The sequence below is a fragment of the Pecten maximus genome, chromosome 16 (assembly GCF_902652985.1).
Source record: "Pecten maximus chromosome 16, xPecMax1.1, whole genome shotgun sequence".
NCBI lineage: Eukaryota > Metazoa > Mollusca > Bivalvia > Pectinida > Pectinidae > Pecten > Pecten maximus.
The window spans coordinates 32,662,633-32,806,811 of NC_047030.1; the positions used below are offsets into that span (position 1 = coordinate 32,662,633).

Sequence of the window (144,179 nt, forward strand, 5' to 3'; positions counted from 1 at the left end):
GAGAAAAACAAACAATTCAGAGACGAAATGAGAAAAAAAGGCGCCATGTGTCTCATCAACAACTGTATGTTGATAGTTAAATCGTATTTTTTTTTTGGAGCGGAATAGTCTTGGATCAAATCTATTAATGATTCCATTGTTCTACCATATTTGGAATAAAAATTATTTCAAAACCATAAAATGAATTGTCTCTTTTGTAGCTTTATGCAGGTAGATGATTGGTAAAACACCTGATTAAGATAAAGTAGACATAAAACAATATATATTATATATACATAATTAATTTTTCTTTGTTTTTATGGTAAATACTCAAATCTGATTGGTCGAAAAATTCTTTTCATTCTTCTATGAAAGAAATTCCGAGAATGGCGCGAAAAATGTGACGTCACAATACGACAATTGACGTTGCGTATTGATTTGAGAAAAAGAATCCCATTTAAAACCAGTAAAATTGTACATAAAACATGTTTTAAATTAGAAAATCATTTTAAAAAATTAATTATAAGCGTTGATGTCAATTATTTTTTAGTTTCATCGGGGTATGAAATAAATTTTGTTTGCTACGCGGATTCATACAGTTTGCAAACAAAATTTGTTTTATACCCCGATGAAACTAAAAAAAATGACATCAATGCTTAAATGTAGGTTATAATACATCCAAGTCTGGTAAATACCACTCAAGGGACAGGTGAGGAGTTGGCCAAGTGACATTTAAAGTCTAGTGGTGTTTACATAAATGATGAAGTAAATGGACAGTGTTACATGCGGACAATGTTTTTGGTATATGAAGGTGTCATTATAGACAGGTTCCACTGTATGCCAAGATGAAGAGTTATTTTACTATTTGTTACCTGCACATGCGTCTGCTTCTGGTTAGTATTAATAGAAAAATATTAGCCCCCTAATCGTACTATTTAAGGGTTAACTGTAATAAAAAAATTTACGTTATTGAGCAATAACACAAAAAACTGGGGTGTACTCTGAATAAACCGCGAAGCCGTTTATGAAAAGAGTACACCCCAGTTGTTTGTGTTATTGCTCAATAACATAAAAAGATATTACAGTTAACCCTTATAATTTAATTAACAACGATAAGAAACATTTTCATTAAGTTTAACATGTTTATTTTGCTCCAGATATTTAAAAACACATCGATAAATACAAAATCCCGTGAACAACGATTACTCCGCTGACGTCACAGTTTATTTTTTTTATGTTATGAAATGATAACATAATTTTTTGAGCCAATGAAAATGCTTGTTACAAGCAAAATTAAATTATAATGAAATCAATGATACCAATGTTTGCACTTCTATGATATCAAAGGTAAAATAGGAAAATATTATAACACTCACTTTTGAGCCGATATATATTTAGAAATACTGGAGAGCATTGTGATTTCCTTAATCCTTTTGTACACGACGGACCGGATATATCCTCTCCATCGGATGTCTGGACAAACAAGTCTTCCGACTAAAATAATAACGTAAACCTTCGGTAAACAAAAGAAGTTATCGGCACACATCGGTAACCATCGGAAAACATCGGTAACCATCGGAAAACATCGGTAACACATTGCTGTACTTTGGATCTATCGTTTTCCATCTCTGCTATTTGATCATGGAATTTACACGGACGCTAGCCACGAAAATAAAAATAACCAAAAAGGAAAAACACTATAGTGTTTGGAACAAATAATAGCGTTTGGTTTGAGTTCATCTCAATGCATTGCACAGAAGACTTAAAAGTTAAAAAAAAAAAAAAACACCTAAAATTGTATATGTACCTTAATTAAACGTTTTGTTTTATATATTGTATATCCAAAGTCTTAATGTGTTACATGTGATATTATTCAGTAGAAGATAAACTTCCGATAAAGTCTTTCCTTCCAATCTGTTATATTTCAAACATTTAAAAGGATTCTTCACTAAAGAAAATGTAGCTATTTTATATTTTCACGTTTTTAGATGTGAAGGCAGTCATGAAAAAGCATGAGGTACACATCACGTTCTAAACAATTTACTCTGACTTGTCAGCAAACCTATTTAACAGTTTGGTTTCATTTCCTCACCTGAATACGTTCCTTTTGGACTCCTGACGGTGTTATGTAAATTTCCTCTCTGCAACAGTAAATGAAACGAGAATAGTTACATGTAAAACCATCACTTCTATGTAAACAAATGTATATATATATATATAAACAATGGTTAATTTATACAATGGTACGCTATAATTGCTTAAATAGCTGATGTGCGTCTGTTTAGTAAGATATATGGCCAGTCGAATATTGAGATACTCTATTTAATGTTGAGACCGCCCCCGAAACATTAAGATACTCGTCATTCGGCTCACCTCGGCAGATTCCGGTACCCTAACGGAATCTGCCGAGGTGAGCCGAATGAGATACTCGCATTTTGAAATACATGTATGTGTATTTAATGCTGAGACCGTCCCCGAATTACTGAGATACCCGTATTTCACGCTGAGATTGTCCCATATTATTGAGATACCCTTATTTGATGCCGAGACGTTCCCCGAATTACTAAGATACCCGTATTTAATGCTGAGACTGCCCCCGGAACCCGGCATCCATCCATTGCTGTAGTAGAGGCGGCATAACTCTGGGATGACATTCCGCGGGTGATCCTGTTCACATTTAAAGATTTATTTGATGAAAATGATTAGTACAACATTGATAACAACATTTGACATATAATTATATAGAAATTACATTCGTTACATAAAACATCTAACCATTTCTACAAAAAAATGTCTGTCTACAATATTTGTGTATTTCCGTACACAAGAACAATATAGCATACATATAATGTACAATTAGTTAAATTTCTTTCATAATTTAGTGGCTATCAGTCAGGGTTCAAAGGTAAAAGGTCATGACCAAAGTTTAAAAAAAAATGATTTACGATATTTTCTAATAAAATCCTTTATAGATCATGTTTACATTAAATCCATAATCTTAATTACATCACGTTTTATCATTTCTTAAAAGAATTGCATTAAGCGTTATTGAAAATGAAAAAGAATCTATTTTAAAAATATTTCTTTAAAACTCTTTGAAATAACATCATTTTCGTAGTGTAAAGTAACGGAGTAACTACTGATAACAGCTTAACGTCATAACAACACAACGATGCTGTCCAGGGCCCAGAACACTATAACGACACAAGTAAACACGAGCTATTGTAGTACACGGAAGTAAACGAGCTATAACCCTAATCTCCATAAACATGTGACTGAGATAAAACTGTTCTTTGTATCAAATTCCAACCATAGGATATTTTAAAAATAACTGCATAGTTTTGTTAAGCGAGATCCCAGTTTTTATCCCCAGATTGCGACATATTCGACTCAAACACTCTCGTCGTCAAATATGACGATCATTCTTCAGACCTGTTTGTTTGTTTGTTTGTTTTTGTTTTTTTGTTTTTTTTTTCTATGATGTTGTTTGTTTGTTCTTTCTTTCTTTCTTTCTTTCTTTCTTTCTTTCTTTAGAACGATGCAAATCCACTAGCTAGTTTCTTAATCTGATGTGCAAATATGCAAATATTCCAAACTGCTTGAAGTTTGATTAAGAAAAATCCCTTAACGTATAATGCCATTTGAGCAATGACAAGGACCTTTTAACAATGGCATCACTTACCATGACCTCAAAACCCAGAAACTGGGATCGTCAGAGATATTATGGTTCTTCATAAGAATGTAAAAGTTGATCAAAACCATTCAAGAAATGAAGCTGTTGGAAACTCATTCTCTAATCAATGTCAGTGTCAAAGAAAATATTCACCATTACTTTACATCTCCCTATAACCAAAGCCATACAAAACATGTTTTAGAGACATGCAGCGACATAATATCCAGAAATAGACTACAGAAGAAGCGGAGCTCTATTGATTAAAAAGGCTGGAAAATTTAAGTGAGCAGTTCAAAAGAAACGCGACAAAAAATTAATGTGTAATGTTCTTCTCCCTGTAGGAAACAGACATCACCTTGAACCGCCCTATATACTTGTGACGGTATTCATTGAAACATTAATTTTTCAAGGTCTAATTCTTTTGATATTTATACAAGCTATAATTAAGTGTTTTTATTTTCAATAAATTACAATTATTGATCGGTTCATTGAGTTCGTACAATAAGTTTTAGTTACAAACAACGAAAAACATACTCAAAGAATGAGTAGTGAGCATTAAAAGGAACATCTGTTAGATTTTTGGCCTTTTTCTGACTTCATACATTCCTTGTTTTATTTGTGGACTCTACATTTTTTTTGTATTTGATAGCACGATAAAGGTCATAAATTTAAACTGTGCTGTAACTATTATTGAGTGTGTGGCTTTTAAAAGAAGTCTTGTCGCCGTAATAAAATTGTCACTACTCCAGATCTTAGTCAATACTTAAAGGGACCAAGTACCTGGAAAATATGTTTCTATATACATGTACAATGTATATCATCTCACTATTTAGTAACTAATCCATCATGCTAGCAAAGTGTCCTTTTATGATGGTAAAATCAATTTCATTGTATGATAAACAACACATTGTATGACATATCAATCATATCATATTAAGATAATAATTTACAATGTATAATTATTTTCACTTACAATGTAGGGTGGTAAATTATATGGTAAACAATTAATAAATAATCACATTGTATGATAAACAGTTACATTGTATGATAAACTATCACATTGTATGATAAACAGCTACATTGTACGATAAACAGTCGCATTGTATGATAAACAGTTACATTGTATGATAAACTATCACATTGAATGATAAACAGCTACATTGTACGATAAACAGTTACATTGTATGATAAACTATCACATTGAATGATAAACAGCTACATTGTACGATAAACAGTTACATTGTATGATAAACTATCACATTTATGATAAACTATCACATTGAATGATAAACAGCTACATTGTACGATAAACAGTCGCATTGTATGATAAACAGTCACATTGTATGATAAACAGTTATATTGTATGATAAACTATCACATTGTATGATAAACAGTTACATTGTATGATAAACAGTTACATTGTATGATAAACTATCACATTGTATGATAAACAGTCACATTGTATGATAAACAGTCACATTGTATGATAAACAGTTACATTGTATGATAAACTATCACATTTATGATAAACTATCACATTGTATGATAAACAGTTACATTGTATGATAAACAGTTACATTATATGATAAACAGTTACATTGTATGATAAACAATTACATTATTACGGGAATAATCGATATGACAAAGCTTGCATAATAATCAGTTTAAAGGCCTCCTTACGACCTTCTATTTATCTGTCACTCATATCGACTGTATACCTGTAACTGGTAACAGTTCAGTGTTAAACATGTACTAACTTCATATTAAAAAAAAATCATCTTACTTTGGGATAGTCCGAATCCATCGTCTAGTAAATTCTTCTAGAATGTTGAAATCTGTAATATAAAACATTCACCAATAGTATGTGTCGTCACACACCTGGAGGGATCATCTCCCTCGTCACTATACATATAATTAACCATGCCAGCAAATTTATATTTATACAGTCTCTGTGTCACAGACTATCGCTGTCCTTCACATTTATAATGGTCGTTGGGCGCCGAAAAAAAATTTGCCCTGTGGTAAACTAAACAAAGTATCTCTAACAATGTGTTTACATTGGACGTACAAATATATGCTGTGTATCATGAAATATGATATCCCTGAGAGATACATTATTATTCTCTGTACCTTTCTACAATTCTGTCTTTTTCTCCTATTTACTATTAACAAATATCTGTCTATCTACTTTTACATATCACAAAAAAAATATCAGTACTTTTCTTCGTCTGATCAGTCCATGCACCATGGGAGACAATAGATCTAGAGTCTACAAATTAATTACGTTGCATAGTTTTAAATGTACTTAACGAAGTAGCGATAAAAAAAACGCCATGTATGTCAATATTCAGAATGGTTTGAACGGATCCAAAACGGATTTAACTTAAAAGTGAATTCACAGTGAATCGAAGCTCAACCCCTCCCCCAACCACCACTTTTGACATTTCGAGTATACCCCATAATTGAGGAGTAGTAGATAATTTTTTTTCTATCAATATTGACCAGAAGCAGACGACTGTGGTGTTATCGAAATATCTTGACAATGTGACTAAATTCTGTAATAATGCGGCAGTTTTGCTCTGAAAAACGCCAGTCTGCAATTATGACAGAGATTATTGGTCATCGTGATTTGATGAAATCTACCGCGACAGACGATATGACACAACACTCGCTCAGGGAGTTAGTTTTCTTGTGCATTACATATCTGGGTCGACTATTTATTATCTACAAATATAACAAAGACGTAAACATAACTAAATACGGTGGCCATTTAGAAAAGAGAGTAGTCTGTTTGGATTGTTTACGTTTCTGGTTTATACAAAACAAAGGTAAAAGAAAAACCGGGTGAAAATGATTCTCGCTCTCTGTTTACACCGGAAGTGACATATTCTTTCACTGGTGTATCTTCACGTGCATGTAGGAAATATATCCGTCATTGATTCGGTAGCCAGACGGAAATTCGCCTAATACTAAGACTAGTAGGGCTGGATGAGTCCGAAGACTCAATGTTAAAAAGAACTTGAACCTGAATGTTGAATATTATATGGATTCGGCGTGGCTGTTTCGTATATAGTGTGTTAAGTGGCACAGGGACGTGTAGAAATAGCCAGAAATACATGTACAGTATACATACAAATGTATATATAGGTATTTCTGGCTAATTGTATCATGTGAAGTTTACATGTTAGTTATAGAAACATTTAGTATCAACAGCCTTGTGATAGGGCGTAAGAATTGGTCGTAAGAGGCGACAGAGTTTGGGATATTATCAAAATTCTTTTCTTCATAATGTCTCCCCAAACACTGCCTCACTTTAGGCCTTTAGTTGAGCGTTCGCCCCTGTGAGGAATACTTCGGGTTCTGTCCCCTTGCCGAGATATACCAGAGATATATACGCTCAGCATTTTAGGACTAAGGCGACTGATTTGTCGTTTAATAATGTGACCGCGTGGGGTGCCCTGCTGGGTGTCTCCGGCAGTATGTTTCAGTGAGATAGCACTATAAAGCCGACACCAGTTTAGCGCTATCACAAGGAGACGTGCATCTCGCACACAGGGCAGGCCATCGATCCTTAATTGACCATAGTTATTGATAGAATGATAAACAATAAAACACCAAACCTGTAACTAAATGATTATCACAGGGACTTGGGAATATGTTGCAGTCTATGTATGTTCGGCCATAGCCTTGTGCGTACCACAGAGCGCTGAAATTTTGTAACTGTCTTTGTGTATTTGGATCTATACTATAGTATGTATCACAGGGACCTGATAAATTGTTACAGTTTACGTATTTGACACAATCTATTATCACAGGGACCTTAGAAATTTCTACAGTCAATGTGTATTTGAACTTATCATAGTGTGTGTAACAGGGACTTGATAATTTGTTAGAGTCTACGTGTATTTGCCACATTCTAGTATCACAGTCCTATTGTGTATCCTAGGGACCTGATCATTTGTTACAGTCTAAGTGTATTCAGACCTATCATTATCTCTATATAATGAACACGGAGGAGTGTCATTACTCATCTTACCGAATATTAATCTAGCCTCCTAAAATGTGTGACAAATTACAGTGAGAGACTGTAACAAATCCTCAGGTCCCTGTGAATACGACCACAAGAGTCAACGTGATACTCGATAATATTACTCAGATAAAATCATTTGTAAGTGACGACTAACGACAGCGATGGGCCTGTACCAGCGAGCACTTGCTTTACCCCGTGACCATGCATACCCAATTCGTGACGCAGACGAAAAGCATGTAAACATTCAATCTAATTAAAATCGAGATGGTCATTCTCACTACTTTCATGTAACGTGGTGAGAATGACCATCTAGAAAATAGTGAGAGTGACCATCTCGATTTTAATTAGATTGGTAAACATTTGACACATTTTATTCTTTGCAGTCATGACCGATGAATATTGATATAAATTAACCACAGTATGAAAATATTTACTTATCGTATTAAACTTAATATGTAAACCTAGCGTAAGCGTTAACGACCTGAACTGTTGATATGAGAAGTTACGACATATTTGACTCAAAAATATCCTTTGGGTATATTAAATGAGCATTTGTCAATCGTGTTAGGTGTTGAAACCCAGAATACATAACCTGAGTTAGCTAAAGTGTATATTTACCTCACGATTTCAGATAAAAAAAACTAAGCTTAGGGACTTGGTATAGGGATTCCCAACCCACGGTCCGTGTATAAATCATTTATGTATACGGACTGTCGGCTTGAAATTCTGCCAATAAAGTCTATGTGATACCAATTACATGAAATATGTCATTGTTAGTTATAGTACTAAAAGCCATATCTCTTGTGCCTGCTCGCAAATAGAAGCATGCTTACAAATCATAACGTTCGGTTTTTCCTCTTAAACGATATTCAAAATAAATAACACAAGCAATCAAAATGAATCTTACTTACATAATATTCAGACAAGAACTGGTGTTGTAGAATCCAATAAAAATCCCCAACCAATCATCTAACGTAGAATCACCTGGAATTATAGCACGTGCTGACTCCCACTGTCTTATGTCCAACAAGGAACGTCTATAAATAAACCGACTGACCAGTGTCACAGTGAATACTATCCACTTAACCTACATATTTGTGTATTATCGAACGTGTTCGTAGTTTAAGCTATGACGTAGTTCTATATGTACAACCAGGTGTATTATTTTTACCAGTAAACATACGATTCTGGTTCAAGGCCACTGTTGACCGATATTCTATTATCAGTTACGGGAAATGTCCAGGAAAAGAATCGTTGGATAATAGTCTAATTGACAGTACTTTACAAAAGACAAACAGGTGATATAGTGCATTCAATGTAAACAACATTACCGGTGATAAAAATATTAAACCCAGAAATTGCAAACAAACCAACAAACAACAACAACAGCAACAAATCGGTCACTCTAAAAACAATTATACCGTCTGCTGACCCAGTGGTACTTTTTTCGGCATAGCCGTATAATTTTCTTTTGGCCCCGAATATGACGCGACAGGTGGCGTTACTGGTCAAGATGAAGTATGTGATTGGTCAATGTAGCGGTAAATGCAAAATACAGATATGCAGTTAAAAACGAAACAAAGATAAGATTGAATGCAAGCTGAATAAGTAGATTATCTTTTTAAATGACACATTGATAAAATCATATTCCCGATTCAAATGCAGTCTTATTATCACCAAAAATGATTCAAACTGATATAATTTTGTTATCCGTGCTGAAAACATTAGTTCGTTAATTTATTTCACCAGCAGTTTTACATTATAACCACCAGCATTAAACTATGCCGTTTATCTTTTTTAAGGATATTTCTTGTTAGTTCTTGCTTTCTTGTGGCGGTGATGTATTCGCTTTCGTGTCTTAACTTTCTAAAACCGTACCGTATAAATTCTAAAAAAGTTAACGGATTTATATAAGTTACTACAACGTGTTTCCGGATCCTATTCGTTTGTACAGTTTGAACTTAAAGATGCTGCATCTCTGAAAAAGTGTAATGAATTGTTATTATTTTGACAATAAATGACATTTAGTCCGTATATGTACATGTATGCCTATTTAAGACATACAAATAAATGAATAATAATTTTATAACGTCAGAAATTTTCGTAATGAAGCCCAGGTACATGTTGTATACAAGAGTCTGTCATTGGCCCGTGATTGTTCTATACAAGAGTCCGTCATTGGCCCGTGATTGTTCTATACAAGAGTCCGTCATTGGCCCGTGATTATTCTATACAAGAGTCCGTCATTGGCCCGTGATTGTTGTATACAAGAGTCCGTCATTGGCCCGTGATTGTTCTATACAAGAGTCCGTCATTGGCCCGTGATTGTTGTATACAAGAGTCCGTCATTGGCCCGTGATTGTTGTATACAAGAGTCCGTCATTGGCCCGTGATTATTCTATACAAGAGTCCGCCATTGTTGTATACAAGAGTCCGTCATTGTTGTATACAAGAGTCCGTCATTGTTGTATACAAGAGTCCGTCATTGGCCCGTGATTATTCTATACAAGAGTCCGTCATTGTTGTATACAAGAGTCCGCCATTGGCCCGTGATTATTCTATACAAGAGTCCGTCATTGTTGTATACAAGAGTCCGCCATTGGCCCGTGATTGTTCTATACAAGAGTCCGTCATTGTTCTATACAAGAGTCCGCCATTGGCCCGTGATTGTTCTATACAAGAGTCCGTCATTGGCCCGTGATTGTTCTATACAAGAGTCCGTCATTGTTGTATACAAGAGTCCGCCATTGGCCCGTGATTGTTCTATACAAGAGTCCGTCATTGGCCCGCGATTGTTCTATACAAGAGCCGTCATTGGCCCGTGATTATTCTATACAAGAGTCCGTCATTGTTGTATACAAGAGTCCGCCATTGGCCCGTGATTGTTCTATACAAGAGTCCGTCATTGTTCTATACAAGAGTCCGCCATTGGCCCGTGATTGTTCTATACAAGAGTCCGTCATTGGCCCGTGATTGTTCTATACAAGAGTCCGTCATTGTTGTATACAAGAGTCCGCCATTGGCCCGTGATTGTTCTATACAAGAGTCCGTCATTGTTCTATACAAGAGTCCGCCATTGGCCCGTGATTGTTCTATACAAGAGTCCGTCATTGGCCCGCGATTGTTCTATACAAGAGCCGTCATTGGCCCGTGATTATTCTATACAAGAGTCCGTCATTGGCCCGTGATTGTTCTATACAAGAGTCCGTCATTGGCCCGTGATTGTTCTATACAAGAGTCCGTCATTGTTGTATACAAGAGTCCGCCATTGGCCCGTGATTGTTCTATACAAGAGTCCGTCATTGGCCCGTGATTGTTCTATACAAGAGTCCGTCATTGTTGTATACAAGAGTCCGCCATTGGCCCGTGATTGTTCTATACAAGAGTCTGTCATTGGCCCGTGCTTGTTCTATACAAGAGTCCGTCATTGGTCCGTCATTGTTCTATACAAGAGTCCGCCATTAGCCCGTGATTGTTCTATACAAGAGTCCGCCATTGGCCCGTGATTATTCTATACAAGAGTCCGTCATTAGCCCGTGATTGTTCTATACAAGAGCCGTCATTGGCCCTTGAATGTTCTATACAAGAGTCCGTCATTGGCCCGTGACTGTTCTATACAAGAGTCCGTCATTGGCCCGCGATTGTTCTATACAAGAGTCCGTCATTAGCCCGTGATTGTTCTATACAAGAGTCCGCCATTGGCCTGTGATTGTTCTATACAAGAGTCCGTCATTGGCCCGCGATTGTTCTATACAAGAGCCGTCATTGGCCCGTGATTATTCTATACAAGAGTCCGTCATTGGCCCGTGATTGTTGTATACAAGAGTCCGTCATTGGCCCGTGATTGTTGTATACAAGAGTCCGTCATTGGCCCGTGATTGTTGTATACAAGAGTCCGTGATTGTTCTATACAAGAGTCCGTCATTGGCCCGTGATTGTTCTATACAAGAGCCGTCATTGAACCGTGACTGTTCTATACAAGAGCCGGCCAATGGCCCGTGATTGTTGTATACAAGAGTCCGCCATTGACCCGTGACTGTTCTATACAAGAGTCCGTCATTGGACCGTGACTGTTCTATACAAGAGCCAGCCAATGGCCCGTGATTGTTGTATACAAGAGTCCGTCATTGAACCGTGATTGTTCTATACAAGAGTCCGTCATTGGCCCGTGATTGTTCTATACAAGTGTCCGTCATTGGCCCGTGATTGTTGTATATAAGAGTCCGTCATTGACACGTGATTGTTCTATACAAGAGTCCGTCATTGGACCGTGACTGTTCTATACAAGAGCCCGCCAATGGCCCGTGATTGTTGTATACAAGAGTCCGTCATTGGCTCGTGACTGTTCTATACAAGAGTCCGTCATTGGACCGTGACTGTTCTATACAAGAGCCCGCCAATGGCCCGTGATTGCTGTATACAAGAGTCCGTCATTGGCCCGTGACTGTTCTATACAAGAGTCCTTCATTGACCCGTGACTGTTCTATACAAGAGCCAGCCAATGGCCCGTGATTGTTGTATACAAGAGTCCGTTATTGGACCGTGATTGTTCTATACAAGAGTCCGTCATTGGCCCGTGTCTGTTCTATACAAGATTCCGTCATTGGCCCGTTATTGTTCTATACAAGAGTCCGTCATTGGACCGTGACTGTTCTATACAAGAGCCCGCCAATGGCCCGTGATTGCTGTATACAAGAGTCCGTCATTGTTCTACACAAGAGTTCGTCATTGGCCCGTGATTGGTCTATACAAGAGTCCGTCGGCGGCCAAATCATTCTTGGACATTATCCACACAGGCCTTCATCTGTTTCAAGGACGTCAGACCAACAGAAAGAGTTTTTCCTTTCTAATTTTGTTTTGTTTCATATTGTTTGTTTATTTCCCCCTTGGAACTGCATTCCTCGTATAACTTGGATGTTACACCACCGTTAACCCCAAACTAGAAAATGCACCATTGCTTCCAGTGTTAAAGATGACCCTTGATGACGCTGTCAGTGATTAGTACTAACGGGCTGGACAGAATTCATATCTCCAACTGCAATCGGGAATCGTCGGTACTTTCCGGAGAAGTCGAAATGTTGTACATTTATGTAGCTAACAGTTTCCCGCAATCGGAACTCCTCGGGTATTCTCAACAATAATCCAATAATCATGTTTTCTTCCGAGCTTGCCCGAATGGCCCGAGGTTGTCCGATTGCAGTTTCCCGATGGGTTGAATATACAACAAAAGACTCCCATGTTATGACATAATATATACGAGATTTATTTCGACATTTGACACAAACAGCAAGATACTATTTCCACATAGGACACATACCACTAAACAACTGGTAAACCACCTTTTGGCAAGACGGGTTGTGTAGCATCTTCTGTTTTACAGTTCAATTGGAAGAACAAATATCATATCAGTGTTGCGAACTATTTCATATATATACTAGTGTTAATGGTAAGTAGAACATTTTCTACATTTTATTTGATTTTATAAAGAGCAACAAAAATATTTTAAACGTAAAAATCTCAACAGCATTGTATACAATGAATAAATGGCCTTAATAAATCAACATATTAGGCGATTTTGAAATTGGCTAATAATTTCTTTAAAAGTTAACATCATTTTCTTTCAAGTCGACAGCAAAGAAAACATTATGAAGCCTGGTATCTTCAGGGCCCAGTTGCTCAAAAGGTGATTAGGCTAATCACATTTTAACAACATTTTTCAAATCCTGATATAATAATTCTGGTAGAACTAACTTAACAAAACTTTATGAAACTCTGTGTTTCATATGATTCATAGTTCTCTCCCAACTGGCAAAATTCAAGACGATATACAAACAGGTTTTTCAACAAATGAGAAATGAAATTTTCACTAATGATTAAGCTAATCACCTTTTAAACAACTGGGCGCAGGTCTCATGACATTTTGTAGATGGAACATTGACAGATTAAAACAGGCGACAAATATGCAAGTCCTCTATCTATGCATACGATAATTTATTTCAGAATGGTTAACTTGCCTACTGGCATGAAGAAGCTTTTTTGAAACATAGATTTGAAAGTTTCGAAAGGTGGTCAAGACCTCTTATTTGATTGATGGACTTTCAATGAAAGCATCATCCTACATACCAAATATCACTGGACAGCATAAACCTTCAAGGTCAAAATGACAAATGCTGCTAATAAGGTAAAAATGATATCTGGGTTTGTCTTTCCATTATTTTGACAAACATTTTACAATTCCAGATTTTTAAACTTATGTTTAAATAAATTAGTTCAAAATATCTTATGAGGTCAAAGTTCACCAGATCAAAGGACCTCATCATTGATCAGGTCAAAATTATTAGGTCACAGCTCCTCAGGTCATATGAGGTCAAAGTTCAACAGCATACAGGTCATATCATGTCAACATTCTCCAGTTCATAAAGTCAAAGTTCATCTTGTCATATGAGGTCAAAGTTCACCAGCTCATATCAGGTCAAGACCAGTCTCCTGCTCATAAAGTGATATTACACAAACTTCATGTACATGTATCTACAAAAAAAATGTCAGCTTTCAAAAAACAATAACAAACAAGCCATAAAGAAATATTAAACAGTTCTTAATTTTTTTTTTAGTAAATATTGTTACCTGATCTTGTGCATGATCAATTCCAACATTTAATTAATTCACATGTTAATACTCGGGACAGTGTCTATCCACGAATAAAATAATCCCAAAAATTATATAAATTTCTAAATACATCTGACTGGCAGATCAAATATAAACATGTATAATGAAAATGAAATAAAATACAATTTATATCAAAAATGTATTTATAGAATCTAGGTCAGTATTCACCATCAGTTTCCATGTTATAATTTACTCAAGATAATTTGTAAATTGCCATTTACACAGACAGAACTCACTAAATAAGTGTTAACTTCAGAAATGATTTTCAACAGAATTTAGGTTAAACACCCTGCAAACACATTAAACGTTGTAATTAAAATAATTATTAAGAGGGATCTTCTGTGTAATCTGGGTACAGAGATTGGGTATTAGAATGGATATAGACCCAACTTATTGGGAGATCAGGGCCACCTCTATATGACCACCTGTCTATAAAGACCATCTGGCTATAGAATTCATCTGTCTATAAAGACCATCTGGCTATAGAATTCATCTGTCTATAAAGACCATCTGGCTATAGAATTCATCTGTCTATAAAGACCATCTGGCTATAGAATTCATCTGTCTATAAAGACCATCTGGCTATAGAATTCATCTGTCTATAAACACCATCTGGCTATAGAATTCATCTGTCTATAAACACCATCTGACTATAGAATTCATCTGTCTATAAAGACCACCTGTTTATAAAGACCATCTGTCTATAAAGGTCACCTGTCTAGTAAGATCACATGTCTATAAAGACAATCTGACTATTAAGACCACCTGTCTGTAAAGACCACATGGCTTTAAAGACTACCTGCCCATATAGGTTGTTATTTATAAAGCTAACCTCCCAATTAAGACCATTTTATGTCTGTAAATGTCACCTGAATATAAAGAACAACTGCCTATAAAGGACATCTGCCTTAAAATGCCACCTTGCTCTGATCCCTCGAGTGGCTTTAGAGTCCAGTTTTACAGCATGATTTCTGTATTCAAAACAGAGGGCAAATTTAAGATGGCTGCCAATCGACCCTAATTCTTTCCAGATAAGTCTAATAATTGCACAGCTATTGACAAATTTAAACCTACAATATAAAGATCAAGAAAGACCCCTCTACAAATAAAATCCTTCATTGAACAGGTTTCAAACCTTAATGATAAGTAAATGTTCTGAATCTTAATAGTACTATGTTGTCATTCAGAACAAAAGCTGCTCAAATGATGATCAGCATAAAAACTAACAAACAATAATATACGTGTATTGTGAAAAATAAAAAAAATAAAGTAAAATATGCAGACTTCAAGTAACGAATGCCAATGCTTATATATCTCTGTCAGTGAAGAGTTCTATATATTTAAGGTAAAGACTCACTGCACTTTTCTGTATATCTGACATGGAAGAGTACTAATTAAGGTAGAGCGTCTCAGCACTCTTCTGTGTCTCTAACATAGGAGAGTTCTAATTAAATTAGAACGTCCCTTCACTTTTCTGTATCTCTAACATAGAAGAGTTCTCATTTGTTTTACAATTCTACTTCATTTCAGCAAAGAATTATATGTATATACTATATACAAAAGAAATGTATTCACCATTTGCTTCATATTCCTGAAACAACACTACTTGGATTCCATCCTGATCGTAAACAGGAACCTATTTGTCTTTTTGTTGTGTTAATATTTAACTGCAACTATAAAGAACTTATTTCAAATACTTCTCTTTCCCTACTGAGGATTACACTTTAAAATAACATTATCAATATAGTAGAGAAAATTTGAATTTAACAGGAAAACAACTTACAAGTTATGTTTGGTTTAGTTTGGTTTAGTTTTGTTTAACGTCCTATTAACAGCCAGGGTCATTTAAGGACGTGCCAGGTTTTGGAGGTGGAGGAAAGGTGGAGTACCCGGAGAAAAACCACCCGCCTACGGTCAGTACCTGGCAACTGCCCCACGTAGGTTCGAACTCGCAACCCAGAGGTGGAGGGCTAGTGATAAAGTGTCAGGACACCTTAACCACTCGGCAAGTTATGTATTCAGCATTAACATTTTGGATGCTTTGCATGTACTTTAACGGAAAATGACTTCAGAGAGGCATGTATACAGTATGAAATGGATGAGACACCCTTCCTACCTTACCAGGCAAATAACATATGATGGCTTGTATATAGAAGGAAATCATGGGCTCTTCTAATCTAACACTGTGCCTAAACAATGTCTAAATCATTAAAAACATATATCAACAAGTATATATAGACTACAGGATTTATTCAATAATATCTTTCTGAAACTTTCAGCTTCATTACATAACACCGACAATCACAGATTGTCAACCAATCGAACGATCTTTGATTATTGGCCTCAATAAGTCCCGAGTTTTGCTAACTGTCAACATCAATGATTTTATCACAATACATAAACATCAACAAGAACATCCATAACAAATGAGCACCATGTATGCTACGCTAACAATGATCACTATCAGAACCTTCCCCCTCCCCCATGTCACTTAAATAGACTGTCCCTCTCTTTGATATGGGTCGGTCCATGGAGGCAGAGAGGGATGAGAGCATTAACATCAAAAATTTCTGACACTCAAAAGACAATAACAGCTCAATGAATTTGGTACAAGTCTATACCTTAAACATGCCTCGAAATTTCCTTCCAACATTATAGTTTGTCTATTTGAGAAACATTTTGTCTTTAAAACAGGTCCATGAAGGAAAAAGATTTTTTTTTTTCGTTTTCCAGCAAAATTTTTTGCTGCATCAATTTTAGACCACTCTTTAAAGCAGCAGTCAAGTGCATGTGTGGTTTACACCAACATATGTCTCGGACATATCCACAGCACAGCATACACATCCTTTTTCTTTATTACTTCAGATTCGCTTCAGATCATTCTAACAACAAAACTGCTTGGAAATTTTTGGTGTTTTACACTACTGCCCAGCAAAGTCATTACAAATCTATTACAAACCCATTACAAACCCATTAAAAACACTGTTTCCATTAAAATTGGCCATTATTTCTCGTTTCCTTTTTTGGGACAAACCTGGAGTTAAGTAATGTAATGGGCATTATTTTTCTAAATTTCAATTACTTTCCTATTAATATTTTCTTTGTAATGGTCATTAACAAAATAATGGCCATTACTTCATGTTTTGTATTTTTTTAATGGCCTTTATTCTGTTTGTAATGGCCATTAGAGTGGAGTCATCATAATGTTATGGCCATTACTAACTGTGGATTTTATGTACTCCCATAACATTTTCCATTTAATACCCACAACAAATTATAATCACAATGCAATGGCCATTACTTATTGGTAGCTTCATGTAATGCCCATTACATTTTCCATTTAATGGCCATAACAAATTAGGGTCACAATGTAATGGCCATTACTTATTTGTACCTTCATGTAATGCCCATTACATTTTCCATTTAAAGACCATAACAAATTATGGTCATAATGCAATAGCCATTACTGAATAGTGCCTTTATGTAATGCCATTACATTTTTTTATTCTGATGTGCAATTCCTCATAAGTAACATTTTTTTCATGTAATGGCCATTACAATTGTTACAAATATCATCACATCATATTGTAATACATAATTATGACAATATTCAATATACTACCATGAATTGTTGGCCTTAAATTAATGTATTATTTCAGTATCTTATTTTTTATTATATTGTTATTGTTTAATTCCATGTCTATATTACAATTTTGTTGTTAGCTTTAAAGAAGAATAAGGAAACTGTATAGGCTTACTAAACCCCTTTACAATAAGAAAACTTCAAATTTCCCGCCAAATTTTCCCGCCAAATTTTTCCCGCCCAATAACTTCAAGCAGGAGAGTTCCAATACATGGCAGCCATGAGGCTTTTCTCACACAGATGAACATGTTATTTTACAAATGAAGGGAAGTATTTATCTTTAATACCTGGTTCATGATTAATACAAGACTACCAGGAAATGATTTATTCAACTCTGGAAGTATGTCAACCTGTTTATAGGTAAGAATTAACTTAAAACCAATCACCATGCATGTGACCTAAATTTACATAGTGTACATTATATTCAAACAGCTTTGCCATTTCTTAAATTGTATTGCCTATTTATCTAAATTGTACAACCACACATCATATGTACATTGAGAATTAATGCAATAATGAACATAAATCACTCTTACATGTATCTGAAGAATATTAAAAGGATTTTGGGTCGACATGATTGTGTACAATACCCATTTTTGAAGCATTTATAAATTTGAAACAAATGATGGATCAATTTGAATGCAATTTTTAATGGAAGGACTGCAAGTACAAGGATATTGTCAAACATGCATAGTGATACAGTTCATGACGAACTTTGATGAAAATAAGTGGTAAAATGCATTTTCTAAATTTTCTGAATGCGTCTCATGTAATGGTTACATGTAGGTCCATTAATTTTGTATACCTGTATATATATAATGGCCATTACACTTTAGTTTGTAAAAACATAATGGCCATTACAATTATGTTGATCTCTGAACAGTTTTTGTACTTTAAAAGTAATGGTCATTATATTTGTAAAACTTATGGCCATTAAAGTGTATTTTCTTGTAATGGGTCTATTAGTTTTGTACACCTTTAATGGCCATTACACCTTTTCTGACGAAATGTAATGGCCATTACAGAGTACACTTCAGAAAGTAATGACACTGTCAATGGGCATTACAAAAATGGTTTTGCTCCAAACCTAATGGCCATTACATTACACCAAAACGTTTAATGCCCATTACACCATAAGGTTTAATGCCCATTACATTGAAAACTAGTTATTGATGGCCCTATTACATTGTAATGGCAATTACTTAGTGAAAACTTTAATGGGTTTGTAATGGGTTTGGCCATTACTTTAGGGGCCATTAAAGGTGTACAAAAGTAATCCCAACATATGTAATGGCTTTTTAATGGGTTTGTAATGGGCAATTTGACAGTAGTGTTACCAGGGACTCTTTATACTCATTCGGAAAAATTTCAAATTTTTATCGACTCTATTGCACAAATATGTTTTGTCTTTTTAAAGTTTTCAGTCTGTATTCATAGCCTGAAAAAAAATAGAAAATAGTAACAGTATTAATTGGTCAACCAGTCACAGAGTTTGAGACCGTATATTAGCCTATTTGTTATAAAAGTGCTGTAACGGTTTGGGGCAAAATTTAAACCTCTAAAATATGTTCAAGTGTCAAATAAAAAACCTGTTGCATTCAAAAAGCACCTTACATGTAAATCTTAGCAATTGTAATCAATTTTGAAGAAAAATGGACGTTAAGAAATATTTTCTATTAATTATGCATATGTTCAATTTCTATTTCAAAAATTTTTTTTGACAAAAACTTTTATGATAAAACGATTGGACATTAAGCAGAGCCTTTAAGTCCTCTCATCTCTACATAAACATATATCTGGTCAATGATGTTTATACAAGATTTTGTTTTCTATTTATTATCATTTTTAAAAGAGCAGAAAACAAATTCAATCATATATACATACTAGAAATTGCAGATATCCTTTTTTTTCTGCCAGTTTTAATCTTTTCAGTTTGTCCAATGTATCTTATAGATTGGTTATACAATTATAAACCCTAGTCTAAAATCCATTGTATACATCCAAGAACATGAAATTAACCACAATATTTGAACTTGTTGAAACCAGTTGGAGCATGGAAAAAAATCCTGTTTCTGCAACTAGAAAAAAATGGTTTCCCGTTTCTCCAGCAACTTTTATCTTTTATGCCTATCCTAAATAACAGATTCTCAAGTAAGCTCTGTTCAAGTGAACAGAATTAAACACTGAAAAACATTTTACATTATTTCACTTTTTTCAATGTATGTTACAGGAAACAATGAAATAAAGTTTTTGGCAGGCAATCTGGCAAACTTTTCTTCTAAGATATAAATGGGTTTCAAAAATTCGTACAAATCATCTGAAATTTACATTTTGTATATTTTATCAAATAAGTAATTAAGAGATTTTCAAAAGCGTTATCTTGGAAAAGTACCGGATGATACTTGTCCATGATTCATACATACGGGTAAATATTATATAAAATGTCAGCAAAATTCATCATCATTTGTGATACAATCACAGTAATTACAATAAAGACATAACAAAGTTTAAATTAACATTAAAAATATTATGTAACCATGGTAACATGTATTTGCACTTCACTAAAAAAATTTCCATCCGAAGATCTCTCAATCAATGAGAATACATGTTGTATATGATGCTTCCTCATAATGGCCAATCAGAATGTCTGATACATAATAAAGTACATGATCAAAAGCCAATCAGAATGTTTGATAAATACAAAATTATGTAAGTCAAAAAGCCGATATTTTTCAACAGCTGGTCCTGATGCTGGACACAAGAATCAGGAGCCTATGCAAGTCAGTGGCAAAATCACAGGGACATCCATCCAAGGTTGGAGGCCAGGAAATTGCTCATCATCTTTTGTTGCTGCTGGAGGACAAATTCTTTGGAACATTCTGGTAGATCTGGTTGGATTCTTCTGGTAGCCTGAGAAACAACATAATGAAATCATTTCAATCGTCTACACAGTTTTGAAGTTGATTTTTTCACAACACTTGTACAGTCAAATTAAAACACACATTTTGTAGTACTATTTAATACCAACTAGAAGTTAATAGATGCAATAGAGTCAAATGAATTAAACTGCATTGAACTGATGTTTTGTCCATTTAAGACTTGTGAGTGATACTAGAGACATCTTACAGCTGTTTCGTCATTCTTACACTTTTCAGCGATACTAGAGACATCTTATAATTACAGCTGTGTCATCCATCTAGGACTTGTCAGTGATACTAGGGACATCAAACAGATGTTTTGTCCATTTAAGACTTGTGAGTGATACTAGAGACATCTTACAGCTGTTTCGTCATTCTTACACTTTTCAGCGATACTAGAGACATCTTATAATTACAGCTGTGTCATCCATCTCGGACTTTTCAGTGATACTAGGGACATCAAACAGATGTTTTGTCCATTTAGAACTTGTCAGTGATACTAGGGACATCAAACAGATGTTTTGTCCATTTAGAACTTGTCAGTGATACTAGGGACATCAAACAGATGTTTTGTCCATTTAGAACTTGTCAGTGATACTAGGGACATCAAACAGATGTTTTGTCCATTTAGAACTTGTCAGTGATACTAGGGACATCAAACAGATGTTTTGTCCATCTAGGACTTGTCAGTAATACTAGGGACATCAAACAAATGTTTTGTCCATTTAGAACTTGTCAGTGATACTAGGGACATCAAACAGATGTTTTGTCCATTTAGAACTTGTCAGTAATACTAGGGACATCAAACAGATGTTTTGTCCATTTAGAACTTGTCAGTAATACTAGGGACATCAAACAGATGTTTTGTCCATTTAGAACTTGTCAGTGATACTAGGGACATCAAACATCTGACTTTTTTTGATTGTGAATGTCATTTTAACATTGACTGCAACCTTTGGAAGATTAACCAAATCGCTTTGCAAAATGTATTTCAGTGGCCATGCAACAGGCGCTTATAGCTCAATAACTGGTCGCCAATGATGAATTTCAGGCGCCATGGCCACTAAAATAGGCGCCACTTTGAGTCCTGTTGAAGCTAATTTAATGGAAATACAAGGAAAACATGTTTCATACAGAAGAATACATTACACCATTTATATTCAATAACAAATCTCTTGTCATTCCTATTTTACCTCAAGTCCTCAACGTAGCATAAAGATTTCAAAAATCATTGAAATATCCCAAACTTGTATCATTTGTTTATGTACATAGCTTTTTGAATTGGTGTACAAAATTTTAAATAATTTTGCATATTGTTTATCAAGTGGATCTTGCCAATTCTCAAAATTCACAAATTTTAGTGTTTTTATCTCAAATGGTAATAAATTTATTTCAAATCGTTATTTTTTCCGTTTTGAGTTGTGCCCCTTTGATAGCAACACCAAATAATTTAGTTCCTTTTATTTAAATAATTTCTGAGACCTTCGTGCCCATACACACTAACACAGATACTGAGTTAATGATGAGTATAACCAACGAAAGAGTAATGTCTTATTACAAGGCTGCCTCCATTTCTTTACTTACTTGGGAAGTTCCTTCTTGCGCAGGGGCTGCTGAGGAGCTTGTTGTGGGCGGGACTGTACTCTTGTGCCCTCTGTGTATTTGATGTTGGTATACTCTCGGCCAACACTTTGCTACAATCACAAATTTTTGTTGTCAGTATCAGTAATTATAGTCTGCTATAACTAGATCTCTTAAGCAAAATATGAAACCTCTATTAGCAAAATCTATTAATTCAAGAAAATCATTCAAGGGGTGTGACGTCATATTGAAAAATAAGTTGCACCTGTAAAAACCACCGGTACTGAAGGTTCACATTGGTAGATATAGTGAGGAGGACTTCGGACAAATTATTTGTCCAAAGACAGATCCAGATAGATTGACATCCATATTCCAATTTCTTAAAGGGGACGTTATATAGTAGGTAAGCTGTGATCCTCAATTAAAATTTCGCCCAAATTAAAACCCGACAATTTTGTAACATTTAAGCACTCTACTAGTAATATTGACAATATATTGAATTCATGGTTCATTTAAACATGAAACATCAGTAAATATCTGTCAGCAAACATAAACTTGTGAGTAAATAATTGTCAGAAAACATGAACTTGTCAGTAAATAATTGTCAGAAAACATAAACTTGTCAGTAAATATTTTTCAGTAAACATGAACTTGTCATTAAATATTTGTCACAGAACAGGAACTTGTCAGTAAATATTTGTCAGTAAAGATAAACTTGTCAGGTCAAATTTAATTTGAACATGTTGGTTTATAATTGAAGTATAACTTTATCTACACTGTCCAGTTAATTTTTAAGTTTAATTATCTTGTCAAAGGCGGGAAAAGTTCGTCAAGTTTATATACCTCAAGCTTAAATGACCCATCAGTCCAAGTGAAATGACAAAATTAATCACAAAGTCTTTGACTATTAACACCTGGATACAAATGAAACTTCCGGTATTCGGAGTCCTGTAAACTACAAATGAGTCTGTGACATAGTAGTACTGAAACCTCTACCTGGTAGAAGTTCCTATCAGATATACGGGACACCATTAACTTACTTCTTCAGCTCGTTTGCGTTGTTTCTCCGTCTCCAGGTAATGCAGTACAGCCATATAGACAAACTTGTACTGGGCCTCTGTCTGTACCATACCTGACCTCTGTGACCTCACCATCTGTATCGTCTTCTGGATATCTATTTCACACTCCAGGCCTACGTGAAAAATTAAGTTTATATCAATTTCATTGGGTAATGTAAAGTTAGTGATATCTGTGGGCGATTTAATTAAACTATTTTTCTATTTCACACTCGAGGCCTACAGTGAGAAATTAAGTTTATATTAATATTATTGGGTAATCTAAAGCTACTGATATCTGTCGGGTATTTAATTTTAATTTAACTATTTTTTTAATTCACACTTCAGGCCTACAGTGAGAAATTAAGTTTATATTAATACATGTATCATTAAGGAACGAATATTTGGTAATATTCATTGGGGATTTAATTTTGCTATATTTATGGCCATTAAATATTCAATGAAAATAAAGATCCAGTTAATATTTATACCGTTAATGACATAACCCTATACATTGTACATGTATTATATTAAAACAGAGTACCCCGGTATACATATACAAATGTATGATATATACACACAACTCGGTGTATAGAACATTTACAAGGCAGTGCTGCATGAAATTCTGACTGGGACATTGCGAAATATCAGCCATGTGAAATTAGACAATTATATAGCATACGAGAATACCGAGGTTGGATTACCTGTATACCTCACGCTCATCTGCTTTCGACAGCTTACGGAGTAATGAACGACATTCTAACCTGACTAAACCATCACATTACGACTGATCTAATCTGAACCATGCCTTTTCTGAACACTGTCCTTAACATAAATCAGTTCTATAAACCTGTTTGTTCTGGTACCAATTTTTCATGGGAAACAACAATCTATATTGGCTACATGTAGAATATATATTCAAGAGAAACGTGATTTGCTTATGATTATGTGTTGCCCAGTGGAGTGTTAAAATTTCCTAACTTGAGTTTGTTGGCTGGGGATAAGTAATCTTGTCAAGAATTTTACATTTACTATCATGATATATAATAATTATATAACTGACTATATATTAATTATTGAGAATCTGCCAAACACTATAGGACACTTTATTGGACACTTACCAAATGTTTTGATTTGATTGATGATTATGTCAACCACAATAAACGTTCCTGTTCTTCCTATCCCCGCACTGAAACACAGGAAAAATAACGTCAGTCAAATAAAATTATATTATACCCGCACTGAAACACAGGAAAATTATTGTCAGTCGAATAAAATTATATTATACCCGCACTGAAACACAGGAAAATTATTGTCAGTCGAATAAAATTATATTATACCCGCACTGAAACACAGGAAAATTATTGTCAGTCGAATAAAATTATATTATACCCGCACTGAAACACAGGAAAAATAACGTCAGTCGAATAAAATTATATCAAAAAGCAAAAATATTGTCTGACAGGTTGAACAGGTCCTCACAGACTACACTGAAGTAAAGAAAAAAAATGTCAGTCCAACAAAATTATATCAAATTTAAAATATAGCTTGAGATGTTCAACAAGTGGTAAATAAATGGTATAATAATTATCATATAAAAGTGTAATTCTGAATACTTAAGGTGAAAACCTGTGTTTACCTGCAATGGACAATGATAGGGCCAGCCTTGGGTATAGATTCTTGTTTCGCGTTTACAATGTTTAGGAAGTTGAGGACGCTGCCTGGATCAGACGGAACACCGTAATCGGGCCAGGTAAGGAAATGGAACTGGAAGATGCTTCTTGGTCCTTCTGTCGCCTGGAAACACAAATGAACATTCATATATTCACCGAATTGGACCTTTATTTATTTTACATTATTTTACAACAATTCAAATCAAATTATATCAACTTCTATAATCAATCTTGTTGGCCCGGATGGGAACACATGAGGGATTTTGATGAGGGAGGAAACCAGGATATCTAGGGAAAACCCCACGTGGTCGGGCAGGTGACTCTCAATACCTTTTCACGTCCTAACAGGGATTTGAACCCCTGCCACCTACAGTAGGTGAAAGTTAAGTGTGTTCTTATATATGCAATTAGCCACCTGGCTATACAATGATATATTTTTCACAACTGATCACAGAAGGTTTTCAATAGCTTTGTTAATTTAAGATTTATATAAAGTGAGCGAAGACTTACAAAGATATAATCCCCCTTCTCCATCCGTAACCAGTGTAGCAGGATTATATATAATTAAGAGGAGCTTGAATGAGTGGCTATGTCATGTGAAATTCATTAAATAATTTACCACAATTGATTTGCCACAAGCCAAGAGGAATGTAAAATCAATGTGGACACTATCAATTATATCACAAATTATTCCCCATTCAAATCAATATTTCGATATATTACAACAGGCAAGTTTTGATTCTGACAGCACATTGTTTCTCTACATAGACAATTTATGACATCATAATATCAATCGTGATGACAAATTATTCATGTCTTTTGCTATATTTATGACAAAACCATATCCCATGACAGGCTAGTTATGAGATCAATCTTTGTATAAATAATTATTTTCAATCATTTTTCAAATGTGGCCAAGACCAAAATCTAAATATATACATTATGTATACTAGTTTTATAAATATTTACTTACCTTTTCTTTGGACACTTGAAATTCTCGAATTATAAAGTCACTTTCTGTTTTTTGACTTATACTTTTAACTGTAATTTTTCCTTGGTATGTATCAAACGAACGCTCCAAGATCTCGTCCGGGTCTTCAGGGCCGGGCCAGTAACGACAGGCCTTCACCTATTCAACAGAGACGAATATATACATGTACATGAAATCTTAATGAGCTAAAAATATCTGTAAGACATGAACTACCTCCATTCGTGATATGAAATACAATAACACTTAGGTGTTAATTAATATGGACCAAATCTGTTGAGGGTAACAATTCTCAAGGTATGACATTGAATTGGAATGAGACAGGTTAGATGGGTGACCTTTGACCCGACATCATTGACCAATGACCACCAGGATGTGATCTGGTGTAGAACCTGACATTATCATACTAGGGTGTATATGTGAACCAAACATTTTCAATAGATCTCAAGATTTCAGAAAAAGGTGTGCTGTGCAGAAGGGGTCAAAAGGGAACTGACCCTTTAACCTTGACCAATGGACACCAGAATGTGACCTGGTTTAGAATCTAATGTAACGATACTATGGTTTAAATATGAAGTAAGAGGTTCTCAAGATATGACAATGATTCAAAATGTGAAGGAACAAAAAAAGTAAGGGATTCACAAGATATGACAATGACTAGGAATGTGGAAGAACAAAATGCCATTGGTAACACTGTATGTTCCATCACAACATGGGGGGGGGGGGGGGCATAATAAACCAAGCAGGGAGAAATCATTAGTGTTGTTATTTGCTGTTTAAAGATCATAGCATGACTGCCCTACATGGATTTCGAACTCGCAACCCAGAGGTGGAGGGCTTGTGATAAAATGTCGCGACACCTTAACCACTCTGCCTCCTTGACAGGATGTAGAGAAGATGGAAAATGGAGTTTTTAAAGATGCCATACAGATGGCTTGTGTTCAATTCCAGGAGCCAAAGTCTCACTCAGGAATTGTTTTCCCTCCTGCCCCTGAATGTCAAATGATTCTATAAATTCTTTATTTATTAAGTTTAAGATACATCTAATTCCAGATTCAAAGAATAATTTTCATATACATTTGCATGAGATATGTCCTGAAATTTCATAATATTGCAATAAAATTAAAATATCAAACAAACAAGATATAATTCCAGGAAAAATATGCACAGTAACTATATAATTTGCAAAATTCTTGATCTAAAATAGAAAGGGAAATAACTCTGACCTTTCCTCGTTCCACCTCCTTTGTTGTCATGACAATTACACGAGAGTTTTCTTGCCATGTCATCCTCCAGAAATCCCCCACAGTGGTTGGCATACATCCCTGGGTGGCAATGTAACATTTCTTTGGCTCCATACTGTCATCTTCGGTCTGTGATTAAAATTAATTGAACACTGAAGTACCAATATACCAATGGCAGGAATCATTTTGGGGTAAGATAACAGTTTCAGTGATTTCAACAAGACAATGATATCATTAAACAAGATAATAGTCATGACACATGTATGCCCCCATGCCCCATGCCTACCTTCGGCAAATTTAGCTGAAAGTACCAAATGCAAAATTTAACCGAAGTTAAAAACATGATGAAACCTGATAATAATTGAAATAATACCTGAAATAATTTACCCAATATGTTGTCTGACCCCAGCCCCCCCCCCCCCCCCCTCCCTTTCAGATTTCAGATTTTTTTTAACAAAGTGTGATTATAATTTACCGTGATATGGTTGGCGTTGATATAGTCCGATCCTACCATATTGGGGTCACCGTCCCGCAGCACCACTCGAGTGTGGTCAACTGTAAACAAAACAACAACTAGCATTAACAAACGACAACACACCAACATCATCTATATTTGGAATAAAATTACACACATGACTAAGACATGCTTCCCAGTAATTAATCAAGTTAACATACATTAAAAACAGCTTTTCTCCTATGTAGTAAAAAAATCTTCCACTGAATAAATCTATATTAATCTAAATTTTCTAATTATAAAAACTAGACAGATATCCACTGTCCACACCAACTTCATGCGTTTAGTATCAACAACACAGAATCTGGAGAGTTTTTTGGTTTGTTTTTTGTTTAACGTCCTATTAACAGCCAGGGTCATTTAAAGACGTGCCAGGTTTTGGAGGTGGAGTAAAGCCGGAGTACCCGGGGAAAAACCACCGGCCTACGGTCAGTACCTGGCAACTGCCCCACGTAGGTTTCGAACTCGCAACCCAGAGGTGGAGGGCTAGTGTTAAAGTGTCGGGACACCTTAACCACGCGGCCACCGCGGCCCCCGAATCTGGAGAGTCTCTCATGTCAACAAACCTCAATAAACTGTTCTTCAGTGAATTATAAGAGATCTTGTACTCAAATGAGAAATGTACAATATACAATACTGATGCAGGGACTAGTTAAGTTGCTAGAGTTTATAATTATGAGGCCATATTTGCACTATCAGGATGTAAAAATACCACCCTAAGCAATTAAAAAAAAATATATCTGACAATGAGGGATGTCACTAAAAACAAATGTTGATCTACCCTCTATGAAAATATTGCTTTACACACTAGGGGTATCTAAATTTACACAGACTGTAATAATTTCTCAGGACCCTATGCTAGCAGAAACGCAGGTATGAAATTATACAGTTCAGCTTATGATAAGTCAGTTGAATTTTCAGTAGCTGCATGTTTACATTCTACACAATTTCTTTACAGTTATGTCCCAAACTAAAATGAACTTGTGTTGGTTTGTTATTTTTGCCCAAGGATATTAAATATAATATACAACAATGTACTATTATTATTTTGCCTGATAGCAATGCTAACAAGAAATTTACATGAAAATGGAAATACAATGTACAGTATATATATATATATATACTTACATGGCAGGATATTTTTGTATCGATTACGCGACTTGTTCTCCGGTCTCTGACCTTCCTTCCTGCTGTACAAATGTCGCACTTCCATTTGTTGTAGTTGCTGACAAAGCAAATCCAATAATATTTAAAATACTTCCTGGTATATTGCAATAAACAAGTTTTTGTCTAATTAAAAAACAAAAATTCAATTGAAAAAAATTCAAAATCATTTATTGAGACAATAATGTTGCATGTACTTAATGCAATAATGAATTTACATATATAAATGCCAGATCCTAACAATTTTAATTAACAATGATGACATAGTAGTTTTCATTTACAAAACTATCTTGGGGGAACATCATCATACAGTCATATCTGTAAATTAAGTGACCTTTAGAGACAAGTGGCCTTTATATAGAGGTTTACAAAAGTCATAGTAGTGTTTGTAGTGTTGTACAATGTAATAGAGATAAATATCATATTGGATCAGTTTCAGTATATTCCGCCCAACAGCATTTACCGGAAAAACCGTAATAAAACCAAATTAAACAGATCCGGAACATGAATATAATCTACTTGGTTTGAGAATCAATACAACTGGAATTAACTATAATATTTCTGTAAATTCTGATACAGATATTATCAGAATCAAATAGCCAATCATAAATTCTGATACAGATATTATCAGAATCAAATAGCCAATCATAAATTCTGATAAAGATATTATCGGAATCAAATAGCCAATCATAAATTCTGATACAGATATTATCAGAATCAAATAGCCAATCATAAATTCTGATACAGATATTATCGGAATCAAATAGCCAATCAGACAGCAGCAGTTGGGATGAATAATACAAACACATAAATTGAGCTTATCATGTGTATCATGGGTCTTGCGAAATACAAAATGTGCTTTGGAATTGAAATCTTCCATTGAAATTAAACACATTACATTATGTACATTATGTATACAGGATCTCAAAACTCATCCTAGAAGCCACCTTTTGTGTTATGAAAAGAAGTTTGCACATACCTCAAACTCGTCCCAGAAGCCACCTTTTGCGTTTCCAACTGAGGGTTGGTCCTTTGCTTGTTTTTCCTTCTCCAGTTGTTTCACTCGGTTTTCTAGTCCAGAAGCTGGGATCCTTGTGGCATTGAACGGCTGCAAAAACAACCAGGGTGTTAAATATACAGCAAAACCAGTTCCTGTTGATCAAAATCTCCCACACACACGATCAGAATCAACCCACCAGTTCCTGTTGATCTAAATCTCCCACACACATGATCAGAATCAACCCACCAGTTCCTGTTGATCTAAATCTCCCACACACATGATCAGAATCAACCCACCAGTTCCTGTTGATCTAAATCTCCCACACACATGATCAGAATCAACCCACCAGTTCCTGTTGATCAAAATCTCCCATACACATAATAAGAATGAACGTTGATCTAAATCTCCCATATACTTGATCAGAATCAACCCACCAGTTCCTGTTGATCAAAATCTCCCACACACACAATCAGAATCAACCCACCATTTCCTGTTGATCTAAATCTCTCAAACACATGATAAGAATGAACGTTGATCTAAATCTCCCATATACTTGATCAGAATCAACCCACCAGTTCCTGTTGATCTAAATCTCCCATACACATAATAAGAATGAACGTTGATCTAAATCTCCCATATACTTGATCAGAATCAACCCACCAGTTCCTGTTGATCTCGATCTCCGACACACATACTCAGAATCAACCCACCAGGTTCTGTTGATCTTAATCTCCCATACACACAATCAGAATCAACCCAACAGTTCCTGTTGATCAAAATCTCCCATAAACATGATCAGAATCAACCCACCAGTTTTTGTTGATCTAAATCTCCCATACACATGATTAGAATCAACCCACCAGTTCCTGTTGATCTAAATCTCCCATACACATGATCAGAATCAACCCACCAGTTCATGTTGATCTAAATCTCCCATACACATGATCAGAATCAACCCACCAGTTCCTGTTGATCAAAATCTCCCATACACATGATCAGAATCAACCCACCAGTTCATGTTGATCAAAATCTCCCACACACACGATCAGAATCAACCCACCAGTTCCTGTTGATCAAAATCTCCCATACACACAATCAGAATCAACCCACCAGTTCCTGTCGATCTAAATATCCCACACATGATCAGAATCAACCCACCAGTTCCTGTTGATCTAAATCTCCCACACACACGATCAGAATCAACCCACCAGTTCCTGTTGATCTAAATCTCCCACACACACGATCAGAATCAACCCACCACTTCCGTTGATCTAAATCTCTCATACACACGATCAGAATCAACACACCAGTTCCTGTTGATCTAAATCTCTCATACACATGATCAGAATCAACCCACCACTTCCTGTTGATCTAAATCTCCCACACACACGATCAGAATCAACCCAACAGTTCCTGTTGATTTAAATCTCCCATAAACATGATCAGAATCAACCCACCAGTTTTTGTTGATCTAAATCTCCCATACACATGATCAGAATCAACCCACCAGTTTTTGTTGATCTAAATCTCCCATAAACATGATCAGAATCAACCCACCAGTTTTTGTTGATCTAAATCTCCCATACACATGATTAGAATCAACCCACCAGTTCATGTTGATCTAAATCTCCCATACACATGATCAGAATCAACCCATCAGTTCATGTTGATCTAAATATCCAATACACACGATCAGAATCAACCCACCAGTTTCTGTTGATCTAAATCTCCCACACACACGATCAGAATCAATCTACCAGTTCCTGTTGATCTAAATCTCTCATACACACAATCAGAATCAACCCAACAGTTCCTGTTGATTTAAATCTCCCATAAACATGATCAGAATCAACCCACCAGTTTTTGTTGATCTAAATCTCCCATACACATGATTAGAATCAACCCACCAGTTCCTGTTGATCTAAATCTCCCATACACATGATCAGAATCAACCCACCAGTTCATGTTGATCTAAATCTCCCATACACATGATCAGAATCAACCCACCAGTTCCTGTTGATCAAAATCTCCCATACACATGATCAGAATCAACCCACCAGTTCATGTTGATCAAAATCTCCCACACACACGATCAGAATCAACCCACCAGTTCCTGTTGATCAAAATCTCCCATACACACAATCAGAATCAACCCACCAGTTCCTGTCGATCTAAATATCCCACACATGATCAGAATCAACCCACCAGTTCCTGTTGATCTAAATCTCCCACACACATGTCAGAATCAACCCACCAGTTTCTGTTGATCTAAATCTCCCATACACATGATCAGAATCAATCTACCAGTTCCTGTTGATCTAAATCTCCCACACACACGATCAGAATCAACCCACCAGTTCCTGTTGATCTAAATCTCCCACACACACGATCAGAATCAATCTACCAGTTCCTGTTGATCTAAATCTCCCATACACATTATCAGAATCAACCCACCAGTTTCTGTTGATCTAAATCTCCCACACACATGATCAGAATCAACCCACCAGTTCCTGTTGATCTAAATCTCCCATAAACATGATCAGAATCAACCCACCAGATCCTGTTAATCTAAATCTCCCATACACATGATCAGAATCAACCCACCAGTTCCTGTTGATCAAAATCTCCCATACACACGATCAGAATAAACCCACTATTTCCTATTGATCTAAATCTCCCATAAACATGATTAGAATCAACCCACCAGATCCTGTTAATCTAAATCTCCCATACACATGATCAGAATCAGCCCACCAGTTCCTGTTGATCAAAATCTCCCATACACACGATCAGAATCAACCCACTATTTCCTATTGATCTAAATCTCCCATAAACATGATTAGAATCAACCCACCAGTTCCTGTTGATCTAAATCTCCTAAACACAAGATCAGAATCAACCCACCAGATCCTGTTGATCTAAATCTCTCACATACATGATCAGAATCAACCCCCAGTTTCTGTTGATCTAAATCTCCCATACACATGATCAGAATCAACCCACCAGTTCCTGTTGATCTAAATCTCTCATACACATGATCAATACCAACCCACTATTTCCTGTTGATCTAAATCTCCCAAACACATGATCAGAATCAACCCACAATGTAGACAGCGTCCCAATCAAATTCCAGGTACAATAAACATACCATTTTATGATGTACTCAAATTTAAACACCATTACATATTTTAGCACATTTCTAACTAAATAATAAATGTGCCCACAAATAATTATCATTAATATAATAGTATAGAAAATGTAATTAGCAGTCATACTTAAGAGCAATGCTTCCATTTAAATATGTACATATGCAGGATTTAATCTAATTTTTTTTTTTTTTAGTTAAACAAAAAATTAACCCATCAGACCAGACTCACCAGTTTTAGGTATACAACTGTGCCTGATTTTTCCACCATTGGATTTTTTCTGTAATGTTCCACCAAGTCTGACAAGCTTCGGAATTTCTCCCCACCGCCAACATCATACGTCGTATCCTGTCAATACAAAATTGCAGATTCTCAATATAAGCAAAAGCACACATCTCTCTCTCAATTCCACCTCCATTATTTTAGTATCGCTAGGCTTTGTTTCACTCACTTTATTAGTCTGCTATAATTAGTTACGTATTTACTGCCTACATGAGTCCACCTGTTGCTAGTCTTAGTCTCAGACTAAAGACGGTGTTCTGTGACTAAACTTTTAAGTGGATTATCTATTTACCATCCACATGACTCTGCCTGTTGCTAGGCTTAGTCTCACCGACAATAGTTGGGATTCTGTCCACAAAAGTGAATTATCTATTTACTATCTATAGCTACATAACTCCGCCTATTTCTAGGTTACATCTCATGACTATAGTCAGTGTTCCTTCAGCATCAAATTTTAGGGGACAATACAACAAGAGTTGTCGGAAGACAACTTAACTCGCAGAGTGGAAGGTCATGGTAAAATCAGCAAATGTAGTACCAATGGAAAGGCTTTGTCACAAGAAACACATGTCAAGCCCTATTTCATGCAGTTAACATTTGGTGGTCAAGGTTAAAATCTTGAAACAGTAGGTCAAGGGTCACAGTCAAGGTCAGCAGGTCAACAACGTCAATGCCAACGCAAACGCCTAAAGCTATAGCTTCCCTGGACTTTGTCTCCGGGAGATAAAAAATCAGCATATATAGCAATATGATCAGGATGTACCTGTAGCGCAAATGACCTTGACCTACCTCTTCATGGAAGCAAATCATGACGTGTGTTATACGTTCATCACACCGTACAGAGAGGACAAAGTCGCCAGGTTTACTCTGACTCTCTCTAACAAGGTAGCTGTTGTTCTTCCCCTTCTCCAGTAGGACCTTCTCGGCTTCCTTCCCAGAGAGGTGACCGTGGAACCATCTGTATAAAAACAAACATCCCATTGTCATTATATATATATATAATTAGAGAAAATAAAGTCTCTTGCCCAAGGACACAACAACGACAGCTTATACCAGCTTATATGGCACTCTGATTGACTGAGCTATTGTTTTGTGGTCCCTTCGGTATATTAAAACTTTAGAACTGACCATGGTGTGAGAATGATTTTTTTTTTTTTTTTGCTGTTTTGTTTAACATCCTATTAACAGCGCTAACCAGGGTCATTTAAGGATATGCCAGATTTTGGAGGTGGTGAAAAGCCGGAGTACCCAGAGAAAACCCACTGGCCTTGTCAGTACCAGGCAACTTCCCCATGTGGGTTTCGAACTTGAAACCCAGACGTGGAGGACTAGTGATAAAGTGTGATCGGAACACCTGAATAACTTGACCATCATGGCCCCTTTTGTGATAATTAACTGCACATTGGTTGGAGTGCCAGTAGACTTCACCTTTCAGTAGTCGGGTCCTCCGAGTTCAGGGGATACTTGAGTTCTATGACGACTCCATTGCGTTCTTTGAGTTGACCTTGGTTTTCCATGTAATACTGCACCAATTCGGCCAAGGTGGCAAACTTCTCACCTCCGTAAAGGTCATAGAATTCTCCATTGTTCTGGATTTTTATGTGTGTCACTTCTTTATTACGTCTGCAAGAAAATGTTGTTTAATGAGTCAAGTGGTTTCATAAAAATAATGTAATGTGATTCATGTAGATTTTTAAACACTTTTTTTCGGACTTTTTAACTCTTCATTGAAATAAGGAAAAGTATTTGGATGTCATATGTTCGCATTAGCAATTATAAAATCAGCATTTACACAGCTACCACTAAAAAGCAAAAATTAAATTCATCAAAACTGATTTAATGATTATACTGCATGTGTAGCCTTTTATTTGAGGATGATATTTTCTCTATTTTGTGGGTCACTAAGCCTTTTATTTGAGGATGATATTTTCTCTATTTTGTGGGTCACTAAGCCTTTTATTTGAGGATGATATTTTCCCTATTTTGTAGGTCATAGCCTTTTATTTGAGGATGATATTTTCCCTATTTTATAGGTCATAGCTTAGCCTTTTATTTGAGGATGATATTTTCCCTATTTTGTAGGTCATAGCCTTTTATTTGAGGATGATATTTTCCCTATTTTGTAGGTCATAGCCTTTTATTTGAGGATGATATTTTCCCTATTTTGTAGGTCATAGCTTAGCCTTTTATTTGAGGATGATATTTTCCCTATTTTGTAGGTCATAGACTTTTATTTGAGGACGATATTTTCTCTATTTTGTGGGTCATAGCCTTTTATTTGAGGACGATATTTTCCCTATTTTGTAGGTCATAGCCTTTTATTTGAGGACGATATTTTCCCTATTTTGTGGGTCACTAAGCCTTTTATTTGAGGATGATATTTTCCCTATTTTGTAGGTCATAGCCTTTTATTTGAGGATGATATTTTCCCTATTTTGTGGGTCATAACCTTTTATTTGAGGATGATATTTTCCCTATTTTGTAGGTCATAGCCTTTTATTTGAGGATGATATTTCCCCTATTTTGTAGGTCATAGCTTAGCCTTTTATTTGAGGATGATATTTTCCCTATTTTGTAGGTCATAGACTTTTATTTGAGGACGATATTTTCTCTATTTTGTGGGTCATAGCCTTTTATTTGAGGACGATATTTTCTCTATTTTGTGGGTCATAGCCTTTTATTTGAGGATGATATTTTCCCTATTTTGTAGGTCATAGCCTTTTATTTGAGGATGATATTTTCCCTATTTTGTGGGTCATAGCCTTTTATTTGAGGATGATATTTTCCCTATTTTGTGGGTCATAACCTTTTATTTGAGGATGATATTTTCCCTATTTTGTAGGTCATAGCCTTTTATTTGAGGACGATATTTTCTCTATTTTGTGGGTCATAGCCTTTTATTTGAGGACGATATTTTCCCTATTTTGTAGGTCACTAAGCCTTTTATTTGAGGATGATATTTTCCCTATTTTGTAGGTCATAGCCTTTTATTTGAGGATGATATTTTCCCTATTTTGTAGGTCATAGCCTTTTATTTGAGGATGATATTTTCCCTATTTTGTAGGTCATAGCCTTTTATTTGAGGATGATATTTTCCCTATTTTGTAGGTCATAGCCTTTTATTTGAGGATGATATTTTCCCTATTTTGTAGATTATAGCCTTTTATTTGAGGATGATATTTTCTCTATTTTGTGGGTCATAGCCTTTTATTTGAGGATGATATTTTCCCTATTTTGTAGGTCATAGCCTTTTATTTGAGGATGATATTTTCCCTATTTTGTAGGTCATAGCCTTTTATTTGAGGACGATATTTTCTCTATTTTGTAGGTCATAGCTTAGCCTTTTATTTGAGGATGATATTTTCCCTATTTTGTAGATTATAGCCTTTTATTTGAGGATGATATTTTCCCTATTTTGTAGGTCATAGCCTTTTATTTGAGGATGATATTTTCCCTATTTTGTAGGTCATAGACTTTTATTTGAGGACGATATTTTCTCTATTTTGTAGGTCATAGCTTAGCCTTTTATTTGAGGATGATATTTTCCCTATTTTGTAGGTCATAGACTTTTATTTGAGGATGATATTTTCCCTATTTTGTAGGTCATAGCCTTTTATTTGAGGATGATATTTTCCCTATTTTGTAGATTATAACCTTTTATTTGAGGATGATATTTTCCCTATTTTGTAGGTCATAGCCTTTTATTTGAGGATGATATTTTCCCTATTTTGTAGGTCATGACCTTTTATTTGAGGATGATATTTTCCCTATTTTGTAGGTCATAGCCTTTTATTTGAGGATGATATTTTCCCTATTTTGTAGGTCATAGCCTTTTATTTGAGGATGATATTTTCCCTATTTTGTAGATTATAACCTTTTATTTGAGGATGATATTTTCCCTATTTTGTAGATTATAGCCTTTTATTTGAGGATGATATTTTCCCTATTTTGTAGGTCATAGCCTTTTATTTGAGGATGATATTTTCCCTATTTTGTAGATTATAACCTTTTATTTGAGGATGATATTTTCCCTATTTTGTAGATTATAGCCTTTTATTTGAGGATGATATTTTCCCTATTTTGTAGGTCATAGCCTTTTATTTGAGGATGATATTTTCCCTATTTTGTGGGTCATAGCCTTTTATTTGAGGATGATATTTTCACTATTTTGTAGATTATAGCCTTTTATTTGAGGATGATATTTTCCCTATTTTGTGGGTCACTAAGCCTTTTATTTGAGGATGATATTTTCCCTATTTTGTAGATTATAGCCTTTTATTTGAGGACGATATTTTCCCTATTTTGTGGGTCATAACCTTTTATTTGAGGATGATATTTTCCCTATTTTGTAGGTCATGGCCTTTTATTTGAGGACGATATTTTCCCTATTTTGTAGGTCACTAAGCCTTTTATTTGAGGATGATATTTTCTCTATTTTGTGGGTCATAGCCTTTTATTTGAGGATGATATTTTCCCTATTTTGTAGATTATAGCCTTTTATTTGAGGATGATATTTTCCCTATTTTGTGGGTCATAGCCTTTTATTTGAGGATGATATTTTCCCTATTTTGTAGGTCATAGCCTTTTATTTGAGGACGATATTTTCCCTATTTTGTGGGTCACTAAGCCTTTTATTTGAGGATGATATTTTCCCTATTTTGTAGATTATAGCCTTTTATTTGAGGATGATATTTTCCCTATTTTGTGGGTCATGACCTTTTATTTGAGGACGATATTTTCCCTATTTTGTGGGTCATAGCTTAGCCTTTTATTTGAGGATGATATTTTCCCTATTTTGTAGGTCATAGCCTTTTATTTGAGGATGATATTTTCCCTATTTTGTGGGTCATAGCCTTTTATTTGAGGATGATATTTTCCCTATTTTGTGGGTCATGGCCTTTTATTTGAGGATGATATTTTCCCTATTTTGTGGGTCATAGCCTTTTATTTGAGGATGATATTTTCCCTATTTTGTGGGTCATAGCCTTTTATTTGAGGACGATATTTTCCCTATTTTGTGGGTCATAGCCTTTTATTTGTGGATGATATTTTCACTATTTTGTGGGTCATAGCCTTTTATTTGAGGATGATATTTTCCCTATTTTGTGGGTCACTAAGCCTTTTATTTGAGGATGATATTTTCCCTATTTTGTGGGTCACTAAGCCTTTTATTTGAGGATGATATTTTCTCTATTTTGTAGGTCATAGCCTTTTATTTGAGGATGATATTTTCCCTATTTTGTAGGTCATAGCCTTTTATTTGAGGATGATATTTTCCCTATTTTGTAGGTCATAGCCTTTTATTTGAGGACGATATTTTCCCTATTTTGTAGGTCATAGCCTTTTATTTGAGGATGATATTTTCACTATTTTGTGGGTCATAACCTTTTATTTGAGGATGATATTTTCCCTATTTTGTGGGTCATAACCTTTTATTTGTGGATGATATTTTCCCTATTTTGTGGGTCATAGCCTTTTATTTGAGGACGATATTTTCCCTATTTTGTAGGTCATAGCCTTTTATTTGAGGACGATATTTTCCCTATTTTGTGGGTCATAGCTTAGCCTTTTATTTGAGGATGATATTTTCTCTATTTTGTAGGTCATAGCCTTTTATTTGAGGATGATATTTTCTCTATTTTGTGGGTCATAGCCTTTTATTTGAGGACGATATTTTCCCTATTTTGTAGATTATAGCCTTTTATTTGAGGATGATATTTTCCCTATTTTGTAGGTCATAACCTTTTATTTGAGGATGATATTCTCTCTATTTTGTGGGTCATAACCTTTTATTTGATGATGATATTTTCCCTATTTTGTAGGTCATAGCCTTTTATTTGAGGATGATATTTTCCCTATTTTGTGGGTCACTAAGCCTTTTATTTGAGGACGATATTTTCCCTATTTTGTGGGTCATGGCCTTTTATTTGAGGATGATATTTTCCCTATTTTGTGGGTCATAGCCTTTTATTTGAGGATGATATTTTCCCTATTTTGTGGGTCATAGCCTTTTATTTGAGGATGATATTTTCCCTATTTTGTAGGTCATAGCCATTTATTTGAGGATGATATTTTCCCTATTTTGTGGGTCATAGCCTTTTATTTGAGGATGATATTTTCCCTATATTGTAGGTCATAGCCATTTATTTGAGGATGATATTTTCCCTATTTTGTGGGTCATAGCCTTTTATTTGAGGATGATATTTTCCCTATTTTGTGGGTCATAGCTTAGTCTTTTATTTGAGGACGATATTTTCCCTATTTTGTAGGTCATAGCCTTTTATTTGAGGATGATATTTTCTCTATTTTGTGGGTCATAGCCTTTTATTTGAGGACGATATTTTCCCTATTTTGTGGGTCATAGCCTTTTATTTGAGGACGATATTTTCCCTATTTTGTAGATTATAGCCTTTTACTTGTGGATGATATTTTCCCTATTTTGTGGGTCATAGCCTTTTATTTGAGGACGATATTTTCCCTATTTTGTGGGTCACTAAGCCTTTTACTTGTGGATGATATTTTCCCTATTTTGTGGGTCATAGCCTTTTATTTGAGGACGATATTTTCCCTATTTTGTGGGTCATAGCCTTTTATTTGAGGACGATATTTTCCCTATTTTGTAGATTATAGCCTTTTATTTGTGGATGATATTTTCCCTATTTTGTGGGTCATAGCCTTTTATTTGAGGACGATATTTTCCCTATTTTTTGGGTCATAGCCTTTTATTTGAGGATGATATTTTTCACTATTTTGTAGGTCATAGCCTTTTATTTGAGGATGATATTTTCCCTATTTTGTGGGTCACTAAGCCTTTTATTTGAGGATGATATTTTCCCTATTTTGTACATTATAGCCTTTTATTTGAGGATGATATTTTCCCTATTTTGTAGGTCATAGCCTTTTATTTGAGGATGATATTTTCACTATTTTGTAGGTCATAGCCTTTTATTTGAGGATGATATTTTCCCTATTTTGTGGGTCATAGCCTTTTATTTGAGGATGATATTTTCCCTATTTTGTAGATTATAGCCTTTTATTTGAGGATGATATTTTCACTATTTTGTAGGTCATAGCCTTTTATTTGAGGATGATATTTTCACTATTTTGTAGATTATAGCCTTTTATTTGAGGATGATATTTTCACTATTTTGTAGATTATAGCCTTTTATTTGAGGATGATATTTTCACTATTTTGTGGGTCATAGCCTTTTATTTGAGGACGATATTTTCTCTATTTTGTAGGTCATAACCTTTTATTTGAGGATGATATTTTCTCTATTTTGTAGGTCATAACCTTTTATTTGAGGACGATATTTTCCCTATTTTGTAGATTAGATGATATTTTCCCTATTTTGTGGGTCACTAAGCCTTTTATTTGAGGATGATATTTTCCCTATTTTGTAGGTCATAGCCTTTTATTTGAGGATGATATTTTCCCTATTTTGTAGGTCATAGCCTTTTATTTGAGGATGATATTTTCCCTATTTTGTGAGTCATAGCCTTTTATTTGAGGATGATATTTTCCCTATTTTGTAGGTCATGACCTTTTATTTGAGGATGATATTTTCCCTATTTTGTAGGTCATAGCCTTTTATTTGAGGATGATATTTTCCCTATTTTGTGGGTCACTAAGCCTTTTATTTGAGGATGATATTTTCCCTATTTTGTGGGTCATAGCCTTTTATTTGAGGATGATATTTTCACTATTTTGTAGATTATAGCCTTTTATTTGAGGATGATATTTTCCCTATTTTGTAGGTCATAGCCTTTTATTTGAGGATGATATTTTCCCTATTTTGTAGGTCATGACCTTTTATTTGAGGATGATATTTTCACTATTTTGTAGGTCATAGCCTTTTATTTGAGGATGATATTTTCACTATTTTGTAGATTATAGCCTTTTATTTGAGGATGATATTTTCACTATTTTGTAGATTATAGCCTTTTATTTGAGGATGATATTTTCACTATTTTGTGGGTCATAGCCTTTTATTTGAGGACGATATTTTCTCTATTTTGTAGGTCATAACCTTTTATTTGAGGATGATATTTTCTCTATTTTGTAGGTCATAACCTTTTATTTGAGGACGATATTTTCCCTATTTTGTAGATTATAGCCTTTTATTTGAGGATGATATTTTCCCTATTTTGTGGGTCACTAAGCCTTTTATTTGAGGATGATATTTTCCCTATTTTGTAGGTCATAGCCTTTTATTTGAGGATGATATTTTCCCTATTTTGTAGGTCATAGCCTTTTATTTGAGGATGATATTTTCCCTATTTTGTGAGTCATAGCCTTTTATTTGAGGATGATATTTTCCCTATTTTGTAGGTCATGACCTTTTATTTGAGGATGATATTTTCCCTATTTTGTAGGTCATAGCCTTTTATTTGAGGATGATATTTTACCCTATTTTGTGGGTCACTAAGCCTTTTATTTGAGGATGATATTTTCCCTATTTTGTGGGTCATAGCCTTTTATTTGAGGATGATATTTTCACTATTTTGTAGATTATAGCCTTTTATTTGAGGATGATATTTTCCCTATTTTGTAGGTCATAGCCTTTTATTTGAGGATGATATTTTCCCTATTTTGTAGGTCATGACCTTTTATTTGAGGATGATATTTTCCCTATTTTGTAGGTCATAGCCTTTTATTTGAGGATGATATTTTCCCTATTTTGTGGGTCACTAAGCCTTTTATTTGAGGATGATATTTTCCCTATTTTGTGGGTCACTAAGCCTTTCATTTGAGGATGATATTTTCCCTATTTTGTAGATTATAGCCTTTTATTTGAGGATGATATTTTCCCTATTTTGTGGGTCATAGCCTTTTATTTGAGGATGATATTTTCTCTATTTTGTAGGTCATGACCTTTTATTTGAGGATGATATTTTCCCTATTTTGTAGATTATAGCCTTTTATTTGAGGATGATATTTTCCCTATTTTGTGGGTCACTAAGCCTTTTATTTGAGGATGATATTTTCCCTATTTTGTGGGTCATAGCCTTTTATTTGAGGATGATATTTTCCCTATTTTGTAGATTATAGCCTTTTATTTGAGGATGATATTTTCCCTATTTTGTGGGTCATAGCCTTTTATTTGAGGATGATATTTTCCCTATTTTGTGGGTCATAGCCTTTTATTTGAGGACGATATTTTCCCTATTTTGTGGGTCATAACCTTTTATTTGAGGATGATATTTTCTCTATTTTGTGGGTCATAGCCTTTTATTTGAGGATGATATTTTCCCTATTTTGTGGGTCACTAAGCCTTTTATTTGAGGATGATATTTTCTCTATTTTGTAGGTCATAGCCTTTTATTTGAGGATGATATTTTCCCTATTTTGTGGGTCATAGCCTTTTATTTGAGGATGATATTTTCTCTATTTTGTAGGTCATAGCCTTTTATTTGAGGATGATATTTTCCCTATTTTGTGGGTCACTAAGCCTTTTATTTGAGGATGATATTTTCCCTATTTTGTGGGTCACTAAGCCTTTTATTTGAGGATGATATTTTCCCTATTTTGTAGATTATGGCCTTTTATTTGAGGATGATATTTTCCCTATTTTGTAGGTCATAACCTTTTATTTGAGGACGATATTTTCCCTATTTTGTGGGTCATAGCCTTTTATTTGAGGATGATATTTTCCCTATTTTGTGGGTCACTAAGCCTTTTATTTGAGGATGATATTTTCCCTATTTTGTAGATTATAGACTTTTATTTGAGGATGATATTTTCCCTATTTTGTGGGTCACTAAGCCTTTTATTTGAGGATGATATTTTCTCTATTTTGTAGGTCATAGGCTTTTATTTGAGGATGATATTTTCTCTAATTTGTAGGTCATAGCCTTTTATTTGAGGATGATATTTTCCCTATTTTGTAGATTATAGACTTTTATTTGAGGATGATATTTTCCCTATTTTGTGGGTCATAGCCTTTGATTTGAGGATGATATTTTCCCTATTTTGTGGGTCACTAAGCCTTTTATTTGAGGATGATATTTTCCCTATTTTGTAGATTATAGCCTTTTATTTGAGGACGATATTTTCTCTAATTTGTAGGTCATAGCCTTTTATTTGAGGATGATATTTTCCCTATTTTGTAGATTATAGGCTTTTATTTGAGGATGATATTTTCCCTATTTTGTGGGTCATAGCCTTTTATTTGAGGATGATATTTTCCCTATTTTGTGGGTCATAACCTTTTATTTGAGGATGATATTTCCCCTATTTTGTAGGTCATAGCCTTTTATTTGAGGATGATATTTTCCCTATTTTGTAGATTATAGCCTTTTATTTGAGGATGATATTTTCTCTATTTTGTAGGTCATAGCCTTTTATTTGAGGATGATATTTTCCCTATTTTGTGGGTCACTAAGCCTTTTATTTGAGGATGATATTTTCCCTATTTTGTGGGTCACTAAGCCTTTTATTTGAGGATGATATTTTCCCTATTTTGTGGGTCATAGCCTTTTATTTTGTTCATATATTATCAGAGGTAAAAATGAATTCTTTTACTTCATGGTAATATGTACTGATGTTTTCAGCAAATCCTAACTAAAATGTGAAATCAGTCTGACATATAACAGGAAGAACATTTCATATTTTAAAAACTGCGTATATATAGGTTTATGTAAGTCTACCCCTACACAAACGGACCACACTAAAACCATAAAATGAATGTCCTACACTTGACCTCTAAGTATCCATATCATAACATAACCCCAAGTATCAACACGATATAATATAACCACTTAAGACAACAAGAGGCCCTGTATAGATATGAAACAAGAATGATACTTAAGTATATTTGTCGCTCGTATTGCTTTGTCAATATATATCATAAGCATTTTATATGGGTACATGTATATTGGTTTTATTTTAATACTAAAAATGCCAAAAAGTGCATTAATCCATGAAATGAAATTGACTTTTGGCGCAACGCCATAGGGATGCTACCACACAAATGTGAGTGATATCCATTGCTTAGTTTCAGAAAAGAAGTTGTTTAGACCAATTGACCCCTTTTGACCCTGCCCTCTGCCCCCCGGGGGGTCAGCTCCTTCCTTTATACAATTTTGAACCCAATAGGATGCTACCAGTCAAACCATTGCTAAGTTTCAGAGAATAAGTTGTTTAAATCAATCTAGCCAAATTGACCCCTTTTGGCCCCACCCCTCAGCCCCCTGGCGGCCTGTGTCAACCCCAACATTTGTACAATTTTGAATCCCCACCCCATAACCATGCATGCTACCATACAAATGTGAGTAATATCCATTGCTTAGTTTCAGAGAAGTTGTTGTTTAAACAAATTGACCAATTTTGGCCCCGCCCCTCAGGCCCCTGGAGGGTCAGACCCACCATTTGTACAATTTTGAATCCCCACGCCATAGGGATGCTACCAGGCAAATATGAGCGATAGCCATTGCTTGGTTTTAGAAAAGAAGTCGTTTATATCAATAGTGCCAAATTGACCCCTTTTGGCCCCACCCCTCAGCCCCCAGGGGGGTCAGCCCCGTCAATTGTACAATTTTGAGTCCCCCTACCCATAGAGATGCTTCTGACCAAATTTTTTCAAATTCCGATCAGCGGTTATGAAGAAGAAGTCAAATAAGTCAATTGTTGACGGACGGACGGCGGATGCCACGGTATGGCATAAGCTCACCTCTGCTTGTTCCTTCGGATCAGGTGAGCTAAAAAGGGGGCTTCACACATTTCTTCAATCCTCTCATGATCAGTTCAAAATCACAAACTCGAAATCAGAAGTCAATTTTGAAAGAAATATACAGGTAATCCAAATATATCTACATATATCTACATAACCTTTGATTTGATTTGAACAATGTATATGAATAAATACAGCTATCATAAAGCTCTTTTCCTTTTCTGAGAAACCAAGTTCAATATTGCAACTTTTTAAAACAAGAGGCCCAATCGGCCTGTATCACTCATCTGCTTCTAGAGAGCAACTTTGAAGTTGATCTAGGTGATTTCTAATCACTTTAAGGCAGGTGAGATTATAAATGAACAAGCATTCTGTGAGTATTGCTAAACCAATACATGTCCCCTACCGGTGCCCCCAAGTTAAACCTTTAGCCAAATTTGAGTAAAAAAGTTGCCAAAACTGAAACATGATCATTTTATGAAAATAAGTTCACTCCAAACAATGTGTAAATTCAACTTTATTGGGTTGAATAAACAATGTTTCCTGCCCCTAACACACCCACCGAACCTCTATGCAAAAAATCAGCATCCTTATACCATTATTAAGTGAATAGTGTGCCATTATAAAACTTAAACCAAAACTTTAACCTCAAGAGTACAGAGTAAAAAGTACAGAGTAAAAAGTTAAGTTCAAAATATACGAAAAATTTCAAAAAATGAAAATAATTTGTTCAGTTTTAACCATACAAAAGTAATGCCACACACCCAAAGAACATCTATGCAAAGAATCAGCATCCTAATACCATTATTAAGTGAATGGTGTGCCATTATAAAACTTTAACCAAAACTTTAACCGGGCGGACATACGTGCGGACGGACGGACGGACAGACAGACGCAGGAAAAACCTATAGCCCCCCCCCCCCCCCCGGTTTCACCGGTAGGGGGCTAATAATTGATTACTGGTGTAAATATAATATTCTTATCGGAAATTAAAAATGATAAGCAATGAAATCCAATCACAAGTTCTCCTCTCACTCAAAAACAATATTCCACTTGAGTGAATGACAAAAAAAACCTGGTAAAAAATTCTTAGTTTTTGAAAAAAGGAAGTTATCTGTACCTGCAGTGTTATTGGTAAAATATTGATACCAGAGAAAATAATGTAAATTTAAGGCTTCACTTTATAGCATTAATATAGAATCTAATTAGTATCTGATGAAATCTCACTGCTGATCTGTAAGACTGTAATGTCACAGCTTAACTTTATGTATGTACTGTATATGACCTAATTAGGGCGCCCCTACCTTTTTTCCAAGGAAAAAAATCTTTGAGTGATTGTCAAAATGGTGTTCAAAAGTAATAATTCATGTGAAATGTTTTGCTACCTTATGTGTTCAATTTTCTTCAGCAAATTAAGTCACTGGAACACAAGTTTTTGCCACATTTTGTCTATCACCCGCGCCCTGTGCCCTTATTAGGTCATATACGGTATGCATAATGTATGTGACAGTATGAAAATGAGGTAAAATCGTAAACTTCATTTCATAATTGTTTTTTGCGACAAATCATGATGAACATGACTAATAAAACAAATCTGACCTCGTACAAAGCTCTGATAGTTTCAAGTTTCCCTTTCAATGTGGGTGTTAGCTCAGATAGGAAATGATGACATCATTAATCTTTAACAACATCCATCACATTTAATCATATAGCAGTTTGTGCTATATGTGTTTCACAAGATCAAATAATCTAATGTGTTGGAACCAGAATCTCTTCCAGAGATTTCTTGTAAATAAAAACAGAAAACTTTGACATCTCTCTGTGAAATTATTGAATATCTGATTGAAAGGCCAGAGAAAACTAAGGATTCCGTCCATTAAATTGTTCAACATCTGAGTTAAAGGCCAGAGAAAACTAAGGATTTCGTCCATTAAATTGTTCAACATCTGATTGAAAGGCCAGAGAAAACTAAAGATTAGGTCCATTAAATTGTTCAACATCTGACTTAAAGGCCAGAGAAAACTAAGGATTTCGTCCATTAAATTGTTCAACATCTGACTTATAGGCCAGAGAAAACTAAAGATTCCGTCCATTAAATTGTTCAACATCTGATTGAAAGGACAGAGAAAACTCAGGTGAACGTCCATTAAATTGTTGAACCTAGAATTCAAAGGATAGAGACAACTTGGGTATCCGTATATTATAATATCTAACATGTGATTGATAGGCAGGGAAAGCTCAGGTATATATCCGGCCATTACAATAATGAACATCTGATTGAATTCCCAAGGCCAGAGAAAACTTAGATAAATGTCAATTAAAATATATCTATCGATTAAAATACTGAACATCTGATTTAAGGGCCAATTAGGAGTTTGGTATACATATCTTATTATCTTTCCATTAAAATATTAAACGTCTGATTTAAGGGCCAGAGAAAACTCTGGATCTGATTTTGATTTAAGGGCCAGAGAAAACTCTGGATATGATTTTGATTTAATGGCCAGGGGAATGTTTACCAACCCACTCACCTGACAGACAAGGTGAAGTCGCCTGTCGTACTACCACTGTGGCGGGCCAGAAAGCTGCCATCGTATCCTCGATCCTTCAAGAGCTCCTCAGCCTTCAGTCCTGTGATGTGTGGATGAAACCATCTGTAAACATAGACTCAAGTCAATATACACAATATTATCACTGGCAGAGAGAACAATTGACACAAATTCTCATCCAATTCCTAAATGATAAATTAAAGATTCTTATGCCTAGAATATGGAAATATAATCAGGCTTCAAATGCTGCTTCAGAGATCCTAACAAGATTCATACAAATAAGATTAAACCCAAAGTCAGAAGATCTCTGGATCATATTGAAATACTGAAAGAGAACAGAGGGCAACAACTCTTTCAAAAATTGTTAAATCAAAATGCTTAGGAAAGCACAACTACATAATGGTAAATTGCAGAACTATCAAGAAGTATTCTCCTTTAACAAAACTGAAATACTGAAACAAAAGAGTGAAAAAATCTTGTAAAATAATAAAACAAAAAAAATCAAAATGACCCTCGTGGAAAGCACAAATGCATGGTACGAATGGTTAAAAACTGAGAGAGGAGTTCTTGTCTCCTGACAATTAAGTTCTTGCTGGATGGAAGGACGACACCATGAAAAAATATACTCATATGAACATTTGAAATCATATGAAGTCACAGGGTGCAAAGGTCACGTGACTAGAACTGTGTCAGCTGTAGGGACATTTTTTAAGGATGTTTTTCCGTATTTCACATTTTTAATTAAAGCAAGGAGGAAGTTTTAATCATAATCTTGTCCACAAAAAGACATAAAATTGATCCTTTATCAAAATAGTTGATGTAAGTTCAGTATAGCAACATAAAAATTCTTTACCATTTTGTCATTTTCCAGTAATATTCATATTACGAGATTATGAATGATGAAAAGTTAAATGGTTAAAATAAAAGTTAAATATATGATAAAATTAAAACCTGCCTCCAATAATGAGAAAAACATGAACTTAAAAGTTCTACGAGTGGACAAATTATGATATGGATCCACTAAATCAATTGATTACTTGGTACATATTAAATAAAACACTTTCGGTTCAACCAATAATAATCCTAAGGTCACCAGCAGCAGCCATCATAGAATGCTTATAAATTTTCTAAAAGTTTGAGGATATGAGAATAGAAATTCTCAAAGTCAATTAATGCATTTCATACACATCAGTAGATCTGTGACATAAGTTGATACATATTTCAAAAGTACCCATAACAAATATAATTTTGATGTCTGGGGGATCAACACAGCATGCTCACAGTTAATCGTAACACTGGTCAAGTTAAATTATATATAGAGCTAAAACCAGTACGAACACCAATTAATTTTGTAACATTATATAAAAAAAAATTAATGTTAATTATTTCATCACGTGCATTTTCATTAATATAACTTTTATCCGTTGATCCATTTATCTAGTAGACCTTCGAAAATATGTTTTTGTCTCCCCAAAATGAGATCTGACTCTTGGTTTTGAAGGAATTGTCTATTTGACGTATGTTTTGACCCATCATATTTCTCAGAAATAGTGATTTGACTTTTGAAATTGCTAAAACCCAAGGGTCAAATGGATGCCCTGATAAATACAGAACACAAGTTTTAATTAGTCTCAATTTAAAAGACCTTGTGCTCATGCAGCTGCCTGTACGCAAGTACGCAGGTGAATCCACTTAATTTTTCATAAAAAAAATTGTCAAAATGCATCTTGTAATACATAGTAGAACCATATAGTGACACTGACACATCGATAACAGAAATGAAAATTAAAGTTTACCGGGGAAAAAGCCGGACCATCGACTTTGAACGCCATTTTAACATTTTCAAAACTTTCAAAATCTTTCTAACTCGCACCTACGGTGCTCGTGAATCCACTTAATCAAGGGCCCAGCTACGCCCCTGACTTGGAAATATCACATCGCCAAGCATGCATGAAAAGCCTGAAAGAATTGTGCACAAATCAAAGACAATGTCATGTAAAATTGACAAGCTAAAGAATAAGTATATAGGCAACAAGCTAAAGAATAAGTATACATGTACAGTCAATATTATACTACAATATTATGTTATATAATCTCACAGGGAATCTTAAAAACGGTCGTTATAGACAGGCAGTCGTTATATACAGGGGGTCGTTAGAGCAGGTTTGACTGTATAAAGGCAATCATTATATACAATGCACCAATTGCACCTAATAGTATAAAAGGTTTAATGTACCGACACAACAGTACATATCTTAATATCGGTATTTAGCAAATGTAAGATCAATGCTTATCAATTGTTTATATGCAGTACACGTATACACATATGCCAATCCTCTGGAATTCAATGTAAATTCCCTAGCCCCGATGTAAATCTTTGAGGAAAAGATTATTTATTGACATTTGTGCGAGGAAATTCTAATTTTTTAATTTCCTAGAGGGAATATTAAATATTTATACCAGGTTAATTACAATGTACATATGTGTATTTACATAAAGCTTGTTATCAGCGTTTATAAGACACTTTAGGCATTGCACACGACAGTTATATACAACAATACATGTACATGGTACCTGATTACCGGTATATCTTCCTGGTTAAAAACACAACCATTATACCAACAATAGCACCATGCAAAAGACGTACACTGGTAATTATAAACAAGAGGCCCATGGGGCCTGTATCGCTCACCTGGTTGGATTTGACCAAATGTCAAAATAATGTTCATGTTCAATTCCTTTTGTTTGTTAACCTCAAACAATGCTATTTATGGTTATAGCGTGGGGATCCCAACTGCTTTAAAGAAACAATGAAGTCCAGACTCTCTGAGTTTACAACATGCATTTATAACTTTATGACTAGTAGTGATTTAAAGGAATTACCTCTATTTCCTATATGGGGCCCCGCCTCTTTGGCCCCTCGGGGGTCAGAGTCACCATTTATGCAAAATCTGTTCCCCTTCACATAAGAATGTTTCTGACCAATTTGGGTATAAATCCAATCATAACTTTATGACTAGTAGCGATTTGAAGGAATTACCTCTATTTCCCCATTAGGCCCTGCCCCTTTGGCCCCTTGGGGGTCAGAGTCACCATTTATGCAAAATCTGTTCCCCTTTCCTAAAGGATGTTTCTGACCAAATTGGGTTCAAATCCATTCATAACTTTATGACTAGTAGCGATTTGAAGGAATTACCTCTATTTCCCATATGGGGCCCCGCCCCTTTGGCCCCTTGGGGGTCAGAGTCACCATTTATGCAAAATCTGTTCCCCTTTCCCAAAGGATGTTTCTTACTAAATTGCGTTAAAAACCATTCATAACTTTATGACTAGTAGCGATTTGAAGGAATTACCTCTATTTCCCATAATGGGCCCCGCCCCGCCCCTTTGGCCCCTTGGGGGTCAGAGTAACCATTTATGCAAAATCTGTTCCCCTTCCCCCAATGATGTTTTTGACCAAATTCGGTTCAAATCTTTTCATAATTTTATGACAAGTAGCGATTTAAAGATATTACCTCTGTTTCCCCATTAGGCCCCGCCCCTTTGGTCCTTTGGGGGTCAGAGTAACCATTTATGCAAAATCTGTTCCCCTTCACATAAGAATGTTTCTGACCAAATTGGGTTCAAATCCATTCATACCTTTATGACTAGTAGCGATTTGAAGGAATTACCTCTATTTCCCCATTAGGCCCCGCCCCTTTGGCCCCTTAGGGGTCAGAGTCACCATTTATGCAAAATCTGTTCCCCTTCCCCAAAGGATGTTTCTTACTAAATTGGGTTCAAATCCATTCATAACTTTATGACTAATAGCGATTTAAAAGAATTACCTCTATTTCCCATATGGAGCCCCGCCCCTTTGGCCCCTTGGGGGTCAAAGTCACCATTTATGCAAAATCTGTTCCCCTTCCCCAAAGAATGCTTCTGACTAAATTGGGTTCAAATCCATTCATAACTTTATGACAAGTAGCAATTTAAAGGAATTACCTCTATTTCCCCATTAGGCCCCGCCCCTTTGGCCCCTTGGGGGTCAGAGTCACCATTTATGCAAAATCTATTCCCCATCCCCAAAGGATGTTTCTGACCAAATTGGGTTCAAATCCATTCATAACTTTATGACTAGTAGCGATTTGAAGGAATTACCTCTATTTCCCCTAATGGGCCCCGCCCCTTTGGCCCCTTGGGGGTCAGAGTCACCATTTATGCAAAATCTGTTCCCCTTCCCCCAATGATGTTTCTGACCAAATTGGGTTCAAATCCATTCATAACTTTATGACTAGTAGCGATTTGAAGGAATCACCTCTATTTCCCCATTAGGCCCCGCCCTTTTGGCCCCTTGGGGGTCAGAGTCACCATTTATGCAAAATCTGTTCCCCTTCCCCAAAGGATGTTTCTGACCAAATTGGGTTCAAATCCATTCATAACTTTATGACTAGTAGCAATTTTAAGGAATTACCTCTATTTCCCCATTAGGCCCCGCCCCTTTGGCCCCTTGGGGGTCAGAGTAACCATTTATGCAACATCTGTTCCCCTTCCCCAAAGGATGTTTCTGACCAAATTGGGTTCAAATCCATTCATAACTTTATGACTAGTAGCGATTTAAAGGAATTGCCTCAATTTCCCCTATTGGGCCCCGCCCTTCAGGCCCCTTGGGGGTCAGAGCCACCATTTATGCAAAATCTTATCCCCTTCTGCCAAGGATGTTTCTGACCAAATTTGGTCAAAATCCAATAAGAACTTTTTGACTAGTAGCGATTTGAAGCAAATGTTGACGGACGGACGACGGACGACGGACGCTGCACCATGGCATAAGCTCACCGGACCTTCGGTCCAGGTGAGCTAAAAATCCATGCATAAGATTTATGTACTGATTTTTGTATTAAGACTCCTCGACCCAAAATTCTGCAATGGGATGTCGACTTGTTCACAAATCAAGAATATAATTCCTATAATGAATTGTATCCCTCATCACCTGAAAAAAAACCCACTTCTATATTCAACCTTTGTTATTTTTCCATTCATCTAAAAATATATTATATTTATATGGTCATTTCATTCAAGTTTCTTGCATCCAATCCCCCCCCCCCCCCCAAATATTAGTACTGTTTCTATGAAAACTATACACACCATTATGGTTTCTGTTGATTAGACAATATTGGCGACAGTTTTCATAACCTCTTTGATTTCCGAATATCGTAAGTTTTTAATTTTGAGATTTATTTCACATTATCATGCAATCATATTTTCATACGTTCTGATTGGCTAAAATAGTGTCACATGATTCCTGATAAAAAGTTATTCATACGTTCTGATTGGCTAAAATAGTGTCACATGATTCCTGATAAAAAGTTAATATACTGACCAACAGTGCAAAAAAAAAATTGCAAAAAATGCTGGTTGACTGTTTGACTAGTCATTTGATAATGAAACTATTATAGCCATTTGATTTCGGTCAATACATGGTCCTATTATATATATATACCTCAGAATTCATCCTCGGTCCATATTTTTTCAGGTTGATATACATACAATTTTAGGCTTTGAGTGAGGTCCTTACCTGGATTTATCGACCCAAGAAAAGATACGTTTGAATGAGACATTTAGACTTGCACACGCCCTATAAATCAATATAATTTTTTTCATGCGCTCAAAGTCAATATCAGCATTTATAAACCAACAAGTGATTCACTTCTGACTGAATTTACACACCCAGGTGTCCCTAAAAATAATAAAACCATATATCGACCTTATCAAAAGGCTAAAATTGCATATTATTGATTCCAGTTATCTTCCTTAACTTTGAGAATGGAGACTTTTGATTTCCTCTATGCAGTACTTTCAGAAATTTCATTAAAAGAGTGGTCTCATCAATATATCTTGTGAGATGTTTGTAAGGTCTGGAAATTACATGTATACCTATCTCTAAAGATCTTTTACCAAAATTTGCATACCCGAAAATCACTGGCAACCTGGTAACTAATGCAATTGTTCCTCAAACTTAAATTCATGAACTCAAACTCAACTTGATATGCAGGTCAATACTCATAATTCTAATATTCTTTCAGTAACTTCTATGAGAAGATAACTCCTGTCAATTTATTTTATGGCAGCATAAGCCCTTAAGGAATTTAAAAAAAAAATGAATCATTAAGTAATGAGAATAAAAATGTACAGGATCCAATTTGTATTTTTAATAAAGTTCTTTACCTATTTTGGTACGGAAGTTTATCCTCCTCCACCGATCCTTTCTTTGGTACGGGAATTATTTTCTCCCTAGCGGTCGGAACTTTGGGGCCATGAGTTGTAGGTTTCGGTTTATTTGGCGCTGAAGGCCCAGTGGTAGATCCATTAGCTTTCGAGGTATTAGCCATGTTTAAATAAATCCACAATATACTGTCCGATTTAGGGTGCTGGCCGTCAACTATACATATTAGTACATGTACATATACAGCAGGCCGATGATAATGTATTCATGTCATAAAAGTTTGTCACAGTTTCTCGAATATATATACCCCAGGAATATATACACTAACATTTTCCTTTTTCCGGGCAAGTCATTTGTGAGTCCTTCAATTCTGAAATCTCTCTGTCCATTCAATACATTTAAAAGTCTTCCTCAAACCATAGTAGATCCAAGTAACAACTTCTTTTGTTGTGTATATCTATATTATTAGCTACCTTGGTATTCTCTGATATTCTGAAAAAGCCACCAGGAAGTTTTTAGATTGTTTCAGTTCCAAGGGAAATCAGCTCAAATGATTTTAGTAAATGTCACATTTGTCAAAGCTTCACCTTTGCATGTGAGAAAATAATATGTATGTAGCCAGTTTGCACTTACTGTAAAAATAAGACTTCCTGAATATCATGAGAGACAGAATTGATATCTGGCAGTACTGAGCCTCTTGGTGAGAATTTATTGATCTTAGATAAGAGTTCTCTTTTCAAATAAATGCTAGGTAGATACACGGCCGATCATACTTTTTTTTAAGCAAATATCAGACCTGAAAAGGTAGATATCAAAAAAAAACTTCCTCTGTTTATCAAAAAAAAAAAAAAAAAAGGGAAAAACTGTACAGATCAGTATTTTTAAATAAATTGGTAGATATGACATTAAAAAATAAAAATTTTAAATAATTATCTGAGTAAGAAAAATATTTTATAAATAATTCAATATGGCTTTAAATTAGGTAAGTATCATAAAGTTTAAATCTTTCATTGTTAATACAACTTTTATTGAAAAATTACATTAGAAATCAATTACATGAACCCTACAATGACAAAATTCTTCCCTATTATTCTGCTTAACCATAAAAAATATTATGTCTAAAATTTATCACTGGAAAGGAATAAAAAGACTCTGACGATACCTTACTTTCATACACGGAATAAATTTGTCAATAATCCATCTTTCACAAAGAAACACCCATAGATTTGTCATCGAATTCGAATATAAAAAGTGTGATAAATTCTTCTGGTTAAAAAATTCATAACAAGTGCACGTCCCAATTGCATATACTGCATATTATAATACTGCAGTCTATTTTATGAGAGATGTCTTAAGGTTGACAAGAGTCATTGACCAGATCGGAATTGTCCTTTATGATGATTCACTAGTAATTTCCTATTTGACTCGATGGAGTGTTGTGCAGTACGTATACAACCTCTATCTCCCAAACTTTACAACTTCCTGTTATTATATGTACATAGGGGCCGTAGTACTGTTAACTGTAAATAAAGGCACACACACATATACAAAGGGCTTGTGTTATGATGCCCGAACACATGTACATGTATATTCATTAAAACTCCCTGAACAATTTAACCTATGTTGGGTGTATGTGTACGTAATTCTGCGTTGACTTCTGAATTTGATTTAGATCAATGACACTGTGTGTATACCTGTAATCTCAGATGACACATATATATACATATTTATATAGGTACATGTTTATTACACACCTGGAAAACCGTAAATTAAAATCTTATCGAAGACGTTGGATCTACCTTGAATTTAAGATTTGTCTAAGGACTGGCCGATGATATCCGGTGTAAGACATTTAAATAAACTACATGTACCTATACAGATAGTGGAGGGTACATGGTATGCATACCTGTCTATATATATCTATATTGCAGTAGTCACAGGTAGTGACATGTACATTATGTAAGCTTGAATGGATAATGTAATAGATACGTGCATTTGTCAATAGCACATAATTACTTGATTGCGTTCAGTAAGCAGAAAACGCAGGACTACCCTACAAATTATTTTCTAACTATAGTGAAACATTAAGTTACAAATCAAACAAGTGGCCTGAAGGGCCTGAACAATGATTCTATGACTTACAGACGATAATGGCAAACTGACTATATTGAGAACTGTTGGGAAAATATGAGGCCTCTAGGTCTTTTATCTGGTCTTGAAGTTTTTTACCCATGTGGCCTTGAGAATATGTCAAGGTCATTCATATGAGGAAACTTCAATGCACTCTTCTCCATGGAGATCCATGGCCAAATATCACTACCTAAGTTGCGTCTATATGAGTAGTTTTCCAGCGGTAAGAAGTTCAAGGACAGAAGATCTAGACACCAGCACTCTATAGCACGGTAACCTTATATAAGCTTATAATATATAACTATGGCTAAATATATCGGGCCTTTAGGTCTATGACAGTAGAGAAGATGATTCTCAAATAGTTTTTAAATATTTGTCTTCTGTGGACGTGAAATTAGGTCAAGGTCAATTTGGTGTGGCCTTGAACAAAGGTCAATTTTTTTAGGAAAGTTTGCAACGCTAGTACTCTATATCCTTTAAGGTACCTGTTTAGAAAATGTTAGATCTCTTTATCTTCTAGATCTTCAGAAAATTTTATCAAAGGAACTTTCCTTAGTTGAGTCCCGTGACCTTGAAAAAAGGTCGAGGTGATGTCAATTGTATAAGGACAGAGTAAAGCACTGCCCTAGAGAACAAGGTGCCAAATATGAGGCCTGTGTGTGTTTTTTTTATCTTGCACTGGTTCTTGACAATTTTAACATAAACATTGTGATATTGTGGGATCGAACATTACATAATGTTTGATGATGAGCATGCAATGTCTGCATCATGTAGACACTTTAAAGTCTGCACAATATATAATCTTGATAGAATAAATGTGTGATAATTTCGTATCGCATGATAAAGCATTTCCATGATGTTGATCAAAATGACGTAACTATCATGTCATGTGATCGTGACTGCATCTATACGCTCATACATGCAGCCCAGATTAACACTGAGGCAATGGGAGACTGTAGTGCTAAAAGTAAATATTTATATTTAAAACTTGATAGGAAAATATTTACTGTGAAAAATACTTAATAGTTTCCTGTATAAAATCCTAGAAAGACAACATGGCCCTTTTGTGGATCCTGAACGTCATCACTCATGTCCAGTATATATATACACATTGTAAGTAGCTGACATACCCATGAATACCAGACCGGAAACCCACTGACCAAAAGTTTCAACGTAAATGTATGTAATTTCAAGCTCTTTGGATAGCTGCTTTTAATCACAGGGTCCAAGGATTGAAACTCTGTAGTGAGCCAAATATTTTATCACTTTAATGGACCATAAGATAAATCTTTTCTATTACTCTTAGCTACTGACATCAAGCAAGCACTTTTACAAACAAGGAGCCGCAAAGCTTGGCATTATCCCCCGTACCCCGCAGATGGTATGAAAACCCAAATACATGTATATATCAAGCTCAAAGTAACAGTTATTAAGGAAACAGTAATTTGGTATTTTTGATTAAGTCTCCATGGTGACAGAAAAAATACCGAAAATGGAAGGTCCGCAATAGCAAAAGGCACAACTAGTCTGATATATTCAGAAAGTTTCAAGCAGCTGCGTTGAACAGTTATGGAGTTATAGCCCAGAAACAAAAGGAAACAGAAATTTGGTATTTTTGATGAAGTTGCCATGATGACCGAAAAAATACCGAAAATGGAAGGTCCGCAAAAGCAAATTACACAACTAGGGCACTAGTCTGATATATACAGAAAATTTCAAGGAGCTGCGTCGAACGGTTTTTTCGAGTTATAGCCCGGAAACAGTAATTCGGTATTTTTGACTAAGTTTCCATGGTGACAGAAAAAATATCGAAAATGGAAGGTCCGCAATAGCAAAAGGCACAACTAGGGCACTAGTCTGATATATACAGAAAGTTTCAAGGAGCTGCGTTGAACGGTTATGGAGTTATAGCCCGGAAACAAAAGGAAACAGTAATTTGATATTTTTGATTAAGTTTCCATGGTGACAGAAAAAATACCGAAAATGGAAGGTCCTCAATAGCAAAAGGCACAACTACGGCACTAGTCTGATATATACAGAAATTTTCAAGGAGCTGCGTCGAACGGTTTTTCAGTTATAGCCCGGAAACAGTAATTTGGTATTTTTGACTAAGTTTCCATGGTGACAGAAAAAATATCGAAAATGGAAGGTCCGCAATAGCAAAAGGCACAACTAGGGCACTAGTCTGATATATACAGAAATTTTCAAGGAGCTGCGTTGAATGGTTATGGAGTTATAGCCCAGAAAAGAATCTCGGACAGACACACGGACGGACGGACGGACAGAACCCAATTTAATAATCCCCCGCAAACGCGTTTCGCGGGGGATAATAAAGCCAGAGTTATGCACAACTAAATTAACATTGGTACATCTAGCCACATTAAATCTCTTTTCAAACAACCATACACAACAAAATTAACATTTGGAACTCTTTCCTTCTGGCCACATGGAATCTCTATTTAAACAGACTCCAAAATTCAATAAAAATTCAATTAGCATTTTTTTCTCAAAAAAAAAATGCAAATTAAACTTAAACATGTACAGAGTGATATGTGTAATATACATTATGCACATCTATATAAATGTGTACTGCAAATCAAGTTGCACATTTTTCAAATTCTATAAAGTTTTCCCCAAAACATATTGCTTGCATCTGATATTTGTCCATTAAAATTATGATGTGATTTAATAATATATTAAGTTTGGTTAAAACTGGACTTAAAAGCTTTTCAAGCAAGTCAGATATAAAAACAAAACATTGAATTTTAAAGTAAAATATTGACAATGCTGTCATCTTCTTCAAAAAAACTAACATCATTCTCTTAATTTCATGACTTTTCATAGCAATAAAGGCAAGAAAAAACCAATGATCGCAATTTAAAGTTAATTACAAACATTTCGAGAATCTTCTTGCATTATATATTTTTTAAACACATTTTCAACAAAAATGTTGAGATTTATTTTGATTAAAATTGTAATTTGTAATATTACAAGGAAACAGAAGATCTAGAAAACTTTTAAAAGTAACCCCAAACAAAAATACTTGCTTGCAGTAAGCTTGCGGCAAGCTTGCGGCAAGCTTATTTTACTCTTTGCAAGCTATATGCAAGCTAGTAAGAAGCTTGCGCAAGCTTGCAAGCAGGCAGGTCCTAAAACTTAAGCTATCCAAAAGCTCGCAAGATCATGGTTGCAAGCTTGCGAGTCCTTCTGCAAGCTTGCAAGTCCTTCTGCAAGCTTGCAAGTCATTCTGCAAGCTCGCAAGATCATGGTTGCAAGCTTGCGAGTCCTTCTGCAAGCTTGCGAGTACTTCTGCAAGCTTGCGAGTCCTTCTGCAAGCTTGCAAGTCCTTCTGCAAGCTCGCAAGAACATGGTTGCAAGCTTGCGAGTCCTTCTGCAAGCTTGTGAGTCATTCTGCAAGCTTGCAGGAGGGTTCTCTTTTTGCAAGCTTGCAAGCCTTCAGTTCTTTACAATATTCTGCATGTTGTGGACTTAGAAACTTTTCTACTCTGATATGTTACTTGTGAGATGTGAAAATCTTCTAAGTCACAGCAGCATGGATTTTCTATTTCAAAATCTGTAACTTTTAGTAATTTCATATCTGATTATCTTAAGGTGAATATGAGTTTCATCAGAGTAAAAACACCTCTTTTTGAATCAAAATTGAATGATGATTTCAGTAATCAATTATTATTGTTTAAATTGCAATTCATGTTTATAAAACTTCAATAGTAATCATGACATTCATATCTTTTCAAATTTAGATATCCAACCAATTTATATTGATGCTTAAAGTATTGCTTCATTTATATATTTTACACATGTACTTATAAAATCCTCTTTATTAAAGTTATCAGTGAACACATTATGATATATTTTCGGGAGTATAATCAGTTGTTTCTAGGAGTGATATTCATTCTAAGGATAACCTGCAAATTATGTGAATTGAACTTCCATCAGTGCAAATTTCAGCAAAATATATGTTGAAGCCTTATTATCAAAAACCTTTCCAACACCAATATGTGTAAACGAACAAAATGAGAACATATATCATATCAGTTCAAGCTGATGAGTACAGGAAGTCCATGCCAGTCAGACTCCAGACACCATGGGGCCAACCCCGGGGTATAAGGTTCATTTCTAACTGACTGTATTGTGACTTATTTGATGATTTATTTCAGTAATAAATACATAAAATGAAACAATATTGTAAAAGTAACTTCAATGCAATTTTATAGTATTTTAAAAAGCATCTGTTGAACCCACAAATCTTCATTTTTGTTAAGTCTGTATGAATGAAAAACCTTTCCTGTGCCCCAACTTAAGATTGACCAATGTAAAACAAGGTCCCCACTTTGAATTGAGTTTCCTGTGGCTGCATGTGGACAATTTGCATCTCTGTGAATCAGTATAAATTGTCCTATCAAACACTTCTGGAAATAGAATAAACTTCTGTCATTCTGGACATGGTAAGGATATGTGCAACCTATCTACATCTGCATGTTGAAAGTTCTGTAAATAAGTTACATAAACAAACAGAAGATGGACTCAGTGAAGTGATCCAGATGAAGATTTCCAGGGGTCAACAATCAATGGTGAGTGGTGAGATTTATAATAACATACAAATAATGTTTCAATTGATATAAGAATAATTTACTGATCTAAAATAAACATTATTCTATAATCTTTGGAAATTTTGGGTGAAAAAAAATACAGAGCTATAACACTAGCACATCTAACAAAAACAAAAAATTCTTGTATATTTTATCTTTTACAACAGAAAAAGCCTAGGAAAGTTGAACATTATATGAAATGTGTATTTTTATATTCATTTCTTGTGTTTTAGATATGTTGCAATTATTGCACAAAAATAGTTTTAAGACAAACTGACAATAAAACCTGTATATAAAACTAACCATGCTTCTGTTTATAAGACAGCACTTCTAGATCTAGGCATCATACAAAATTTTACTCAACATGTGATATGTATGCCTAAACTTGGAAGGTCGCACATTTGATTCTCCATCATGAAATATCTAGAGTGGTCACATTAGAAACAAGAGATCCCAGAGGGATCTTGGCGCCCACCATTGAATGTTCTTCATAGGTTCCATGTCAGATTGATCTTTTCTCTACTTTTCTCTTCTTCTAAGTCTTACTAATCTGTGTAAACTCAGAAGAAACCTCTAGTACTTTTCAAACAAGGGAAACCTATATATAAAATTTAAGATTAAGACACCAAGGGGAACCTATATATGGAATTTGAGAAAGATTCCTTCAGTGCTTTCTGAGAAATAGTGATAACAAACTTCAATTGTCAAAATCCAAGATGGCTGCTTGTCGGCCATGTTGTTTTCCGATTGGTCTCAAAATGCAATATGCATAACTAGGCACCTGGGGGAACCTACATATGAAATTTCAGGAAGATCCCTTCATTAGTTTCTTAGTAATAGTGATAACCAGTTTCAATTTTCGAAATACAAGATGGATTCCTGTCGGCCATGTTGTTTTCTGATTGGTCTCAAAATGCAATATGCATAACTAGGCACCAAGGGGTACCTACATATGAAATTTGAGAAAGATCCAATCAGTACTTTCTCAGAAATAGCGATAACAATCTTCTATGGTCAAAATCCAAGATGGCTGCCTGTCGGCCATGTTGTTTTCCGATCAGTCCCAAAATGCGATATGCATTACTAGGCACCAAGGGGAACCTACATATGAAATTTGAGAAAGATCCCTTCAGTACTTTCTCAGAAATAGTGATAACAAACTTCAATGGTCAAAATCCAAGATGACTGCATGACGGCCATCTTGTTTTCTGATCGGTCCCAAAATGTGATATGCATAACAAGGCACCAAGGGGAACCTACATATGAAATTTGAGAAAGATCCCTTCAGTACTTTCTCAGAAATAGCAATAACAAACTTTAATGGTCAAAATCCAAGATGGCTGCCTGTCGGCCATGTTGTTTTTCGATCTGTCCCAAAATGCAATATGCATAACTAGGCACCATGGGAAACCTACATATAAAATTTGAGAAAGATCCCTTCAGTACTTTCTCAGAAATAGCGATAACAAACTTCAATGGTCAAAATCCAAGATGGCTGCCCGTCGGCCATGTTGTTTTCCAATCGGTCCCAAAATGCAATATGCATATCTAGGCACCAAGGGAAACCCACATATGAAATTTGAGAAAGATCCCTTCAGTACTTTCTCAGAAATAGCAAAAACAAACTTCAATGGTCAAAATCCAAGATGGCTGCCCGTCGGCCATGTTGTTTTCCGATCGGTCCCAAAATGCAATATGCATAACTAGGCACCAAGGGAAACCTACATATAAAATTTGAGAAAGATCCCTTTAGTACTTTCTCAGCAATAGCGATAACAAACTTCAATGGTCAAAATCCAAGATGGCTGCCCGTCGGCCATGTTGTTTTCCGATCGGTCCCAAAATGCAATATGCATAACTAGGCACCAAGGGAAACCCACATATGAAATTTGAGAAAGATCCCTTCAGTACTTTCTTAGAAATAGCGATAACAAACTTCAATGGTCAAAATCCAAGATGGCTGCCTGTCGGCCATGTTGTTTTCCGATCGGTCCCAAAATGCAATATGCATAACTAGGCACCAAGGGGAACCTACATATGAAATTTGAGAAAGATCCCTTCAGCTCTTTCTCAGAAATAGCGATAACAAACTTCAATGGTCAAAATCCAAGATGGCTGCCTGTCGGCCATGTTGTTTTCCGATCGGTCCCAAAATGCAATATGCATAACTAGGCATCAAGGGGAACCTACATATGAAATTTGAGAAAGATCCCTTCAGTACTTTCTGAGGATTAGCGATAACAAGAATTGTTTACGGACGGACGGACGGACGGACGGAGGGAGGGAGGGACGGACGGACGGACGACGGACCACGGACGCAGGGCGATTTGAATAGCCCACCATCTGATGATGGTGGGCTTAAAATGTAATTAAGCCAGATTTAGTTGTTGACATTTAAAGATGTCTTCAAATATCTAATATAGTTGTTTTGGCTTATAAAGAATAACATCAATTGATCAATATTCTATGTAATATTGCTTTGTTTTATTTTTTTGTAGCACAAATGCAAAAAGATACAGTCAGCTCTGAAATGGACGGAAATGACAGGAGAGTTAAAAGATATTGTAACTGTACTGAAAAAAATAACTGGTATTATCAACATATGATGAATATTCTACCGAATGCCAACAAAACCTATAAGCCATTATTGCAGTGACAACAGAGACTAACAATGATAAAAAAAACATTCATGAACTAGAAATTAAATAACCTTTGATGTATTGTTATGTAAGTGTGCATTGATTTAGTTAAAAAGAATATGGAATAAAATATAGATGTTTGTATATAAAGTTTGTATCTATAAGGTGTTTTATTGTAACAGCATGCAGTACTGCTCTGAATGATAGAAATACAGACTTTTACATTAATTTGATGTTTTTGCTTTATTTTTGCTGCATTAGATTTATTTTTACCTCAGAGCTAGACTATTTAGCTTGCGGCAAGCTTGCATAAAGCGGCTTACCGCAAGCTTGCAGAAACTAGCTCGCCGCAAGCTTGCAGAAACAAGCTTGCAGAAACAAGCTCGTCGCAAGCTTGCAGAAACTAGCTCGCCGCAAGCTTGCCGCGAGGTTTCAAATACTAGCTTGCTGCAAGGTTCCAATTCCTAGCTTGCAGATTAAGCTTGCGGCAAGCTTGCAACAAGAGGCCCAGAGGGCCTGTATCGCTCACCTGGTTTCATGAGATATGAAACAAGAATGATGCTTAAGTATATTTGTCACTGGTATTGCTATGTCAATATATATCATAAATATTTTATATGGGTACATGTACATTGGTTTTATTTTAATACTAAAAATGCCAAAAAGTGCATTAATCCATGAAATGAAATTGACTTTTGGCGCGACCCCATAGGGATGCTACCACACAAATGTGAGTGATATATATCCATTGCTTAGTTTCAGAGAAGATCTTGTTTAGATTAATTGACCCCTTTTGACCCTGCCCTCTGCCCCCCGGGGGGTCAGCTCCTTCCTTTATACAATTTTGAATCCCTACCCCAATAGGATGCTACCAGTCAAACCATTGCTAAGTTTCAGAGAATAAGTTATTTAAATCAATTTAGCCAAATTGACCCCTTTTGGCCCAACCCCTCAGCCCCCTGGCGGCCCGGGTCAACCCCAACATTTGTACAATTTTGAATCCCCACCCCATAACCATGCTACCATACAAATGTGAGTAATATCCATTGCTTAGTTTCAGAGAAGAAGTTGTTTAAACAAATTGACCACATTTGGCCCCGCCCCTCAGGCCCCTGGGGGGTCAGCCCCATCATTTGTACAATTTTGAATCCCCACCCCATAGTGATGCTACCAGGCAAATATGAGCGATATCCATTGCTTAGTTTCAGAGCAGAAGTTGTTTAAACAAATTGACCACATTTGGCCCCACCCCTCAGGCCCCTGGGGGGTCAGCCCCATCATTTGTACAATTTTGAATCCCCACCCCATAGTGATGCTACCAGGCAAATATGACCGATATCCATTGCTTAGTTTCAGAGCAGAAGTCATTTATATCAATTTTGTAAAACTGACCCCTTTTGGCCCGGCCCCTCAGCCCCCAGGGGGTCGGCCCCGTCATTTGTACAATTTCAAATTCCTACCCCAAGGTGATGCTACCAGTAAAATATGAGAGATATCCATTGTTTGGTTCCAGAGAAGAAGTTAATTATATGAATATAGCCAGATTGACCACATTTGGCCTCTGCCCCTCAGGCCCCTGGGGGGTCAGCCCCATCATTTGTACAATTTTGAATCCCCACCCCATAGTGATGCTACCAGGCAAATATGAGCGACAGGCATTGCTCGGTTTCAGAGAAGAAGTCGTTTATATCAATATAGCCAAATTGACCACATTTGGCCCCACCCCTCAGGCCCCTGGGGGGTCAGCCCCATCATTTGTACAATTTTGAATCCCCACCCCATAATGATGCTACCAGGCAAATATGAGCGATAGCCATTGCTTGGTTTCAGAGAAGAAGTTATTTAAACAAATTAACCACATTTGGCCCCGCCCCTCAGGCCCCTGGGGGGTCAGCCCCATCATTTGTACAATTTTGAATCCCCACCCCATAATGATGCTACCAGGCAAATATGAGCGATAGCCATTGCTTGGTTTCAGAGAAGAAGTCATTTATATCAATATAGCCAAATTGACCACATTTGGCCCCACCCCTCAGGCCCCTGGGGGGTCAGCCCCATCATTTGTACAATTTTGAATCCCCACCCCATAATGATACTACCAGGCAAATATGAGCGATAGCCATTGCTTGGTTTCAGAGAAGAAGTCATTTATATCAATATAGCCAGATTGACCACATTTGGCCCCACCCCTCAGGCCCCTGGGGGGTCAGCCCCATCATTTGTACAATTTTGAATCCCCACCCCATAATGATGCTACCAGGCAAATATGAGCGATAGCCATTGCTTGGTTTCAGAGAAGAAGTCATTTATATCAATATAGCCAGATTGACCACATTTGGCCCCACCCCTCAGGCCCCTGGGGGGTCAGCCCCATCATTTGTACAATTTTGAATCCCCACCCCATAGTGATGCTACCAGGCAAATATGAGTGATAGCCATTGCTTGGTTTCAGAGAAGAAGTCGTTTATATAAATAGTGTTAAAATGACCCCTTTTGGCCATGCCCCAGAGGCCACCAGGGGGTCAGCCCCATCATTTGTACAATTTTGAGTCCCCTACCCATAGGGTTGCTTCTGACCAAATTTGTTCAAATTCCTTCGGACCAGGTGAGCTAATAATAGTGAATCGCAAGCTTGCCATTTCTGTTTGGGAATTTACTGGACAGCAACTCTAAGTGTAAATACCTAATAAATATTTATATTAAAATTGTAGTAATAAATTGAGACAAAAATACTGTTTGTCAAGAAAATCTCTACAACATTATTAATGCTATATATAATACATGTACATCAATAAATTCTTGACTTAATTTAACTGTTCTTTTGAATTCAGCAAATCTGATACAGCTACATACACATACATACATATATTTATTATTCAACAACTTTATAATGCAGTCATACAAAAGGGAAATAAAGGAAAACAGGAATATAAAACCAATTTTTATATATATATAGCTGACCTAAATTTTTCCACTTGCCTTCAATTTCAGTTCACAACCACCCATAGTCATGACATACTGTATCCATCAACTTCATAGGTAAAAAGTCAGCTTAACAGGTCAATCAAATTAGTAGATCTACATGTGCACTGAGGCGTATCACAAGCTATGACTTACCTGTTCACGACTAATTTTACAAGGTTAATGTGTCAAAGCTAACCTACATATTTTTCTTCTGATCTAATAACTGGTTATATGAAAATCACACACACATATATATGTATACATATACATATCTCACATGCAGATTTATTACTAGAATAAAGAGGAAAATTTCATTTTTTGAACAAAACAGTGGAGCCCAAGATTGAGGGAGATCTCAGATAATTAAGAAGAGAATTACTCAGAAACTCACATATAAAGTGTGATATTAGGATTTTTTTTCAAAATTTCCATTCAAATGTGAGTAGATATTATACAGGTTGAAAGCTTAAAGTGTGAACTAGTTTTGAGACACATCAATTAAAACAAAGTACATGTTAAAGGAAACAGGTCGTAGACAGAGAGTTGCTATATAGCTATAGCTATGGTATCTAGAAATACAGAATTTTAGCTGAATACAGAATTTTTAGCTGAATACAGAATTTTAGCTGAATACAGAATTTTTAGCTAAAGTGCATTTCAAACTAGCAAAGAAAGACTTTTAGAGTTTATACTGTGTAGTATAAAGATTAGATTTTAGAAACGCAAAGCCATACAGATATATATACTTGCCTCATTTGTTTTACAATGGCTTCGATCCTACTTCCATCCAGCTCTTTTTTCATGCTGGCTCTGAACGAGTTTGAAATCTTCGACATGATTTGTTCCTCAGTAGTATATAGATCAAGTCAAGTGTTGATTATTATCCTCTAAATTTTCTCACATCACCAGTGGAGTTCAACCTACATCACGGAACCATTGCATTTAGAGTCAAAAACAGAAATATTCTTTCTACATCTAGTTCGCTTTTGGCTTAGAAATTTTCATTTTGAATTTTTACGGAACGTACATCTACTTGTGGGAAGTATTACTCACTTTTTTCAAGGACATTGAATAATTTATGAGATATATTTCATAACTAATGTATTTGTTATACGTTTTCCGCCGTTCCATATAATTAAATATAAATGATGGGTTACAGTGTATGTACATGTCTACCAACAGTATTAAATGAAACATGATGTTGGTAAACTAAACATGTACATTGATATTCTACGTACTTACATACCTATATGTATACATGTATTGTACATGCAAATGCACATACAAAATTTTACAAGCATGGCTTTCCAAGACATTGAGATTTCAAAAATTCAGATCTTTGAAAAAACTTCCAATACAATTTTGTATTAATACAATTAATTCTGTAAAAATCTATATCAATTAAACAATGATGAATCTACGGATTGTATTGAGAGTTTAGAAAAATTTGAAAACAAGCCAACTTGAACCAGGAAGTACATGTGTTACGTACGTATGGGACAGCTCGCCAGTTTGATAATAGAAAACACTACATTTGCATATGTGACCTACAACTAAACCATTGCGCTACACAAAAAGAGAGAAATTTTTAACAAAGAAAGGCAACAATGCATCTATTTATCTTTAAACCATTTTCTACCTATTTCAAACTTGTCACTCCTCGAAAAATAAAGTCTCACATTCCGTTGTCGATTCCTAGATAATCCAAAGCATTACACACAATGCCGTGCTGGCCTCGTCAAAGTATTATGACTGTTGTCCTGTACAAAGATGTATGTTATCAGATACACAAGAAAACACACGAGAAAGGCCACTTACATTATAAACATGACTAATAATTATCTCTTCTTCAAACTCCTTCCTTGTATACAGAACCACTGTGTAGTTATAGTACGTCCTCCTTAATCTACTCGAAAATGCGTACATTAATTAAATATAGTTTTACATCCGACAATCAGCATTGTCAGCTTAACATGATATTTACAAAATTAAGATTTTGAGAAATTATAGAATCTCTCCTTCAGGGAATTATTTCGAAAAATACAATTGAATATAATTTTTTTTCACGTTTCTTTAAGTGCTCTTTTTTAAACCCTTTTATACATTGTACATGTACAGCTATATATATCAATGCAGTTTACATTTTGAGTTTTAATATTTGCTTAATGAAGAAAATATGCTATCTTTTTCATAATTTAAAGTAGCCACTGAAAAAAAATCATGCTTACGTTACTAAATAGCAGATAACAGGACATGAAAGACACTTAATGGGTTCAGTGTCCAGTACTCTACCTGGTGTAAACAGTAGTCCGATATTTATTATCTTTATAAAAAAAAAACACAAAAATTTCACGGAAGTGGATGTGTCGCCTGCACAGCAAGTTGGGCGATTACGAAGAAATAGATATATTTTCTACTTCCAAGAAATAATGTTAAAAGTAATTATTATATACATGTAAGCAAGACCAGCATCACACAAATATGCTCAAAATTCAACAATACAGAGCAGGATCTTTCTGTAAATGAGCACATGAAGAAGGTTGAGCTTGATGGGCCTAATTTGCATGGAAACAAATTTTCTATTTATAGTAACAGTGTCCTTGACCTTTGAACTAGTAAAAAACAAACCCGTGCAAGCACTTGGGGTAAAGAAAAACTACATGAAAATTGAGTTTAATGTGCCCAAATAAACTAGCGATATCACAAGGAAACAAATATTCTTCTTTTTTTCAGTAACAGTGACCTTGACCTTTGGACCTGAAAAGCAATCCCAAGTAAGCAATTTTGGTAAGGAAGACCTGCAAGAAGTTTGAGTTTAATCGGCACAAGAGGACTTGTCACGGCCGCAGACACTGACATAGTGATATATATATATGTCACCTGCTTTTTGCAGGTAGCACAAAAAATGAATTATAAGCTGATCTACAAATGAGTGTGAGGATATATGCATCATATTATCCATTTTTTTCCCCTTTTTAATCAATCATTAAAATAATTAATTATTGCCATTTGTAGTTTATTAAAGATCTCAGGTGGAGTGCTAGATCTACCATTAATTAGATTTTTCTGACTTATTAGAGAGGAAAACCCCACAACTGCATTTAAATCATGACAACTAGCTGACAAATCATGTATATACACTGTAACACATGTAGCTGAATGCTAACAGTAACTAAAGTTTCTGCAGGTAAGGTCACATTTACTTCCTGTAGATTTGCTAGAGATGAATACATATCATCCCTTCACATAATTACCAATCCACTTATATATATAAATAAAGGCCAAAGGCTGTATTACCTAGAAGACACTAAACCCATTCAATAAATAAATTCACTAATTAAATCAAAATACAGAATACATCTGAAACATTTATGCTCATACTTATATATAAGCATTGAATTTAAAACAAAACATAAAATTATACAAAGTCAAACTCAACATCCTACAGTATTTGATATTACTCGAGACTTGCATGTAGATTTATTACTGAATGATTAAAATTTGCATGGTACAAGATTACTTTTCTTGTTAAATAGTGAAAAAAACAAGATCTATTTGATACAAGATAAAAAATAAATATGAAATAAGGAAGATATAAGAACATTGACCATATAAGAAGACTTGACTCAACAAATATGGCCATAAATTTTAGGTAATGAAAATTGCAATGCTGTTCAATATTTGTTGGCCATGGATGGAATTCAGACCACAGGCTTAAATCTAAGTTAAAGATGATATAAAATATAGATGTGGTCAATCAGGCTTAATTTCTGTGAACAAATTGAGTCAATGGTAGTTTACTTCCACCACAATACAAACAGAATACTCGGACATTCTTGCCAGCTTTTGCCTTGACACTGACATGCCCTCTGCCAGAACTAGTGATTATGAGTGATTTCTCAATGTGTTTTTGTGTTTCAAGTGAAATAACATGAAAACCAAACCTAGTCCATGATCTACATCCTGAACCGATACAATACAGGTGGTGGCTCTATCTCAAAATTTTCGCTGCATCCACCATTTTTACAAACATGCAAGAGACAACAACTTCCCTGCTCCAAAGAATGTGTCAATATGAATGTGTTGCTGCTGCTGCTGACTCTATAAAAATCTTTAAATTTTGTGCCAGAGAGTAGGGAAGTTGTTGCTTCTTGCAATTGCAAGTGGGTAGTAGACTAGATTATCCCTCATTTCCAAATCTTTTCTGTGATACAAACAACATGCTATACTTGTATATATAACTCCATTCATGCATGGTCAAAAAGCTCTGTATACATTAATATTGAACACTGCATGCATTATTTTGTCACAATACCAGAATCTAAATCTACTTCTGTTTAGAGCACAAAGATATCAAATCTTGACCGAGACTCTAACCACATGCAAATGCAATTAATTGTAAGACTGGGCAACGGGAAAAAAATGGATGGGCTAATTTGATACGGCATGGAATTACAATGGAATGTATCTATATTGTGTTGCCGAGGTCAGAACAGCCGAAAGGGTCGTGACATGACTTATAAGACAATCTAAAACATGATAGAAGGCCATTTATTTATCTTAATCATGATCTGCGTAGACGTCATTTGAGAGATTATCAACAGGTCCCTGTGGAAGAATCGAGGATGTGAAGTCATACTCTCCATATCAGCTGGAGAGTAAGTCAACAGGTGGTCGTGCTCTCCCTAACAAACCAAAAAGTTGCAATAGCTGGGGTATTTCATGAATCATGTGCATCAATTTACCTTCGTGAGGTCATATTTTACCCCAACCGGATCAAATCTCTTCTCTTTCTACATAAGTCTTTTCCGCTTCCCTACTCCTAGCTTTATTATGGCGGAAGTGGATAGTGTCCCGTAAGCCTCGATTTGAATAATAAGAACTAAATGTAGATCCGGAGACGGATGCCGTATACATACGAAGACAACTTCAAAACTCTTCGCTTTCAGTATATTTGAAAATATGTTTAAAGAACATAATGTTTACAATAAAAACACTCCCTCAGAAACCATCACCTATTTTAGCAAATCCACCAGCTGTTGATAGGACGTTACACAATAAAACAAAAACTAAAACTAAACAATGAAAGATATACAGTATATCCACCCTCCAATATTATATTCACGTCCGAGGATATTAACATTTGTATAAGTTACTGTACAGTATATTATTGGGAACTAAAATCTAGTCACACACGTCAACACGAGTTGCCTCCCTTTAATAAGGAGAAGCGCCTCACGCACATTGTTAAAGGTGAATAACTATCATAACACATAAATATTAGGCCAAATTTATGTAAAAATATTAATAATCCTTAATAAAATCACGATTAACATGGATAAAAAAATAAGCAAAATTCGTCATTTAAAAAACGACACATTTTTGAATGTCGGAGAAATCATAGCGTCTGCACGCAGTTATCTCCCTTTGGTTGTGACGCAATTTGAGACCCACGTAAACAAACATGGTACATTGCGCGGCACCGAACTGCACAAACAGCTCCAATGTTGGCAAGAAAGTCAGCATGTTTTTGTTTCCGAAAGATAAGAAGTTGAGGACAGAATGGACGGAACAACTGAAAAGAAACGGATTTTATCCATCGATACACGCAAGATTGTGTCAGTACCACTTCGAACCGGAGTGTTTTCAGAGGGATCCGCGGCTGATGGCGTCGATCGGGTTTCAGCCAAAAAGTCTCCGACTGAAACCCGGAGCGATTCCAACCATTTTCAATTCCTGTACACCTCAAAACAGGAAGAGAACATATAGTGAAGAGCATGGCGTTCCAAAGAAACAAAGACTGGAGCCTCAAGTGGAGGGCAGTCAGGTAAGCTCACTGTTTAAATAGCTAATTAGGCCGAATAGCCTAATTATTACATAATGTTTTAAAATTTTAAACTAGCATACTTAGTAATTGTATCAGTGCCCCGGGCTCCAAGTCATGCAAGCATTTATGTATGAACGCACTTTGTGTGTGTTGGGGGGAGGGGGGGGGGGGGGGGGGGGGGGTTGGTTAAAAAACAATATGGCCTCAGACCACAATTAATTTCCCTCTTTGTTCTACCAAAGAAAAATCGAAATTAAAATATTTCAGAAGTTTGCAAAAAATCTGGCTTTCACATCACGTGTAGAACTATTCAAGCTGAACATACCGTGAGCTGGAAAGTACCCCATGACCGGCATTTAACAAAGTTATTTATATTTAAGTGTAACCACCCTACTATATTGTAGGAAAATCACAAAATATTACTACTCAAGCCTTATAACTCCCTGTGTCCTGCCTCACAAACAAACATGGAAATGGTGTCAAAACAAAATTCTGCCACTAGATTAAATATTGCACTATAAATCTATGCTAAAATTATGTCCATATCTGTAACAGCTAAGTCAGGAAAAAATATTTAGCAACAGTCCTGAAATTTCAATATGTACTACATTCGTGTACAACGACCCGGAAGTATAATTGTGGTCTGAGGCCTGTATATATGTCAAATGTTGAAAAATAAAATTTTCATTAAGTATACAGTATTGTATGTTATTGATTAAGTTTAAAATCAAATTTGAAGTTATTCTGTTCAAAAATAAAAATTCTATGGTCATTTTACTACCCCTACCCCTGGCCAGGGGCCAATTTTCACTAACTGAGCAGGGTCACCATGCAAACTTTCCTGTTTTGCACACAATGTTGATGGAATAGTTGCAATGAATTTATGACAATAACACACATTCAGCAGACTAACTTGTGTCATATTTTTATTATGCTCTTGAAAAAAATGAAGATGTTATAACATGTTAATTAAGAAAAACTTGAAAATTCAAGATTTAAAAAAGATTTTTGTATATATTAGTGAATAACTTTTTCATTTGATGTCTCAGCCTGTCTAACTTTTTGCATTCTGAAAGACCAGTTTTTAAAGATAATATTTACATAGACACACTTGGGGGTCACTTAGTAGTAATCAGGTAATTAGTGGTAAAGGGTCCCCTGGGGGTACACTGTTCTGGAAGTCTACCTCAGAGTATTAAAGAGAGCATAACTTGTACTAGCACCAAGTAATGTGACTGAATTTTCATGTTAAGTAATTCTGGGTAGTTACACAACATCTCACCGTTTAAATTTTTGGCATAAATTCAAGTTTTCAATGATTTTTTTGAAAATTAAAATGGGATTTTACAATTTTTTAAGGAAAAATTTCATTTAAATGCTTAAAATGTGAAGTTAAATTCATTTTTCTAAAATCATTACTTCAATTATATAAAGTGATACTAAAGCTGTACTCAAATATGCAAAGACAATTAATATATTTGCACAAGTATGGAAATTACAGTGAGTTTAATGTGCATAGGTATGCCTCATACTTGACTAATTTTCAGACCCAAATCTGGAGTGGCGTGACGGACAAACTTTGAACCTATTTAAACTCATGAATACTATAAAACAAAGGTCACAATTGAACAAATTCCCTTTGTGACAGAGGAAATGTTTAATTATCAATTAAAGTTTCACAAGTCTGATGTAAAATTTCACTGTATATCTACATTATGTGTCCTTCTGAGAGACCATGTCCTTGGACAGGGCAAAATCCTATCATCTGTTTTTGCATGAATACCAAATTTTCAATGATCTGTGTTTAAAATGCCAAAAAACATATTTAAACCATTCGCTTACATAGAACGAAGGAAATAATAAAGGAAAAACCTGTTCTGAGAAAAATGTGTTGAAATATTGTGAATTAGAATGTATACACTATATCACATTGAGTGAAATTCAAATATTTGGGAGGGGGGAACAATATTGTGTTGTTTTCTTTCAAATTTTGAATTAAAATTAATTTAAACCACTACAGTACATCACAAGATACATACATTACACTTTATGCCCAGCTTATAACAACAGCACCTGCTTTGTTGCATGTAGAAAAGATTTTTGACAGAAAATGTGAAATTTTAGAAGATTTTGTGATTAATTCAAATAATTATCATGATTTTTTAATCACAATTTTACAAAATAATCTACATTTGCTATGTGGCCAGTCATTTAACATGTCAGCACACTATGTACTATTGGAAAATATAGCCCCTGAATTTGTACAGTACATGTAAATAGTGAAATGAGCAAAACTGCGGTTAACAGTATTACGGTTTTTACCCTAAAAGTTATACCAAAATATAGCACAAAACCGTTTATCTTCATAAACAGTGCTAGCACACATCTGAAACTTTAAAGTAACCTCAAAGCGTATACTAGAAATGTGTAGCAAACACAAATACCAACATGTTTTCTCGACAAACATGTCCAGTGTGATCAGAGACAAGGATCCGCAATAGAAACGATCATCGAAACGAGGTGTATTGGGGGTGTAGTTACTAAAATGAAGCTGTCATTAATTAAAAACTCACAGAAAGTACGTGAAATGTCGTCTGCATATAGGTAAAATACACACAACTGCACAGGAAATGTTAAAAGTTCGCGATGTTTCTAATTTAAGGTCCACGCGCGAATGTTTACATCGGAAAGGTGTTTTCTATGCAGGCCTCAGACCACAATTAATTTCCCTCTTTGTTCTACCAAAGAAAAATCGAAATTAAAATATTTCAGAAGTTTGCAAAAAATCTGGCTTTCACATCACGTGTAGAACTATTCAAGCTGAACATACCGTGAGCTGGAAAGTACCCCATGACCGGCATTTAACAAAGTTATTTATATTTAAGTGTAACCACCCTACTATATTGTAGGAAAATCCGGAAAATCACAAAATATTACTACTCAAGCCTTATAACTCCCCGTGTCCTGCCTCACAAACAAACATGGAAATGGTGTCAAAACAAAATTCTGCCACTAGATTAAATATTGCACTATAAATCTATGCTAAAATTATGTCCATATCTGTAACAGCTAAATATAAGTCAGGAAAAAATATTTAGCAACAGTCCTGAAATTTCAATATGTACTACATTCGTGTACAACGACCCGGAAGTATAATTGTGGTCTGAGGCCATATTGCTGCACACCTCTGAAGTTTTGCTTTTAGTCCTACTGCATGATCAGTAGTGCTTAAAATTGGGTATAAGCTTGATATATAACATGCTTAGCCAACTATGTGTTTCACTTTTGTTTTAGGTTTTATCAGAGGTTATTGACCTTCACAATTATGAAGACATTACTCTCAACCAGGGACAGATAATATATATCCCTGTCTTATCGGACATGAATGAAGAAACTGCCACTACCACGCCTACGACTGTCTACAGATCCGATCAGTGCCACATTGCCACACAGACAGAACCATTCAGACTTGACAAATGTGTTGGGCCTGATGCTCCCATGCAAACGTAGTTGTGAGTATTAATTAAGAATAAGAAAAATTCCATGAAGAGATGGGTATTGATTTTTAAACGAACATTAATGTTCGGTTATTGTGATCAAGAACTGGACTGAGAAATATAACCATATATGGTAGCCACATTCACCAATACGCCATCTACTGTCAGTTTCAATGAAATATGGCTGCCCCCATTGCCTTACGCTTCAAATAATTTACTTGCAAAAACATCTTCGTTTTATATAGTAGTTTTACCGAAAAGGTTGAAATGTATTCAGTAGGTGTTTTCAAGATGCATACGATTTGAGAAATGCATAACGCTAGCGAAATGAGAAGACTAAATGAACCTGAACTTTGCGAATAACTCCAGGTTAATATATTTATATAAACAACTATTGCGCAGGCGCATTCGTCTCCGGATGTTTAGAAAGTTTTGCTCTTCTGTGTTCTTTCCAAAACGGCTGACATTATAACATAGGTCTGCAAATTTGTCCGCGATTTACTTAAATGTGTAATATATATATTCTAGAATGTTACATCATTATCAACTAGGTGTGTATTTCTATAATTTAGAGAAAGAAATATATCAATGACGGCATAGAGACGATACATTGTATCATACTATACTGTAGTTACTGTACGTGTTTGCGAGAAAGAACTGTACATATGTATAGGCTTACAATTAGGTGGCATTTGTGGTCAGGGCGACTGGTCATAGCGTTAAAATTGTCATCGATTTCCATATACCATTTTCCTTTGACGAAAATGACCCAATAAATCAAATGCAAATGATAATATCTTGCTATGTGCACGGGATTGCTTGTTGTAGGCGATACTTGGAACGTATTTACTGTTGTAAGGGAGGTAACTGCAAGATTTACGGAAATCAAAAATAAACCAATTTGATTGGTCGATTCTTCCTTCACTTTGGCATGGGGTTTACAATCGAAGTGACAGATAACTACGGCAATATTCAGATGATATCAACAATAACATTTTTGGTTACGTGTGGTTGGCAGTTGTTGTCATGTTTAAAATGAACAATTATATAGCTTGTTTTTATTTCGGCAAAGACGAGAATATTTACTGAAACGGACCACACGTGAAGCAGACTTGGAAATACCGAAACGAAGAAAAATCGGGCTTAATTATAATATAAATTGGCATTATTTTCAGAGGATTGACCAAAATATATGTTCTGCAATGCCTGATTGTATCATATATAAAATATTAGAGGTTTATTTGACCGAATTTTAAATTAACCATTCATTTGCGAATCGCGGCCCGATTGTCGTTAGAGTTGAATTACCGAAATGGCCGATAGTCGACCCAAAATCGATATTTTTACGAGAATTTTTTTTTTCTTTTACCTGAAAGTATTTTGAAATAATTTGCAAAATACCGAATTCACGACCAAATTTTCGATTGCGACGAACTTCTGTGACGGTGTTAAGTTCATGTTAAGTTATGTCTGATTAAAAGCAGCTGTTACATGGCTACGTTTACTATGCACTACGTCTACTAGGTATTTTTTTTTTAAAGACGGAAATCCGGATTATCTAAAAACAAATGCAAAAATACTTGTGATATTCACTTAATTTGATATTCATTCGTTAATTGTTATCTGTAGTTTGATAACTTCTGATATATTGTGATTGATACTCTATATAATATTGCTGTGGAACTTGTGTTATTTTTCAAACAAATTCATTTTAATAATTTGTTAATTTAGAATTTTCATCAAGTCATAATCAAGACTTGAAATTCTCACTACACCATACTTCAAACACAGAGTAATCGATGAATTGATAAACTGAAAATTTAAGTCAAGCAAATGAGTTAATATTTACGTACCTTAAATATTTTTTCAATATTTGTGCCATGCTGTTACAAGATTTCAGTTACAATTCTAAAATTGAATTAGTATGTAAATATATGTTATCCTGTCAATATCCACAAAGCGAGTGGTCTACTGTACTCAAAGTCATGCCAGTAGATAGCGGTACATATACTTACTGCTTACATCTAGTGCTTACTTGTGTGAACTATTAATCAATAACAAAATGGTTCATATATTTCTATATATGACTTCACAAATTATGTGGTGTCTGAAGATCTGAATGAAGTGAATAAACGATGTATTAAATTATTTTTATGAAATATTCAAGTCACAGATCATTCTCTTTTTTAAAATATTGATTTCAGGTCCATTTTGGTAATTCAAATATGACGGCAATCAGGCCTCGAATGGCGAATGATTACAAAAAAATTAAATACGTCTCGGTCAAATAAACCCCTAATATTTTACATATGATTAATTTTGACATTGGAGAACATATAATTGTGTCCATTCTCTAATATAAGCACTGGTAGAAAGTACAGAATAGAGCTTGATAAATATATAATCAAAATTACTAATTACCCCGGTAAATATAACATTTTACGTAAACCTCCCATGACTGATGGTGAACTTAAACTTGCAAATCTCCTGTGTCATTCCAATTTTGATATGTGTAAATATATACACGAACGGTATATATATAGATATAGATATGGAATGATTCACAAATTTGCATACAGTTATGGAATCTTATAACACCCCGAAAACTGTTCTCTCCACATAAAGGATGTGATTTGTGCAATTACATTTCTGAACTGTGTGGTTCACTATGATTGGATGGTCAACATTGGAAAGGGACAATAAATAGGGAATGTGTCATCCCATCGAATGGACTGTAACCTTTATCAGTTTGAAGTTGAAAATGAAGCTTGAAGTTTTCTTTTCCTGTTTGCTGAATTATTTGATGAAGATAGTCTTTATATGGTTGTTATTCTTTATCACATTGTGTACAATGCTGTAATTATACCAGAAGTATATCTTCTCATATAAAGATTTATTAACATCAAATGATTCCTGAACAAAAGGAGTCAAGTTTTTTGTTTTGAAGTACCATACATGCTTGAGTACAGTTTCAATAGGATACATTCCTAATCTGGGCCTTGATTAGCAGCTCTGGTTTTGGTTTTCAGTAGTTCTTTATGTGTGTTTCATCATATTAAGTTGAAATATGCTTAACTAACGATGGAACTAGCCTAAATTTAGTGCATATTAGAAGTTGGCATCAATAAGGTCACAGAGTCCTGGCTGTATTATAACTGATGATGGCTTCCCGAAAGAAAGAAGACATATTTTATTTTCATCCATCCAAGATAGATCAATAAACTTCCAATTTCAATCAGGACCTTACAGAAATATGCATGTGTTCAATCATATCAGAACAGCTGCAAACATTTCAAATAATTTGCAATTAATTCCTAAACCAATATCAGTAAATTTATCGACTTTAAACTTAGAAGATTACTGATTTTGCATTAAACAATAATGTTCGTTTACAGTACTTCCAGTACTTTGATTAAAATCTGTAAACATAAAAAAAAATAATTTTAAAGTGTTTTTTTTATAATTTAATATTTTTCCTATTGCATTGATACAAAATATCCACTCAACACAAAAACATCAACATCATCAATTTAAATTATACAGACAATTAAATAAATGGTTCTATTTACCATTCTAACACGATTCGTTTGCAAAGCGTGTTTTGATTGGATATGGACCATGTTCTAATCTGTGATAGAACATTATCAATCATGTAAAGCCACGTCCCATTTGTAATAAAAAACACTATGGCGTCAGGTTCGCCTTTAGCGTCTGACGTCACTCAACAGAGTCAACATATCAGTCTCGTAATTCTCAAAAATTCACAACAAAATTTGAGATTCATAATTCAGATTTCAGTACTTATAAAAAATATAGTTGAAATATTTATCTGTTAAGAATGAATACTCTTTACTCGGTTAATTCACCAAAAGTTACTGATTTTTTATGCCTAGATTATTTCTAGGCCAGTTATTTGTTAAAAATGTCAGGTGCCCGATAAACCTATAACCACGCAGCAAACACGTGAACAGAGAGTACAGTACCAAATTATTTTGTATTACTTGCATACCTGTCAATTTTCCCGCATTGGACTGGAGACTCCTGAATATTCAATACAAAAATCAAATTCTCCGGTTTGAAATTAATAACACGTGCAGGTCCCAAATTTTATTAAATTCTCCAGTTTTCTCCCGCATGGCCCAAGTACCTCTGATCATTGACACAGCAACCTGATGTGTGTCAATTTGACGCTTCAAATTCTGACAAAACTAATGTGTATATAAGTCTTAATAATTTGAATAAGTTAAACCAAATAGTAAATATTTTTCTTACCGTCATTTATTAATTAAAACGTTCATTCTGTCCGGACGATGTGTAGACATCTAGCTAAGTAAAATCCGAAAATGAAATGGAGCAAGTGCACAAAACTTCACATAACGACGGGGCTTATAGACACATATCAACACTGATTTGGTTGAAACATACATATCATTTGTTTTTTGTTTCATTTTACCTGAAATAGGTTTTGTCATCAAGTCATTTATTTGGTACTTTTTAACATGCCATATGATCACTAGTACAATTTTTGACTAAGATAAACAACTGTATGTGTTTTAATATAAGATTATATTTTACTTTATTTTTTTTTGTAATATATAGTACATGTAATACTAAAGTGTACGTATTATACAAAAATGTACATACTTGTGTATATCAAGCATAATGGCCATATACTTTGTAATTGTGAATTATGTTATAATATATTACATTGTATTGTTTTGTAATGTCTCTCTGATGTGTCGCAGAAAAACATGTACAAGGAAATAAAGAATCTGAATATGAATAACATTTTATTTTTACAGCAACGGTTACGAAGATATGATAGTCTTCCAGTTGGCCAGACTTGGAACAAAGTTAAATCATGTGGAATGCAAGTTTCTTGTGCCAGTAAAAATTCAAGAACCCAGTGCCAGAGGCCCATGGAAACGGGTGTATTTCTTAGAAGGGAAGCGTTTCAAATTGCAGAAACTGTACAAGCTAGAATGACTTTTTTCTATTTTTCTTTCCCAGACGATGCCATATCCATCTATTAAACCTTCTGTAGGACTACATGTCGGTAAAGCCCGAAAGAGTGAAATATATCGGTCACATAATTTTATAGATTCGTACACATATACATGTAAGCTATAAAATGCAAAGTTCAGGGATTCTGGCTGTCCTGCAGGTAGGGTGTAAGAATTGTACCTGCTGCCCCCATTGCATGATCTTAAGAGGCGACTAAATTTGGGATCTTATCTTTTCTCTTCTTACTGAACAACTTTCTTCTTCCTAATGTCTCCCTTGACAATGCCACACTTTTGGTCTTCAGTTGAGCGTTCGCCCCTGTGAGGAAGGCTTTGGGTTCTGTCCCCTGGCCGAGACATACCAGAGTCTTTAAAAATGGTAGTTGCTGCTCTTGCTTAGCGCTCAGCATATTAGGAGTGGGACGACTGGTTCGCCGGTTGTCAGTATAATGTGACCGGGTGGGGTGTGCTGCTGGGTGTCTTCGGCAGTATGCTTCAGTGAGGTAGCACTATAAATCGGCAAAAGTTCCGGCCTATCACAAGGAGACTTAACACAAACATACCGCAGCCTTCCAAAACACACATACGCACTCACCACACGCATGCATGTCGCACGCACGGGAGCCGTCCTTAAATGACCTTAGCTGTTAATAGGACGTTAAACAAAATAAACCAAACAAACCAAATCAGGGATTCTGGTCATGTGGGGAGTTAGTGGATCAAATATTGGTGACATTTGAAAAAAGAGTTCCAATATATATTGATTCGCAAAAGGTCCCAAATATTGGTGACATTTGAAAAAATAGTTCCAATATTGATTCGAAAAAAGGTTTTTAAGATTGAAATTTAATTTTTTTGGTTTTAAATCACAGACATCTGCTTCTGGTTAGTATTTATAGAAAAAAATAAATATATTGGCCCATACTCTTACTATATTAACAAGGTGTAACTCTCGAAAAGTCAGAATAGAGGGATGAGATTCGATTCACTTTGAAGTTCAATCTAGCTTAATTATCAAATGCTGACAAACTTAAGTAACATACCTTGGTTTAGAATCCTGAAATGTCTATGCATGTTATTATTTTGTTGTGTGACAATGATTTAAAGATGAGAAAATTGAGTTGGGATAGTGAACAACACATCAACAATGGAACGTCAATGCATCGTCTGATCTTCAAGTGTGACACCTTGTCGATTTCAGTAAGAGTATGGGCTAATATTTCATTCTATAAATACTAACCATAAGCAGACGCCTCTGGTTAAATAGAAAAAAGTTGTCTCTAAAACATGTATGTATGTAATTGTTGAGACAGTTTGCAATTAATCCTTCGTGATGTCTGATACAGGTCGGTGGACTAGCAATTTTATTGTCCAAAATGTTGCCTGGTATTGATCGTAGGCCGGTGGTTTTTCCCCGGGTACTCCAGCTTTCCTCCACCTCAAAAACCTGTCACTACCTTAATGTTAATGAGATGTTAAACAAAATAAACCAAACGTCCAAAATGTCAACATGTCCTCTCTTCCTGAGTTGGCATATGTGAGCATAAACTACACTTAATACCTGTAGGAAGAATTCTACCATATACATGTTGAACATATATGTAATGGAACGTAATTTAGATTTTTAAATTACAACATTGCTTTAAGACACAGTTTTACTGCTGTTGGTGCAAGACAGACCATTAAAATCTTGATAGTCTCTGGTTTGTGTAACTGAGTTCCGATGGGATGTCCTGAGGACCCAGACTTTATCGGTTTACAATAATTTTCAGGTTTCCCATACCAAGTACCCGAGTTACAATTTGTTGGTATACCTATTACGGGCAGATATCTCTGTAGTATTGGTGGGCAACAGTGTACATGTACAGAACTATTTAGAAAGATATGAAGAAAATGTAAATGACATCAGCATATTATATGCCTTGAATTTGCTCCGATTGCATATGCTAAGTTACATACAACATGCTTCCATATCTGTTGGCATATTTAAGTACTGTATTCGACACTTCCATGTAAATTCAGGTACAAGATGATAATTGTTTTTTCTGGATTGAAGAAATTTTTTTTAAATGGTCCAACAATCGGTACCAATAAATGGTTGTAACAACAATTACATTTATTAACCAGCAAAATCATTTGCACATTTATTTATAGGTATCGTATATATATACATACATACAGAGGAAAAAATGTCACAAAACTTTTTCGTTTATGGAAAAAAATAGTTTTGTGAATGATAAAATTCACTATAGTTTAAATGATTAAATGTATAAGTACATGTTCATTATACTACCCATTATGAAAATGTGAAGTTGTGTTAATGTGATCTTAAATATAAAAATGTGAAGTTGTGTTAATGTGATCTTAAATATAAAAATGTGAAGTTGTGTTAATGTGATCTTAAATATAAAAATGTGAAGTTGTGTTAATGTGATCTTAAATATAAAAATGTGAAGTTGTGTTAATGTGATCTTAAATATAAAAATGTGAATGTTGTTCCCAACGTTATAAGAAGAGTATTGTTGATGTTTTTTAAGATGTTATATTTTATCACAGAATGAGGTTTTAAAGCTTGCAGATGTGGTAAAATAATCACCGTACAATGTACATATAGTAAACTTGACATTTAACAAGAAATGCACATTACAGGTGTCTGTGCGATATTAAATGTCAAGTTGCTATGCCAATGTTTTTTATAAAATTATACATAATAAGATGTGTGGTAGCATGAATAAATTCAACAAAGAACAAGTAATATGTGTTTTAGTTTTCCATCTAAATATGGCTGGTGTTTTAAATTTATCACAGAAGATATTGATAAGTTTTTCATTCATATGCTTGTTACCATACTGAATTATCTAGGGAATTGGTCATAATGATGAAGATTGTGTATGCTGACAAGATACCAATTCTTGCTAATAAGTCAGTATGAGTTTACTGTACAGTGTATCCATTAATATTGTTATTAGTTCACCTGCCTGAAGGACAAGTGGGCTTATTCGGTGTCACAGCGTCCGTCCATCCATCTGGCCAGCCGTCAGGTGTCAACTTTTTCCTTTTGACAACTTCTTCTCAATAACGAAGAGATCCAGGGACTTGATACTTGGCCTGTAGCATGCTGGGGTAAAGGTCTACCAAGTTTGTTCAAATGAATGACCTTGATCTACATTCAAAGTCACATGGATCAAATAGGCTAAAATCATCAACAACTTCTTCTCAATAACAAGAGGCCCAGGGACTTGATATGTGGCCTGTAGCATACTATGGTGAAGGGCTACCAAGTTTGTTCAAATGAATGACCTTGACCTACATTTAAGGTGACATAGGTCAAATAGGCTAAAATCTTAAAGCAACTTTTTCTCAATAACCAAGAGGCCCAGGGACTTGATATGTGGCCTGTAGCATGCTGGGGTGAAGGGCTACCAAGTTTGTTCAAATGAATGACATTGACCTACTTTTAAGGTGACATAGGTCAAATAGGCTAAAATCTCAAAGCAACTTCTTCTCAATAACCAAGAGGCCCAGGGACTTGATATTGGGCCTGTATCATGCTGGGGTGAAGGGCTACGAAGTTTGTTCAAATGAATGACCTTGATATACATTCAAGGTCACAAGGGTCAAATAGGCTAAAATCATCAAACAACGTCTTCTCAATAACCAAGAAGCCCAGGGACTTGATATTGGGCCTGTAGCATGCTGGGGTGAAGGGCTATCAAGTTTGTTCAAATGAATGACCTTGATATACATTCAAGGTGACATGGGTCAAATAGGCTAAAATCTTAAAGCAACTTCTTCTCAATAACCAAGAAGCCCAGGGACTTGATATTGGGCCTGAAGCATGCTGGGGTGAAGGGCTATCAAATTTGTTCAAATGAATGACCTTGATATACATTCAAGGTCACATGGGTCGAATAGGCTAAACTCTTAAAACAATTTCTTCTTAATAACCAAGAGGCCCAGGGACTTGATATGTGGCCTGTAGCATACTGGGGTGAAAGGCTACCAAGTTTGTTCAAATGAATGACCTTGACCTACATTTAAGGTGACATAGGTCAAATAGGCTAAAATCTTAAAGCAACTTCTTCTCAATAACCAAGAGGCCCAGGGACTTGATATTGGGCCTGTAGCATGCTGGGGTGAAGGGCTACCAAGTTTGTTCAAATGAATGACCGTGACCTACATTCAAGGTGACATGGGTCAAATAGGCTAAAATCTTAGAACAACTTCTTCTCAATAACCAAGAGGCCCAGGGACTTGATATTTGGCTTGTAGCATGCTGGGATGAAGGGCTACCAAGTTTGTTCAAATGAATGACATTGACCTACATTTTTGACCTACATTCAAATTCACATGGGTCAAATAGGCTAAAATCTTCAAACAACTTCTTCTCAATAACGAAGACTTTATATAGGTATTTCTGGCTATATTTTATATAAGACTACACATACCCCTGTGGCTTGTCTGAACTATCAACAAAGGTTTTAAAAACATGTCTATCAAAAATCTTGCAAGCTGTCAATGTGCAATTTTCAATATTGAAAAGAAAAAAATTGGTGTTGCGAAGGGTTCAATACTAGTACTCTTTATTTCTTTATGATCAAACCTTTCAACTTAATTTGTATGAACCATGTCACCACAAAAATATTGAGAAATAACATAGGACAAAAATAATGACGTTATAGTGGATACCTGGAATGTTATTCCTTTAAAAACAAATAAGATGAACATTGGTTGAAGATTTAAAGATTTAAATAACGATTAACTTAACTAATACTTACATGTAAGTTGGCTGATAATTAAGGGCCATTCAAACTTATTCCTTTTGTTTGTTTCTTTGATTTCTTTCTCTTTTTTATAAGTTGTTAAAGCACTTAATTTTTTTGCTAATTGACTCATTGCTCATTTTGCTTTTTCAAAGTTCAAATGCCTAAAAAGAGTGGCATTTCCCCCCAAAAATTAAAATGAGCAACTTCTTATGCAACCAAGAATGGCACTTTTTTCATCAAAATTATGTATGTAGGCCAAGGTCGTTTATATGAACAAACTTGGTAGCCTTTCGCCTCCATCATGTTAGTTCTAATGTCAGTTCTCTAGGGGTTATTGTGAAGAAATTATTTTAAGATTTTGATATGTTTTACCTCTGTGACCTTGAGCGTAGGTCAAAGTCATTAGTTTGAACAAACTTGGCAATCCTTCATTCCAGGATGCTGCAGGCCCAATATAAGGTTTCTTGGACTTTATGTATTGACAAGAAGTCGTTTAACTGAAGAAGTTGAATCTTGACGTCCTCAACTTGTAGCTGCTTTCACTAACAAATATTTACATTCTGTGTGACAGTCTCCCATCACTCCTGTGTTAAACCAGATGGTATTGATCACCGTATAAATGCAGCCCAGATCACATGACGTCACTTCCGTCAGCGTCAAAAAAATGTTTGTCAATGCGTTGCGGGTGAATCAAACCTAGCAAGGTTTTTGACTTAGAACAATCGCGTAAATATGACGTCATTTTGATGCTTTGTTGATCACGGTCACGTCGAGGCTTTGTATTACACATGTATTTGAATGCAAACCAAGCACTACAATGAAATCGATTTCACATGTGCCGTTCTTTCAATTGAACAAACAGGGAAATAGCTGAACTTAAACCCCAGATTTAGCAAAGAGAAAGTGAAGTTTAACATATTTTAATGTAAATATAACAATTAAACGCTTGTTATATTGTATTTATTGTCAAGATCAATGCAATCTGGGTGACAGATAACGGGCGTCATTCTATTTATCTGTCACCCAGATTGCATTGATCTTGCCAATAAATACAATCTACCAAGCGTTTTATTGTTAAATAAAGATATTATTACAATTTTAAAGTTCATTCGAATAGTGCAATTTGAAAATATTTGTTTGTGACTGCGTTCTCGTAGCATAAATGGTGTAAGCAACTTAAAGACAAACAGTGGCATGGGGACAAGACTAAATATTGAAGTGCACTCCATCCCTACAATGTGAACTTCAGTCCACTACAGCATTAACCACAGTGAACTACAGTGTTAATTCCAGTAAACTACAATGTTAACTCCAGTACACTACAATGTTAACTCCAGTACACTACAGTGTTAACTCCAGTGTACTACAGTGTTAACTCCAGTGTACTACAGTGTTAACTCCAGTACACTACAGTGTTAACTCCAGTACACTACAGTGTTAACTCCAGTACACTACAGTGTTAACTCCAGTGTACTACAGTGTTAACTCCAGTACACTACAATGTTAACTCTAGTACACTACAGTGTTAACTCCAGTACACTACAGTGTTAACTCCAGTACACTACAGTGTTAACTCCAGTACACTACAGTGTTAACTCCTGTGTACTACAGTGTTAACTCAGTGTACTACAATGTTAACTCCAGTACACTACAGTGTTAACTCCAGTACACTACAGTGTTAACTCCAGTGTACTACAGTGTTAACTCCAGTGTACTACAGTGTTAACTCCAGTACACTACAGTGTTAACTCCAGTACACTACAGTGTTAACTCCAGTGTACTACAGTGTTAACTCCAGTACACTACAATGTTAACTCTAGTACACTACAGTGTTAACTCCAGTACACTACAGTGTTAACTCCAGTACACTACAGTGTTAACTCCAGTACACTACAGTGTTAACTCCTGTGTACTACAGTGTTAACTCAGTGTACTACAATGTTAACTCCAGTACACTACAGTGTTAACTCCAGTACACTACAGTGTTAACTCCAGTGTACTACAGTGTTAACTCCAGTGTACTACAGTGTTAACTACAGTGTACTACAGTGTTAACTACAGTGTACTACAGTGTTAACTCCAGTGTACTACATTGGTAACTCCAGTGTACTACAGTGTTAACTCCAGTGTACTACAGTGTTAACTCCAGTGAACTACAACGTTAACTCCAGTGCTCTACAACGTTAACTCCAGTACACTACAACGTTAACTCCAGTACACTACAATGTTAACTCCACTACACTACAGTGTTAACTCCAGTGTACTACAATGTTAACTCCAGTGTACTACAGTGTTAACTCCAGTACACTACAGTGTTAACTCCAGTGTACTACAGTGTTAACTCCGGTACACTTCAATGTTAACTCCAGCGTACTACAGTGTTAACTCCAGTGTACTACAGTGTTAACTCCAGTGTACTACAGTGTTAACTCCAGTACACTACAACGTTAACTCCAGTACACTACAACGTTAACTCCAGTACACTACAGTGTTAACTCCAGTGTACTACAGTGTTAACTCCAGTACACTACACTGTTAACTCCAGTACACTACACTGTTAACTCCAGTACACTACAGTGTTAACTCCAGTGTACTACAGTGTTAACTCCAGTACACTACAATGTTAACTCTAGTACACTACAGTGTTAACTTCAGTACATTACAGTGTTAACTCCAGTACACTACAATGTTAACTCTAGTACACTACAGTGTTAACTCTAGTACACTACAGTGTTAACTCCAGTGTACTACAGTGTTAACTCCAGTACACTACAATGTTAACTCTAGTACACTACAGTGTTAACTCCAGTGTACTACAGTGTTAACTCCAGTACACTACAATGTTAACTCTAGTACACTACAGTGTTAACTTCAGTACATTACAGTGTTAACTCCAGTGTACTACAGTGTTAACTCCAGTACACTACAATGTTAACTCCAGTACACTACAGTGTTAACTCCAGTGTACTACAGTGTTAACTCCAGTATACTACAGTGTTAACTCCAGTACACTACAATGTTAACTCTAGTACACTACAATGTTAACTTCAGTACATTACAGTGTTAACTCCAGTACACTACAGTGTTAACTCCAGTACACTACAGTGTTAACTCCAGTACACTACAGTGTTAACTCCTGTGTACTACAGTGTTAACTCAGTGTACTACAGTGTTAACTCCAGTACACTACAGTGTTAACTCCAGTACACTACAGTGTTAACTCCGGTACACAACAGTGTTAACACCAGTACACTACAGTGTTAACTCCAGTGTACTACAGTGTTAACTCCAGTGTACTACAGTGTTAACTCCAGTGTACTACATTGGTAACTCCAGTGTACTACAGTGTTAACTACAGTGTACTACAGTGTTAACTACAGTGTACTACAGTGTTAACTCCAGTGTACTACATTGGTAACTCCAGTGTACTACAGTGTTAACTCCAGTGTACTACAGTGTTAACTCCAGTGAACTACAACGTTAACTCCAGTGCTCTACAACGTTAACTCCAGTACACTACAACGTTAACTCCAGTACACTACAATGTTAACTCCACTACACTACAGTGTTAACTCCAGTGTACTACAATGTTAACTCCAGTGTACTACAGTGTTAACTCCAGTACACTACAGTGTTAACTCCAGTGTACTACAGTGTTAACTCCGGTACACTTCAATGTTAACTCCAGCGTACTACAGTGTTAACTCCAGTGTACTACAGTGTTAACTCCAGTACACTACAACGTTAACTCCAGTACACTACAATGTTAACTCCAGTACACTACAGTGTTAACTCCAGTGTACTACAGTGTTAACTCCAGTACACTACACTGTTAACTCCAGTACACTACACTGTTAACTCCAGTACACTACAGTGTTAACTCCAGTGTACTACAGTGTTAACTCCAGTACACTACAATGTTAACTCTAGTACACTACAGTGTTAACTTCAGTACATTACAGTGTTAACTCCAGTACACTACAATGTTAACTCTAGTACACTACAGTGTTAACTCTAGTACACTACAGTGTTAACTCCAGTGTACTACAGTGTTAACTCCAGTACACTACAATGTTAACTCTAGTACACTACAGTGTTAACTCCAGTGTACTACAGTGTTAACTCCAGTACACTACAATGTTAACTCTAGTACACTACAGTGTTAACTTCAGTACATTACAGTGTTAACTCCAGTGTACTACAGTGTTAACTCCAGTACACTACAATGTTAACTCCAGTACACTACAGTGTTAACTCCAGTACACTACAATGTTAACTCTAGTACACTACAATGTTAACTTCAGTACATTACAGTGTTAACTCCAGTACACTACAGTGTTAACTCCAGTACACTACAGTGTTAACTCCAGTACACTACAGTGTTAACTCCTGTGTACTACAGTGTTAACTCAGTGTACTACAGTGTTAACTCCAGTACACTACAGTGTTAACTCCGGTACACAACAGTGTTAACACCAGTACACTACAGTGTTAACTCCAGTGTACTACAGTGTTAACTCCAGTGTACTACAGTGTTAACTCCAGTGTACTACATTGGTAACTCCAGTGTACTACAGTGTTAACTACAGTGTACTACAGTGTTAACTACAGTGTACTACAGTGTTAACTCCAGTGTACTACATTGGTAACTCCAGTGTACTACAGTGTAAACTCCAGTGTACTACAGTGTTAACTCCAGTACACTACAACGTTAACTCCAGTACACTACAATGTTAACTCCAGTACACTACAGTGTTAACTCCAGTGTACTACAGTGTTAACTCCAGTACACTACACTGTTAACTCCAGTACACTACACTGTTAACTCCAGTACACTACAGTGTTAACTCCAGTGTACTACAGTGTTAACTCCAGTACACTACAATGTTAACTCTAGTACACTACAGTGTTAACTTCAGTACATTACAGTGTTAACTCCAGTACACTACAATGTTAACTCTAGTACACTACAGTGTTAACTCTAGTACACTACAGTGTTAACTCCAGTGTACTACAGTGTTAACTCCAGTACACTACAATGTTAACTCTAGTACACTACAGTGTTAACTCCAGTGTACTACAGTGTTAACTCCAGTACACTACAATGTTAACTCTAGTACACTACAGTGTTAACTTCAGTACATTACAGTGTTAACTCCAGTGTACTACAGTGTTAACTCCAGTACACTACAATGTTAACTCCAGTACACTACAGTGTTAACTCCAGTACACTACAATGTTAACTCTAGTACACTACAATGTTAACTTCAGTACATTACAGTGTTAACTCCAGTACACTACAGTGTTAACTCCAGTACACTACAGTGTTAACTCCAGTACACTACAGTGTTAACTCCTGTGTACTACAGTGTTAACTCAGTGTACTACAGTGTTAACTCCAGTACACTACAGTGTTAACTCCGGTACACAACAGTGTTAACACCAGTACACTACAGTGTTAACTCCAGTGTACTACAGTGTTAACTCCAGTGTACTACAGTGTTAACTCCAGTGTACTACATTGGTAACTCCAGTGTACTACAGTGTTAACTACAGTGTACTACAGTGTTAACTACAGTGTACTACAGTGTTAACTCCAGTGTACTACATTGGTAACTCCAGTGTACTACAGTGTAAACTACAGTGTACTACAGTGTTAACTCCAGTGTAGTACGATGTTAACTCCAGTACACTACAATGTTAACTCCAGTGTAGTACAGTGTTAACTCCAGTGTACTACAGTGTTAACTCCAGTGTACTACAGTGTTAACTCTAGTGTACTACAATGTTAACTCCAGACCACTACAGTGTTAACTCCAGTGTACTACAGTGTTAACTCCAGTGTACTAGTGTTAACTCCAGTGTACTACTGTGTTAACTCCAGTGTACTACAGTGTTAACTCCAGTGTAGTACAGTGTTAACTCCAGTGTACTACAGTGTTAACTCCAGTGTACTACAGTGTTAACTCTAGTGTACTACAATGTTAACTCCAGACCACTACAGTGTTAACTCCAGTGTAGTACGATGTTAACTCCAGTACACTACAATGTTAACTCCAGTGTAGTACAGTGTTAACTCCAGTGTACTACAGTGTTAACTCCAGTGTACTACAGTGTTAACTCTAGTGTACTACAATGTTAACTCCAGACCACTACAGTGTTAACTCCAGTGTACTACAGTGTTAACTCCAGTGTACTAGTGTTAACTCCAGTGTACTACAGTGTAAACTCCAGTGTACTACAGTGTTAACTCCTGTGTACTACAGTGTTAACTCCAGTACACTACAGTGTTAACTCCAGTACACTACACTGTTAACTCCAGTACACTACAGTGTTAACTCCTGTGTACTACAGTGTTAACTCCAGTACACTACAGTGTTAACTCCAGTGTACTACAATGTTAACTCCAGTGTATTACAGTGTTAACTCCAGTACACTACAGTGTTAACTCTAGTACACTACAGTGTTAACTCCTGTGTACTACAGTGTTAACTCCAGTACACTACAATGTTAACTCAAGTGTACTACAGTGTTAACTCCAGTGTACTACAGTGTTAACCCCAGTACATTACAGTGTTAACTCCAGTGTACTACAGTGTTAACTCCAGTACACTACAGTGTTAACTCCAGTACACTACAGTGTTAACTCCTGTGTACTACAGTGTTAACTCCAGTACACTACAGTGTTAACTCCAGTGTACTACAATGTTAACTCCAGTGAACTACAGTGTTAACTCCAGTGTACTACAGTGTTAACTCCAGTACACTACAGTGTTAACTCCAGTACACTACAGTGTTAACTCCTGTGTACTACAGTGTTAACTCCAGTACACTACAGTGTTAACTCCAGTGTACTACAGTGTTAACTCCAGTGTACTACAGTGTTAACTACAGTGTACTACAGTGTTAACTACAGTGTACTACAGTGTTAACTCCAGTGTACTACATTGGTAACTCCAGTGTACTACAGTGTTAACTCCAGTGTACTACAGTGTTAACTCCAGTGAACTACAACGTTAACTCCAGTGCTCTACAACGTTAACTCCAGTACACTACAACGTTAACTCCAGTACACTACAATGTTAACTCCAGTACACTACAGTGTTAACTCCAGTGTACTACAATGTTAACTCCAGTGTACTACAGTGTTAACTCCAGTACACTACAGTGTTAACTCCAGTGTACTACAGTGTTAACTCCAGTGTACTACAGTGTTAACTCCAGTACACTACAGTGTTAACTCCAGTACACTACACTGTTAACTCCAGTACACTAAAGTGTTAACTCCAGTGTACTACAGTGTTAACTCCAGTGTACTACAGTGTTAACTCCAGTACACTACAGTGTTAACTCCAGTACACTGCAGTGTTAACTCCAGTACACTACAGTGTTAACTCCTGTGTACTACAGTGTTAACTCAGTGTACTACAGTGTTAACTCCAGTACACTACAGTGTTAACTCCGGTACACAACAGTGTTAACTCCAGTACACTACAGTGTTAACTCCAGTGTACTACAGTGTTAACTGCAGTGTACTACAGTGTTAACTCCAGTGTACTACATTGGTAACTCCAGTGTACTACAGTGTTAACTACAGTGTACTACAGTGTTAACTACAGTGTACTACAGTGTTAACTCCAGTGTACTACATTGGTAACTCCAGTGTACTACAGTGTAAACTACAGTGTACTACAGTGTTAACTCCAGTGTAGTACGATGTTAACTCCAGTACACTACAATGTTAACTCCAGTGTAGTACAGTGTTAACTCCAGTGTACTACAGTGTTAACTCCAGTGTACTACAGTGTTAACTCTAGTGTACTACAATGTTAACTCCAGACCACTACAGTGTTAACTCCAGTGTACTACAGTGTTAACTCCAGTGTACTAGTGTTAACTCCAGTGTACTACAGTGTTAACTCCAGTGTACTACAGTGTTAACTCCAGTGTACTACAGTGTAAACTCCAGTGTACTACAGTGTTAACTCCTGTGTACTACAGTGTTAACTCCAGTACACTACAGTGTTAACTCCAGTACACTACACTGTTAACTCCAGTACACTACAGTGTTAACTCTAGTACACTACAATGTTAACTCTAGTACACTACAATGTTAACTCCATTTAACTACAGTGTTAACACCTGTGTACTACAGTGTTAACTCCAGTACACTACAGTGTTAACTCCAGTGTACTACAATGTTAACTCCAGTGTATTACAGTGTTAACTCCAGTACACTACAGTGTTAACTCTAGTACACTACAGTGTTAACTCCTGTGTACTACAGTGTTAACTCCAGTACACTACAATGTTAACTCCAGTGTACTACAGTGTTAACTCCAGTGTACTACAGTGTTAACTCCAGTACACTACAGTGTTAACTCCAGTACACTACAGTGTTAACTCCTGTGTACTACAGTGTTAACTCCAGTACACTACAGTGTTAACTCCAGTGTACTACAATGTTAACTCCAGTGTACTACAGTGTTAACTCCAGTGTACTACAGTGTTAACTCCAGTACACTACAGTGTTAACTCCAGTACACTACAGTGTTAACTCCTGTGTACTACAGTGTTAACTCCAGTGTACTACAGTGTTAACTCCAGTGTACTACAGTGTTAACTCCAGTGTACTACAGTGTTAACTCCAGTACACTACAGTGTTAACTCCAGTATACTACAGTGTTAACTCCTGTGTACTACAGTGTTAACTCCAGTGTACTACAATGTTAACTCTAGTGTACTACAGTGTTAACTCCAGTGTACTACAGTGTTAACTCCAGTGTACTACAATGTTAACTCCAGTGTACTACAGTGTTAACTCCAGTGAACTACAGTGTTAACTCCAGTGTACTACAATGTTAACTCCAGTGTACTACAGTGTTAACTCCAGTGTACTACAGTGTTAACTCCAGTGTACCACAATGTTAACTCCAGTACACTACAATGTTAACTCCAGTGAACAACAGTGTTAACTCCAGTACACTACAATGTTAACTCCAGTGCTCTACAACGTTAACTCCAGTACACTACAGTGTTAACTCCAGTGTACTACAGTGTTAACTCAAGTGTACTACAATGTTAACTCCAGTGTACTACAGTGTTAACTCCAGTGTACTACAACGTTAACTCCAGTGCCCTACAACGTTAACTCCAGTACACTACAACGTTAACTCCAGTACACTACAATGTTAACTCCAGTACACTACTGTGTTAACTCCAGTACACTACAGTGTTAACTCCAGTACACTACAGTGTTAACTCCAGTGTACTATAATGTTTACTCCAGTGTACTACAGTGTTAACTCCAGTACACTATAGTGTTAACTCCAGTACATTACTGTGTTAACTCCAGTACACTACAGTGTTAACTCCAGTACACTACAGTGTTAACTCCAGTACACTACAGTGTCAACTCCAGTGCTCTACAACGTTAACTCCAGTACACTACAGTGTTAACTCCAGTACACTACAGTGTTAACTCCAGTGAACTACAGCGTTAACTCCAGTACACTACAGTGTTAACTCCAGTACACTACAATGTTAACTCCAGTACACTACAGTGTTAACTCCAGTTAACTACAGTTCATGATCACAATGATGTTATGAGATTTCTAATCTACAGGAAGCTTTTTGTTGAACATGTTTGATTAAATACATATAGACTGAAGAATAATTCCCTGTGGTCATGATGTAGGTATATTATATATGTACATACATGTATGTCCTACTTCAACAATGTTAGATGTTGACATGGCGAAAAATTTACGATACTAGGCGTCATGTACGACACAAATAAATGCCAGATAATAAATCGGCCAATGATAGGCTTCTTATGTAATATGTAACCATACTCCAGGATAACACAGTATTTTCAAGATTCTCGATACATAGACATATATACATGTACTCTGTTTAAAAAGAAGCTTATTTCATACAATATTCTTTCCCCCTATAAATGTTTCCCCGGGGGAAACAATCAGCTAGCCAATTCTCTCCCCCCCCCAGTTGAAAGTTTCCCCCATGGGGAAAGAATCAGCTAGCCCATTCTTTCCCCCCTATCAGCTATGTTAGCGGGGACATTTTTGGCTTGCCCATTCTTTTCCCTTTATTAAATTTGGTAGTGGGGAAACTTTTGGCTAGCCCATTATTTCCCCCCATCAGCTTTGGCGATGGGGAAACTTTTGACTAGCCCATTCTTTCCCCCCTATCAGCTTTGGCGATGGGGAAACTTTTGACTAGCCCATTCTTTCCCCCCTATCAGCTTTGGAGATGGGGAAACTTTTGGCTAGCCCTTTCTTTCCCCCATCAGCTTTAGAGATGGGAAAACTTTTGGTTAGCCTTATCTTCCCCCCCCCCCCCCCCCCCCCCCTATCCGCTATGGCTGGTCTTCTTGGGAGTAACACACTTCAGTTTTGTCAATGTTTTGATAACACTATATGGTCCTACCCAACGTGGGGCTAATTTACATCCAAACCTTCTGATCTTGCTCGGGGAAAGAATAGGCTGCTACACCGGTATATTTCAAATCATGTTAATTTATTTCATTTCATTAAATTTTATGTATATGTTATATTTAAATATACATATATAGGTTACAGTATGAACTTTTTACATATCTACTGCAGTTGTAGAATTTGTTTATGTGGGAAATTTGCTTACTGGGAATACTACTTATAGGTAAAAACGGACAATGGCCAATGGGGGTGATATAGTCCGAGTTTCCTTTGACCCTGGCACCATGTCTGAGTCCACACCAAACCTGGTGTCAGAGGTAATCACCAGACATGGTGTCAGGGTCAGAGGTAGACACCAGACATGGTGTCAGGGTGGGAGATATACATCCGACATGATGTCAGGGTCAGAGTTAACATCCGACATGGTGTCAGGGTCAAAGGTAGACATCAGACATGGTGTCAGGGTCAGAGGTAGACACCAGACATGGTGTCAGGGTCAGAGGTAGACACCAGACATGATGTCAGGGTTGGAGGTAGACATCAGACATGGTGTCAGGGTCAGAGGTAGACACCAGACATGGTGTCAGGGTCAGAGATAGACACCAGACATGGTATCAGGGTCAGAGGTAGACATCAGACATGGTGTCAGGGTTGGAGGTAGACATCAGACATGGTGTCAGGGTCAGAGGTAGACACCAGACATGGTGTCAGGGTCAGAGGTAGACATCAGACATGGTGTCAGGGTCAGAGGTAGACATCAGACATGGTGTCAGAGGTAGACATCAGACATGGTGTCAGGGTCGGAGGTAGACATCATACATGGTGTCAGGGTCAGAGGTAGACACCAGACATGGTGTCAGGGTCAGAGGTAGACATCAGACATGGTGTCAGGGTCAGAGGTAGACACCAGTCATGGTGTCAGTCAGAGGTAGACATCAGACATGGTGTCAGGGTCAGAGGTAGACATCAGACATGGTGTCAGGGTCAGAGGTAGACATCAGAAATGGTGTCAGGGTCAGAGGTAGACACCAGACATGGTGTCAGTCAGAGGTAGACACCAGACATGGTGTCAGGGTCAGAGGTAGACATCAGTCATGGTGTCAGTCAGAGGTAGACATCAGATATGGTGTCAGGGTCAGAGATAGACACCAGACATGGTATCAGGGTCAGAGGTAGACATCAGACATGATGTCAGGGTCAGAGGTAGACACCAGACATGATGTCAGGGTCAGAGGTAGACACCAGACATGGTGTCAGGGTCAGAGGTAGACATCAGACATGGTGTCAGGGTCAGAGGTAGACACCAGACATGGTGTCAGAGTCAGAGGTAGACACCAGACATGGTGTCAGGGTCAGAGGTAGACACCAGACATGGTGTCAGAGTCAGAGGTAGACACCAGACATGGTGTCAGGGTCAGAGGTAGACATCAGACATGGTGTCAGGGTCAGAGGTAGACACCAGACATGGTGTCAGGGTCAGAGGTAGACACCAGACATGGTGTCAGGGACAGAGGTAGACACCAGACATGGTGTCAGGGTCAGAGGTAGACATCAGACATGGTGTCAGGGTCAGAGGTAGACATCAGACATGGTGTCAGGGTCAGAGGTAGACACCAGACATGGTGTCAGGGTCAGAGGTAGACATCAGACATGGTGTCAGGGTCAGAGGTAGACATCAGACATGGTGTCAGGGACAGAGGTAGACACCAGACATGGTGTCAGGGTCAGAGGTAGACACCAGACATGGTGTCAGAGTCAGAGGTAGACACCAGACATGGTGTCAGGGTCAGAGGTAGACACCAGACATGGTGTCAGGGTCAGAGGTAAACATCAGACATGGTGTCAGGGTCAGAGGTAGACACCATACATGGTGTCAGGGTCAGAGTTAGACACCAGACATGGTGTCAGGGTCAGAGGTAGACACCAGTCATGGTGTCAGGGTCAGTGGTAGACACCAGACATGATGTCAGGGTCAGAAGTAGATACCAGACATGGTATCAGGGTCAGAGGTAGACACCAGACACGGTGTCAGGGTCAGAGGTAGACACCAGACACGGTGTCAGGGTCAGAGGTAGACATCAGACATGGTGTCATGGCCAGTGGGAACTCGGGCTACCCTGGCTGTACAGCAAGAAGCTTCAAATACACAAACTTTAACGAATTCTCAGGATCCCCGGGATTAAACTGACAACGCCAAACAGTGTTTACAAACATCAATTCCATAAGATAACTTTCTCACTTGCATGGGCGGATAGTAGGGAGATGACAGTAAGGTATTGCCAAAGACGATGATAATTTATGAAATGAATACACGAAATACAGTTTCCCAATATTGTATTGAGCAATGGACACATGTATTTCTGTTTCTTTAATGTCCCAAAACAATAGCTACAACCTCCGAATCCCCCATTCGTTACAGATTTGACTAAATTAGTCGTTTAACATACTGTCAAGTACAGGTTACGTACTCGATCTGCACGGATATATCGAACAAGGTACAAGAGAATCACAAATGCCAGATAAAGGATATGCCTTTCTTATTAATTGTAAACTTTATTTATTTATCTTACAACAATTACGAAACAAGTCATATAAATTTATACTAATCACGCTTGTTGGCCCGGATGGAAGCGCGCGAGGGGTCTTACTGTGGGAGGAAACCGGAGTACCCGGGGAAAACCCACGTGGTCGGGCAGGTGACCACATACCTTTTCACATCCGATCGGGGAATCGAACCCCGGCCGCCTAGGTGAAAGGCAAGTCTGTTACCAAAGTGCCACCCTATAATTGGAGATATCGTTTAAGAAAAATGGTGATAATTTAGACGATATTACAAATAAGAATACAGATTATATAATGTAGACCAGATTTTGAAAAGTTTACTACAAGTGGCACGTAAATCAAGGATCGCGTAACATAATGCCAGAACATAAATTAGATTACACAGGTCCGCAATAAAGGTACAACAAAGCGACCGATCTTTTAAAAGTACTCATTGTGTCAAGAAAATAAATGTACCAGGACAGCCCTGGACAAAACAGTACAGAGAACCGACTTGTCTAGAATAATTAAAAGTCAATTTAAAACAACATAGCAACTGTTTGCCGAATCCGAATGGTAAATTTCTTGTACATAGTTTTTGACCCGACCTGTATATCACATGTACACAGATTTTGACCCGACCTAGATTTTGACACGTCGATCCCGAAACAAAGACACCTGTATGCTGACATTTTTATGGCCTGCGCGATGAGATTGCTTTTTGTGCCAATCATCTGGTGTAAGGTGATACGAAATCGCTTACGCACTCGTAGCTTAACAAACAACAACAACAAACAGATATTTACGACTGACATTAATATGTATATATGCAGGACTCCGTCTCGTGTGGTAGATAAACAACCTACGAACGGACTGGGGTGATCAATAAAAACATTTAGATTTCATGCAGAGAGATGAGAAGTCGTATTGTTCGATTTGATATGAAAATAGGCGTGAAAAAGTAAGAAACAAACAACCAAAAACAAAATTAAACAAAACATGTAAAACAACGTTTCACAACATCAACAAATTATTTAATTATAAGTTAATTACACACTGTACTTAATTATAAGTTTATGCGCTTCGACGGAACAAATCGGGACAAACATAGGGACCGACTTTAACACGGGGACATGATAATTTGTTATAGTTTAAGTGTATTTGGATCGTCCTTGGGAAGTGTTTTAAAAATGACATCCACACACTGAACACACGGTGTGTCATTTCACCGAATTTTAAAAATAACACCGGGGTGTCACTTCTCCGCATTTCAATCTAAGATGAAAGACAACTTTGTTACATTATATACAATATATGGAAGGTTCAAATACATGTAGACTGTAACAACTTATCAGGTCCCTGGGGGACAAGGCAACCCATCAATTTCAAATTGTCATTTTTACCGAATTATAATCTAGCCCCTGGGGAAATGTCCAAATACCAAAGTAGACTGTAACAAATTTCTCAGGTCTCTGTTGTAATCTGGTTTCTAAAGGTAAATGTACTCTTGCAACATGTGTACACACTTTTTAACCCGTATTGTAGCTATATAAAGCTTATCAACGTTACATACAGCTACTGCATGATTAGTTTTTACTGAACGTTTTATTTTGCCATCACCCTCTGCCGTGTCCTTGAATACGAAACTAACCATGGTGTGTGTTTTAACTTTAATATCAACCTGATTCAAGGGTCAAAATGTCGGACGGCCATCGGACGACCACGATGGCCATTTGTGATTCGCAATCACGTGATTTGTAATCAACTCACATTTTTAACTTATTTTATGACGTCAGAATGGTCCTGAAATGGTCCTGATTTCGTTCTCAAGTTTAAGGTCATTACACATTTCCATAGACTGTATAATGACCATGACTTGCGATGGTTGCACAGGCGTGTCCAAAATTCAAGATGGATATTAAAACCAAAATCTTGACAAAGGTTTTAATCTTTCTCTCAAATTCCACCAATATGGTCTACCAAATGCATGTGTTCAAACAAATATTTATTTCAATCTGATTAAAAATCAGCTGTTATATACATGGCCACGTTTACTACGTACTACGCCTGATTTTAATCTAATTAACATCCATTTACTTCTTTGGTTGATCTAAAATCCAAGTTCGCCACCATGTTACAAAAGATGGCATGAAAATATCCCCTAGGACCAATCGACACTCTTGCCCGTAATTGACCGGATGAATCGAAGCTACTGATAATATCAGGAATTGTTCAGTAAATTGGACATATTGTTCTTAAGAAAGTTTTATTAGTCTCCCGTCGGAAACCGACCGGAATTGCGTTTTGCCCGTCCGTCCGTCCGTCCGTCCGTCCGTCCGTCCGCACATATTCTTGTCCGGACTCTGTCTCCTAACACTTTTCCAAATTGGCACTTCATACTTGGGTCATGGGCTACCTAAATGAGGCAGTGTATCGCGTACCAAAAATAGGTCACTGTGACCTATATTGTGACCTTTGACCAACACCAAAAGAACAATGTTGTCCGGGCTCCATCTCCTTCACTTCTTGACACTTGAACTACATACTCAGTGTATCAGGGAAGTTACTAAAGATAATAAAATCATTGTATGATAATGTCAAATCTCGTGTAAAATATAATGGCCGCATTTCAGAGTATTTCCCTAACAGAATCGGTCTCTTTCAAGGGGAAATTTTATCGCCAATTTTGTATAGTCTTTTCGTAAATGATTGTGAAACCAACTTTATCAATGAAAACTGTCCATCTGTTGAATTGGGTATGATATCTATATTTTTATTAATGTACGCCGATGACTCGGTTCTAATTGCAGAATCACCGAGCGCTTTGCAATCAATGCTCGATGCAATGTTTACATATAATGATAAATGGAAACTCAAACTTAATGTTCAGAAAACAAAAATTGTAATATTTCGGAATGGTGGACGCTTAAAAGAAGATGAGAAATGGTTTTATAATAAGGTAGAAATTGAAGTTGTGAACGAATTTAACTACCTTGGTATGCTTTTTAACTATAATGGCAAATTTAATAAAACACAGCAACATGCCGCAGAAAAGGGGAGAAAAGCGTATTTCAGACTTATGAATAAAATGAAAAACCATTATTTTAATATAGAAACGATATGTTCAGTTTTTGATACCTACGTTACCAGTGTTTTAAGTTATGCTAGTGAAGTGTGGGGCTTTCACAAAGCTACCGAGGTTGAAAAAGTACACTCACTGTTTTGTAAAAAAAGTCTAGGCGTTTCGAAAAGTACTAGTCACGATTTAGTTTATTTTGAATTAGGCAGATTACCTATGTATATAGTTAGAAAATTGAAAATTTTGAAATACTGGACTAAAATTAAAGATACTGATAACTGTGTGTTGAGAGCATGCTATGAACACAGGTTACTAAATAATGATGAGTGGATAGTGAATATTAAACTAGAACTAGAAAAACTAGGATTAGGGTATTTATGGAACAGCACTTTTGAAAGTAAAATTACTTACAAATTAATCGAAAGCAAATTCCAAGAAATTCATATTCAAGAACTGCTATGTAATATTCGAAACTCTCCAAAAGGTTATTTATATCAACATTTGATAGACAATTTTGGCTTGCAATTTTATTTAAGGAAACCTATCGATCACCGATACAAGAAGTACATATCAAAAATTAGATTATCGTCGCATCAACTAAATATAGAGAGTGGAAGATACAGGAATGTAACAAGAGAAAATAGGAGATGTACATTATGCAATAATATTGATATTGAGGATGAGTTCCATTTTATTTTAAAATGTTCTTTTTACATAGACTTACGTACTAAATATTTGAAACCATACTATTATCGTAGACCTAGCATTTTTAAACTTATTCAACTCATGAGTGTGAAAAATGTCAAAGAGTTAAGTAATCTTGGAAAATTTATTCATTTTGCATATAAACGAAGGTCAGAAGCATTATAAGTAAATACTTGTTGTGTTCGTTTCAAATATTATATTTCATTTCTATTGAGATGTATTGATGTAATGTTTATTCCAGTCGGAACAACAAGTACTGCAGACAGTACACATAAATATCTATCTATATGCAAAGTATACATATCGGTGTCTTTCACATTATTTGTGTAATACTTTGACTCAAAGAATACTTATATAATTAATAAGAACATATATTTAAAATTGTGTTTACGTCGCAATCGATCACTCTCCAAATGTGAAATTATGTTTATTACAACATGTTCATTAATGTCAATTAACTATGTAAACCTTTGGGCTGTAAGGCCCCTGGAATAAAAATTGAATTGAATTGAATTGAATTGAATACATCTAGGTGAGGCGGTGTGTCGCATAACATGAGTAGGTCACTGTGACCTACATTACGACCTTTGACCTACATACAAGAAAACGTTGGTCGTGGCTCTATCTCCTACACTTCTTGACACTGGCGCTTCATACTCGGGATATGGATTAATTTAGGTGAGACGTTGTGTTCCATAACCGCACATAAGTAGGTCACTCTAACCTATATCATGACCTTTGACCTACATGAAAGAAAACGTTTGTCCTGGCTCCATCTCCTACACCCTACAGATTCTTTCTTCCATGTATGTTTGTAATACTTAAGATATTCTGTTTCCATACAGTATGAACGTGATACATCTGTATACACATTTACGGTGTAATATTTTCGTTTAAATACAATTTACTGAATTCGGGTATCAATATCCATAATTTTGGAAGCAGTATCAATAAAATCCGTTTAAATTGGTAAAATACAAACTTTTGATAAGTTATAACATGAACTCAAATAGGGACGTTTTCTTTTACACTCTAAAATGGGCGATATTTTTAAACAATTAGTCATATTGCCTCTTTGAATTTTTCGTTTTCACATCTGAATGCTGCTATGGAATTCATACCACCGAATGCAATCAAATACTGAATGGGTGTCACCAGATCCTATTTCACGGTAAAAGGACACCACTTATCAGTAAAAATCCATCGGATTTATTTATCCTGAATTTTGGCATATAACTTCACATTAAAAATGCAGTGCGGGACTGTAACTCGCTCAAAAGTCTTGTTACTTTTACAACAATTACGAAAACAGTTTTTAAATATCAACTTATATCAATGTCTCTTGTTGGCAAAAGATGGACGTAAGCGAGGGGTCTAACTGTGGAAGGAAACCGGAGTACTGTTGGGCTTCATACTGTACAGTTGTTAATATTTGCGAGGGTTTTATTTCACTACATTCGCGGTGATAAAATGAAGCGCGAAAATAAATACTCATTTAATATCTTTATATCTGTAGAATATTCACAAGGCGTGGCTACACGAAATTTGATACTGCGAACAGCGCCTGACCGGAAAAAATGGAATGAGGTCTGACCCCCGCGCGTGGAGGCCATGGAATGTGCTTGATAGGGGAAGTTGAGGTACACTGTATTTCTTTTTTTTTAATCTCCCTACTTACACAATGAATTTGTTCTATAGCATTCTTGACTGAAGAGACAAGCCCTGGCTAATTTACAAGTGACATTTGGTTGTTTGTTGGGGTTATCAAGGTTTCAAGGTTTCAAGGTTTTATTGATATCACTCTGACACACTATCGTGTGTAACAAGAGGTCACATATACATACTAACAATGAAACATGGCGTACAGTTATACAATCTTACCAGATTCTATACAATATAAATTTGTGACAATTACAAAGAACATTAAAGAATTTTAAAGAATGGAGGAGCACTGCTTCGTACAAAAATCACTTTAGAATCAATAAAAAGACGGGTCATTTTGAGGCGCGTGTCCTTGTAGTAGTTGGTGGCTTCATCTCTTAACAACATACGGGAGGCCCGTCGCAGGCCACCAGAGCAATTAAGGTCACGTGTCGGGACACCTTAACCACTCGGCCACCGCGGCCCCTTCTTGCCCAAGGACACAACCACGACATCGCTCTAACCGACTAAGCTCTCGCTACCCCTACGGATGACACATACACCGTCAAATATAACAAAGACTTTTATAGATTATCGTAATTCATACTTACTAGTATATAACCACCGTAATATAATAATAACAAAGGACGTTATTCAATAGTAAATATTTTTAGTATTTATTTCAACAATTTAAAAGCGTCTTGACTTTAAGTTTGTTCTGTTTTAATATATAAATTGGCAAATTATGCATTCCAGATATTATTAATATCTGTCCCTGAAATATTTGAACTTGAACTTGTATGCGTTATAAGTATTACAGTGTGTGTAAACAGTTTTAATCCGTCCTGTTCAACGCCGCAATCAGAGCAGAACCAGCAGACCGCGTTAGGTGTATATATATACATGTATTTGTATGTGTGTGTGTATGATCAATATAACTAGTCGATGTAACACAGTTATGACAATGGTTGGATATCAGAATGGTATAACGTCTATTGTCGACAGTTTATCAACTGGTACATTATTCTACGGTGGCTGACTTGTGCCATTTCGTCTTTTCGCCCCGTCATCATCATACGCGAAAAGACGGGTTCATTATTTTCGACTTTTTAACTTTTCGCCACGAAAAGACGAAATTTAAGATTTGTTAATTTTCGCCTTTTCTCTATGATGTTTCGCCTTTCGAAATGGCACAAATCAGCCACCGTATTATTCTATCATTCCTAACAGGATGACGTTAAATCGTGATTTGTATTGCATAAATGAATAAATAAATGAATGAAATAAGAGACTTGCTTCTGAGTTAAATACATGTATGAATTAATGAATGAATAAGTATTGCTAAGTCATCAACAAAATCATCAATAGATAATTACGTAGATACATGTAGGTAGGAAGTAGGTAGGTAGGATGGGATATGTATATATATATATACATTGTGTATGCTTAATGTGACATGGCATCGCCTTACGTCGCCTCTGACGCGGGAGTCAATCACGCGAATGTTTACCGCATCAGTCATATGGCAAAATATTTTTCTCTGTCTACCGTATCAGAATGGAGTCAACAGGTCACAAACTGGGACTTATTTTCTCCTGTAAAATTATATCGATTGCTAGGTTCAATTAAAATTACTTCGGTAATCTAATGCCATTTAAATCCGTAAGGTGATGAAGTATTTGAAGCAGAGACTAGCTATATGTCTCTGTTTGAAGCAATGACAATTATGAAATGAAAAAACAGATGTTAGCCTTTCAATTATGAACTTTTCAAAGACAGTGTTTTTCGATTAAATTATATTCACAGGGACTTGGTATAACTCCAGGAAACTGCGTTCCATGTACTATTGTAGCATTTAATACATATTATATAGACCGGTTGTTTCGGAGTCACCAAGTTCCTGTGTATGTGTTTAATATGTTTATATCTAGCTAGCGCGCAAGAAGTTCGGGTTACAAAGAAATATATATATGAATAGGGGGACCTACGCCACAAAAAATAATTGTCAGATATTTGTATATATATGTAATGAGGTTAAACCTTGGTCAAGTTAAGTCAAAGCTATTTACTTTTAAGTCTAATGAGATGCCTAACGCATTTCTCACTTAATGCTAGCGATTATGATACGCTTCAATGGCATAGATAACTACGTATACGCATACTCAGACGAGTTCAGAAACTATGTACAGGCGACCAGGGACGTTTAAAGATAGCAATGTTGTGGACCAAATATTTACCGAAGCAAGGTGTAACTTATCTCTGATGCGATGACCTAGTTATTTGTGGGAGGAAAGGTCGAAAACTGTGCACACTTATTAGTGTATATCATGTATATATAAACCATGGCTGGTCGTGTCGAGAGTTAGACATCGTACACAGTCCTATGCAAGCAACTTACAGAATTTTACAATGGTGCTGGACTGGTTAGTAAGCGTCAATAGCTTTACTCTAGCTATCGTGGTCGTGTTGGTGATTCTACTGGTCAAGTGGTCAAGACAATGGATAACAAACACCCCACCAGGACCGACCGGTTATCCCGTAGTAGGAAGCCTGCCACTTTTGGGAAGCTTTGGGAAGAAACGTAAGCAGGTTTTCCGAAAACTGCGGGCTGAATTTGGAGACGTGTTCAGTTTGAGTTTAGGACAGAATCTAGTGGTCGTTATAAACGGTGTGGATGCTTTGAAGGAAGCCTTTATAAAGCGGGCAGATGACTTCTCAGACCGGCCGGACACATACCGGAGTGCTGTACTCGTGAAACGGAAGGGTATGTACATTTCTTAACTCAAAATTATCATATAACTAAAGCTCGAATGCATGTCATGAAACGCATGGCTCATTCCCCGAACACCAACTCTGGTAAAGACAAAGGAAGGTGTTTTTGTAGGAAGTTCTTTGAAGTTTAGTTATAGTCTGTTTCAATATGGAATACCAACTCAGGTAAAAATTGTGTCAACTCAGGTATATTAATCAGATAAAGTTTTCTAAATTGAATATATATAAAATAATTAAAAAATCAAATTTTCAAAGCACTATATCTAATTATATATTTGACAATTAATAATGACAATATTTGATTAAAATATATAGATAAAAAAGAAATTATTACTACTAACTAAACCTAAAACAAATACACGCTGTTAAAAAGAATATTACAATTTTTCTACAAGAACAGATCTATAAAGTAATTATATGATAATCTAAACAATTCTGGAAAAAAGCAATATATGCGCTATTTAAAGAAAACCTGCAATAATTTAACCTGAAACAGATACAACTTTACAAGAAAATTACACTACTTCTGCAGTAACTGATCTATATAGTGTTAAACATTTAATAACAAATGTGATAAAAAATACAATATATGTATAGCTATTCTACGTAAGATAAAATATTAGAAAAAATACTACTGATTAAACCTTTAAATGTTGATAATAAGATATATATTTACACTATCAATAAAAAATTATACAAGGTTGAATTTACAGAGGTAATTTAGAAGAATGTAAATTAAACAATCGTTTTAAAGTAATTATTTAGCAGTAAGTATTTACACTAAATCTTAAAACAAGCACAATATAAGCAATATGACACAAAATTTAACAAAATATCAAAGTTTGATCCAACTTTTTACTGAAAATAGGATTCAAAAGTATTCAATGATACAGTTGTTTTACAAGTCAAGATTCAGTAAGTACGTATGTATGCCCAGATGTTGATAACTGAAATATCAAAGCAAAATATATTGATTTTCCAAAGTGTGCTTCAGTTTTATGCACTTTTTCTGAAACAGTTTGGTTTCAATATTTAAGATTTTTATTACTCTGTGTGTAATAAGAGGTCAAACAAGTGTACAGTAATGTTACAGCTAATGCTTTTCTGATCACCTAACAGGTGAGTTGATTTACCTGTGCTGATTTACCTGTGTGCTTACATTGATGATATTTCTGTAACAGACTATAACTCCCTATCAACACACCTTAACCCCTATGTAAACACCCCACCCTAACCAGAGTTGGTGTTCGGGGAAGATCCCAAACGCATGTGGGACGCATCATCTCGGCAACTCACTTAAAGGGATTGGGGCAACTCTCACTCAACCGGAGGACCAGAGGTACTCTCACGGAAACTTGCATGATTGGGACTAGACTGGCCCATTGTCTGGAATATTGAAATTATAAATAAAATTGAGCTTTATGATTTTGGACCTTAGGATATATCTGATTCTAGAAATTTAAACTAGGGGAGATACGCTAGTATTATGATTATAAGTTGAGTAATTTTTAACACAAAACTTAGGGGCTGGGTCACTCACATTAAATCCGGCCAGAGTGGGGATGGGATGGCATGCATAACTGTCAATATATTAATTAACGCATGCATAGCATGTGGGACGTAACATCTTGATAAAACTTGGCCGGAGTGAGTGGGGCACTGTCATTAAACCTCAGTGTGAGGGTGCGGGGGCTTGTATCTTAACTCACTAAAACTCGACGGGGCTTGTATCTAAACTCACTAAAACCCGACGGGGGCTTGTATCTTAACTCACTAAAACTCGAGGGGGGCTTGTATCTAAACGTACTAAAACTCGACAGGGGTTTGTATCTAAACTCACTAAAACTCGAGGGGGGCTTGTATCTAAACTCACTAAAACCCGACGGGGGCTTATATATTAACTCACTAAACCTCGACGGGGCTTGTATCTAAACTCACTAAAACTCGACGGGGCTTGTATCTTAACTCACTAAAACTCGACGGGGCTTGTATCTAAACTCACTAAACCTCGACGGGGCTTGTATCCAAACGTACTAAAACTCGACAGGGGTTTGTATCTTAACTCACTAAAACTCAGATAAACTGCTGCAAAACTCAAATAATTCAAATACTCACCTTGGATCTTCCACCTCGACTGAGCAATCGTGGGCCCACTCTCAAAGTAAAGCATCTCAACATAATGCTTATAACGCTGGTCTGATGGTGTAATGTTATAAAAGGATTACCCCGCCATGACGCGCCATAGGACTAGCAAGAACATGTAGGGGATGTTTAAAAGTCTAGTATATTAGGATTTTAGTCAGTGTAAGTGGGATATTTGAGTTCATGAAATGAATAAATGAAAATTTATGAGGTTGTGTGTTTCTTACAACGGCCCCTTAATTGTCTAATGATATTAGATATAGGATAGTCATTGTACTACAGTTATGGTGAAAGAACATTTAATATTTTATACATACTAGATTGAGGCATAATTGTAGTGTTCTCAGATATGATCTGTATCGAGTAAATCTTATATCCTTGCGAAAATGCCTTTCACTTTTTTCGTTGAATGCGAACTGTATGATTTTGGAAAGACTGAATATGTTTCAAAGTTTAGATGCCTTAGATTTGGTTTTGGATTTAGTACTTTTGGTAAATTCATATATTTATGTAGCCCTAAACACTCTTGTGTTCCGACATGTACAAAACTACATCAAATCCAGCAATATATTTTGATATATATATTTTTGTACTCTTTATTGCAAACCTGTTTTCTATGTTAAATAACCATTGTGTTCATGTAATGTATTGGTATGATGGGAGAGGGCGTCTATTAGTTTAAAAAGCTTATGCCTAATCCTTTGTCTCAATCTATTTGGCAATAAAATATGTTTAAAGTAATAGGTATTTTAACACATTACCAGCTGCCCGTGTCTGTGTTAATTTGGTGAAATCTATGGATTTCTTTTGAATTCCATATTACACTAGAAAAACGCAATCTGCAACCACTCCCAGATAGCACCGTGCACGTTAATGTATAGCCCGAGTTTCCTCTGGCCCTGACACCAGACATGGTGTCAGGGCCAGAGGAAACTCGGGCTAGTTAATGTGGTGACTATGGAGCGAAAACTAGACAAGTCTAGGAGATTACATAAGTTTTGTTAAAACAATACAAATATATGATATATTTCAGCTTATTTAAGATATCTTATCTTGTTACTATTTCACACATCTCATATTCAGTTAACACTGTATAAGATATCTCATATACCATATAAGAAGATATTTTATATTGTGTTTAGAATCACAGGGACTTGGGAATTAGTTACATTCTACATGAATTCGGACCTTCTAGTGTGTATAGCACATTTTGAGACGTTTTGGGGCGCTAAATTAAATTTCGGTAAAAATGACACCCCCGGTGTTCATACATACGAATTTTAATCTAACCTCCCAAAACGTCTCAAAATGTGCTATACACACTAGGGAAGGAATGTAGACTGTAACTAATTCTCAAGCCCCTGTGTATAGAATGGCTTGTATATATATATATGAGATATAAATTGATCGAATATGAGATTGCTAATAGCATAGTTGATAAGTTGACTTCCCATAATTACACATTGGAAGATAATAATAAGCTGTTGATTGACAAACATGTTTTTAATTGCAGGAATAGTTCAGTCCTCTGGCCAACATTGGAAAGCACACCCGGACATTTGCCTTGAGTGCTTTGCGTGAATTCGGGTTCGGAAAGAAATCTCTAGAAGCTCGTGTTATGGAAGAAATTCGGGTGTTTCTAGAAGTGTTGGGAGATCAAAGCGGGAAAGTTTACGACCCGAAACATGTTATTCAAATAAGTATTTCAAATATTATCTGCAACATTGTCTTTGGTAAAAGATTCGAGCACGATGATGCTAAATTCTGGCAGCTTCTTGAACTCTTGGAAAAATTATTTCAACTCAACGGAATTAGCAGCGTGGGCACGAATATGCCCTGGCTCAGATACCTGCCGGGTGATTTGTTCAACATAAAAAAGATCCATGACAATTTTTACGAGTTAATTAGTTATATGCAGCAGCAAATCTATGACCACTAGAACTTCGTTTGACCCCGATAACCCAAGAGATTTTATCGACGCATTCATCAAAGAACAGGATAGACAAAGTTCGAGTAATGCTGTTTTTGAAGGTAAGTATTCAATTGAATTTACGGTTTTATACTCCGTAAGATGGACAAGAGATGACAAAATGGTTTTCTACTCGCTTTTCAACTATAGGATTTTCTCCGTGTACCGCTTTGAAACCACAGGGACCTGAGATTTCGTTATATTCTATGTGAAATTAGATCTTCCCTAGTATGTATCACAGGGACCCGATATTTCGTTACAGTCTATGGTTAATTGGACATATCCTATTGTGTATCACAGGGACCCGAGATTTCGTTACAGTCTATGTTTAATTTGATCTTCCCTAGTATGTATCACAGGGACCCGAGATTTCGTTACAGTCTATGTTTAATTGGACCTATCCTAGTGTGTATCACAGGGACCTGAGAATTTGTTAGTCTAAGTTTAATTTGACCTTCCATAGTGTGTATCACAGGGACCTGAGATTTCGTTATAGTCTATGTTTAATTGGACCTGTCCTAGTGTGTATCACAGGGACCTGAGAATTTGTTAGTCTAAGTTTAATTTGACCTTCCATAGTGTGTATCACAGGGACCTGAGATTTCGTTACAGTCTATGTTTAATTTGACCTTCCCTAGTATGTACAGAGACCTGAGATTCGTTACAGTCTATGTTTAATTGGACCTTACTTAGTGCATGTGTTTGAAGATTGACGATTGTGACGTCATTGGAGACAAATCTAGTCTAACATACTTCAGACTTGGTGTAGACGATTAAGCCTCCTGCCAATCGTTTTTATCAAACAACTAAATGTAATAATTTACTTTCTAATTAGGATTCATTGTAACGTGGAGCTCGGTAATTGTTTTAGTTATGTTAGATTAGCATATTTAGCAACAAACATCAATCCAATTAAAACTAGACTTGTAATTTCCGCTCCTCTACAATACATAGAGGATATCTAACAGTGTCTTCAGTAATACCAAATATATTTCACGAGTGGGGCTAATATTTTGATATTTTTCACGAGTGCGCAGCACGAGTGAAAAATATCAAAATATTAGCCTCACGAGTGAAATATATTTGGTTTAACTGAAGACACTGTTAGATATTCTGTTTATTACATTTTGTATCAACGAAAACCCTACCCCGTATGCTAACTAGGACTACGGCGATAATTTGTAAACAAAAAAAAGTAGTTTCCCCTGTCCAGGTGTTGACATATATGTCGGGCTTTCTGATTGGTCAATTATTTTGGTATTTTCTAATCATTAATTTGATTGGTCAAATCAGCAAAAGTGATATTTTTCACTAGTGAAAAATATGATATTCTTCACTAGTGAAAAATATCACTTTTATAGAATGAATAATTTTTGATATTTCACTGGTAAAAATGTAATAATTTACGATATACTTCAATACAAGTATTGCAGTGTATCGTAGAGTATCGTAGAGGAGTAAAAATTACAAGTCTTATTTTAATTAGATTGCAACAAACATATAACTTTAATGACAAAACATGTTTTCTACTTACGCTTTTTTTTTTTAAATAATTTTATTTTAATATAATCATCATTTTAATGTACTGTGTGTTATCCGTTTTGTTTTAACTTTGTTTTAACGCTTTATGGAACAATTTATCCCTTTAACGCAGAAAAAAATAGTTTGACTCAAAATGACCATGGCTGTCGATGGACCATTGAAATAAAATAACTTATATTTTTATTTTATTTTCAGATTTTAATTTAGAAGTGTCAGTCCTCAATTTATTTGTGGCTGGTACGGAAACCACTTCCACAACGATACGATGGACGATTCTTCAGTTGATGTACCACCAGGATATTCAAAAGAAACTCCGTAAGGAGATTGAACTCGTGGTGGGACCGTCCAGGTTTCCCGACACTTAGTGATAAACAGAGCATGCCCTATTACGAGGCTGTGATAACGGAAGCCTTGCGATTTGGGAACATTGCGCCGCTGAGCGTTCCTCACGGAGCCAAAAAAGACATTGAATTTCGTGGAATGACCATTCCTAAGGGATCAACAATTTTAGCCAATCTAGATTCTGTTCATTTCGACCCGACGGTGTTTGAGGAGCCAACAAAGTTTAATCCAGATAGGTTTTTAGGAGCAGATGGAAAGCTTAATGGAAAAGAAAAGTTCGTGATGGCTTTTTCTCTGGGTAGGTTCACATCTCGTCCAGACAATCTGGAAAGGCACAGGGCCTTGGTAATTGAAACAGTTTGTATTATTGTAGGAATAGTATCGCTATTGGACATTTGCGAGCCAATCTACATTTAACACCACAATGGTGGGGAGGTAGGGACTTTAAAAATAAATAATCTCCTAACATATATTATGGAAGGGTGTAAACCCACGGCTTACCACAGGGACCTGGTGATTTGTCTACGTGTATTTGGACCCTCCCTTGTATTTTTAGCACATTTTCAGACGTTTTGGGGGCTAGATATAATAAACACCGGGGTGTCATATTAACCTAATTTTAATCTAGCCCCAAAAAACATCTGAAAATTGGTTATACACACTACATAAGGTCTAAATACACGTAGACTGTAACAATTCCTCAGGTCCCTGTGATGCAGGGGCCGGTGCAAACTGTTTAGAAATGTGTTATCCGTGTAAATATGTATTGAGGTTATGTGTAAAAAAAATGTTTCACGGATGAAATGTATTATCTTTGTAACAATTTTCCATATTCCATGCGTAAAATCTATTGATTTCACGTGTGAAATGATATTTCGTTGACATTTTTTGGTGTTTTCACAGGTGAAATGATAGTTTACCCTTTTCACTGATGAAATATATCTTTGTACGAATTTTACACCACCCATGACATACATTTATTTCTAGTTTCTCACGTGTGAAATATATAATATTCTCTTGTGATTTGTTTTAAATGAAAATGTCGACTTCATTGCCACCAAACTGAAACCTAACGCCTATATCACAATGTAATTTCAGGACGACGGGTGTGTCTTGGAGAATCTCTAGCCAGGTTGGAACTGTTCCTGTTTGTGACGTCACTGATACAGAGGTTCGAGCTGCATCCCGAATTCCCCGAAAATATGCCAACTGGAGCGCCGTCTTCCGGCATACCAACTGGCCCACCTGATTACAAGGTCAAATTTGTGAAAATCAACTGATGATGACAATTTGGTCGACATATCAAAGACATATAGACTATATATATGTAACGTTTCCCTCGCTCCCGTATTTCCACACTATTAAGGCTAGTAATAGTGTATTTGTGCAAATACAGAAACAGAAGAAGTTACATAAATTCAGGTTCGCTCCTGTCCAGTATCATGGAATTATAAGATGTCAACAAACACTTTTATACAAATTCTGGTACATTTATTAATACTTAAAATATGGTTTCAATTCATGGATCATTTCATATCCAAATACGGATCGGATCTTACGGTAATAAACATTGCGAAAAGGTGCTTTACAATATTTAATACTTTTGTAAATATCCAGTTACCAATTTGGGTTATCCCCCTTATACTGTGTATAGATCAATTGATGTACTTTAGTGTTTATTTTGAGTTAAATAGAGAAGTTTTTATTAACAAGTATCGGTTTGTCGCGGTTTGCTTCTATCGTCTGTTTTCGGGAGTATCCCATAATGCAGCGTTTCAGCCAGGTTGCGAAGATAAACAAATACAAGCTTTTTAAAACCCATTTTAAGTCCTCTTTAACCAAAACATCACTATTAATGTTTACGAGCTATTTAGAAACTACCCATTGCTTCGGTGCTGATGAAGCCATCTGGTATTAGGTTATTGTCACAGCGCTATCGAGATGCGGAGACCGCCGGAGGATCATCAGCCAATCAGCGTCGAGCAAGTGACGTCATACATGGAGTCCGCCAAACTGTCAAAAGTCGCGAAACTGGCTGTCCAGATTTGGTGTAATAATAATGTTTCCGATGATTTTAGATACACGAAAGAGTTACAAATTATTTAACAACATTACGAAGAATCTAGGCGTACTTCGTTTATAATATTAGGTAAGATATTAGGTCTGAAATTGTCTGATTTGTACATTGATGAATCTCGCCATTCTATCGGCTTGCTACAAAGGCATGGCGTGGTATGAATAGTTGTCTGGATTTTCCATTCAAATATGTATTTGACATCAGGCTCGTTTCATGTTTCCGCAATATTTATAAGATCTACGTTTAGTAGATTATAAATTCGTAACATATATATTTGCACCCCGTCCCAGGCTTCTTTGCGCAAGTGTCCGTGATGCATTCTGGGAGATACTCAGAAGACTGGACTCACTCGGAACACCTCGGCCGATTCTATACGGTCATCATGACGACCGTAGAGGTGTTCCGAGTGGACTGGACTGTATCATCAATATCTACCCAGAGCCGTTCTCTACTCTCATTTGCATTCTTACGAAGGACAGTTTTGTATCGCCAAATTGGAGATTTTTTCTTTAATTATTATCATGTACTTTTAATTTATACGCAACCACTAAAGCAGCGGATTTACCAAGCGCTTTTTCTACATTAATGGTTGTGTTAGACATTTAATGTTATATAATTGATCAATGTATGTGAATGAGTACATTGCACTGAAGACTATGCTATGTTGATTTAACTTATTAATTACTGTTGTGAATGCTGTTCATGAATGCAGAAAGAATGCAGTATTCCGAGGGCTGTTCACTTTTTAGTGTTATCTTTTTGAATTGTTTCTTTTATGGCAAATCAAACTGAATAAAAGAATATAATAACCAATATTTTGACAATCAATCCTTCATCAACATTATCACTTGTGCGTCACAAGTAAAAGACGTTTGGTCGCGATGTATCTGTTCAACTATAATTTAAAGTTTGACCTAAAATGACATTCATCATTGACCTTTGACCTGGAGTTCCGGATTGATTGACCTATGCCCTTTCAAACTTGACCCTCTTATTTAGCTCTTAACAAAGAATATCATAAGGCTGAACATGACAATGAATTACAACTTACGAGCTCTTCTCCATAAGTAGAACATACAAAGATGTAGACTATTGTTTTATGTATGTCACGTGATGTAAACTAAATCACAGGCGCCTTGCATCCGGTTAATCTTTTATAGAAAAACTATATTATAAGCCCCTACTCTTACTACATCAACTATAGTTGTAGTAGGGGAATAACACTTTTTCTATACTGACCAGATGCAGATTTAATTTACATCACATGACATATATACATTAATCGTATAGCTAGTGGTAATTTTACTAAGTAGGACTATCAGGTGTATATGTGTTTTGTTTAAATCAATTTTGGAGAAGGTTTAAGAAGAAACAAATAGATGAGAAATGAGAAGGGAAGTACAGAGAGTAAAGATTCGATGCATATTGTAAATGATTCGTCCAAGTACAGTTAGAACGTTGCATGTTGCATGTGTAGCAGGCCGGGTTTTAATTGTAAATACTGTACATAGTTGTATATGGTCGCCTTCTAGCTTCGGGCTAGGGGGAATTTCCCTTTAGCTCAGTCGGTAGCTAGCGGTGGACCAGTAAGCCGAGGGTCGCGAGTTCGATCCCGACTGGCTGCACTACTACTCCTTGGACTTTTTACACATGTAAAAACGTTTCTACATATTTGACAATATCTGTGTTTGTTTCGTATGAATAACTGCCACGATTCCCTCACAAAATAACTTCTAAATGTAATTCAACATGTCCGTCATCAAACGGCAAAGAATAACAAAGAATAAGGCATGTTTCAAGTTGATCGATCAGAACTAAGATCACGTTGGTACCTAGCCCGAGTTTCCTCTGGCCCTCACACCATGTCTAGTGTACATGGTGTCAGGGTCAGAGAAAACTCGGGCTAGTTGGTGCCGACGATAGCATATCTCATACCTTTGACACGTGACTGTGGTGACGTTGATATTTCAGGCATGCTGCATACATGAACACCGGATATTGGTATTAAGGATGTCACGAACGACATAGATTTTCAGTGTTTTATGCATTTACTCCTTATGTAGTATTGTCCCTATGAAACCTGTTAGATCCCATATACAGGGCATTTAAAAAAGATGTGTGTGTGAAAGTACAGGGAAAACCTAATTCCTGTGGATTGGCCCAACAGGAATCGATCCCGGGTCCTGGACGTGGCAATCCCCGGCTCCGTCAGCTGAGTGCATGGTAGAGACCGTACAAGTCACACAGACCCATACATTTTAAATGTGTAAACATACTGCCTGGTACAGCAATCATAGCGACAGTTGGCGATGAATCGGGATTCACATCTGACTGGTTACATTTTCATATTATTATAATGCTTTATGGTATATAAGCTTGGATATATATGTCTGATTGCTTTGTTGTCCGTATAAATGCTTTACTAGGACAAAACAAAGATACCATATGTACGGTGGTTCGATAATTGAATACACTAGGCATATATGTTAATTAAAGCAAATAACCGTACAAAACACACACAAAAAAACCAAAAAAAACCAAACAACAAAAAAAAAAACAAAAAAAAACAACAACAACAAAAAAAAACATTAATTCAATGTTCTTCATAATTCCCTGATCTCACAATTGGCTATCAATGCTCGGCATGCACGTATATACCACCAACCCATGGTCAATATGTGTGTATTATAATATCACAGGGACTTGCCACGAATTTCTAAGCCTGGATACGTGTATATATGTACTCTACTATGATAAGTATCATTTATGCACCGTGGGTCGGGAAATCGTGCCATATCCCTGTGATGAATATTATCAGGGAAGTTTCGTGCATCCATCATCATAATTCATCTGAAACTGTCGCTGTGATTGCGGTACAATATGCATAAACTCTAGAAAACAGTTGTAGATAAAACAACAACAACAACAACAACAACAAAAATATATATTTTAGCGGTAACTTCAATATATTCAATGATTATATTGTTGGACCTGTATGAATAAATGTCTCAACAACAAAATATTTGTTTCCTGACGAACATTTCAATAAGTTATTGGACAATTTTGATATTTGTCACTCATACAAAAACTTATCTAATCCTTCTGGAAATATAAAGTAGTAATCATTGAAAGCAGAATGTCTCGTTCGTGAACTTTTGCTCGGAAAATATAGGGAAATCAGATCACTCTAGAAAGGAAAGGAAAAGAAACGAATGGAATGTTTTTACTGTAGACTTGAGGATTATGTACGGAGTATAGACAAATCTTCCAGACATCATCCAAAATGATTAAATTGACACTTTAGTGGGGAAGAGGGAAGATTTCCAGCACAGGTGATTTTTTTTCCAAATTACTATATCTGTAAAAGTCACTGATGGGAAATATTATCATATTTTTGAAATATATGTCATACAACTAAGACTTTTCCCTAATGATGAAAATCAAAGGTGTTCACAATAGTGTTATAATTAATGCTCAACAAAAAATATTGTAAAAGATGACTTTTTTGGCAACCTCTGGTTTTAATTGCTTACTATACTGTATATATACATTGATAAAATCCAACGCCTTTACTAATGCTTTACACAGGCGTCTGATTCAACGTTTAGAGTAGGAGTAGGGGATAATATTTTTTCCCTATTAATACTAACCAGAAACAGACGCCTGTGTGCTATGCTTGTAAGCCGTACATTATGCAGGTTCTAAAAAAAATACATTTTGCTTGGCCTTGAGATTTGGTCCGTGCAGTTATGGGCGTTGCTAAATCACTCGACCTCGTGTGAATCTGTTTTGGTGGGTTTATAGCCGTAAGTCTTTATATTAAATCCTCTACTTCCGTTACTGGATTTCCTGTTGATATATGACGTCATACGTCCATCATAAAGGACCTAATTGTGTCGATATATTTACTCTATACTTCCGCCCTTAAGTGACTTGATTGTGTTGACATAACAATGTGATACACCTCAAAGGCTCTTACTAAATACAATATATTTATGTGGCTTGGGTTTATTTTGTTTAACGTCCAATTAATAACCAGGGTCATTTATGTCAGATTTTGGATGTGGAGGAAATCCGGAGTACCCGCAGAAAAACCACCGGCCTACGGTCAGCACCAAGCAACTGCGTCAAGTGGGTTTCGAACTCGCAACCCAGAGGTGGAGGGCTAGTGATAACACTCACCACTCGCGATCAGTCACCGCGGCCTCTATGTCGCGGCTAAGGATTTCCAGGGAGATCTCGTCACATGTGTTCTCTCTATATTTTACTTAAGTTTATGATTTTAGACAATGTTTATGATTATTATGGGGCGCTGTTTTACCCTTTAAAAACATTAAGTGATATCACTTTTATGTTTAGAATAGTAGATATCACTCATTAAGCTATCGTTGATGGCTGAGTGGTGCTGTATCAACAATTCTGAACAATTGACATCACTCATTCAAAGCTTTTAAGTGATATTCTTTAGCCGTTTTAGGTATATTATTTAACCGAATAAGTGATATCACTTAAAAGTTTGGAATGAGTGATATCAATATCACTTAAACGACTAAATGATATCACCTATTCAAACTTCTAAGTGATATCTCTAAGTAGTGGTATTACTTAATTAAACGACTAAATGATATCACCTATTCAAACTTCTAAGTGATATCTCTAAGTAGTGGTATTACTTAATTAAACGAGTAAATGATATCACCTATTCAAACTTCTAAGTGATATCTCTAAGTAGTGGTATTACTTAATTAAACGACTAAATGATATCACTAAATGGATTGAGATAGGAAAACGGTGCCCCAATATTATTACTATGCGATATCACTACGTTAACTTTTGAATAGGTGATACCGTGAAGATTGGAATAAAATGTAAAACGGCGCCCCGTAAAGTTTATGCATTGTCTAGCTGTCTTTCGTTCTTGAAAAAAATCCTAATAAAAATAAAATCTTATCAGGACTTAACATTAGAGCTCTTTTTATTTCAATGCTATGCTTATTTAGAAAATTCCTAACTATTGGCTTATAATACAAAAACTATTTTTATCAATTCATTTCTTGACGCGAAGATTTCTTTGTATTTATACAAAGTTCGTATGGTGGATCGTTTCACGGTGTAAATTATTTTCTTTATTCCCTCCATTAAGAAATGTTTAATTACAAACAAAGTAGATTTACTATGCTTTAATTGAGTCTAAATATATGAGGTGCCGTTTTACTACTTCTGATGTAACAAAAAATAAATAAATAAATAAATTCAATAAATTTAGACTAGTCTTCTGTTCATTCATTTTTTAAATAGCAATTTTAATTAAAAAAAAAATCAAGTCTTGTTTTAATATCAAAAAATCAGTTTTTATATATGTGAAAAATCATTTTCTTAACATCTTAAAAAATCATTTCCTGATATTAGGACCATAATAAGGCGCCGTTTTACTATTTATCAGGAATTATTTTCTAATATCAAGAATGTGTCGAATTATTGATGTAAAAATCGAGTTTTAAACTGTTACAGTTTTAATAAAAGGTAATATAATTGATTAATAATGTAAATTGTTAGTGAAAGTAGTAAGAATGTTTATTAACGAGATTGAGCGCTCTATATTTTCCATGTCATTATTTCTGAACGGAAAAAAATATAGATTTATAAAGATCAATGCAATTATCGCTATTCAACGTTAAGTATAGTTAAAATCTTAATGTTTTAAAAATGTATCATTTGTGCTACACGCCAATATTCCATGATCATGCCAAAAATGCACACCAGCCAACAAGAGTTACCTCCCTTTATGCCACTTCCGGAATCCCCCATGTGGAGCCGGCGAAATTGAAAACTTGCTGTTATAAACTTCTTGGCTTTGTTCACGTGCTCAGACACCATGATTTACATGTTACTATTTGCAGCAGTGTCATCTGTTGTCATTTGTATTGTATTATACAAATATCTGAGGTTTGTATTGTTCACAAAATGTTTCAAATCCGTTGACATGCATTTTTCTCGTTGACAGCTGGTTGATTGTTTCCCGCCGGTTGATGAATAAAGTAGGAGTCGTATTTACATATTTAGATTGAAACAGATTTTGAAGATTTCGATAGATAGCTACAAGGTAGAACCATTGTGATATATATAATTTATTCATCTCCCGAGTGTGTAGTATGTTTTGTTTTAAACTGTAAAACTAGCACATTACATGTATGAACCAGGAATTTGTGGACATGATTTGATTATGATGTTTTTAATCAAAATGTTACGTTATAGACAAGTAAATTTGTGTATTACGATCGCATGCTTATTTCTTTTTAAAAATATATCATACCTTGGCCTCATAAATACAAATCGTATCATGGGCACTTGTGTCCGATTCCTATGGTTCATCATATTTATGTCAATGTTATGATTATAATTGTATATGTCTGTAGTCTAGATCTACAACCATTATTTTTAGTACAATTTAATTCAAATTGAATAATGAACGGAACATTAAAGTTTCTGTTATTCAATGTAATCACTCGCATTGCTAACAGGGTCTAGTCTTACATTTAAAAAATAGCCAGAAATACATTCATTACATACATATTAAGGTATATTTCTTGCTGTTTTAATAGAAGACTATACATATCCCTGTGCCTCGTCAATACACTCAATTTGACATTCTATTAATTTAATATTAAGTGTATTGACAGATGAGTTGAGTACCTGTGATGATATCATATTAATTCAGATATCAATGGTCATTATACACTAATACAGTATCAGAATACATAATTTAGGTTTTAATAATTAATATTTATGCATGATATAGTTCAATTTTATTTTCCAAATTTCCTTAACATTCACTGTGAATGAAGGCATCATTGACAGGTTATCATGTCAGGGCTTTTTTTTCACCACTTTGGGATTGGGAAAAAATGCGTGGCAACAGGCTAGGTAAATTGGGAAAAATGGGCATAATGGTAAAAATAAGAATTAGACACAAATACGGATCTATGCTATTATGATATATTTATTTAGACTCTAAAGCATTATCTCCCTTTATCAGGCCAGAATAACCAATGAAACGTAGACGGGACGGCACCATCCAGATTTTTAAAGACATACAAATTTTTTTTTAGATCATTTGATTGGGAATTTTAACTGGTCGGATTGGAAAAAATATCTAATTTTGTCGTGGGGAATGGGGCCGAATTTCGGCCCCAAAAAAAGCCCTGCATATCTTATATGAATACAGTATATTAATTTTCTAGATGATCTGATCATGATCTAGCTGTATAAATCATTTGATAAGTTAATTATAAGATTTAGCAGATGTTGGAAAAAAGGTGATCAGTCCTACAATGCTACATTCCTTTAAAAGTGTTTTTGTTATTTACAGACCTAAATTTCCGATTAAAGTTGAATGTTGGTTCTGTGAGAAGGTGACTGTGGTTCCCTATGGAAACAAGAATTGCTGGGATTGTCCTGACTGCGAGCAGTACAATGGATTTAGAGAGGTTGGATTTTACTTGCAGTGATACCCACACAATCATAATATAATTTTGTAGTGCATCGATTGTTTGTGCTTTTGTGGCAGTTCAGATGCCGGCTGAGATGGATATTGGTCTATTTTGAAGTTTTTCTTCAGGCCCTTAAAAATTAAACCAATACTTAGATGTATAGTATATCTTGATGGAGAGATCTCGATCTGGTGAGGGGCTCCAGTGGAAACTTGACAATTCAAAGTACAGTTCTGAAGCAAATAATTCAATCAAATCTATATATAAAAAAATATGTTGATGTACACATGATCTATATAAGCTAGCAACCAGTGAACCCCATTTTCCTCCCTAATTTTACACTTTCCTGTATGTAAAATTAGTTTAAATTACCAATATCTACCGGATGACAATTTCTCAAATGCCCTAGAAAAACGCTTGATATGATTTGTTGTGTGTGTAAGTTTAACTAACTGGTAAGACTGTTTGTCATTGATATTGAGATCATCATTCAATACTGTTAGCCAAAACTTTCTCTAGTCTATGAATAAACTCAAAATCTAGAAATTACTTGTTACTAATTCAGCTGTTGATTAATTTCAGGATGGCCATTACAACAAACCCATTCCAGCCCAGTACAGTGAGAGTATGAACTATCCCATAAACTGCAAAACTGATGAATTTATCAGTAAAGACTCTTTATTGTGTGATGAGTGTAATCAAAATCAGCTCTTAAAGGTTCGACAGCTAGCTGCTTTTGTACCATTTAACGAGGTAGGTTTGGTTGAAATTTGAAAGAATTTCTTTTGGTAGAAAAAATAATAAATAACCAAAGTGACCTATCTGGTCTTTTTGGAAAATTGGTCCCAGACCCAAAATTGGGAAATTTTGTGGCATATCTCCAGAGTTTTGGAGTTTATTTTGGTGATTGCACAAAGCAGGTGTAGATTTTATCCGAAAAGTTGTCAGTAGATAGCTGTTTTTAGATAACAACTAAATTGTTTGAACCTGTATCCTGAATGGTTTGGTTGAAATTTGAAAGAAATTCTTTTGATAGAAAAAAATTATATATAATATAGGTCACAGGGACTTGTTAGACTTTTTGGAAAATTAGCCAAAGACCCAAAATTCAGTATCGTATCAACAGAATTTTGGAATTTTGCTGGGTGATTATTGTACAAAGCAGGTATAGATTTTACCAGAAAAGATGTCAGTAGGTAGCTGTTTTTAAATAACAACTAAATCGTTTGAACCTATACATATTCTACAAAATATTTCTTAGTTGTTGGCGCCTTTATCTACTTGTGTGAAAATAAACGATGGGAAATGGTTCATACATTCTTATTTGTCTTCACAAATTATGTGGTAATTGAACACATTTTCCTTGTGACTTACGATTATGTCACCTGCGATTCATTGACAAGATCCGAAAGGAATAAACGATGTATTGCATTATTCTTAAAAAACATGTCAGTCATATATTATTGATGTAGATCGGGCTATCCTCTTTCATGTTGTAATCCAAGATGGCGGCCAATTTTTTTTCCCTTCTTGCATAGGGTCTTATTCGGGGATAAGCCTAACCCCCACTTTTACCCATTTTCAGTGCACTAGCCCCCTGGGCTTATCCCCGGTAAAATACAGTAGTAGAATGGTATCATAGATTAGATTTATGCAGAGATGGTTGAATAAAACTGAAAAAGGCATTGCTTCAGCATTCATTTAACATAAATTGAAGTTAATCTCTTTTAGAGAAAGCAGATTTTTTAGGAAGTTTGTGATTACAATGATACATGAATCTGGGGTCAAATTTGTGCGTGCACGAAAAGCCCTAAGCCACTGAAGCAGCTGTGACCTTGACCTCTGCCTAACATTGATGTAGTATGATCTGGATTCCACAGAACAAGTTTGATGCCGAGGTTGAAGCATTTGAGCAGCACCTGGAGCGGGTGTACCGTCTGTGTGACGTCTGTCAGGGGACAATCAATATGGAACTCGATAAACAGGCTCATGTGTTAGGAGCAAATCTCGACCAAGTCGCTGCCAACATGTCAAAGTCCTCGGAGAAGTCTTTTGAAGAAAAGGTAGGTATCAGGTTTTGTTGTCAGAATCTGTAACATAACATGGACACAAATGATGAAGGAAGACCAATGTTCTGTCTGAGCATAGAAACAATGAATTAAAATAAATCAAATTGACTAACTAAGAAAAAATTAGGCTTATACTTTTTAAAAAGGTTTTGCACAAGATGGATAATAATATTTCATAATATTTGGAAAAAAAGGCTTCAACATCCAAGAATGATCAGGGATTTTCCTGCAATAGAAATAGGGTCTGTTAAAAGGATGCATTCCCCTAAAAACATCTTGTGAAAATTCCAATTTTGCCACTGAAAAATTCCCAATTATGAAGTCACTTTTGAATGATTAAGTATGATTTATATACAATGACCTATATATCAAGGCAATTTATTGAAAAAAGAAAAAACAGCAACAGATAACAAAATGAAATAAAAAATAATATAAAGACAATATTCATCAAAGAAAAACTGAAATTTGTATGAATTTCAATAGCTTTTGTTTTTCCCAATGTCACATTTTGTCGTGTAGAAATTCCCAATTCAATAGACCCTGGACCCAGTGGAAAAATTATAGGAAAATCACTAATTATCATTGTTATTGTGGTCTAGATGTCGTTGACATGTCTCAACCACTTCACCGTCTTTATCAGACCCAGTTATGGTCACCTTGTTGTCAAAACCTGTGATGCAAATACTCTACAGTAAGGAAGATAAACATTCATGGATGATGAGATGCCTTTATTTCAATATATAACATATCCAACATTGGAAGGATCACTATTAAATACTGTTTAGGTACCCATCGAAGAAGATCCCAACTTAAAACAACAAGTGTGTTGATTCTCCTATTTTATAGTTTCTCTCAAGAATCATTGATTGAAGTTGATATAATATAAGCTGATATTCCCAGGGATCAAAGCTTTGCCTATTTTAGTGGCCATGGCACCTTAAATTCACCATTTGCGACCAGTTATTGACCTATAAGGGGCCTGCATGGCCACTAAAAAATTGTGTAAATTTGCGATTTGGTTAACCTTTCAAAGGTTGCTATCAATGCTAAAATTATGTTAACAATTGAAAAAGTTACAGAGAAATATTATACTGAACTAAAGAATTAAAAGATTATTATTAGTTCACCTGCCCGAAGGGCAAGTGAGCTTATGCCGTGGTGCGGCGTCCGTCGTCCGTCCGGCTGTCCGGCCGTCCGGCCGTCCGGCGTCAACTTTTTCATTTAAACAACTTCTTCTCAATAACCAAGAGGCCCAAGGACTTGATATTGGGCCTGTAGCATGCTGGGGTGAAGGGCTACCAAGTTTGTTCAAATGAATGACCTTGACCTTCATTCAAGGTCACAGGGGTCAAATAGGCTATAATCTTCAAACGACTTCTTCTCAATAACCAAGAGGCCCAGGGACTTGATATTGGGCCTGTAGCATGCTGGGGCGAAGGGCTACCAAGTTTGTTCAAATAAATGACCTTGACCTTCATTCAAGGTCACAGGGGTCAAATAGGCTATACTCTTCAAACGACTTCTTCTGAATAACCAAGAGGCCCAGGGACTTGATATTGGGCCTGTAGCATGCTGGGGTGAAGGGCTACCAAGTTTGTTCAAATAAATGACCTTGACCTTCATTCAAGGTCACATTGGTCAAATAGGCTATACTCTTCAAACAACTTCTTCTGAATAACCAAGAGGCCCAGGGACTTGATATTGGGCCTGTAGCATGCTGGGGTAAAGGGCTACAAAGTTTGTTCAAATAAATGACCTTGACCTTTATTCAAGGTCACAGGGGTCAAATAGGCTATAATCTTCAAACGACTTCTTCTGAATAACCAAGAGCCCCAGGGACTTGATATTATGCCTGTAGTATGCTGGGGTGCAGGGCTACCAAGTTTGTTCAAATAAATGACCTTGACCTTCATTCAAGGTCACGTGAGTCAAATAGGTTATAATCTTCAAACAACTTCTTCTCAATAACCAAGAGGCTCAGGGACTTGATATTGGGCCTGTAGCATGCTGGGGGAAAGGGCAATCAGGTTTGTTCAAATGAATGACCTTGACCTTCATTCAAGGTCACATGGGTCAAATATACTGTTATCTTCAAACAACTACTTCTCAATAACCAAGAGGCCCAGGGACTTGATATTGGGCCTGTAGCATGCTGGGATGGAGCGCTACCAAGTTTGTTCAAATAAATGACCTTGACCTTCATTTAAGGTCACAGGGGTCAAATAGAATATAATCTTCAAACAAATTCTTCTCAATAACCAAGAGGCCCAGGGACTTGATATTGGGCCTGTAGCATGCTGGGATGAAGGGCTACCAAGTTTGTTCAAATAAATGACCTTAACCTTCATTCAAGGTCACAGGGGTCAAATAGGCTATAATCTTCAAACAATTTCTTCTCAATAACCAAGAGGCCCAGGGACTTGATATTGGGCCTGTAGCATGCTGGGATGAAGGACTACCAAATTTGTTCAAATAGATGACCTTGACCTTCATTCAAGGTCACAGGGGTCAAATAGGTTATAATCTTCAAACGACTTCTTCTGAATAACCAAGAGGCCCAGGAACTTCATATTGGGCCTGTAGCATGCTGGGATGAAGGACTACCAAGTTTGTTCAAATAGATGACCTTGACCTTCATTCAAGGTCACGGGTCAAAATAGGCTATAATCTTCAAATCACTTCTCAATAACCAAGAGGCCAAGGGACTTGATATTTGGCCTGTTTGTAGCATGCTCAGAGCTAAGAGTCACCAAGATCCGATCTTAGGCAAATAGAATGCTGGAATGAATGACTAGAAAATATATTGACATGAATAAACCTAGCTTACTCTGATATTTGAATAAAGTTGTTATCTGAATCAGCATAGTATCTGTAGAAATGACCTCAATCAACTGCAAATTTGCTGTAGAGCCAGGTGAGCGATACAGGCCCATTGGGCCTCTTGTTTTTAATTGTAAGACAACTTGGCCGGGCGACTGACTTTTCCAATTGGCGCTTAGATTGTATGACTTAGTAGCCAAATAGGCCACCTGGTAAAAATATCCACTTTGAGCCCTGATTCCTGTTTTTCACCAATGTTCTCAAAGTTGTAAAATAAACAAAATTAACATGATTTATAGTCTTGCTGCTAGCCAACAGGTGAACCACACATTAGTATAGAAAGACAAACTGGTTTACAGGAAATCATCTCAGTTATATTCCCTTCTGTGCAGAAAGAGAGGAATTAATTCAGGACATGTAATACCCAAGGATTTATTTTATCTTTAAAACTATGAATTAAGATTTCAGTATATATTGTACATTGTAAATATTTATATTATTTAACAGATGTCTCCTGCAGGCAAAGTAACTTCACTTCTCCACACAAGCCCTGGTGTTCCGCTGTCAGTTGCCATGACAACATTATCAAGCATATGTGCCCTGACGCTTTTTGTGATACATTTTCACACCTTGCAGCAACAATGGCAGACAAAATGGCTGCCAACATCATATTTCATCCCTGTTATTCACTTGGCTCTGATGAAGATTGATATCCTCGATGGCGCTGGAATTCTCACCTGCTTCTTGGCGAAGCTATTTATTGGTAAAAATAGGTAAAGATTTTCCTTTTATTTGATGAAAAATGTTCTCCCATTGAAAAGTCGTGCAATAATTTGATTTGATGAAATAAGAATGTTGGTCTTTCAGGCCAAATAACAAATTTTGTGTTATCACTCTATCAACCCAAGGTTATTAAAGAAAGAATGTGAGTATAAGACTGAGAATGTGAGAACAGGATGATGAGGAAGTGAGACTGTCTGAATGTGAGAGCAAAAACCGTGAGAATATGAAAACAACAGCAAAACTGCGAGAAAACAAGATTTTTTTGTTTTGGTTCTAGCCAACTAAAAATGATGTTTCATTGAATGGTGTGGTGAAATTAAAAAAAATACAAGGATTTGGTTTACCAGAAAAAAGCTCAGTGATAATTCTGTATATATAGGCTGGTAAAATATAAATAGGTTTCATATAAATAACATGATTGAGAACTATCGATTGATTTCTAACGTCTTGGTCCCTTGATAATTATACCGTTGTACATTTCCAGACTACATGTAATGGACGCTGTGAACATCCCACTCTGGATATTAACCCTGCTAGTGGATGGTCAGATTGGACAGATTTTGTTTGGTCAAGGGTGGACACCAGTTGTGAGTTGTATCCACCACAGCCTGAATACAATGACTGGATTCTTATGTCTGTTGGTCACCAGGACGAGTCGGTCACAACCTAATATTAGCATGAAAAGGTACAACTTTTTACAGTAGTCGGTGGCCATTTTTGCGATTTCCCCTAGGCCAAAAATGCTGAATTTTCCCAATTTAATGCCTGATAATTTTTCCCAAATGTAGTCCCAATTCCAAATTGTGTATTTGCTTATTTCTCCTTAAATGAAGTTATTGAAATTCCCCAAATCCTTCAATCTATCATTTTCAATGTGAGGACAACAAATCTAATATTATATCTGTTTTTCCCGTTTTTGTCCTTATTTTACATTTTTGCTGCAAAATAAAATTTTCTGCCAGATGGTAGTCTCCAAAATTGGTCAGGAAAAGCACTGAACATGTTTCTATTCTACTCCTATAACATAAGAGGTCGCTGGTCGGCTCTTTTTCCATCGGATATTATTTTGCCGACTGCGACCTCTTATTTCCAAAGCACTAATTCTTTGATGCAGTTTCCGCCCGAAATCCGGGCGGAACTAAATATGCTTGAAAAAAACACGTAAGAGGTTGACAGGTCATTACAACGATGTCTACGTATCATGTATGCAATATTTATCCCATATGTATGTCACAGACACAAATATATAGTATAATACGGTGTATAACACACAAAATACATGCCCATGTCGTTGTAGCACTTTTCTAGTCGTTTTTAAAAATGGCTGCCTAAAGGTTGATACAAAATAGGTTTGCTTATTTCAAATGGAACGAAATGATACGGACTTTGTTGTATTCCGCTCGTAGGACATAGGTTGTAATCCATTTTTGTATTAACCGGCAAATCACGTGGTATTTCTACTATCACTAACGGCAGTATTGTCTGCTTGCGCTCTGCTCCGCTTCGGAAGAAGAAAACTTCATAGTATGTGTTTGTTACGAAATTATTCTCATTTAATCATTGGATTATGGAAAGAAATATATATTGGACACCGTTAATCATTTAAATGTAAGTTGACACGCTATATTTTTTCAATAAACGAACTTCGAAAATTTCTTCGTCAGCATCGGGAAAATCAGCTATGGGCAGTTAGAGGTTACACGGCGCCTGTCAAAAGTATCTCGCCGTGTAAAACCTCTAACATTGTTGGAGTAGTTTCTATTCTAGTCTTTCTGTTTTGACGGGTCAGTGACAAAAAAAAACTTTGGAAACAGAAAACATGCTTTGAATTTGAAATGAAAAGGGTGAAATTTTCAATAATTTTAGTGGTTGGATATAGGGGAGATAACTGCATTTTACTGCTGGAAAAAACTAGATTTATCATGCGATGTGTGGTATACAGTGTTTTCCTTGATGCAGATTCATCTTAACATTTGCAGGGACATGTAAAATGGATAAATGCATGATTATCAAATGAAAGAATAAGCATTTCTTTTTTTGACTTGAAAGCTAGTTGTATTGTAGCTGCAATAGAAACAATGTACTGGAAGTTTGTAACCATGCAGAATGTTTCTTAAAACAAATGTTTATAAGAGTGAAAAAAGATTTTATTAATGAAAGTTCAACTAGAATTAGTCTTTATCTCTATATATGGCAAAGATTTCAAAGTGAAAAAAAAACTGTAATATAGTTGAACATAGAAATCTGAAGTATAATGTGACAAAATTGAGTCTGGGAGTCGCATGGACCCTAAAAACTAAAACTACAGGGAACACCCTAGTTATATACTGTTTGTTACTTTGGTACAGACTCTCGTTGGATAATAGCCGTTCTTCCCGAGGGTCAGATAGTACCTTGACCGATAGTAGCCCCCTACGGTCAGTGAGTGAAGCAGCGTATAGACAGGTATATGACCATCATAATATGTCCAGCCAGATTCCTCAAAAGACTGACCGACTGGACGATGCATTGTCAGACCTGGGGTCATTCTCCATTGGAACAGCCAGCTTGAAAAGATCACCTTCTGGTATTTGTATTTTAATTTCATATAAAAATATATCAAAGTTTGTCCTGGGATTTTTTCTCATTAGTGGAATATCTTTTAGATTTAATGTGGACCTTCTGTTTAGTTTGAAGAAACGACTGCTGACAAATGAGGGTGTCTTTTTCAATTTATCTGCTTTAGGAGGCAATAAGGACAAGATCAATGCAAAAAATCTTATATTCAATGTTCAAAAAGGCCAAATGGACCAGTGAAAACCCATCAAAACATTCCAATTGTTGATTTCAAGATGAGACAAACATAACTGATTGGTTGGGATATACTATTTCTGAAATATATCATACTCTATCATAATACACTTTACACCAATTGCTCTGTATAGCATGCAATAGGCCCGCAATGTGTTATTAAATGAGGTAGCCACCAGCTACTACAGTGAAACTTAAATCAACCCTGGCTGTTTGTGGGGTGATAAACTGTGCAAATAAACTAACAAACAATAGTACCTTTGTAAACATTTCTCCGCCTTCCACTTTATGCATTGTGATCATTCATTGCCTGTCTCTCCAAATGTACAGGAATTCCTGCCGACAGGCACAATAAATTCAGATATAATCACAACAAAATCAATTCCCTGTACAATATTACCAGTGGTGACCAGCACACAAGAATCACATTTACTGAAAGTTAAGCAACAATTTCACGTGAGGGTAAACCAGGCGATAGTTTCAAGGGAGGTAATTAACAACGACACTGACTCTTTCTTCCAGATAGTTTCAGGGGAGGTAATTATCAAAGATATGGACAGTTCAAGGGAGGTAATTATCAAAGACATGGACAGTTCAAGGGAGGTAATTATCAAAGACATGGACACTTTAATCCTGATAGTTTCAGGGGAGGTAATTATCAAAGACATGGACCGTTTCAGGGGAGGTAATTATCAAAGACATGGACAGTTTCAGGGGAGGTAATTTGAAAGACATGGACGCTTTCGTCTTGGTATTTTCAGGGATGGTAATCAAAGACACTAACCCATTTATCCTTTTACAGGTTTATTTGGCTATTCTTCATTTACGACCGGTCAACCAGTCTCCAAGACCGGATTCTCCTTTGGCCAAGCCTTACAGGAAAGACACAGTCGTCCACTCATTAGTCCAGCCAAACTGCAAGTCAATCACACTGGGGCTTGGACCAGTCAGAACAGAGCTGGTAAGAAATAGGGAATGCCATTACATCACTACTTAGTTCAGAGGAATATATAGTAATGGCTTTGTCTTTGCATCAGTTCTTGCACTTTTCTGTAACAAAAAGCTATTAAACAAGATATCTATTTAATCTCTGGACAGATTTCTTTAATATAGGCACCATAGTATCGTAATATCAATACCTACACTTTATGAGAATTTGAGGATCATCGTTCAAGACAAAATGGTCAGATGTCATGCTTTACTACAAGTGAAATGAAAAGCTATTGTTAAAATTTGACTGTCAACAAATTTAGTTATCTTCCAACTGGTCAATGATAAAGAGTCAATAAATCTTCTTCTGTGTTGAAAAAAGATTGAAATAAGTTATTGGTATAGATTGTGAAGATCTGTATTTAAAAGATTACTCAAACAATATTGTCCATATCTATTTCTGCAATAATTGACTGAATAATTTTGAATATTCATTTTCCAGATAACCCTTTCTTACAAGTCAAAAGAGAAACCTCAATGTTCAAAGTTGATAGCAGGACTACAAATTTTTCCTTGGGACACACCAACCCAACTCAAAACATATTTTCAGACAAGACATCCATTTTCAATGACAATACATCATTCAAGGGAGACAATCCTGGCACATTTGACGAGAAAGGTTCGTGCTTCAGTGGAAATTTCAATACACCAATTTCAAAATCGCATTTTTATGACAATGGAACAACAGTGAGTGGTCGCTTCTCTTCCTGTAATGAATCTGTTGGAAAAAGTTGGAGTGTACGTAACCATGCCATCAACAAAATGGAAGAATTCCAGGACATGGATAATCGGTCGACAGCCTCCTCAATGTGTCCAGTGGACAGTACAACACAATCAGAAACTAAGGCCAAAGGTAAGTGGAAAGACAATGCTATGTTGTAAAATAATATCCTTTTACAGTTGTATTTGAGTTACAAAGTATATTTATGGTACATAGTCGTTATTATTATTAGAGCTGTGTATCGCAAGGTGGGTAGCTATACGATTCGTATCGCGATACAGGGGTCAGGATATGGTACGTATCACGATATATATGAGAAGCTGATGACCTATCGGATATCTGGTATTCCATCGTACAGTAGTCATGTTTAATTTGTGTTTGTGGTATTTCCGGAATCTTAGTCTACATTTGTTACAAAAAAGACATTTTATCCATTTCCCACAAAACGTTCTTGAATTAAGATAATTTGGATTTGAAAGAACTCCAACAGGCAGTTTCATCAGTTGCTGGAACGGCCTTGTCAACCATGTTGTTTACTTCAAAACGTAAGCTAACTTTGGTCAAGGGAGATAACTACAAATTTTCAAGTATTGAGATACAATTGCAAATCAAAGATAGATGATGCATCGTTACACCACTTTATAATAAGTATTATGTATTTGTTATTCCACCACTGGGAACCAGGGAGACTGTAGGTTTGTCTCTGGAATTTCATGTATAAAGACTAAATTCCTCATACTTGTTCCAGGAGAATAATTACTTATAATTATACCATAATAATGACAGTAAAATATTGGTGTTGATACATGCAACACTGTAATTTAAGTGCAGACAGTTGATCATGATCTGCAGGCAATTCATTCTTGCTTCATTTTAGCACATAAGTATATTTGCCTGTCATAAAAAAGCATTTGTTCATATTCGGAGAGGGACTGTGCTGATACAGTGGAACTTTGTTAACCCGAAGTCGTCGGGACCACGAGAAAACTTCGTGTTATCCGAGTGATCGAATTAAGCGAGTTGTCATTTTCGTTGCAAAGTTTGGTCAATATTTGACAACATTATATAATCATTATAACTCCGCTCTGTCGCTCATCAGTTAAGTGTAAAGGCTGGTCAATACATATAAATGTATATGCAATATTTCGTTCTGTCACTCGTAGTTTTGCCGATATACAGTCTCGATAAAGTTTCTTTCTCTTAGTCGCTTCAATAACGATCCGATGTACATGTCATGTTTGCAAAAGGAATAACAATAAAATGGAATTCAACCGAATAACAATTTATTAATGTTATATCAAATGACCGTTTAAATTTAACACAGATTATATGTAAAACGTAACAGAACCATTATCTTATATTGGACATATAAAATACTGTTTGATAGTCCTACCTACGTTTTACCAACAACCACGCCATTTCCATGTGTATTAGCACAGGAAGTTGGGCTGCGCATGTGCGTATAAAATGTTAATGTAACTGAGTTGGCATTTTATCCGATTTAATAGACAGCACTGACCGTTACAGTCATACTCTGAACACCTCATCAGTAATTATGCTATTGTTTCAGCAGTTTAAAGATTTAAGAGGCACTGGTGACTGTTTCATTTCTACACCTGTAAAAACATCAGCCGAGTAGATCTACCGGTGTGTCAGAGATTAGTTCCGCTTCAGCGAGCGGGTAGATTAGTTGTTGACTATCAGGTGTACTATTATCGGCGACTGCCTTAGGAAATTACCTGATGTAAGTAAAACGGTACCTTTTGTGACCGACAGTTATTGTTATAAGATTCCACCGACAATTTCTTTAATGAATTTATGAAACACTTATAACAATCGGTAGGTTTAATTGTAGTGCTGATACAAACGGAATTTCGATGTTGAAAAAATGTCTGCGTTTACCACCAATCGTTAATGGAAACAAAAATGATACTTCCGGTTATTCGATCATTTCAAGTAGGATTTTTATTGTTGGGACCAAATTTTCACTTCGTATTATCCGAGTTTTTCGAGTTTTCCAAATTCGACTTTTCTGAGTTTTTTTACTAGCTATAAGATAAAGAGAGAATTCGGCCGGGACAGACGAAGTACTTCGAGTTAAGCGGGGTATTCGAGTTTTCCGAGTTCGAGTTAACGAAGTTCCACTGTATTTAGAAATCCATTTTCAGTATTATATTCTGAATCATACTTAACCTTTGTTTAACTTAATTTGATTGTTCTTTGCTTAACAGCTTTCTGGAGGTCCCCAGGATTCATCGGTTTTGTGCTGGGTGCTAGTTTTGTGGTAAACATTTTCCTATCCTACAACAGCTGGAGTAAGTTGTCATGATGATGGGCGACAGCCATGATGCTTTGTAGTTCAGTTTACACCAAACCAGAACATATAACTATGGTTTTCTGAAGTACATGTATATATACTTAAAACAGAAATCTGTAGGAGTGAAAAGTTTGGTGAAAAACGGAAATCCGTAGAAGTGAAAAGCATGGTGAAAAACAGAGATCTGTAGGAGTGAAAAGCATGGCGAGACAAAATCTGAAATACCATCTTGTCAAACAGTGGGCTTCAACTCCTAGTTTTGTTGGAAGAAGAGGATGAATTTTCCATCATTTCTGTACTGAAGCAGTCTGCGACGTTAGCCACTAGTCCTATGCCCATGACTAGTACTTTTTGGTTCGGACTAGTGGAAAATCCTTGAATCTCAATATATTTGCTGTAATAAACACTGCATTTTGCTTGTCCGGACTAGTGCTTGAAAATGTCAATGTCACAGACTGCTGAAGACATTAATGAACAAGTGAATATTTTGTTGGTATAAATGATCAAATTGTGTGTGTCGGAGGCAAAAGGAAAGTTTTGTATCATTTTGTGGAACAAATTGCGTGCAAGTCAGTGTGAATATTTTGTATCATTTTGTAGATATAAATGAACAATTTGTGTGTGAGAGGAAAAATGAGAGTTTTGTATCATTTTGTGGATGGAAATGAACAAGTTGTGTGTGAGAGGCAAAATACAAGTCTTGTGCATTGTATCATTATAAAAGATTATGTTTGTGAGTGGTGATATTACAGGACATTGTGGGTTGACATCCAGAAGCTAAAACAGAGATGACAGGGAGGTACATGTAGCGTTATATTGACAATGTAAAATATTGAACTGTGTGCGAAATTTAAATATTACACGAGTGTATCATATTTTATATTTGTAAACAAAAACAATGGTCACTGCAGATTGGTTACACACATATATTTATATTTTTGATAAAATTCTTGTAATATGGTTGAATATTAAACTTCTTTTTATATGAAATTTATTATCACCAAGATATACATTGTTTGAAATTGTGACCAAATATTGTATGTATGCTGATTTATAGGGCAAGTTTATACCATATACTTTTGTAATCATACAGAGAAAATGAGATCCAACGTACGGTGTAGGTAGATCTATATGTCCGGTAGTCTCCCTAGGATGGATTCCAAATGGAATACACTAGTCCGGTACATAAAAAGTGTGTAAACAATAAGTAAAGATGACCAGTCATCTTTACTTATTATTTTGTAATCATAGTTTATGATATCAGTATTACCAGAGTACAAATCTGCAGAGATTTTGAGGTTTTTCAACAGAACATTTCATCATTTCAACTGCAGAACAGTGATTGCTTAATAATCAATACGGTAGTTTAATTATATTTATTTATAAACTATTTCCACAATCCTGTAAAACCCAAAGTAAAGCAATTTTTTTTTTTGAAAATAGCTACATTAACTAAATAAGATATTGAGAGCGTCGGAGTTGAATCATGTGCAAGATGTTCTGTCTAACCAACATTCAACCAAAATAATAGGAAGATACTGCTAGCATGTTATTTAATGTAAGATATGTTAATTGTGATAGAAACAGTGCAGTATTGTAAAGGGATACAGTGCAAGTTTATGTTAGAAATAGCATGTTGATTATAATATGTAAAACAGTGGTGCGAGTCATTGTTTTTATAGTGCAATAGGTTGTATATTGACAAATATATCGTGGATATTGTGATGTATTATTTATTTTGTATCGTCTATGATGTGAAATGTTGTCATGATATTTATGACCATTCCCCCAACAACGAAGTTATGCCATAGCTTGATGTGTTTTCAAGTTACTTTGTGTACAGTCAACAGTATTATCACTTGGCTAGTGTAAATCTCATTTCTCCTTTACTTTAAAACATGTGTGTGTATATTCCTTAAAATAGGTATCTAGGATGAGCCTGAAGAGTGTTAAAAGGAAAAAAATTGTAAAATTGTATCTTGGAAAATTTTGTAAAGTTAGTTTTACCAGAAATGATTGATCAATGTAAAATTGTTATTTAAATTGTGATTGTCCTTATCACATTTAAACAACTGCCATCAGATGTTAAACACACTTTAAGCTAATGCTAATAATTCCAAATTCTTAAATAAACATAGACTATTAATAGTAACTATTTTAGCGAGTTCCAGAGCCACTTGTGCATCTGTATAATTTGTGAATACACTGTATATGTAGTTGTATGTTAACTTCAGTTTTCGTTGTCAAATCATGAATTTTTTTGTCCTTTCATTTTCTACTTTTCACGTGAAATAAAGGTTGTTTTTGTAATATGTATTCTCCTTTTTAGCTCACCTGCCCGAAGGGCAAGTGAGCTTATGCCATGGTGCGGCGTCCGTCGTCCGTCCGGCCGTCTGTCCGGCGTCAACTTTTTCATTTAAACAACTTCTTCTCAATAACCAAGAGGCCCAGGAACTTCATATTGGGCCTGTAGCATACTGGGGTGAAAGGCTACCAAGTTTGTTCAAATAAATGACCTTGACCTGTTCAAATAAATGACCTTGACCTTCATTCAAGGTCACATGGGTCAAATAGGCTATAATCTTCAAACGACTTCTTCTCAATAACCAAGAGGCCCAGAGACTTGATATTGGGCCTGTAGCATGCTGGGGTGAACGGCAACAAAGTTTGTTCAAATAAATGACCTTGACCTTCATTCAAGGTCACATGGGTCAAATAGGCTATAATCTTCAAACGACTTCTTCTCAATAACCAAGAGGCCCAGGGACTTGATATTGGGCCTGTAGCATGCTGGGATAAAGGGCTACAAAGTTTGTTCAAATAAATGACCTTGACCTTCCTTCAAGGTTACATTTGTCAAATAGGCTATAATCTTCAAACGACTTCTTCTCAATAACCAAGAGGCCCAGGGACTTGATATTGGGCCTGTAGCATGCTGGGGTGAAGGGCTACAAAGTTTGTTCAAATAAATGACCTTGACCTTCATTCAAGGTCACATTTGTCCAATAGGCTATAATCTTCAAACGACTTCTTCTCAATAACCAAGAGGCCCAGGAACTTCATATTGGGCCTGTAGCATACTGGGGTGAAAGGCTACCAAGTTTGTTCAAATAAATGACCTTGACCTGTTCAAATAAATGACCTTGACCTTCATTCAAGGTCACATGGGTCAAATAGGCTATAATCTTCAAACGACTTCTTCTCAATAACCAAGAGGCCCAGAGACTTGATATTGGGCCTGTAGCATGCTGGGGTGAACGGCAACAAAGTTTGTTCAAATAAATGACCTTGACCTTCATTCAAGGTCACATGGGTCAAATAGGCTATAATCTTCAAACGACTTCTTCTCAATAACCAAGAGGCCCAGGGACTTGATATTGGGCCTGTAGCATGCTGGGATAAAGGGCTACAAAGTTTGTTCAAATAAATGACCTTGACCTTCCTTCAAGGTTACATTTGTCAAATAGGCTATAATCTTCAAACGACTTCTTCTCAATAACCAAGAGGCCCAGGGACTTGATATTGGGCCTGTAGCATGCTGGGGTGAAGGGCTACAAAGTTTGTTCAAATAAATGACCTTGACCTTCATTCAAGGTCACATTTGTCCAATAGGCTATAATCTTCAAACGACTTCTTCTCAATAACCAAGAGGCCCAGGGACTTGATATTGGGCTTGTAGCATGCTGGGGTGAAGGGCTACAAAGTTTGTTCAAATAAATGACCTTGACCTTCATTCAAGGTCACACGGGTCAAATAGGCTATAATCTTCAAACGACTTCTTCTCAATAACCAGGAGGCCCAGGGACTTGCTATTGGTCCTGTAGCATGCTTGGGTGAAGGGCTACAAAGTTTGTTCAAATAAATGACTTTGACCTTCATTCAAGGTCACATGGGTCAAATAGGCTATAATCTTCAAACAACTTCTTCTCAATAACCAAGAGGCCCAGGGACTTGATATTGGTCCTGTAGCATGCTAGGATGAAGGGCTACAAAGTTTGTTCAAATAAATGACCTTGACCTTCCTTCAAGGTTACATTTGTCAAATAGGCTATAATCTTCAAACGACTTCTTCTCAATAACCAAGAGGCCCAGGGACTTGATATTGGTCCTGTAGCATGCTTGGGTGAAGGGCTACAAAGTTTGTTCAAATAAATGACCTTGACCTTCATTCAAGGTCACACTGGTCAAATAGGCTATAATCTTCAAACGACTACTTCTCAGTAACCAAGAGGCCTAGGGACTTGATATTGGGCCTGTAGCATGCTGGGGTGAAGGGCTACAAATTGTGTTCAAATAAATGACCTTGACCTTCATTCAAGGTCACATGGGTCATATAGGCTATAATCTTCAAACGACTTCTTCTCAATAACCAAGAGGCCCAGGGACTTGATATTAGACCTGTAGCATGCTTGCGTGAAGGGCTACAAAGTTTGTTCAAATAAATAACCTTGAATGAAGGTCAAGGTCACATGGGTCATATAGGCTATAATCTTCAAACGACTTCTTCTCAATAACCAAGAGGCCCAGGGACTTGATATTAGACCTGTAGCATGCTTGCATGAAGGGCTACAAAGTTTGTTCAAATAAATGACCTTGAATGAAGGTCAAGGTCACATGGGTCAAATAGGCTATAATCTTCAAACGGTTTCTTCTCAATAACCAAGAGGCCCAGGGACTTGATATTGGGCCTGTAGCATGCTGGGGTGAAGGGCTACAAAGTTTGTTCAAATAAATGACCTTGACCTTCCTTCAAGGTTACATTTGTCAAATAGGCTATAATCTTCAAACGACTTCTTCTCAATAACCAAGAGGCCCAGGGACTTGATATTGGTCCTGTAGCATGCTTGGGTGAAGGGCTACAAAGTTTGTTCAAATAAATGACCTTGACCTTCATTCAAGGTCACACTGGTCAAATAGGCTATAATCTTCAAACGACTACTTCTCAGTCACCAAGAGGCCTAGGGACTTGATATTGGGCCTGTAGCATGCTGGGGTGAAGGGCTACAAATTGTGTTCAAATAAATGACCTTGACCTTCATTCAAGGTCACATGGGTCATATAGGCTATAATCTTCAAACGACTTCTTCTCAATAACCAAGAGGCCCAGGGACTTGATATTAGACCTGTAGCATGCTTGCGTGAAGGGCTACAAAGTTTGTTCAAATAAATAACCTTGAATGAAGGTCAAGGTCACATGGGTCATATAGGCTATAATCTTCAAACGACTTCTTCTCAATAACCAAGAGGCCCAGGGACTTGATATTGGGTCTGTAGCATGCTTGGGTGAAGGGCTACCAAGTTTGTTCAAATGAATGACCCTCGACCTACATTTAAGGTCACAGGGGTGAAATCGGCTTAAATCTGTAAACAATAATTTTGCGATAGCCAAGAGCCTCCTAGACCAGATATTAGGCCAATATAATGCTGGAATGAATGACTAGAAAATTTATTAGTATGAATAAACCTAGCTTACTATGATAAGCAGCATAGTATTTGTAGAAATGACCTCAATCAACTTCAAAGTTGCTGTAGAGCCAGGTGAGCGATACAGGCCCATTGGGCCTCTTGTTTATTTCTGTTATAAATGTTACAGTTGTATACCCACCAACAAAATGAAAAGGGAAGTAAACAACCAGTCTTAATTTTTAGGTCACCTGAGACGAAGTCTCAAGTGACCTATTCTAATCACCTTTTGTCCGTCGTCGTCCGTCGTCGTCCGTCGTGCGTCCGTAAACTTTTTACATTTTCGACTTCTTCTCCAAAACCGCTTAACAAAATTCAATGAAATTTGGCAGAAAGTTTCTATGGCTGAAGGTCAACCAAAATTGTGAATTATATGGTCCCCACCCCCCAGGGGCCTGAGGGGTGGGGCCAAAAAGGGTCAAATTGACTAAAACTTCAAAAATCTTCTTCTCTACTCTCAGATATGGTGGAGTCAAACACTCTTTATAGATGAAAGGGTCTTGTGGTGCTTTACCAAAATTGTGAATTGCATGACCCTGGGGTCTCACGTTTGCCCCTGGGGAGGGGGTAAACTTTACTATAGTTTATATAGGGAAATCACATTTTTGACTATTATTTGTTGGATTTGTATTGGAATTCATTCTAACTTGGTTCAAATTATCAGCATGGGATGACACTTTGATGGTATGTACATGTTGGCCCTACTTGACCCCAGGGGCTGGTGGGCGGGGCCAAAAAGGGTCAAATTGACTAAAATTTCAAAAATCTTCTTCTCTACTCTCAGATATGTTAGAATCAAATACTCTTCATAGATGGAAGGGTCTTAAGGTGCTTTACCAAAATTGTGAATTTCATGACCCTGGGGAGGGGGTAAACTTTACTATAGTTTATATAGGGAAATCACATTTTTGACTATTATTTGTTGGATTTGTATCGGAATTCATTCTAACTTGGTTCAAATTATCAGCATGGGATGACAGTTTGATGGTATGTACATGTTGGCCCTGGTTGACCCCCAGGGGCTGGTGGGCGGAGCCAAAAAGGGTCAAATTGACTGAAATTTCAAAAATCTTCTTCTCTACTCTCAGATATGTTAGAATCAAATACTCTTCATAGATGGAAGGCTCTTCAGGTGCTTTACCAAAATTGTGAATTTCATGACCCTGGGGTCTCACGTTTGCCCCTGGGTAGGGGGTAAACTTTACTATAGGTTATATTGGGAAATCACTTTTTTGACTATTATTTGTTGGATTTGTATTGGAATTCATTCTAACTTGGTTCAAATTATCAGCATGGGATGACAGTTTGATGGTATGTACATGTTGGCCCTAGTTGACCCCCAGGGGCTGCTGGGCGGGGCCAAAAAGGGTCAAATTGACTAAAATTTCAAAAATCTTCTTCCCTACTCTCAGATATGGTAGAATCAAATACTCTTCATAGATGGAAGGGTCTTCAGGTGCTTTACCAAAATTGTGAATTTCATGACCCTGGGGTCTCACGTTTGCCCCTGGGGAGGGGGTAAACTTTACTATAGTTTATATAGGGAAATCACATTTTTGAGTATTATTTGTTGGATTTGTATTGGAATTCATTCTAACTTGGTTCAAATTATCAGCATGGGATTACAGTTTGATGTTATGTACATGTTGGCCCTGGTTGACCCCCAGGGGCTGGTGGGCGGGGCCAAAAAGGGTCAAATTGACTGAAATTTCAAAAATCTTCTTATCTACTATATGTTAGAATCAAATACTCTTCATAGACTGACCCCATTAGGACTGATGGGTGGGGCCAAAAAGGGTCAATTTAGTTGGCCGAAATATTTCAAATCTCAGGTGACCGTTAAGGGCCTCTTGTTAATTAACTTACGGTCATTCTTGTTAATAAATTTTGATCAGAGATGTCCTTTTACGAAATAGAAATGGAGGAAGTGATCTAAAATTGCTTCCTGTACCGAAAGAGTTATATATACACATGTATATTGTGTAATGTTGAATTTAACTGGTAGCATCTTTATGGGGTGGGGATTCAAAATTGTACAAATGATAGGGCTGACCCCTCGCGTGCCTTAAAGATGGGGCCAAAAGGGGTCAATTTGGCTACATTGATGCAAAGGACTACTTCTCTGAAACTAAGCAACGGATGTCACTCATATTTGACTGGAAGAATCGTTATTGGGTTGGGATTCAAAATTGTACAAATGGTGGGGCTGACCCCCTGGGAACATGAGGGGTGGTCTAAAAGAGGTCCACTTATCAATATTGATATTAACTTCTCTGGAACTAAACAATGTACAACATTAATATTTCAGTGGCAACATCCCTAGGTGGCTGGGATTCAAATTTATACAAATGACGGAGCGGGGCCAAAAAGGGACCGATTTGCCTATATTGTTATAAACAACCAATTCTCTGGAAGTAAACGATGGATATCACTCATATTAAACTGGTAGCATCTCTTGGGAGTAGGGATCAAAAAAGCTACAAATGGTCTAGCTGACACCCAGGGGGTATTTTGGTAATATTGCTATTAACGATTTATATTTTTGATACCGTCGAGATTCTTACCCCATAACCAGATATAGCATTGCTGGGCACCAACAGATAAACACAATCCAGTTCTAAATATAGGCCCTGAGGTCTTTCCCCACAACTTGGGACTTAGTTTCTTTAATATAGCTTTGAAACCATTAAGATCCCCACCCTATAACCATATACATATGTAGAGCATTGTTGGGCAAAAAGAGGGATAAACACAATCATGGTGTATAAAAAGGCCCAGGGGTCTTTCCCCCTCATCTCTTGAAAAAACTTTCACAACCTCTCTTGCAAAAACTTTCACAAAGAGGAAAAATGAACAAGAGATCCCAGAGGGATCTTGGCGCCCACCATTGAATGATCTTCATAGGTTCCATGTCAGATTGATCTTTTCTCTACTTTTCCCTTCTTCTAAGTCTTACTAATCTGTGTAAATTCAGAAACAGCCCTCTATAGCTAGTACTTTTCAAACAAGGGGAAGCTATATATACAAGAGATCCCAGAGGGATCTTGGCGCCCACCATTGAATGTTCTTCATAGGTTCCATGTCAGATTGATCTTTTCTCTACTTTTCTCTTCTTCTAAGTCTTACTAATCTGTGTAAATTCAGAAGAAACCTCTAGTACTTTTCAAACAAGGGAAACCTATACAGTGGAACTTCGTTAACTCGAAGTCGACGGGACCACGAAAAAACTTCGAGTTATCCGAGTGTTCGAATTAAGCACAGGGACACGTTACAATAATAATGTATGTATACAAGAGATCCCAGAGGGATATTGGCGCCCACCATTGAATGATCTTTATAGGTTCCATGTCAGATTGATCTTTTCTCTACTTTTCCCTTCCTCTAAGTCTTACTAATCTGTGTAAATTCAGAAACAGCCCTCTAGTACTTTTCAAACAAGGGGAACCTATATATAAAATTTAAGATTTTGCGATAATGGCTGTCTGTTGTTTTCGGATTGGTCCCAAAATGCAACATCAGGGACCAAGTGGAACCTACATATGAAATTTGAGAAAGATCCCTTCAGTACCTTCTGTAAAATAGCGATAACAAACTTCAATTGGACCTAAATACGAAAATTTGAGAAAGATCCCTTCAGTACTTTCTAAGAAATAGCGATAACAAACTTCAATTGTCATAATCTAAGATGGCTCCTGTCGGCCATGTTGTTTTCTGATAGGTCTCAAAATGTCATATGCATAACTAGGCACCAAGGGGAACCTATATATGAAATTTGAGAAAGATCCCTTCAGTACTTTCTCAGAAATAGCGATAACAAACTTCAATTGTCAAAATCCAAGATGGCTGCCTGTCGGCCATGTTGTTTTCCGATAGGTCTCAAAATGCAATATGCATAATTAGGCACCAAGGGAAACCTACATATGAAATTTGAGAAAGATCCCTTCAGTACTTTCTCAGAAATAGCGATAACAAACTTCAATTGTCAAAATCCAAGATGGCTGCCTGTCGGCTATGTTTGTTTTCAGATTGGTCTCAAAATGCAATATGCATAACT

General features: G+C 36.1%; 4 protein-coding genes, 1 long non-coding RNA gene and 1 pseudogene across 13 annotated transcripts in view; 4 read left to right on the forward strand and 2 right to left on the reverse strand.

The window, feature by feature from the left end:
• The window catches only part of LOC117345284 (methylthioribulose-1-phosphate dehydratase-like), a 12,809-nt gene extending 4,030 nt beyond the window's left edge, over positions 1-8,779 (reverse strand). For all 4 annotated transcript variants that reach the window (XM_033908338.1, XM_033908337.1, XM_033908340.1 and 1 more), the window contains exons 1-5: positions 8,594-8,779; positions 5,436-5,487; positions 2,552-2,646; positions 2,072-2,120; positions 1,356-1,473 (exon numbers count right to left, since the gene is read on the reverse strand). In XM_033908338.1, coding sequence (XP_033764229.1) covers positions 1,356-1,473; positions 2,072-2,120; positions 2,552-2,646; positions 5,436-5,456 — 283 coding nt within the window. In that variant the 5' untranslated portion in view covers positions 5,457-5,487; positions 8,594-8,779. The remainder of the gene's footprint in view (positions 1-1,355; positions 1,474-2,071; positions 2,121-2,551; positions 2,647-5,435; positions 5,488-8,593) is intronic.
• A 4,140-nt stretch (positions 8,780-12,919) lies between these two features.
• Positions 12,920-71,191, reverse strand: LOC117345286 (tyrosine-protein phosphatase non-receptor type 11-like). 6 transcript variants are annotated; one of them, XM_033908341.1, is made up of 16 exons: positions 53,982-54,542; positions 47,760-47,882; positions 34,985-35,179; positions 34,346-34,514; positions 33,506-33,622; positions 30,108-30,236; positions 29,093-29,189; positions 27,926-28,005; positions 27,433-27,579; positions 26,192-26,347; positions 25,185-25,342; positions 24,667-24,734; positions 23,531-23,682; positions 22,494-22,603; positions 15,029-20,901; positions 12,920-14,824 (listed from the first exon to the last, which is right to left on the reverse strand). In XM_033908341.1, exons 1-15 carry the CDS (start codon positions 54,143-54,145, stop codon positions 20,829-20,831), a joined length of 1,938 nt encoding a protein of 645 aa, XP_033764232.1. In that variant the 5' UTR covers positions 54,146-54,542; the 3' UTR covers positions 12,920-14,824; positions 15,029-20,828. The 6 variants fall into 6 exon arrangements, with proteins under 6 accessions (XP_033764232.1, XP_033764233.1, XP_033764235.1 ...); XM_033908342.1 differs by lacking the exons at positions 12,920-14,824; positions 53,982-54,542 and adding exons at positions 67,073-67,242; positions 71,068-71,191 and having other exon boundaries at positions 16,582-20,901; XM_033908344.1 differs by lacking the exons at positions 12,920-14,824; positions 53,982-54,542 and adding exons at positions 67,073-67,242; positions 68,141-68,158 and having other exon boundaries at positions 16,582-20,901.
• LOC117345287 lies at positions 60,142-63,586 on the forward strand. Its single transcript, XR_004536401.1, has 2 exons — positions 60,142-60,701; positions 63,218-63,586. It is a non-coding gene; the product is annotated as an uncharacterized LOC117345287 (long non-coding RNA).
• A 545-nt stretch (positions 71,192-71,736) lies between the features above and the next one.
• On the forward strand, positions 71,737-80,899 carry LOC117345288 (THAP domain-containing protein 1-like). Its single transcript, XM_033908347.1, has 3 exons — positions 71,737-72,149; positions 75,444-75,661; positions 80,449-80,899. Exons 1-2 carry the CDS (start codon positions 71,787-71,789, stop codon positions 75,657-75,659), a joined length of 579 nt encoding a protein of 192 aa, XP_033764238.1. The 5' UTR covers positions 71,737-71,786; the 3' UTR covers positions 75,660-75,661; positions 80,449-80,899.
• A 25,133-nt stretch (positions 80,900-106,032) lies between these two features.
• Positions 106,033-115,495, forward strand: LOC117344770 (annotated as a pseudogene).
• Positions 115,496-120,443: 4,948 nt separating this feature from the next.
• LOC117345013 (transmembrane protein 201-like) lies at positions 120,444-136,976 on the forward strand. Its single transcript, XM_033907936.1, has 10 exons — positions 120,444-120,628; positions 122,052-122,169; positions 122,755-122,925; positions 124,053-124,235; positions 127,569-127,834; positions 128,329-128,529; positions 130,193-130,410; positions 131,437-131,595; positions 132,067-132,477; positions 134,577-136,976. Exons 1-10 carry the CDS (start codon positions 120,558-120,560, stop codon positions 134,672-134,674), a joined length of 1,896 nt encoding a protein of 631 aa, XP_033763827.1. The 5' UTR covers positions 120,444-120,557; the 3' UTR covers positions 134,675-136,976.
• Positions 136,977-144,179: the final 7,203 nt, after the last annotated feature.

Bases quoted from the DNA above. Each gene is read 5' to 3' on its own strand.
- LOC117345013 (XM_033907936.1), top strand. From the start codon at position 120,558: ATGATTTACATGTTACTATTTGCAGCAGTGTCATCTGTTGTCATTTGT. The intron at 128,530-130,192 runs GTACAACTTTTT...ACTTTGGTACAG, and splicing joins CCTAATATTAGCATGAAAAG to ACTCTCGTTGGATAATAGCC. The intron at 131,596-132,066 runs GTAAGAAATAGG...TTCATTTTCCAG, and splicing joins GACCAGTCAGAACAGAGCTG to ATAACCCTTTCTTACAAGTC.
- LOC117345286 (XM_033908341.1), bottom strand. From the start codon at position 54,145: ATGGCTAATACCTCGAAAGCTAATGGATCTACCACTGGGCCTTCAGCG. The intron at 47,883-53,981 runs GTAAAGAACTTT...CTATGTTTACAG, and splicing joins AAACTTCCGTACCAAAATAG to ATGGTTTCATCCACACATCA. The intron at 20,902-22,493 runs GTAAGTAAAGAA...GTTGTTTCTCAG, and splicing joins CGCAAGAAGGAACTTCCCAA to GCTACCAGAAGAATCCAACC.
- LOC117345288 (XM_033908347.1), top strand. From the start codon at position 71,787: ATGGTACATTGCGCGGCACCGAACTGCACAAACAGCTCCAATGTTGGC. The intron at 72,150-75,443 runs GTAAGCTCACTG...CTTTTGTTTTAG, and splicing joins CTCAAGTGGAGGGCAGTCAG to GTTTTATCAGAGGTTATTGA.